General features: G+C 37.0%; 8 protein-coding genes and 3 pseudogenes across 9 annotated transcripts; 5 read left to right on the plus strand and 6 right to left on the minus strand.

Annotated features, from left to right (window-relative positions):
* The first annotated feature begins 4976 nt into the window (after positions 1 to 4976).
* On the plus strand, positions 4977 to 7596 carry LOC111898231 (heat shock 70 kDa protein 18). The gene is made up of 2 exons (XM_023894159.2): positions 4977 to 5229; positions 5618 to 7596. The coding sequence occupies exons 1-2, from the start codon at positions 5013 to 5015 to the stop codon at positions 7306 to 7308; spliced, it is 1908 nt and encodes a 635-aa protein (XP_023749927.1). The 5' UTR covers positions 4977 to 5012; the 3' UTR covers positions 7309 to 7596.
* A 2524-nt stretch (positions 7597 to 10120) lies between these two features.
* On the minus strand, positions 10121 to 10399 carry LOC111898269 (heat shock 70 kDa protein 4). The gene has a single exon (XM_023894194.1). It carries the CDS (start codon positions 10397 to 10399, stop codon positions 10121 to 10123), a length of 279 nt encoding a protein of 92 aa, XP_023749962.1.
* Positions 10400 to 22709: 12310 nt separating this feature from the next.
* Positions 22710 to 25520, plus strand: LOC111898268 (heat shock 70 kDa protein 1). Of its 2 annotated transcripts, XM_042898223.2 has the most exons (3): positions 22710 to 23255; positions 23740 to 24685; positions 25076 to 25520. In XM_042898223.2, exons 1-3 carry the CDS (start codon positions 23039 to 23041, stop codon positions 25347 to 25349), a joined length of 1437 nt encoding a protein of 478 aa, XP_042754157.1. In that variant the 5' UTR covers positions 22710 to 23038; the 3' UTR covers positions 25350 to 25520. The 2 variants fall into 2 exon arrangements, with proteins under 2 accessions (XP_042754157.1, XP_023749961.1); XM_023894193.3 differs by having other exon boundaries at positions 23740 to 25520.
* A 5062-nt stretch (positions 25521 to 30582) lies between these two features.
* On the plus strand, positions 30583 to 31832 carry LOC128128927 (NAD-dependent malic enzyme 59 kDa isoform, mitochondrial-like). Its single transcript, XM_052767670.1, has 4 exons — positions 30583 to 30949; positions 31385 to 31445; positions 31556 to 31659; positions 31749 to 31832. The coding sequence occupies exons 1-4, from the start codon at positions 30827 to 30829 to the stop codon at positions 31830 to 31832; spliced, it is 372 nt and encodes a 123-aa protein (XP_052623630.1). The 5' UTR covers positions 30583 to 30826.
* A 129-nt stretch (positions 31833 to 31961) lies between these two features.
* On the plus strand, positions 31962 to 32404 carry LOC128128477 (NAD-dependent malic enzyme 59 kDa isoform, mitochondrial-like). Its single transcript, XM_052767440.1, has 2 exons — positions 31962 to 32121; positions 32250 to 32404. The coding sequence occupies exons 1-2, from the start codon at positions 31982 to 31984 to the stop codon at positions 32347 to 32349; spliced, it is 240 nt and encodes a 79-aa protein (XP_052623400.1). The 5' UTR covers positions 31962 to 31981; the 3' UTR covers positions 32350 to 32404.
* A 6702-nt stretch (positions 32405 to 39106) lies between these two features.
* On the minus strand, positions 39107 to 42248 carry LOC111898266 (heat shock 70 kDa protein 1-like; annotated as a pseudogene).
* A 2622-nt stretch (positions 42249 to 44870) lies between these two features.
* LOC111898265 (heat shock 70 kDa protein 18) lies at positions 44871 to 78301 on the minus strand. The gene is made up of 5 exons (XM_042898394.1): positions 78085 to 78301; positions 77067 to 77597; positions 67828 to 67834; positions 45625 to 46377; positions 44871 to 45573 (listed from the first exon to the last, which is right to left on the minus strand). Exons 1-5 carry the CDS (start codon positions 78299 to 78301, stop codon positions 44871 to 44873), a joined length of 2211 nt encoding a protein of 736 aa, XP_042754328.1.
* Positions 78302 to 81148: 2847 nt separating this feature from the next.
* Positions 81149 to 83313, minus strand: LOC111898264 (heat shock 70 kDa protein 1-like; annotated as a pseudogene).
* Positions 83314 to 86384: 3071 nt separating this feature from the next.
* LOC122196073 (uncharacterized) lies at positions 86385 to 87548 on the plus strand. The gene is made up of 2 exons (XM_052767671.1): positions 86385 to 86826; positions 87058 to 87548. Exons 1-2 carry the CDS (start codon positions 86385 to 86387, stop codon positions 87546 to 87548), a joined length of 933 nt encoding a protein of 310 aa, XP_052623631.1.
* A 15375-nt stretch (positions 87549 to 102923) lies between these two features.
* Positions 102924 to 105459, minus strand: LOC122194439 (heat shock cognate 70 kDa protein). Its single transcript, XM_042898218.2, has 2 exons — positions 105243 to 105459; positions 102924 to 104740 (listed from the first exon to the last, which is right to left on the minus strand). The coding sequence occupies exons 1-2, from the start codon at positions 105457 to 105459 to the stop codon at positions 103125 to 103127; spliced, it is 1833 nt and encodes a 610-aa protein (XP_042754152.1). The 3' UTR covers positions 102924 to 103124.
* Positions 105460 to 137379: 31920 nt separating this feature from the next.
* Positions 137380 to 140077, minus strand: LOC111898263 (heat shock 70 kDa protein 1-like; annotated as a pseudogene).
* Between the last annotated feature and the right edge of the window lie 4102 nt (positions 140078 to 144179).

The following is a 144179-nucleotide window of genomic DNA, read 5'->3' on the forward strand; positions in this document are numbered from 1 at the left end:
AATAAATAAGGAAATACGTACCAGCCACGACATCAGATGCTGCACGGACCTCCACCGTTGTCACCTGAAAAGCTTTCCCACGAGCCCTCGGAACCTCGACTTCACCGGCCGACTATCAGTAGAACGCAAAGCAGAAGGTGCAGATCCTTGTGCTGATCCCTGAAGAAGTTGGGGGCACTCGGCCTTCCGATAGTCGGTCTGGTTGCAATGGAAGCAAGCTACAAACCCCTTGGGGAAATCCTTTGCCATATGCCCCTTTTGCCACATTTGTAGCAAATCCCCGCTCGGTACGACCCCTCGTGACTCTTGCTGAACTTTCCACAAGTGCAACCGTTCTGGCCCGAGTCCTCGCATCAGCGGGCTTAGCCCGCTTCGCTGTCGGCTGTGACTATTTCGGCCTCCGGTCTCTCTCCTGAGACTCCGCCTCCTCTATGGCCTGAGTCTCCAGCTCGATCTCCCTCCTCCTGGTATTTGCCCGAAGCTCAACAAATGTATAATAAGACGAGTTCTCCACAAACTCTTGAGTATCCCTCCTCAAAATGCTCAAATATCGGCTCATGCATGCCTACTCATAGGCCAACCGTTCCCTCTCCACTGGGGGAACATACTCATCTCGAAACATCAAAGTAAACCTCTCCCAAGTCACTACAGTATGCTCTGTAGGAGTAAAACTGGCTGTCACACACTTCCACTAGTCTTTCACTCCCAAGTGAAGCTGGTTCAACGTGAACTGAACCCTCAAATGCTCTGGTCAAGAACATGTGTAAAAACATCCCTCAATATCAGAGATCCACCTCATAGCAGCAATCGGATCCTCTGCCCCATCAAACTCTGGTGGCTTCATGTTGCTGAAGTCCCGATACAGCAACGAGTCACCTCCCTGTGGCCTGGCAGCAACGACAACTGCGGTGGCTGTAGCAGTAGCCGCCTCAGTAACAGCAGCATATCTCTCATCAAATGTCTCGACCAGGTTGGTTTTAATAGACCCAAACATCGCACGAATCTCCTCTTGAATTACTGCGGCTACCTCATCATGAATCATCCTACGAATTTCATCATCGCTAGTCCCACTGCTCTCGGGGTTGTGGCATGTACCCACCATGATGACTCTGATACACAACACAAAAATCATCAGAGACTCGCTCGAGCATACTCACACTCGACCACTCATCCCTACTTGTTCCTTAGCATCCTAAGGATTCTTACTTGGGTTGCATACCGATATGGTGCTTTCAGTAGTAAGGGCTAAATACTACCTTCCACACCTAACATGTAGTCACCCTAAGTCCTCCTCTTAGGATTCTAATTCACAAGTACTCTATCTGTCATAAATATCAGACTACTCTCTTAGTAGGCTACGTGCATGCTCATCTAATTATCTCTCCTAGATTAGCTCTCAACTCAGAACTCAGCACATACTCATGGCAAATAACAGAAAACAGTGATCAATAGCATCTCCTAGGCTAAGGCATCATAAATTAGGAAACTCTAGCCCTAAAATATGAAATAACTAGCCTATTCTCTAACATGTATTTCTAATATCTCATAACACAAATAAGTAAGGGTATTTTGGGAAATCACCGTTCGGGCTCTGGCTGATTGTATACACCGCTCCATCTCGTTTATTCTTAAAACTCTTTATCGTTTTAGAAAAAAAATCATTTCTTTAGAAAAAAATTCTCAAATCCTCAGTTTGAGTCCAAACACACCCGGATGTCTCAAACCAAGGCTCTGATACCAACTTGTAACACCGTAAATTTTCAAACAAAACTTTTCATTTAGAAACCCAATTATCTCATTTCAAAACCACAAATTCCACAAACATCAAGTCATCAAAACACATGTTCCAAAACTATTTATAACACGAATCCAGGATCCTCCAAAAACATATCTCCAACTCAAGTGTGTGTACAATGAAGTCGGTGCCTTCCTGTGATCCTGAGAGGTACTTGAAACACATAACACATAATACGGTAAGCACGAAGCTTATTCAGTTCCCTAAAATACCACACACATCACATTAGCCACTCAAGACTAATTCAATACGACCCTTCAGTTAATGTGTCTCAGTGGAGACCCTCCGGTCCCACAACTCGGGTGGACCCTCCAGTCCTAACTCAACAAGCTCATAACAATAATACTCATCATAAATTACAAAGACATAATGCAGGATATATCAAAATACTCAATGTAACACATAAGACCCTCCGGTCACACATAGATACCACTCATGGTTAGTATAGTGAGAAGACTCACCTCGTAATCAAGTAAGTAATAATCTCATACACGAATCTAGAACTAGCCTCCACCTAACACATAAGATGATAATCTCTAATCAACACTTAAATCATGACTTGAAATAAACTAGGTAAATCTCTTTCTCAAACTCATGGAATGGGTAAAAGACCATTTTACCCCTCCACGGTCCCCATACTCCCTGCCTTGACCAAACCCTAAAGTCAATAAAAGTCAACACTCGAGTCAACTGTCCATGTTGACCCAAATCGCCAAGTGCATCTATGTGACTCGCCGAGTCCCCCTTGTTACATCAGAACCTCGCGAAAACCCAACTCAACTCGTCGAGTTATCCCGTCAACTCGCCGAGTTACCCATGACCAGACTCATTGGGGAAAACCCTAGCCAAATCATCGAGTCAACTCATTGACTTGCCGAGTCCCTTTAGTGTGAATTCTCATTCAGATGTTTCAAGGCAGATCTACTACTCCACACTCTAGATCTAGGCTCCCAAGGATCGAATGTCACGTAAAGCTTCGGTCTTTACGTTCATGCATGGCATATTGTGCTCCACAATGCCAATACAACTCTAACAAGGGTGTTTAAGTACAAATACTCTTATATGGTTGCATAAAGCTGGGACCTTTGGACTTTATGGACCTCACAAGGTCCAGATCTGAAGTCTAGACCTCCTGTTAGACTCAATGCACTCAATGTCCCTACAAAAGGTGGTAAAAGCCTAATCTTCGATAATCACGAGATCTAACCCATAAGATGAGAAAGGTGTACGCTTTTTACCTTCCACAGAAGCTCTTGGTCGATATAGCACTAGATCCAACAGTTCCTCATCGTTCCTTGCTGGATAATCTCCTTTTCTTCTCAAAAGATGCACTCGAATACTCAAAGATTAGCTCTATAACTCTCTTAGCTCACTACACATGTTTAGGGTTTCACTCAGGGGTGTTGGGCATCTGGTGAGGCAGAAATGAGGACATAAGTTCTCTTAAATAGGCCCCAACCCCAAGGATTTAGGGTTTCACCTCACAGCGCCTACTCGGCGAGTCAACTCTCTGACTCGTCGAGTCGGTCATTAAACCCACGTGACCAAATCAGATTCTACTCGATCAGTTGGGCTCATAACTCGTCGAGTTACTCATGAAACCCCAAATAAATAAATAAATAAAAGAAATACCTAGGATTCGGGATGTTACAATTCTCCCCCACTAGAATCAAACTTCGCCCTCGAAGTCTGGCCCCAGAAACAACTCTGGATACTGCTCGCGCATCTCAGACTACGGCTCCCAAGTATACTCGGATCCCCTCCGATGTTGCCACTATATGAATTATGGATTATGGAAAGTTTTGTGAATAAAGGACTTGGCCATTCTTTCATTATATCAAAAAATAAATTATATTACATTATTAGTTGAATTACCATATTTTTTAGCCAAGTTGTGATAGACAAAATAATTCGGTTTAATGTCATTTAAACCAAAAGAGTTGCATAAACCTTACACAACTAAAATTTAAGTTTATGAACAAGTATTGATTAGTAGGACCCTATGCAGGTTAATCAAAGTGAGCCTACTTCATACTCCAGGTGGAGATTTTTCAGACATTTTCTATCAAGTGAATTTTCTCACTATATTTTGTACTGTAATATGGATCATCTTTATGTTAAGATGTTGATATGTTGTAATGATTTGTTAGGTAGGTAGATGTGTTAATAATTACTTGTGAATGTTTGTTTGGTAACTGTTTGTTTGGTTTTTCCCACCCCTAGTAGCACGTGTTACCCCTTCCAACCAACTAGTTCTGCCACTGCTTAAATCTACATCTTTCGTCCACTACGAAACTTGAATCTTTAACTTCTAGCTCATTCACAGCTATTCGTTAACTCCCGCTAAGCCAAAATCCCTTTAGTATAGTGGAAAATCGTTTAAATCGAAACATATTGTAATTAAAAAAAAAGGCAAATCCCACCATTTGAGCGACCCACGTCAACCCGCTTTAAGACGCACGTAGGAAGTCAATTGCGGAACATTAACAATATTTTAGGTGTACCAGGATTTGAACTTTGGACTGCTTATGTGAAATTTCACTCCTCCACCGGTCACTCCATCATGGAGGGAAAATTCCAATAGAAATATTCTTTCAAAATACGGTTAACTATTACTTCTTTCATACTCAGTGACCAAAATTCGCAACCGCGTTTAATTTACATTTAAATTTTACTATACACTGTTTTAATTAGTCATATATGTAGCTTTTATTGTAATATCTCACAAGCTGGATTCCTTTCCTGTGATCGGTTTTATAACTAAATGTTATTTTAAATAATCTAATAGAATGGTACTATAGTGTATGTGGGTATTATAGAGGTTCGCTTAATAAGCTAAGGTTTCAGGGGAATTGAGGGCATGTTATGTCCTTGAAACTGACAGCAATATATATTTTCTTTACATTTAAGCAGTTCATAAATATATACTAAAAATAATAAAATTGATCAACAACAAGGGCTAGCATTAAAAAAGTAAAGAAACTACATAACGAATGCACATAATTGTCTAAATATTTAAAATATGTTAATTTAAAAATAATTAAAAAAAAAATATTAAAATTCAAATTTGGATAATCTGAAATTCTTAATATCCTTTGAACCAGATTTTCGGATAGTGGTTTGGAATTTTGTATCTTTAAAGACCCTATATCACTTTAGAATAGGGGCAGCTGGTGGGATATACATAATCTTCCATTGTGAAATCCAGGTGACTGTAATGGACGTCAAAGGAAACAACACACCGGCGATCGGCATCGACCTCGGAACCACTTACTCATGTGTCGCCGTTTGGAAGCATGATCACATCGAAATCATTCCCAATGAACAAGGCAACCGAATCACACCGTCATGTGTTGCTTTTGTTGATGGAGAACGTCTCATCGGCGATGGCGCCAAGAATCAAGTGGCGATGAACCCTGCTAACACCATATTTGGTAACTTCTGTTTTTTTTTCTATTAATTGTTTATAGAATGTTGTTAATCTTGTTATGATTAATGATTTAACAATGTTAAGACGACCCATTAGATTTGAGAAAATCGTTCCTAGTTAAATGAATTTTTTTGCAACGTATTTAAATCCATGAAATCTCTCTCATCCTAGTTATAAACCAAACTTTTGAAGTAATTAGTGTAGGTCTTGATCAGGAGACTGATGAAAAATCTCTCATCCTAGTTACGCCCTTCATTATGTATCCGGCTTCATATTACTTTTTTAAAATAACAACCAAGAAATGAAAAAATCCACTCCTAGGGGAAATCACAATCTTTGCCGACATAGTTGGTTTTCACTTGGTTATTGATCTAATTAATTTTGGATATCAGATGCTAAGAGGTTGATTGGGAGGAGATTCAGTGATTCCAAAGTGCAGGACAACATCAAGTTGTGGCCTTTTAAGGTCATACAAGGGTCAGCCGATACACCGAAGATTGTTGTCTCCTATAGAGGTGAAGAGAAGGAATTTTTGGCGGAAGAAATTTCATCTATGATTCTTGGGAAGATGAAAGAAACAGCTGAATCATACCTCGAAAAACCCGTTAAAAATGCTGTCGTAACTGTCCCCGCTTATTTTAATGATTTACAACGTCAAGCAACAAAAGATGCTGGTACTATTGCTGGACTTAATGTCATTCGCATGATCAACGAGCCTACAGCAGCAGCAATTGCTTATGGTCTTACCAATAAGTCTGATATCACTCGCAAGATCAATGTGCTAGTCTTTGATTTGGGTGGTGGCACTTTTGATGTCTCTATATTGACAATTACTGAAGGGGGAACCATTGAAGTGAAAGCTGTTGCTGGTGACACTCATTTGGGAGGTGAGGATTTTGATAACCGCATGGTGGATCATTGTGCTCAAGAATTCAAAAGGAGATGGAATAAAGACTTGACAGGGAACAAAAAAGCATTAGGGAGACTGAGATGTGCTTGTGAGAAAGCAAAAAGGATTCTTTCATGCAATACTCAGACTTCAATCGACGTAGATTGCTTGCATGAGGGAATTGATTTCTCTATGAAATTCACCAGAGCTAAATTTGAAGAGTTGAACATGCTTTTCTTCAATAAGTGCATCGAGACTCTTGAGGCATGTTTAAGTGATGCAAAGATGCCAAAATCGTGTGTTAACGAGGTGATTCTTGTGGGTGGCTCAACTAGAATACCAAAGGTCCAGTGTATGTTGCAAGATTTTTTCGATAAGAAGAAGCTACACAAGAGCGTAAACCCTGATGAGGCAGTTGCATATGGTGCAGCTGTTTTGGCGGGAAAGTTAAGTGGTAACAGTCATGAGAGCTGTCAAAATTTGTTGTTAATGGACGTCGCTCCTTTGTCAGTTGGTCAAGAAATTAAAGAAGGAGTATTTAGTGTTGTGATTCCACGAAACACTCCAATACCTACGAAGAAATCCCAAATCTATATTACAACCAAGGACAATCAATCTTCGACTATTATCAAGGTGTATCAAGGTGAAAGAGCAAGAGCTACTGATAACCATTTGATGGGGAAGTACACGATCTCTCTACCACAGGCTCCAAGAGGAGTTACCCGATTCAGGGACTACTTTGAAATAGATGTGAATGGCATCCTCACAGTCACATCGGAGATAATTTCAACTGGTGAGATACAGAAACTCACAATTCCCACCAAAATTGGAAGTCTCACAGAGGAACAGATCGAGGAGATGGTAAAAGATGCTGAGAAGTACAAACAGGAGGATCAAGAATTCAAGAAGAAAGCCGATGCATTGAATGCATTAGAGGATTGCGTATACAACATGAAGAAAAAGATAAAAAATATGGCGCATGGAAAGAGCTTGAGGGAAATGGAAAACGCCATTACTGATATAACCAAGTTGTTGGAGCAGAAACAAGCTGTATCTATTGATGAGATTCAGCGCATGAAGAAACATTTGGAGTCTTTATCAAAACACAATGACATGGGTAGCACATGGAAAAAATTACACTATACCAGAAATTTTTTCAAAAAGTTTCTACCAAGCCAAAAAATTAGCCCGTAGGCAACCATATGCATGGAAGCGTTTCAGGAACGAAATCATGGCGATGACCCTAGTGAGACTCTCAGGTATTCTTCTTAAGCCCCTTTTTTATTTTCATTAGATGATGTTTAACAATAAGGTGCAACTTCTTAAACCAAGAACCATTTCATATTTGGTCTCATAAGTTGTAAACCAAATTAAACATGAATTTTGGAATGCTATTTTAGCTGGTTAGTTTTGTTTTTAGACAATTTTGAGCACCATCTATATATGTTGGTTGGTTGTTTAATTTATATTATTTTATCACAATATTTCCCTTAAATCATTCCATGTATTGAGAAGCAATGTATACATGCAAGAACAAGAATAAGGCCGATATGATGATTATACATTAGTACATATAAAATACAAATACATATATGTCACTAATAAGACTATGTATGCCTAGGAAGCTTGGTTTTATACGGCCTGGTCCATTTTAGACCATGTTTATTGGGTGATCATATGTCCGAACCGGTCGAATGTAATTTTGGTACAATTCAGTTAAATGTAAAAGCAAAATAACATCACGACAACCGGTTGAAGAAATGAGTCCTCTGCCAACCTATTTTCCCGATGTGTAGATTGTTTACATAGTTATTAAAAATTATAAAAAAAATACATCAAAATTCATAATTTTTAATTTCATACAAATAAACTATAATATTAATATATTTTTGTATCTATTGAAACTTTCAAATAGAATATTGTATTTTTTTGTTTGATAAACAATCAAAAAGTAGAGATTGATTGATAGTATTTATTGTGTATATGGATAAAAGTAAAGATTGGTTGATAAATTTAATTGTGTATGTGTATGATTAAAAAATAATATGGAATTTTTGAGATGATTTTATAAATGATTTTTATGTTGTAATATGACTTTTGATTTTTGTAACGAACCTAATTATGGAAAATTTATAATTTGAAAATTATAGTTAAGACTTTAGTGAGTCATTTGTATTTATTATGTTTCATATTTAACTTTTAGACTTGTGCCATTTTATGTAATTTTATACATTTCAAAAAAGTGTATATCCTATCAACATAGGGGTACAACATTGAATGGAAAAATATGGAAAAGATGTATGTAAGAAATGGTTGCATTTTGATAAAAAATGAATGGGAAAAGCTAGAAATAGTTATCGCTACTGCAAAAGCGATAGAATATTTACATTAATAGTGCTTCAAATGGATTTCTTCATTGTGATGCATGTATAACCCCATAGCATTTTGTTTAGATGTTGGTTACAATCCAATGGTTGTATTTTAGGTTGTCAAAGTTGTTTCATAGATGCAGGTGCCTTTAAAACTTCAAACTTTTAGGATTCATGAAACATAAGGTTACATTCAGACTTCAAGCTTTTACAAATGAAAATGTATCATTATGGGTGGTTGGAGACATGGTATTTAATGGAGACTATCATTAAACCAATGATGGAATGTATTATATATGTATGTTTAGCCCAAGATGTAGCGTATATCATATTTAAACCTATGAACTTTATATGAGTTTTATGCAGAAAAATTCCATTATTTTGGGAATTTTTTTTTGATAAAGTTATAAGTTTTTTTTACAGAGAAATCCCGATTATTTAACAATTTGTCCAAGTTAACAAAAAATTTATTTTTTATATTTTAATAGGAAATGACAGATTATGTAATTTTCCCAAAATAATAAGACTTTTTTGTTAAAAAAATTAATACTTTATCAAAAAAATTCCCAAAATAGTGGAATTTTTCTGCATAAAACCAAACTTTATATTTTGTATATATACTTGTATTATATCCTTATATGCTTTGGAAAGAATCGAAAGTGATAATCGTTCAACGTTAATAGAATATCAAAGTGATATCCCTAAAATCTCTCAATTCTATTCCAATTTTAATCTCCTTCTCATGGCAACTTTCTTCCCTATCTATAAGTGTAATTTTTCCTTCCAAAACGTTTGGGATTACAAACATCAGGGCTCTTATCCAACTATTCTAACCTTGAAAGATTAAACTACGACTCCCGGAAGGAGCTTTTCTCAACTCACTGAAATGGTTATGATGTAACCGATCATATCGATGCATCATCCGATAATCCAAAACCCACACCAGTTGATCCAGAAGGGAAAAATGTGGATTCCATCGTGAATATTTGGATATACACCACAATATCCAAATGTCTACTCTAAATGATCTTGAATAGATATTCTTTGTCACTTATCTTTTAAGGGGGTGTTTATGTAAGCTTATTTTTTTGGGCTTAAGCTTATGAACTTAAGAGCTTAAGAACTTATGAGTTTATAAGATAAAAAAGTGTTTGGATTAGCTTATAACTTATTAGCTAATAAACTTTGAATATAAAGTATGTTAGTCGACATACAATCTCAAACTTTGCAAAAAAAAAGTTATTCATTTGTCTTTATGTTTTTTTGGTTATTTTATCTGTTACTTACATAAATAATCAAAAATTGCCAAACAATCAACATCAAGCTTGATTAATCATATAGAAAGTCGTTTCATATTTGAATACAAATGATTTTTTTGAGTTATTCGATATCAAATAATCACTTTTGAAACACAAATACAAACAAAGGGTTGTCAACGAACAAATATAAAATATCAAAAATGGCATATATATTCCATAATGTACCAAAATCATATACCTTGCATTAGCCAGCTGAAATAGTAATTAACCACATCAATTGATCATTTGATCTTATCAAAGTGATACTATTTAACATCATCAAATGAAAAGACAACGCCCACAGAAGATAACTTGTGTTTAACGATCATGATATGAGAACTAAAACTTTGGCATGCACATAGATTCAAGTTGTTCCTTCATTCGTTCAATCTCATCAACTATTGCATCTTGATTGTCCTCAATCCACGTCGTAGCATCAACAATAACATGCTCCATTTTCTTCATGTTGTATATGCAATCCTCTAATGCATTAAACACATCTGCTTTCTTCTTGTATTCTTGATCCTCCTGTTTATACTTGTCAGCATCTTCTATCATTTTCTCAATCTCTTCCTTGGAGAGTCTTTCATTTTCATTGACAACTGTCAGTTTCTCCATCTTACCTATTGATAATATATTTGATGTCATTGTGAAGATGTCATTCACATCAATTTCAACCACTCATTTAATTTTATAGCTCCTTTTGGAGCTGGTGGTATTCCAGATATTGTGAAATTCCCCAAAAAATGGTTATCAGTAGATCTGGCTCTTTCACCTTGATACATGTTGTAGATTGGTTGTCATTACATGTAACATAAGTTTTAGATTTATTCGTATGTACTGGAGTGTTAGTGGAGTAGTTTGGTCATTTTCTTATTTAGGTCGGTGTAGGGCTTTTTATATTTAGACATGGACCATTTCTAAAATTTTCATAAAAAGGGACTTTTTATTGTAATTTTCATAATTATTAAGGACCTTTACATAATTATTTTTACTCAGGGAGTATTTCTGTAATTTTTTATACTTAAGGTCCATTAAATAATTAGACATGGACCATTTCTATAAGTGTGTCATAATTTAGGACCATTTTATAATTTGTTTTTACATATGGACCATTCCGGACCAAAAATGTATATCATGCAAATTAAAAACTGCAGGGACCAAAACTGTCAATTAGGCATTTCCTGCAATTTAAGAGGGATATATGATGAGACTACATGGCAATTTTACCCTTTGACTGCAACACAATTTTCAAAATATTTACTTTTACTAACAATTAGACCAAAACCTTCAACTCACATAACAATATAACACTTTAAAGACAAAACTTCAAAAATGGTCCTGTGGTTTCCGAAAATCTGAAGTTTGGTCCCTAATTTACAAAAACCTCACGGGTCGTCCGTGTGGTTTCAAAACTGTTAACATTTGGTCATTCCGGCTCACTCCTTTAGCATTTCACCGTTAACTTGTTTTTCAATATTATATTGCAGGGGTAATTTCGTCATTTCAGTTGTAACCCTTTCTCTTTAAAAGAAATTGCATGTATGATTTTTGGGCAAACCCTTTACCTTTATCTACAATCTTCACCTCTATTCTCCCTTCCACTATTACTCGACCGTTGCACCCTTTACGACACTTAATCGCTTTTGATTCAAAGATGGTGACTTGCAGATGTGGGAATCAAGAAATGAAGATCACTTCATGGATGGATCATAACCCTGGAAGACAATTTTGGAACTGTACAAGATGTAGGTTCCTTCGATGGTCTAATCCTCTTATGTGTTCTAGGGCATTGGTGGTGATTACAGGTTTGATAAGATCAATGAACCGATTGGAAGAGATGGTTGCCATTATGAGTGAAGAATTGTGTAACTACCGGTTGATGTTGTTTTATTCATGGGTGTTCTTTTTTTGGTTTTATTTTAATCTCTAAGTATCTTGTGAAAGTTTGGATGGTAATGGAGTTTTGGTTTTTGGTTTGTAACGGTTGCAGGTTTTTTATTTTTATTTTAATCGAATAGCGTTTTTCTTGCTTTCAGTTTATGTAGGGGGTTTTGGAATTGGTGTTGTTGTATTTGGTTTATGTATCAGTTTAATGTGTAATGGGTTGGTAATGGTAATGGTAATGGAATGTAGTTTGTTATAGTTGATTGTTCAATTTCTTGAATGTTTTTGAAATGCGATTGTTAAGTGTATTGTAAATGCATCTTTAAGATGGTTTTCATTTGCAATTGGAATGTATAATGTTATTAATTGATCTGTGAAGGGTAGTACACAAAATAGATTAATTCATTACCAAAATGTGCATACACACCATTACATGCAAAGTTTTAAAGTTCTTAACACAACCATCATGCTAAGTTTCAAAACAAATAAAGACCTACAACACAAGTATGGCTTAAGTTTCAAAAGACCTACAACACATGCATTACATGCAAAGTTTTCAAGTTCTTAACACATCTTTAAACAAGTACACATGACTTAAGTTTCAAAAGACCTACAACACAAGCATCCTAATAATTACTAAAAATAGTTTTCAGCCCCCTCCGACACCACTGCTTCCCTGCCCTTTACATGTTCTGGAATTGTGCCCTTTATTATGACACTTTGAACAAGTGACTGCCAGATATTTCCTGCTCAATCTACCAGCTTGGCTGTTTGGCTCATCAACACCCATCCTTCTCTTCTTCTTAGGCATCCCAACCTACACATATCGATATACTATAGTTAAAATTGAATTCATTCCATGTTCACATGTATACTATATATTTGGTCTACTTGAAATACAAACCAATGTTTTATGTTTTGGTGGAAGTAAAGTGAATGGGCAGTCACTTTTAGGCCACATTGAACGTCCATTCAATGGATCATTTTTTTTTGAAATACATGGCTTTCCATGTTGATAACCTATAGCAAGGATGGACTCATTCATCAACATGTAGGGCATTTTCACCATTTTCAATTTTGTCCTATATATCACAAACAACATGTCTACATGGGAAACCTGTAATCTCCTAAAACCTACAACTGCAACTTTGGTCATTCAAGTTTACCATATACTGATCTTGCCATGTGCTTGCCACTTGGTACTTTCCTGCCCCATTGTATTTAGCCACATACTTAGCTGCATCAGTCTTAATCTTTTCAAACACTGTAGTTGCAGTAGGGGTTAGAAGTCGTTCACACTTATCTTTTTCCTTTAGTACCACACATAAACTCTTCATGAGATACTCTCTAATATACTCTAAGCAAGTGATAATAGGTTTATCCCTACCTTCATCTAGCTTAGAATTGAATACCTCACAAAGGTTATTTAACAATCAATAAGTGTGTGCCCTTCCAAAATAATAGATATTAAGAGAAGACAATTACACATATAGTAAACATACAACAAGGAAGATTAACATTTATCAATAAATTTCTACAAACGTACCACTAAAGTGAGATTTAGCCCAAGTGTTTTTCGGGATCTTACACACCCAAGCATGAGCCTCTTCATTGATCTTCTTCAACTCATCCATTGCTTTGTTAAAATGATTGACTGTTGTTGCTCTTCGACACTCCCAAAGATGGTCACTTAAGTCTTTTCATTTCCATTGTTTCTTCATGTTTTCGTGGATATTGTGACATCCCCAAAATCACGGCCAGAAAAGACCGATATCATTTATGCTTTTTAAAATAATTTCAGAGTAAATCCTTTTGATTTAAAAGAGTTGCGAAATTTGTTCCCAAAACAAAATGTGATAAAATAATATTTATCAAAGCATTTCATCAAGAGATGCCTTTTCATTATAATCAAAACTCGGGATGTCATGTTCCGATACAGACCATAAAGCATAAACGATAACATTACAAGTCATTCAACAAATATATATATATATACAGACTTGTAAACAAAACAACTTGATCATTCATCCATCTTATGCCCTCGCGTCACTACTTGTAATACGAAATAACTGAGTGGGTCAGGCTTGGGAGCTTGGTGAGCATATAGAGTTTTCAACCCACAATAAATAATTATATTTAATTTCACCAACCAACAATAACCCGATTTCCCATTCCCGTTATCCTCACTTTATGTCCCTAAAACAACATCTATCTCAAGGGACCTAATCTAGGATTTTCATCGGGACGGACATTACTGCTAAGGGGTTTCCTCAACAATAGATATCCTAAAGGCAAACATGAGGGGGATAGAGTACACCGGTGAACACATCGTTCACAACACCTACATGTTATCAACCTGCTAGCGTTCCACATGACTGTCTAGAAAGAGTCTGTGGTCGTTATCCATACTCCGCTGAATAACTAGATCAACAACAACAACATCGAGGCCTCTCATCTGTTTATCACACATCACTATCTACCCATGTTCTACCCAACATATTAGTAGATAAAAATATATATTTTATACATAGTTTAAAACCTGTATAACATTCTCATTCTATACATATTCCACATAACAGATGAGGCACACACACACATAACACGTATTTCATAGAGAATAAATCATACCTATGAGATAGAAGAAAGTGAATATACATTCACACATATAACAACAAAATATACACATAACACGTATTTCGTATAAAATACTTCATAGTTATGCGTTAGAAGAAAGTAACTACATAGTCACTTGATCAGAAGATGATCGGACAGCACTACGACTTGCAGAAGTAGTATTCTTTGGTAGATCTGGAAGATCTTCACAAAAATTGGCTTCTCGCGGGCAGAGCTTCGGCTCGGGAATCTTACTTCTCGGGATCTTCGGGGCTTCGAGACTTGCTTCGGGGCTTGGGAATAATACAGGGGCTTCGGGGTATAAATGGCATGCAAATCGAGGCAAAAATTAAAGAGAAAGGAAGAATTTGGCAAAAGAATAAGGTTGCCCTCGCATGCCCTTTTATAGGAGGTTGAGGCCTCGCATTACATACGCTGGGCGTAATGCTCTACGTGGGGCGTACTCCTCCCAAATCGTCACTGCTTACGTATCCGAAGAACTCGAGTGCGAGGCGCGTCATGCTTCGCTGTATGCAAGGTGTACAGCCCTACGCTGGGCGTAACCCGGATAAGTCCGGTGACTACCCTTCGGATAATATCAGATTTAATAATTAAATTTATATTTTAATTATTTAATAAACTTCAAAAATTCATATCTTCCTCATACGAACTTCGTTTTTGACGTTCTTTATATCCACGCGTAGGTGAGACTACACTCTACAACTTTTGTTTAGACTCCGTCGACTAATTTTGAATTTATTTTTATTATTTATTTTTAGAAGGCCAGGACAAGAAAACTCCGTTATAAATTCATAACTTCTTCATCCGACGTCCGTTTTCGTCTTTCTTTTCACCAATGCACTACTATCAACGAGATCTTCGATTCTCGTTTAGATTTTTTAGACCAACAATCACTCGATCTCGAATCGAGTATTCAGGTTGCATACTGCTAAGTCAAAACTTCAGAAAATCATAACTTCCTCATAAGAAGTCAGATTTAGGCGTTCTCTTTATGCACGCTCTCGGTTTAACGAACTCTACGACATTCGTTTAGATCACTAAGCCTAAATATCGCTCTAACGTAAATTTCACTTTTTTATTCCCTAAACAGGCGTTACAGATATGCCTCAAAGAGAACCTATGTTCTGCACTAGGGAATACCTTCTCAATTGCTGGTATTATTCCCTAAACAAAAGTCAATGTATGAAACATCAGTTACCCAAATTTATCTAGAAATAGTACTAAGAAAAAAAGTTAGGTGATACATATTTTTTTTTCTATTAGAAATGAATGTAAAGTTTGAATTTGCTCCCAGATCCAAATCTTCTCCTAACAGTTCCAAGAACCAGGTCCAACTACTTGTTGATTCTGTCTATACCACAACATATGGTACAGGGTATATGCCATTGTTTGAGTCCAACCCTACAACAGTTAACACTTGCCCAGGGTAAGGGCCCTTCATGAAAGTACCATACAGGCCTAGAAAATCTCTTAACCCAGCTTTGAATCCCAACTTCAATGCACCCAGACAGACATACATTCTTTTAAAAAAATTTGTGGTAATAGACAGGAAGGTTTCTGGATACACATCAATCCGAACTGTTATACTAGGATTAGCGTTTAGTATCTCCAAGACATAATCCCTCAAAAATCAATATTGTACTTCGTAGTCCCCATTAATGATACGTTCAACTAATGTCTTTGCCATAGCAACCTTTTTGCACTGACATTCCTAGCTCTAGTTTCTTGCACAACTCTTCGTGTAAAGCTTTCACTTGAATTCTAGGGTTACATTGGATTTGTTGAACAATTAAGTTTTCTACATATCTGGAAGTGAAAGCTTTAAACGCCCTTGTTTGCAAACATTTATGTTCATCTTGTACTGTTTTCACCAACAAATCTTGATTTTCATTAGTCCTCGATATTTGGACTGCCCATGGACATGTACCCTTATTGGCAATTACATCTTTACCCTTGCACTTTTCCCTACTTCTAGTTGAGGGCCCACTACCATCAACTGCTTTAGATAGTTTACTTACAACACCTTTACATTTCACCCTAATCTGGATTTTGTCATTTTTTGCTAGGTGTAAAGACCTCCTTGTTGCTACAACATGTGATTTCATGTAGTTTTTAACATCACACATGGTTTTGAAGACCTGGCCAATCTGAAATGGTTTTACATGAACCTCTCCATGTGAGCATGTACTTGAGTTACTCAGCTCTTTTACCAGTCTCTTCCTATCATCTTCATGAAATCCCGTAAATTGATAATCATCAGTCGCAATAACTGCCAACTCATCATCAACCATGTCATTCCTTTCATCTTTTGAATGAGTGTTTAAGATTCCATGTTCTTCTACATCAACAGCATTATGGAATTCACTCATGTGTACATATACATCAAATTGGATGTTAGACTCATCCACATTGTATTCACTATTGTCACACCCCCGAACCAGACGGCGGGAACGTCCGAGGGCTATTGTGACTCAATTGAATACCATCACAATGAATATACATGAAACATAACATCATACATTACCAAGCATTGAAATGTTACAACTGGTAGCGTTTACATTCAATACATTGGTCCATAATATTACATACCCAAAAGTACATTGTTCGATACTATTTAAAACAACAGCAAGACGTTACTGAATACATTTTTCCTTTTCGATTTACCCGTTACCTGAGAATTCAAGTATTTTGAAAAACGTCAACATATGAAATGTTGGTGAGTTCATAAGTAATGTTTGAAATATAGTGGTTTGTATTGTTTTGAAAATCACCATAAAATCCGATATTTTCTTAAAAGAGCATAGTATAAAAAGTGTGAAGATCCGTAAGTATGCTTGTTTGTTTCTATAAATGTAAAAGTACGATTTGTAAAACTCGGTATGTAACTCGTAGGTGTATTAATTGAAAACCCTAGGAAAACCCGATGTTTTCCTAATACTTTGCATCAAATGATTTATATCTTGTTATTTCGTTACGACGGGTGTATTCGTTGAGTCCCGGTGACGTTGGATTAATTATGGATTGTGAATTGTTATAAACACACATTAATGAAAATGACTAGTTTACAACTATACAAACGATCCCTTAGGCGTTGCTCGCACTATTCACTTAATCCACTCACCCGGACTTCACATAGCCCCACAACCGAGGAGGAAAAGAGGGTGCGAAGCCCCGATATTTTCCGTAAGTCGTTCAAGGCTATCGTGAATGCGAAGGGTCCTTAGCCCGACTCGCATTTGGTGAATTCTCGACTTTACTAGCAGCACCAGAGGGCCATTGGGGTCCAACAGCACAAAGCCTGTAAAAGTCCTTTTACACAAAATTAGGTCATATAAGACCCAACTACATGTAAGCGAGTTTCCTTCGGGTCTAAAGATCATGTCATTGGGCTAGCTAGGCCCAACAAACACGATTTGAAACTTTCGGGCGCAAAGACGGTGTATCGACGTCTGGTGTATTTCCACGTGTGTATTGACTTCCCAAAATTTCTGCGTGTGTATTGAAGTTTCGTCGTGTTAGTAATTTCGGATTCATTATTGATTCGAGACCGAATCAATTCGTTTGATAACGATTTTTGGTGTTGAAGGTGTATTATAATTCGCCGATAGTCGAGGTGCTAGTATTTCATCATGTCGGATTTATTGTTTAAAACATTAGAATATTTCATTTTTTGCAGCCCCTTTCTTTTGGATAATTTACACTTTTGGCCCTTTGTATAAAAGAATTTCTATTTTAGTCCTTAAACCATTTTTCTTGACACTTTAGCATCAAAACTTGTAGAAAAGGTATTTTTCAGCTCAAAGTTATTTGAAAAACAGTTTTAGTCCCTCAAATGAAATTTTTCTCGGCTGAAACCTTTATTTTCGCAATTTTTACACTTTTGGCCCAAAGTATAAATTTTTTGCATCTTTGGTCCCTTTTAAATATGAAAAGCATTTTTAACCCTTGAAATGGACTTGGAGCACTAGTAGTCCCCTGTTTTACAGAAAAATACAGTTTCAGCCCCTCTAATTTGAAATTCTCGCAAATTGGGCTTTATTGGGCCGAAAAATTCATTTTTGGCCCATTATGCTTAAAATTTTCACATTTAATCCTTCAAAGAGAATATTTCCAGAAAAATACATTGTTGAAACTGTTTTGACTCATTTCATCCATAAGAATTTGTATTTTGTCATTTTGGGCCCTTTAACCTTATATTTTTAACATTTTGAGTCCAAAAATGGGATTTTTAGCCCAAGGAGTTCATATTAACCAACTTGGTTATTTTTCTAGAAATGATTTGTATTTAATAATATGTTTAATACTTGATTCATACATCCTAATGCAAATCTCGATTTTGAGGACTTTTTGACTAGTTTCAACACCATAATCACATAAGAACATGTAAATAAACATAGAAATCATACAAAGCATACATATACTCATAGATCTACACATTTGCTTGTATCCCCCCCCCCCCCCCCACAAAACTTATGAAAACCGAAAAATAGGGGGTATGAAGCTCACCTTTGGGTGTGGTTTCGGTTTTGGATAAGAGATGGAAGAAAATGAGATGATTTTCGGCCTAAGCAACCTTTCCTTGGAAGATCTCGAATTTAGAGAGTTTCTAGGAGAGTGATCAATATTTTTACATGGATTAGAAGAAGATTTTGATAAAACAAAGTACCAAAATCATAGATCTTAACTTGATCTTACCTTAAGTGGAGAATTTGTGGAGATATTTTCTTGAAAGCTCCTTAGATCTCGAAATTTTTGAAGAAAGATTGAGGGGATGTTCTTCAAGACTTAGAGAGAATGGAGTGAATTTTTGTGAGTGTGTGTGTGTGTTGTGTTCGGACGAGAGCAAGAGGGAGAGAAAGAAGTAGATCTTTGAGGTGACATGTGCATGGAAGTATGAGATAGGTTGCATGGAGAACCAACATGCAAAAATGAGGTGGCTATGAAAGTCAACTCTTCCTTTTTCATGGGCTTGGGCCGAAATTTGAAGAGAAGAAAAAGATTTTTGGGCTTTATTGCCCCTAAGCCCATACTAGAGTTAAGTTGAATGATTGTTGGCCCTATAAAATATAACTGTGATTTTTATACTTTGTTGGGCTAGTTTAGGTTAATTATGGTTCATAATATTTAATTTATTTCATTCTAGGCCCAATATGGCCCAAAATGTTGAAATAAATGAAAGTGGGTCCAATTAGAGCACATTTAAAGGTTCTAAGCCCATGATAGTCAAATTGGAAGCTTATTAGTCCATTGAGTCCAATAAGGAAGTCCTAGTCCAAATGGACCTAAACAAGAACTTCTAGGGTTTCCAATTGCTTGTTGACTATTTGTAGTACTTGTATGGTGTATTGGATTGAAATTTTGTTGTCATAGAGTAAGCATCATACATCCTCTTAAGTTTTTGATTCTACATTTTACTTGAGTGTAGTGATTACAAGACACAAAATTCCTAGCTGTGACAACTGTCATCAGAATCATCTCCACTAACCTCAGAACCATGGCCAATCTCAAAATATAAAGCCTCTACACTATCATCACTCACCATACCCTCTAGACAATCCACTTCTGGTTTTTATTCACACGAAGTTTGAACATTAAACGCAACATCATAATCAACATAAAGTGAATAATCCTCTACAAATGGTTCAAAGTCATCAACTGTTGCAGTATTAGCTACATCATTAGCTTGGCAGCTTGGTTCCTATACATGGTAAGTTCCCACTGGCTCTTTAGTTTCAATTGCACTAGTGATTACTTCTTCTTGAGATTTCAATTTCATGATTGACCACTTCCTCTTGAGTGACATGACTTTGTTTGCTAGCTTGTGACCTTATAAATGGCAGAATACTCTTTGAGTAATCAGGCCCTTCATCAACATCTAATACTTGTGACTGCTCATAATCAGGGTTCATAGACTTGTTTAGATCCAACTTTCTACTACATGATCCTGCTTCTCTCCTACAAGGTTTCTTTCTATTCATTTAAGGTGACACACTATCATGCTCCAACTCTTCAATAACAACTTTAAAAGGAGACTTGTAATAACTAGCTACCCTTGTCTGACCAGTTTCAATATACACCCTTATAAGTCTGTGTTTAGGGACATATGATACCATTTTAAGTACATCTTGGTCATTGCCTAAAGGCATTAAGCCATAGTCTAAAGGGTATTCAGGGATACAAAAATGGTATTAGAGGGTTTGCTCACTTTTGTACCCTAGTTCTCGGACCATGTCATCAAGCTCATGAACTGAAAATAAATCAGTGTCAACATCATCTACATATGTTACAACAGCATCAACACATTTCCTTCCAGGTGCTTTGGTGAAGACACCACTATAGTGTATCTTCAACGTGAAATAGTTGTCATATCCTTCTGCAAACACAAAAAAAAAAGAGTAAAGTCAATGATTTCTCTACGTAAACACAATCGACCAAGAAAAGACAAGTTTTGTTGTGGTATCGTACCGTATCATTTTCCTAAGTCCTGCACGGTTGCAAATTTTTCTCGAAAACACCATATTTATAGCACCATTGTAATTCCTTCAGCTTAAACCCTAAATCCCAATTTCTGTTCTTGCTTTTACGATGGGAATGAACCCAATGATTACAAATTTAACTGGTTATCTTCTTGGGAGAGGGACGGGTAGTGAGTTGATGTGCAAACAATATGTAATCATTTCATATTAAAGAGAGAAGGTTACAACTAAAATGACCACATTACCCCTGCAATATAATATTGAAAAATGAGTTAACGGTGAAATGCTAACGGAGTGAGCCGGATGGACCAAATGTTAAAAGCTTTGAAACCACAAGGACAATTCGTGGGGTTGTAAATTAGGGACCAAACTTCATATTTTCGGAAACAACAAGGACCATTTTTGAAGTTTTGTCCACATTAAATTAAAGAAAATTTGAACATTTTAATAATTATCCGATGATAAAAGAGTAGCATGTGTATGAAGATGGAAGCAAAAAATTAACTAGGGCCTTTGGAAAGAAGGCAAATAAAGAGGATAATCTTGCAAAATGGATGTCTTAACTCTTAACCCATAAACCATACACTATCTCACTTAACCCATGAAGATAGTTTTATAGATTAAGTAAAAAACAACTATTTATAGATGTACGTATTAAATGTTGAGCTCATTAAGTCCACTGGGTCAAAAATGAAACAACACCTGCTCATACAATGTAATCTAGATTGTGGCCGGATAGTCTAGTTTCTCCACATAAGCAACAAAAGCTCTAAACCCTTAAACCCCTAAAGTGGAGCAATTAGGTAACATTGCTTCATGTTTAACAGGTATCAAATACTTCAGTAAATATAAATGCAATTCATTATGCATAAAATTCATTCAAAACAATATTTGGAAATGGGACTCTAGTTTTTGACGATTAGAATCTACTGGACTGTTTCTTACGGTTCCTTCAACTCAATATGGAATTTTCTTATGCTTAATCATAAAAAATTAACTACATTCACTAAAAACTAAGAAAAAATGCTTGCCATATATGATTTAGCAGGTTTCATGGCCCCTTGGGTCTTGGCGCCATCGTCAATGAAACGTTTTGAATCGACGAAGGCAACACAAGACGGTGTGGTTATGTTGCATCGATCATTGGGAATGATTTTGACGCGATCATGCTTCCAAAAGGCGACACATGAGTAGGTTGTTCCCAGGTCGATGCCGATAGCCGGTGCATCATTTCCTCTTCCGTCCATTGCAATCAAAATTTAAAACAAAGTCGTTCTCCCCTTTCACTTTTTACCCTAACATATATATTCGAAGAAGAAATTGGCTTAAAACATTGATTTTTTTAGTAAACTACATGTCTCTGTGTTTTGGGATAAACTACACGTCGAGACATGGGTCTAGATCTCTCTATCCCAAATGCCCTAAGCCTTATGATAACCGATCTTCGGGCCACAACCCCGAATTACAAACGATTCAGAACAATGTGTTACAAATAGAAATATACATGCCAAAACGTAAAGTAATTAACATCATGTGTTTAAATTGGTTGCAAGCGAACACAAAATGGCAAAATGCAATAACTTAAATCATAATACATTAAAAAAAATGAATATAAAAAAGTAAATATTTCAAATTTTTGGATATCCAAATTATAAAAAAAAAGAAATCACAATTTATTATCCAAATCCGAAAAGGCTCTCTTTATCCCTACCCTCTTCTTACTTAACCATACCCTTAATGATTACCTTAAAGATTAATATTTATTTATTTTCTTTAAATAACTATTATCATTATACCATAATTACATATAACTAATTATTAGCATTAATTTTATTCACATTAAAACTATAATCACTATGTTTTTTCTTTCATTTTATTATAGATTACTTTTTTTTAAATCTTATTATATATTATTGGTTTTTATTTATTTAATTAATTTATGGTTTTTCTTTCATTTTATTTATTTAATTAATTTATGGTTTTTCTTTCGGAAAATTTGGCTTTGGATTTTTGGATCTATTGCCTAAAACTTTGAGCCGGAGATAGAAAATAATAAAGGAGGCCTCAAATTAAAAAGGTATGGCCACACTCAAGCTTTGGACTTCAACGACGACGGTTTTCATCATTTCGTCAACCAAGCGACGGAAGAGGAAACGAGGCACAGTTTTCATCGGTTCATCTGCTCTATCGTTATTATTTAAAGATAAGTTGCCTTGAATAGCGAAAATACACAATTACTTTACTTTAAGTTTTAACTATAATGGACGGAACAGGAAACGACACACCAGCGATCGGCATCGACCTTGGAACAACCTACTCATGTGTTGCTGTTTGGAAACATGGGCACATCCAAATCATTCCTAATGATCAAGGCAACAGAACCACACCTTCTTGTGTTGCTTTCGTTAATGGAGAACGTCTCATTGGTGATGGCGCCAAGAACCAAGTGGCCATGAATCCTGCTAACACCATATTTGGTAGGCTTTTTTCTTTTTTTATTTTCTTTTAGTTCGCTTGATGTTATTATGATTAAACATAAAAATACCATACTTATTTGAATGAATTTTATGGAACAGTTTGAATCTTCAAAAAAGTATTATGATATTATGAAAATTGTTCTTGAAATATTTGCAATGTGAATTAGATTCAAATGCCACTACTGGAAAAAGGTTAGTACAATACAATGCACCATAATAAAATACGGATGCAATAAAACCCGTGCTAGAAAAACTCATCATTTAAACAATTAACAAGGTATATATCTCTCATTGCTCGTGGAGTGGGATATTGTTATTAATGTTTATTTGCATATTTTGTTCCATATTACTTTATTGGTCCTTGAAAGAGTTGGTCATGAAATCCACTTCTAGAGCTGCTGTAGAGAATTATAATTATTGTTGATAAGCTGTTTTTTTCCAACTTACTTGGCTTTAGGCTTAATTTTTTACTGTGTATTTTTAGATGCTAAAAGGTTGATTGGAAGGAGATTCAGTGATTCCAAAGTGCAGGACGACATGAAGTTGTGGCCTTTTAGGGTCATACAAGGGCCTTCAGACACACCGAAGATTGTTGTCTCCTATAGAGGTGAAGAGAAGGAATTTTTGGCTGAAGAAATTTCTTCCATGATTCTTGGGAAGATGAAAGACACTGCCCAGACATACCTCGGAAAAATTGTGGAAAAGGCTGTGATAACTGTTCCAGCTTACTTTAACGATTCACAACGACAAGCAACAAAGGATGCTGGAGCTATTGCTGGACTTAATGTCATGCGAATCATCAATGAGCCAACAGCAGCTGCGATTGCATATGGTTTAGACAATAAGTCGGATATTACTTCCAAGATCAATGTGCTTGTGTTTGATTTGGGTGGTGGCACTTTTGATGTCTCTCTATTAACAATGGCGGAAGGTGGTGGTACCCTTGAGGTGAAAGCCGTTGCAGGTGACACTCATTTGGGAGGTGAAGATTTTGATAGTCGTATGGTGGATCAGTGTGCTCAGGAATTCAAGAGGAGATGGAATAAGGACTTAACGGGCAACAAAAGAGCCTTGGGGAGGTTGAAATGTGCTTGTGAGAAAGCAAAACGGATTCTTTCATGCGATATTTTGACTTCAATTGAAATAGACGGCTTGCATGAGGGGATTGATTTTTCTATGAAATTCAGTCGAGCTAAATTTGAAGAGCTCAACATTGGTTATTTCGTTAAATGCATTGAGACATTAGAGGCATGTTTGAATGATGCAAAAATGGATAAATCATGTGTGAATCAGGTGATCCTTGTAGGCGGCTCAACAAGAATACCAAAAGTCCAGTGTATGTTGCAGGAATTTTTTGAGAGAAAAGAACTATGTAAGAGCGTAAACCCTGATGAGGCAGTTGCTTATGGTGCAGCTGTTATGGCTGCAAAGCTAAGTGGTAACACGGATAAGTGTTTTCAAGATCTGTTGTTATTGGATGTAACTCCTTTGTCCCTTGGTATAGAAGTAAAAGGAGAAGTATTTGATGTTTTGATCCCACGTAACACCCCAATTCCTACAAAGAAATCCAAATTTCATACTACATGTTATGACAACCAATCTGAGGTTTGCATCAAAGTCTATCAAGGTGAAAGAGCCAGATCTGTAGATAACCATTTGTTGGGGATGTTCACACTTTCTGGAATACCTCTGGCTCGAAAATGTGTCCCACAAATCAACGACTGCTTTGAAATGGATGCTAATGGGATCCTCACAGTCACATCGGAGATAGTGTCAACCGGTGCGACTGAGAAACTCACAATTACAAACCAAAATGGAAGACTCTCCACTGATGAAATTGAGAAAATGGTAAAAGATGCTGACAAATACAAACAGGATGATCAAGAATACAAGAAGAAAGCAATTGCATTCAATGCATTAGAGGACTGCTTATACAACATGAAGCATAAGATGAAAAACATAGAAAATGGTGAGAGGTTGCTTAAAATGGAGCATGTAGTTGCTGACACAACCAAGTGGCTCCAGCAGAACCAAGCTGCATCTGCTGATGAGCTTCAGCGCATGAGGGAATATATCGAGTCCATATGCATGTGAGAGTTTCAGCTTTCAAATCATGATTGTTGGACCCACTCATCTTCTAAAGCCTTTTTTGTTTAATAAGATGATAAACAGTAACCTGCAACTTCTTTAAACGGAGCCAGTCCAAAATGTTAAACCATGATCCACTTTTTATCATTTTTATTAGTTGTAACAAAAACATGAACATGATCATTTATTTAATGGGGTTAGTTCACATCGTTGGTTTCATTTTTAAAGCTATTTTATATATGGTGCTATTTTATATATGGTTTTGGTACATTAAACCGGAGGGAGTGGGCTGCGGCAATGGCTGCAGTTGGGTGCCACATAGGACGAAAAACTGCCCCGGGTGCAGTAGAGGTGCGGCGGAGATTGCACTACCGCACTCTAAGGGTGCACTCCATTAAGCAATGTGATTGGTCTCTTTTTCTTACGGTCCCTTAATGGGTCCTTTTTATTTATTAAAACAAAAAAAAAAAAAAAATCCCATGTGTTACCGTAGTTTTGTGGTAAAGGGTGAAGTGGTGCCTAACTTTTGTGTCACCACTCCCTCTAGTCTTATAAATCTATCTAAACAATTTTGCATATATATATATATATATATATATATATATATATATATATATATATATATATATATATATATATATATATATATATATATATATATAGGTCGGTTCAATTGAGAAAATAAAAAAGGTTGAGAATGGGGGAATCATTTTCAGCCACTCATTTAATCTAACATAAAAGACACGTTGGCAAACTTGTAAATATCGTAATAACCTTCAATGTCAAATACGTAACTATAGAGAATTCGATAACTGTGCGTTCATCATCAAAATTTTTCTTCCAACATTCAATAATCATCTAGATTTCTTCAACTAAACTGGAATTTCTTTGCTGTTCATGAAATTGGAATCGGAGTTCTGGACTCGCAGTCACAATCGACATTGAGGGACTTAGAATCGGTAATCACAGGTTCCCAATCGGATTTTCGGAAATCAAAATCAAATTGAGAAATCGATCAGAGATAGGATGTCGCATCTGAAGTCGAAATCGGAAGTATATGATGATTTAGAATTGATAACTTAATGTTTTTAACATTTTTAAAATAGTTAATTTGTTTGCACTCCAACTGTTTGATGAAATGCATAAACTAAATTATTACGTTATATTCACATATGAATATGTTTTTTCTCACCTGAATCAGTATATGATTATTAAAAACACAAAGCAAATATGCAAGTCTGTATGTTATTCATATGTGAATAACATATAAAAATTATATATATTTGTCAAAATACCTTCAATATTCATAAGTGAATATACCTTGTAATATTCATATGTAAATATACTGTGTAATATTCATAAGTGAATATATCATCTAATATTCACAAGTGAATATACTCTGTAATATTCACATGTGATATACCATGTATTACTATGTAATATTCACATATAAAATATTATTTAATACTCATAAGTGAATATATCATCTAATATTCACAAGTGAATATACTATGTTAACATTCACAAGTGAATTCATCGTCCAATATTAAAATATGAATATACTATGTTTATTATATGTTATATTCATATATCATTGATACTTAAATTGTAAAAAAAAATCATACTTTTTATTCATAAGTGAATAAAGAATGTACTGTAATAAAACCTGATGCATTGTTATTCATTTATGAATAACGATAGCTGAAAATATAAAAAAAAAAATTTATTTTATCTTAAAACTATATCAATATGGATGTCTATTTGTAGAAAATAAAAAATTATGAATTTTGGTATATTTAAAATCATTTTTTGATAAAAATAGCTTATAAAAATTTAAAAAAAAAAAAAACGAAAAAAAAACTATGTTTTTGTATATATTAAGGTAATGATTAGCATAGTTTAAGGAAATATGTTATGTTGGAAAACACATGTGCATTCGTTTCCCATTTCCGCTGGTACGTTGAAGGCTTTTGCGGCAAAAATAAATGATTGGCTGAGAATGATTCCCCCATTCTCAACCTTTTTTTTTCTCAATTGAACCCTCCCATATATATATATATATATATATATATATATATATATATATATATATATATATATATATATATATATATATATATATATATATATATATATATATATATATATATATATATATATATATATATATATAACGGTGTCAACTCTCGACCCAACTCATAATCAAACACTAACCAAATATGAAAATAAGTGGGTTTGGGTTAAAAATTTTGACATGCCAACCCGTTTATTTCATGGGTTGGGTTGGGTTACTTGATTGGGGTTGCGGGTCAACCCGCTAACCCGTATATATTAGATTTAAAAAAATAGATATATTTAATTATTAATGAAATCTTATTTCCTACAAAAATATTTCATATTACTGTATTTCTTCACCTTCCTTATTCGTATAATCATATGGTTAGTTTTTTTTTTTGCAATGCCCTAATAAAAAAAACATACATGCTCACGAGTCATGAACAAAATGAGCATCCGCTAGACCATCACTAGCATGCGGCCACACCTCACATCCTCACCTTGTCACCTACTCATCGCCGATGTGTCGGTCGCCTACTATCTCACCTATCGTCGACTCCTTAATGACTTGAATAGAATTTATATTGAAAAAACTTCAATTTTTTAAATTAGATTTTGTTAAACGGGTTATGCAGGTTCAGTTTGACCTACATACCTTCGAACCCGCAAACTCATATATTTAACTAAACTTAATTAAACGAGTTATATATAGGGGTTGGGTTGAGGTTTTCAACCTGCCAACCCATATATGTGAGTTGGGTTGAATTTATGTTTTCTGACCCGCTAACTCGTGAACAGCCAACATGAACCCAACACGATTGTCAAACCTATGTTATATGGGTGTTAGTTTCTAATATTTTACACAACACATTTTTTCTAGATTTTGAAAGCTCGTGTTTCTAGTCGAGGGTGCATAACTGAACCTAAGCCTCAGACGGTCCGACGGTCTTTAAGCCGGCTACACATAGGTCCTACATATTTTTAAGAGCATTGGGTATGGGTAACTAGTTATAACATCATTTTGGTGCCACCTCATATCCACATAACATCCAAAATAAAATAAAAAAACATTACGACACAAAAAAAAATTATTTTTCCTAAACAACGTTATTCATTATCGTTACCGTTGAAGATATAGTGTGCAATATTCTGTCATTTATCTTCTACTACCATGTTATGCATTATAATACATGCATACATGATATATCATAGAGTTTCTAAGTCTGATGGTCGTGCCACATGTTCAACTTTGTGTTGTTTCGCCTTTAACACTCCGAAAGCACGTTTCACATCCTTACATGCTTCTTCTTGTCTTCTCTTGAATAAATTATCTCTTTCTTGAACTGAGTGTTGGAATGCCTTCACAAATGTCGAATACGAAGAATATATTCCATCTGTAAGGTAATACCCAAATTTGTATTTGTTTACATTCACTGTAAAAGGAACATCCGGAGCCTTTCCATTCAAAAGATCGTTGAATATTGGTGATTGATCAAGAACATTGTTGTCATCGTTGGAACCTGCAACCCCAAAAAATGCACTATAAGAAAAATAGCCTTTTACGACGCGCAAACCACGACACTCATTGATTTATGTTACGTAATGGAGAGTGACGTTAAAAAAGTGTCATCTCTTCAGAAAATTGAAGGATTTAGGTCACGCATTATTGCGTGCCTTTAAATTAGTGTCAAAAGAAAAAAATTAAAAACACGGAGGGCGCTGTACCTTAAATGCGCGCCCTCTATATGTGTCGCTTTATAATTTTAATGAACGCGCGTTCCTTAGTTACAAGCGGGAAAAGAAAAGCCAAAAAATTAGAAAAGCCCGCTACCCTCCCTGCCCTAAGCATTTTCACGCATCTTTCATTCTCCTCACACTGTTGTGCAACTTCTCAATCAAAGATCGAAGGTTACGATTTCATCTCCATCTCTCGACTTCATCATCTCAATCAAGAAAAAGGGCTTCTGATTTCCATTCATCTACTTCATCGTTGCTGTAATTTCACCTTCTTCATCTCTCTGCTGTTATTGAGAATACTCGCTAATAGTTTTCTTATTCCCCACTCGATGTTGAAATTTTCAAAAAAAGCCCTAATTAAGTATTATACTCTCAAGTCTCAATATTAGAATCCAAATATTAATTCTCGTTTGTTTCTTATTCCCCACAGATAAAAAGAAAAAGGGGAATTAGAATGACGAAGGTAGCGGGAGTTTTGGTCCGGTGGTCGTGGTTCATCTATCGAGAAAGGAAGATGGGAACGCAAGCAGCCATGGTGGTCGATGATGGAAATCAATCGAGAAAGGGGAAGCACCTCTGGTGCGGGATCGATTTGACAAAAAGAGAAGGGAGAAGCAGCGATGCTTCTCTTGTCTGCCACAGCTTGGGGGGGAGGTGCTCCGGTGGTCTCCTTGGCTGTTCTTCCTTGTCGCCAGCAGATTACATGTAGGGAGGGGACTCAACTAGTCCGATGGAGTAGGACAAGTAACGGCTGGTAGATCAGGATGATCGATCTATTCATGAGGAGGAGGAGGAAATTATTGGTTCCCGGTGAGCCTTCCTTGGCTTCTTAGACTCCGTCATCGGTAGAAATCGGAGGACCTTTGGGGTTTGGACAGATCAAAGGAAGAAGAATGAAGAAGTGGTGGTCTTTGGTGATTGAAGGTAAACGGATGGGGTTTTCTTGAACCTCACAGGTCGTATTCTTTCTTAGATTTAATGCTTTCCATGAATCTTTTTTGGTGATTCCAACACACACATAAATCAGCATTCTCTCAAATTTCTTTGAAAATCCAATTGTTTACTTGAACTTCCTTCTAATTAAAGCCATTGGTAGAAGCCTTTCATCAGCTCGAATCTTAGTATCTTTCCATCCATAGTTTGTAATACTAATACAAACGCAAACAAAACACTCCTTTCTGTTTTCCAATTTCTACAATGGTTTCTTCTCAATTAACTGCTTTAATTGAAAACAAGCCATTCAAATCCTCCAAGAACTATTTCCAATTCCCAAAAAACCCTCCCAATGAAACATCAGATACTCTTGAATTGGACTTTTCTGATACATTTGGTCCTCTCCCACTGCCAGCTGGCAATTCTGAAATTCCAAGCGATGACCCTGTGGTCATTTACAGCCGTTCACATTCTTTAGTGGGTCCCACGCCATGTGTAAGCCACTTGCTGTATACTGTATAATTCAAACTTGTAACAAATTCTGTGAATTAATCAAAAACCCTTTGTGTGAATTTTGTAGGTATTGGCTCTTATTATGTTATTAATTAAAACATAAAGTTTTTTCACAATATGCTCTCTGTATACAAAGAATGTGCTAAACTGTCATAACTTGTTACATCAAGCATTTTCATTCTAATTATTTTTATTCATAAACCAATTTAGATATAAGTAAATTATTGTAAAAATTTCAGGTAGACATGGTAGTTCTTACAGATGGCAACCGTATTCTTGGGCTTGGTGATCTTGGGGTTCAGGGAATGGCCATACCTATTGGAAAGCTCGATATGTATGTTGCTGCTGCTGGTATCAATCCTCAAAGAGTATGCTTTTTTTTTTTAAATCACAACTTCAATTTATATGCTATACTACTTGATCAAACACATTCCCTTTGACACTCCCGTGTGAAAAGAAATTATAAGATGTTTAATGGAGTGTTTGGTTTGTGAATGAAATTGGACAGATTAGGAATATAAGATTCCATTATGAGACCTTTTTGGTTGCCAAATGGATGGAATTCAATCCCATTTCTTTCATTTGATATATATTTCAGTAAGTAAACATTAAAAAAAAAGTTTCATTTATATATGAACCAAGCAAAAGAATGAAATTGAATTCCATTCCATTCTAGTTTTTGTCAACTAAACATGTGACAAATTACAATTCCTTTAAATGGATTCATCCCCTCAAATAATATTCTATGAACCAAACAAAAACGTGGTGTACATTCTCACTAATACATTTGGTCTGCATTGCAGATCCTTCCTATCATGCTTGATGTTGGAACTAACAATCAACAGCTACTACATAATCCCCTTTGTAAGTGGATAAGTGTACACAAACTCATTGTATAGCATCTTTAACTTTACCCACAAGTTAATATTATTTTAATTAAATGATTTCTTTTTTAACTATATTTACTTTGACAGATATAGGACTACGACAACCTAGATTAGAAGGGGATGAATATATATCGGTAGTGGATGAATTAATGGAAGCTCTTCATGCACGTTGGCCAAAGGCTATTGTCCAGGTTCATTTTTTTAAAAGCTTTCATTTGTTTGGTTTTTTATGTATGTTGAATTTATATGAAATCTTTTATGATTGTCCATGTTAAATTAGTTTGAAGACTTTCAATTCAAGTGGGCTTTTGAAACTCTTGAAAGATACCGGAAGAAGATCTACATGTTCAATGATGACATATAGGTTAGAATCTGTCTAATGCTTATGCTCCTTGATTTGAAACATCAAGTTATTGTTTGGTATGATGGAGTCAAGGAAGGAATGGAATGGTTCATTCCACCGGAACGAAAAAAAATTCATGTTTGTTTTGCCTGATGGAATGATGGAATGGAATGGGTGATTCCTCCACTTGTTCTTCTTTGCAGGGAACTGCTGGTGTTGCATTGGCTGGATTACTTGGAACTGTTAGGGCACAAGGTCGCCCTTTATCAGACTTTGCAAACCAAAAAATTGTCGTTGTTGGTGCTGGAAGGTACTTCACACCCTCATTTCTCCTTATATATATATATATATATATATATATATATATATATATATATATATATATATATATATATATATATATTATGAACTTTAACTTACATTCTGTATGGTTTTCAGTGCAGGGCTTGGTGTTCTTAAAGTGGCCTATCAGGCGGCTGCAAGGATGGCAGGATCAGAAGCAAAACCTCAATTTTTCCTACTTGATAAAGACGTATGATTTTACGAAAATGCCCTCGTCCAACTTACCATCTTATTCTGTTTCTATTATTTTTCAGTGAACTAATAGTTTGAATAGAAAATAAAAAGGGGAAACGTAAGTGCGTTGCTATTATGAATATAAAGTTTTAAAATTTTTTTGGATGCAAGGTTTGATCACAAAGGAGAGAGGTTGTATTGACTCAGCAGTTGCACCATTTGCCAAAGATATTGGAGAGGTTGAAAGTTTAGGTCTCCATGAGGGATCTGATCTTCTTGAAGTGGTACGTTACATCTATTTTTGGAATAATTGTGTTTTTTTTAGTTAATTATATGAAAAACTTTTTTGAAAAGAAAAAAAAAAGTTATATACTTTGCAAATGGGGATGCCAATTTTATGGTGTTTTGCAGGTCAAAAAGGTCAAACCTCATGTTCTTCTTGGTTTATCTGGAGTTGGAGGTGTTTTCAATGAGCATGTATGTATTCTTTTTTTGGTTTAATAAGTACTGTATAATTTTCTGTACTTTTTTGCTGATAGAAACCGTGAAGCTTCTGCTGGGCCACACATTATTAACCACTTATTTCTGTTTCCTCTTAAATCAAGGTAGTCTATGGGTATTTTTTTTTATGTGAAGCTCGTCTTTTTTGCAATGATAGTCTATGGGTATTTTTTATGTGAAGTTCATCTTTTTTTGACTTTTGACTTTTATATTTTTGCATTGTGTGGTTATAATTTGTTTCAGACATCAGGAATCTTAAAGCAAAATGAAGTGAATTCCAAAAGTAGTACAAAGATGGAATCACCTATTTCGATTCCAATAACCTCTTATTTTTGTCATTAGTTAAAATTTTCAGATATTAATATGAAGTGTTTTATAATTGGTTAATGTATAAAATGAGTTTGGTTTCAGGTTGATGCTAAGTTGAAGGATGCAGTTGAGAAAGAGGTTGGTAGGATAAGAGGTTTGGTTGGATTAGCTTTTTCCACAGCACAGAAGGTTAGGGACAGGTCTATATTTTTTTTCTTGATTAAGTCTTGTTTTTGTTAAGTAAACAAGAAACATAAACTAAAAGGTCTATATTTTGTTTCTTGATTGGTTTGATGCAACAGCTTCTTTACCTTTTGTCCATGTAGGATCCACCAGGAACAGGAAAAACACAAACAATTTTTGGGCTTCTTAGTGCCATATTACATACCAACTGAGTATCTAAGTCTCTTAACTTTGTAAGACATTGATTACTTGAGGGTATTTTTAGTAACATTGTAAGAGATTAATTACTTGAGGGTACTTATGGTATATAATGTTATATTCTTTTGTTAAAATGGTCCTTAGTGCTATGAATTATCTTTATTGTTTATGGTATTTTATTTTGTATTATGAGACTTTTAATGTGTTATTTAATTTGAAAATTAGTAAATCTATCAAAAAAAGTATTTTATTTCTATTACGAGAAATTAAATGCAAATTTAATATAAAAATTAATAAATATATACTTTTTTTTAAACATTTAAATTTACGATACGCAAAAATGTGTGTCATCTTCATTTATGACATGGCCTTTCTTGACAGGGGCTTTCTTGATATGCATTGCGTGTCATTAAAACGCGCGTCGTAAGGTTACGACACGCGAATGCGTGTCGTCTTCCTTTATGACAGGGCCTTCCTTGATACGCATTGCGTGTCGTAAACGCGCGTCGTAATTGCGCGTCGTAAATGAGCGTCGTAAATGCGCGTCGTCTATAGACGACGCGCAAAAACGCGTCGTCTCTCTTTATGACAGGGCCTTCCTTGACACGCATTTGCGCGTCGTCTGAGCGTTTTACGACACGCAATGAGCGTCGTAAAAGGCCTTTTTCTAGTAGTGATGCATGCCAAATCTATAAATATTAGGAAGCAACAACCACTAAAACCAACGAAGACGATCCATGATGACCTCTTGTATACTGCCCTTTCAATGCTACTGGGCAATTTTTTCATTTTCAATGTGTGCAATCAATGCTTCAAATCATTCCAGGAAACCCATGTCTTTTTTCATGTGTTGCATAAAGCTCTTGGTATCATGCAACGAAGGTTTCCACAAATATACGTCCCCAAATGTTTCAACAACACCATTTGACAATCTATACAAAGTTTCTCGTGTAGCTTTTTCGGACATTCTCATATAGTTGTCTATGGTGTCTGGTGACACCCCCATAGTCATCAAACAAATGGTCACAACACATTTCTGCAACGTTGTAAATCATCCTCTCCTACCTCTAGCATCATGTCTCAGTTGAAAAAATGTATACCCAAACATATATTAACTATGGTTTAAAAATATACTACATTTGTATTAAAAATAAAGAAGCATGTAGTACATTTGTATTTAAGTATAAAGAAATGATATCGGCTTTCAAAGGCGTTGGCGATCCGTATGAACACATTCCTACTCAGGCGAAGTCTTCTTTAGAAGTCCTTCGACCCATATAAATAATTATCTGCAAATTAATCGCGATATAGATGTTCGTGTCCTTCCTCACGATTTCTATTTAACAACGCACGTCTTGTTAGTGGCAAGGTTGGGTCTTGTTGTAGCATCTCATTGGTGGATTAATGGTATATCATACCGGAGAATATATCGTCACCGTCATCATTGGATGAGTCGAAATGATGCATATTTTTTTAAAGATATTTGAAATTGTAGAGAGAAAGAGAGGAATTGTGTGAAAAAAAAATGTAAATAGATAGTAGGCATTTATAGGTAAAAAATAATTATTTTTTTTATTAAATTTGACCGGCGGTTCAATTGGTCGAAATGGTGGAAATTAGCTCGTTTCCTCCGGTCAAGACGACAACGAGATGCACCTGCGACGAGCTACAACGAGAAGAGAGGGGGGGGGGGGGGTTGTTCATCTCGTTATGACACCGTTAAGGCCCCTCCACGTCAGCCATAACAACGTTTTGGTGCCTATACTACGTCTAAAGCTCAATTAAAACAAGGATTGGTACCACCGTACAACAACTTTGGTTATGGGGGACTTAGTTTAGTTAACGGCTAAGTAATTGCATTTTTTCCCTTTTGTGTCGTTTCTTCTTCTAGCTGTATAGGTTATATAATAGTTTTCTAATTGTATATCACAATTGTTCGTTTTTGGGGAGTAAGTGTGGAAAAAGGATTTATATTTTTATTTCACTAAAAAAAGTACTTTAACTTTTAATGACTTAAAGTATGCAAGGGAAATTGAATAATCTAACTAATATAAATGATTTTTTTTACAAAAATAATCAATTTTATATGTTTTTTGAAAAATTATCACTTTATCTAGAACAATGTGTTCCGGAATCCCGAATTAACATTTCAGAGTGGCATTTGGTCATTTCTTGTCTGTTTATTTTTGGTTTTATATGGTTTTTGAAAATAAACGGTATCATATCATTTTTGCAGCAATTGCATGTTAGCAAAGTATTGTAAGAAAAGCATAAAAAACATTATTATTTTACACAATAAATAAATAAATAAATAATAATAATTTCAAAATATTTCTGGAATGTAACCGTCCAGAATACACTATGTGAAACATTCTGGATTTGTTCTTCATATGCTGGAGTAGTTCATTGCATTGTGAACATGTTCTATATATTCCGAAATGAATTTTGAGTGTTATGGACTACATATTTTCAATGTGTAATAAGTGTAAGGCACTAAAAATTAAGGTGATGCTTATTTTTTAGAGGCAAAATATTTGCAGTCTGCGGACTATATCTGCAAACATCTATAGTAGAAGAAGTAGACCAAACGTCTACATTCTGCAAACAGATTATTGTTTGTTTTTTAACGTCTGTGGGCAGGTAAAATAACCTGAAATGTTAACAAACCGGATTTTTAAACTTAAAATATTCAACTTGGAAATTTAAATAATTTTGGTTTTATAACATTGAAATTTTAAATCGGACAACCATATATATTAAAATCATACAACATGGAAGCCTATTTCAAACCAACATACACAAAACATTTTTTAAACCAACTGTATGTACACTAAACCATTCTTTTAATTGGAACTTGAATTTTAAGTCAATCCACACACACAATTGGAAAAGAGTTGCATCAATTATGGTGAATGTTTTTGTCAAGAAATAGCACAACAAACAAATGAAGAAGTTGATGATGGCTATAATCATTCTAGAGGAAGAATAAGTTGATGAGGTATACAATCATTCTTGAGGAAGAACGGGAGGTGCAATGGTGCGAGTATTTATAAGAACTTATGTAGTGTCATTGCAATGGTTGCATAAGATCTAAACTTGCAATGAGAAAATTAGTAAGATCCAAACCTACAATGAGAAAATTAACATCAATGTAATCATAAATGAGCTCATGAGTACTAGTATTCCTTGGTCCATTTTAAGTCATCACTCCATATGTTATAAGTATCATACAAGCTAATTCAAAGAGATGATAATGTATCGTTTCAATAATCTCAATATTTACATAAACTCCAACCAATTGTAAGGCATCATTCCATTTAGAACCACATCAAAAAACAATTACTTGGTTCTATTTCAAGGTATCACTCCATATAAAATTACATTAGAAAAATAACATCCTATTTTGTAACATCCTGGTTTCCTGTTATTTCTGGGTCATGGGCTGGAAATCGATTGTGTAAGGCTTTGGGCCTTAATGAAGAAAAGTTTAGTCTTTGTAGAAGGATATAATGATAGTTAAGAGATTTAACATTTGAATTGTGTTTTGAGCCGAAGGGTCGAAACGGAAAAGTCATAGGCCGGGTTCTTGCATTAAATATGGATTTTTGTTCGAGAAGTCTTAGTCCAAGATATTTAGATAATATTTTGGGCTCTTCGACACCTTTATGTGCATATAAATATTGTCGAAAACGGAGTTGCAACGAATAAGTTATAGCAGTTTGAATCTGGTGCTCGAGGTAGTAGTATGTTGGGCGTACTAGCCGATCAAGATGTGGATTTAAGAGCGTACGTTGGGCGTACCATTTGGTATGTTAGGCATACACGATCAGATGTCAACCCTTAATTTGAGGGTTTTAAGCCCTATTTAAGCTCCTTAACTTTTCCAAACCCTTTCCATTCTTAGCTTCCTTTGGGGTGTTCTTGGTGCATCTTGGAGAATAAGGAGCTCATTGTTCACCTTGATCTCTTTTTTTTGTACGTATAAAGTTTGAATCTTCAGAAGACATTTGTTAGATTTAGCTACTTTTGGATGTTATGAGATTTTGGTCACTTTAAGTGCATAAAGTTTAGATCTTGAAAGTTTGTGACCTTGTCATGGATAAAGTTGGTACTTTATCCATCCAAACATCATATTAATTCATGTATGAAGGTTGGAGACTTGGACTTAACAGAATAAGTTGAAAAAGATTCACTTTGGTCCCTTGGAAGACTTAAAGACTAGATCTTTGTTGTTTTGATCATTCTAATGGATAAAGTTGGAAACTTTATCCATTATGGAGTTATTAGGAATCATAAAATTGTGATATTGGCCCTTCTATCCCTTCCATGCAAGATTATGATGTCTTAATGGATTAATAAGTTAGCATTTGGCTTTTGGACCTTTTCTAGCAATGGAAAGTCATAAATGTGGAAACTTTATGACTTAAGTCTAGATCTAAGCTTTCGACAAAAGGTCTTAAGAGATTAAGTGTTTAATGAAATGTTGGGATCAATCAACGTATGTTGGGCATTCCTGGGAGTTATCTTGGCGTACTGGACTTGAATTGCATATGTTGGGCGTACGCAAGCAATCTTGGACTTTGGCTTTCATTGACCGTTGACTTTTGACTAAGTTTGACCTTGGGTCAAATTTGAAGTTTTCGGCTATTGATTAAGATTTTATCTGGTTCTAGTGTTAGTGGATTCGCTGGCGCAAGCAGTGCAAAAAAAGGGATCATATTGCAGTGTTTCAGAGTTCTTCGATTCATGTGAATTTTCCTCACTGTACTTATAGGTTAAAGGCACCAATTCCGATCCACTAGGTTATGTATCCTAGTATAAGGATTTGATGTTGTTATGATCTGTAGATCTACTTGTTTGCCTGTTAACTAGTTATTTGTTATGTATATGTTGACATATTATGGTTTTCGGTTGAGGCTCTACTACTATGTGTGTGAGCCAATAGATCGGGGGTAATCCAGTCCGATGACTAAGTGGACCAAGGCATTCCAGTCCGATGATTGATTGAGCCGGGGGTAATCCAACCCGATGGCTGTGGACCCATGGGTATTTCAATCATCTGAATACACCCAACATGCTTGTTTGTATATTCAATATGGCACTAAACGTTTGTTTGTTTGGTTTTTTTTTTTTTTTTTTTTTTTTTTTTTTTTTTTTTTTTTTGTATTGTCGTTACCCCATTAGTAAGTCATAACCCTAAAACTTGCAAAGAAAATGGGAAAAAGCCCACCAAGCAAAAACCTAAGAAAATTTGGATATAAAGGATGTTAGTCGACATAAAACTTCAAACTTTGCAAAAAAGAAAAAAAAAGTTATTAAGTTGCCTCTGTTTCTTTTTGGTTATTTTTTTCTGTTACTTACATATATAATCGAAATTTGCCAAACAATCAACATCGACCGTGATAAATACAACTTGGAGCAACATAATCATATAGAAAGTCACTCCATGTTTGAATACATATGATTTTTATTTTATTTTAGTTATTCGATATCAAATAATCACTTGTGAAACACAAATACAAACAAAAGGTTGTCAACAAACAAATATAAAATATCAAAAATGGCATATACTCCATAATGTACCAAAATCATACACCTTGCATTAGCCAGCTAAATAGTAATTAACCACATCAATTGATCATTTGATCTGATCAAAGTGATACAATAAAGTTTTTGGTTAAATGTTTTGAATTGGTTAGGTTTCAAAAAGTTGTATGTTTACTATTTAACATCATCAAATGAAAAGAAAAACGACCTTAGAAGATACCTTGCGTTTAACGATCATGATATGAGAACTAAAACTTTGGCATGCACATAGACTCAAGGTGTTCCTTCATTCGCTCAATCTCATCAACAGTTGCATTTTGATTGTCCTCAATCCACTTAGTGGCATCAGCAATAACATGCTCCATTTTCTTCATGTTGTATATGCAATCCTCCAATGCATTAAACGCATCTGCTTTCTTCTTGTATTCTTGATCCTCCTGTTTATACTTGTCAGCATCTTCTATCATTTTCTCAATCTCTTCCTTGGAGAGTCTTCCATTTTCATTGACAACTGTCAGTTTCTCCGTCTTACCTGTCGATAATATCTGTGATGTCACTGTGAGGATACCATTGGCATCTATTTCAAAGCACTCGGTGATTTCTATAGCTTCTTTTGGAGCTGGTGGTATTCCAGAAATTGTGAACTTCCCCAAAAAATGGTTATCAGTAGATTTGGCTCTTTCACCTTGATACACCTTGGTACATGCTGCAGATTGGTTGTCATTACATGTAACATAAGTTTTTGATTTCTTTGTAGGTATTGGAGTGTTACGTGGGATCACAACACTAAACAATTCTCCTTTAATTTCCACACCAAGGGATAAAGGATTGACATCCAATAACAACAAATCTTTAAAAGACTTGTTGCTGTTGCTACTGAGTTTATCAGCCATAATAGCAGCACCATATGCAACAGCCTCATCAGGGTTTGTGCTCTTCGATAAAACCTTCATGTCAAAAAGTTGTTGCAACATAGATTGAATCTTCGGTATTCTACTCGATCCACCTACAAGAATCACCTCGTGCACACATGATTTTTTCATCTTTGCATCACGTAAACATGCCTCCACAGTCTCAATGCACTTATTGAAGGAACCCATGTTAAGCTCTTCAAATTTAGCTCGACTGAACTTCATACAGAAATCAATCCCCTCATGCAAGCAATCTAAGTCGATTGAAGTCTGAGTATTGCATGAGAGAATCCTTTTGGCTTTCTCACAAGCACATCTCAATCTCACCAATGCTCTTTTGTTCCCAGTTATGTCCTTATTCTATCTTTTGTTGAATTCCCAAACACAGTGTTCCACCATGCGGTTATCAAAATCCTCACCTCCCAAATGAGTGTCACCACCAACGGCTTTTACCTGAAAGGTATCCCCTTTAGTAATGGTCAATATAGAGACATCAAAAGTGCCACCACCAAGATCAAAGACAAGCACGTTGATCTTGCCATTAATGTCAGACTTATTGTCAAGACCATAAGCAATTGCAGCTGCTGTAGGTTCATTGATGATGCGGATGACATTAAGTCCAGCAATGGCTCCAGCATCTTTTGTTGCTTGACGTTGTGAATCGTTAAAGTAAGCTGGAACTGTTATCACAGCATTTTTCACAGGTTTTCCAAGGTATGACTCTGCAGTTTCTTTCATCTTGACAAGAATCATAGATGAAATTTCTTCAGCCAAAAACTCCTTCTGTTTGCCTTTATAGGAGACAACAATCTTTGGTGTGTCGGCAGGCCCTTGTATGACCTTGAAAGGCCACAACTTCATGGCATCCTGCACTTTGGAATCGCTGAATCTTCTTCCAATCAACCTCTTAGTATCTGAATATCCACAGTTAATTAAGCCAATAAGCAAGTGAAAAACAACTATGTTAGTAAACATTTTGAATCGATAAAGCAAAGTAATATGAGGACCGCTACATAATTATTTTTAGTCAGGGACTTTTTATGTAATTTTCATAATAATTGAGGACCGTTACATAGTTATTTTTACTCAGGGAGGATTTCTGTAATGTTTTTATACTTAAGGACCATTAAATAATTAGACAGGGACCATGTCTATAAGTGTGTCATATTTTAAGACCATTTTATAATTTGTTTTTACGTATGGACCATTTCTGTAAAAGACTACAGGGACCAAAAATGTATATCATGCAAATTAAAAACTGCAGGGACCAAAACTGTCATTTAGGGATTTCCTGCAATTTAAGAGGGATATATAACGACACTATATGACAAGTTTACCCTTTGAATCAATGAAGCACAATTTTCGCAATATTTATTGTTATTGACAATTAGACCAAAACCCTTCAATTCACATAACAGTATAACACTTTAAATTAAAGAAATTTTGAACATTTTAATAATTGTCCGATGATAAAGAATAGCCGGTGTATGAAGATGGAAGCAAAAAATTAACTAGGGCCTTTGGGAAGAAAGCAAATAAAGAGGAAAATCTTGCAAAATGGATGTCTGAACTCTTAACCCATACACCATACACTATCTCACGTAACCAATTAAGATAATTTTTATAGATTAAGTAAAAAAAATAGCTAGTTATAGCTGTATGTATTAAGTGTTGAGCTCAATCAGCTCATTAAGTCCATTGAGTAAAAAATGAAACAACACCTGCTCATGTAATGTAATCGAGATTGTTGCCATGCCAGTTAGTCTAGTTTTTCCACCCAAACCACAAAAGCTCTAAAACCCTAAAATGGAGCTTTTGGGTAACCTTGCTTCATGTTTAACAGGGATCAAATACTTCGGTAAATTTAAATGCAATTCATTATGCATAATGTTCATTCAGAACAATACTCTTCGATGGGACTCTGGTTTTTGACGATTCGAATCTACTGAACTGTTTCTTACGATTCCTTCAGCTAAATATGGAATTTTCTTAAGCTTGATCATATTAAATTAACTACGTTCAGTAAAAACTAAGAAACAAATGCTTACCATATATTGTGTTAGCAGGGTTCATGGCCCCTTGGGACTTGGCGTCATCTCCGATGAAACGTTCTGAATCGACAAAAGCCACACAAGACGGCGTGGTTCTGTTGCCTCGATCATTGGGAATGATTTTGACGCGATCATGCTTCCAAACGGCGACACACGAGTAGGTTGTTCCGAGGTCGATGCCGATAGCCGGTGCGTCTTCTCTTCCGTCCATTGCAGTCAAAATTCAAAACAACGTCGTCCTTTCTTTTCACTTTTTACCCTAACATATTTTTAAAGAACGAATTTCCAGTCTTAAAACATTGATTTATGAGTAAACTACACAATCGTCCCTGTGTTTTGAGATAATTTGAAGGTTTAGTCGCTTTTTTTTTTTTTTTTTTTTTTTTTTTTTTTAAGTATGATGGTTTTAATAGTTTTCATGTTGTTGCACATTTTGCCCCAAAAACATACAAAATAACTATTTTATTGTTATTTAAATTATTTTTAGCCTTTTCTATTATTATCATAATACATATGTTATTAAAATAATAGTGTCTCACCCAACACCCACCCCACTTATGCCATCCCTTTTATCCCCTCCCCACCACCTTTGTTTTCTCGGGGAAGATAGTCACTTTTTAGTGTCTGAATCTTTAAATAATCATCTTAAAATGTTGTCTCTTGTTCCTTTCACAACATATCTAGCAAGGCTAATGCTATGATTACCTAAACATGAATGAAGTTCATCTATAATCAACTTATTTGGTCTCAAAATAAATCAACTGCAACCCAAATAAAGCCATCCAGACAATTAGCCAATAAAAAATATTGGCCGAAAATTTGTATACATCGTATAAGTTGACGTAATTCAATCGGAAAGAATACATTAAGACACAAGTTTTTGGAAGGGACAATAATTTTATACAAGAAATAATAAACTCATCGAATTTCAAATTGATTCTGGAACTCATAAGAGAAATCTCATAAAGCCCTAATTTAAGTAAGCCAACCCTCATGAGGAAATGAAGAAATAGTAGTCGATCCTCTACCAGAAAAGAAAAGTTTTATTTTTTTGTTTTGTAGATGTGAATGGATCTTCGTTCTTGATATTTAGCCCCTGCAAAGTGGCAAGCAACAACTATTACTACAATTCTAGCTTCTCTCATATTATAATGTTAGGGTTTTAAGTACTTTGACAAACATTAAACGATTTCACATAGAGTAATAATGCAAGCAGACGACAAGAACACAATACTTAATATGGTTCACACGATCAGAATGATCGCTAATCCACATGGAAACGGAAGAGAGTATTTAACTAAGGGGTTGGATAAAAAGACATCACATATTGCAATATGGAAAACTAATTAATTTTTTTAATATTTTTATTGCTGATCGTGTGAACCATAAAAAGCTACCTCGGGCTCCCCTTAACTGTTATTTAGCTTAGCTGTTATTAGAGTTGGCTTGCAGGGTACGCAATATAAGGCCTTAGTTTTAGCCATATTATCTACATAGAATTTATGTAATTATAAATAATAAGTCATTCAAATTTTGGTACAATATTCATGTAGTTCATGTGGTTTAAGGATGCCCCTTATCTTATACCTCTAACCAAACCGCCTAGGTTTGATTCCCTTTTGTATGCTATTTTCCAAGATAAATTCTTTATTAATTACAATAAATTTATTATTATTATTATTATTATTATTATTATTATTATTATTATTATAAAGGTTCCTCCTTTTTATTTTTGTATAAAGTCTGATATATGTTTGGACCAGTTGTGATATACATAAGGTGAAAGACAAAATCACTCCACAACTCAACAATTTCCCACTTGAGGTTGTTCAACCAATTTGTTTGCATCTAGATATGTCAGTCAAGCAATATGTATGAGTAAGTTATGTTCATGGCCGCTAAAAGATTGTATTTACATTTTACATCTGGACTAGGTTGGATCCATATGATCAAAGAACGTCTTCCTTATCAAAGTAAATCAAAACTCACTATCAAGGAACTTCTCAGTGTATGAGTGGAGTCCTAGCTCGATTTATCTTTGCTTTCTAACCTTCATTATCAAGGTCTCTACTTCTCTTGCATGCTACTTTTGTCACTAAAAAGGGACTAAACTATGCAAAGAAAATTACCCAACTCCGAAGGAAACAGAGCCATGCAAAAGACCGACGTACTCATGTGGTTTGACGTCAACAATAAATTTATAATATTTCAGCAAAATTATCCTAATTAAGGATATTTGATCATTTATGTTCAAATAACCAATTTGATATATACTGTTTAAATTAATCAATCAACATAATCAATAGTTATTATTACTACAGCTCCAGACAACAAAAACACATTGAATGACACTCTCCATTTTAGTTATACAATGTCAATATCAAAAATTACTTTTGAAACAAACATAAATATGTTTTTTCCATAATTACCCCAAAAGATAATGATTATATGATATAAAATCATAATTTTATGACATAAAACAATGAACAAAATAAAACTTATTAAAAGAAAAAGATAGCCTTTAATTATGAACAATAGAAAGATTATTAAAAGGTAACAAAATGAGACACCTTGCATGAGCAACCAAAATAGCATTCCAAATGAAAAGTAATCAAGAACAACATAAATTAAACCGATCAATCGATCATGTTCATAACTGATCAAACTGATACAAAGCGGTTCTTGCTTCAACATTTTTTATAGGGTCGGTTTTAAGAGGTCACGATTTAATATTTAACATCTCATCTAAAGAAAACAAAAGAACACCTTGAAAGATACTTGAGTTTAACATACATTATTTACAAACTAAAACTTTGGCATGCATATAGACTCGAGCTGTTTCTTCATGCGATGAAGCTCATCAACAGTGCAGCTTGGTTTTGCTCGAGCCACTTGGTCGTATCAGCAATTCCACGCTTCATTTTCTTCAACCTCTTACAATTCTCCATATTTTTGATCTTATTCTTCATGTTGTATATGCATTCCTCTAGCGCATTGAATGCATCTGCTCTCTTCCTGTATTCTTGATCCTCCTGTTTGTACTTGACAGCATCTTCCATCATCTTTTCAATCTCTTCCTTACAGAGCCTCCCATTTGCATTAGTAATTGTAAGTTTCTCTGTCTTACCCGTTGATAATATCTTTGCTGTCACTGTCAGGATACAATTTGCATCTATTTCAAAACAATACTCGAGTTTTGCATCTCCTTTTGGACCCGGTGGTATTCCAGAAATTCTGAAGGTCCCCAACAAATGATTATCTGTAGATCTTGTTCGTTCACCTTGATACACCTCAACATCTACACAAGGTTGGTTGTCCCGGGATGTATTATATATTTTAGATTTCTTGGTAGGTATTGGAGTGTTCCTTGGGATAACAACATCAAATATGTCTCCTAATACTCCCACACCAAGGGACAAAGGAGTGACATCCAATAACATCAAATCCTGACAGCTCTTATCATTCTTACCAGTTAACTTTGCAGCCATAACAGCTGCACCATATGCAACAGCTTCATCAGGGTTTACACTCTTGCATAGCTCCTTCCTTTCAAAAAATTCCTGCAACATACTCTGGACCTTTGGTATTCTAGTTGACCCACCAACAAGAATCACCTCATTTACACACGATTTCTCCATCTTTGCATCACGTAAACATGCCTCCACAGTCCCAATGCACTTATAGAAGGAACCAATGTTAAGCTCTTCAAATTTAGCTCGACTGAACTTCATACAGAAATCAATCCCCTCATGCAAGCAATCTAAGTCGATTGAAGTCTGAGAATTGCATGAGAGAATCCTTTTTGCTTTCTCACAAGCACATCTCAACCTCCCCAATGCTCTTTTGTTACCAGTTAAGTCCTTATTCCATCTCCTCTTGAATTCCTGAGCACAGTGATCCACCATACGACTATCAAAATCTTCACCTCCCAAATGAGTGTCACCTGCAACGGCTTTCGCCTCAAGGGTACCACCACCTTCCGCCATTGTTAATAGAGAGACATCAAAAGTGCCACCACCCAAATCAAAGACAAGCACATTAATCTTGCAAGTGATATCTGACTTATTGTCAAGACCATAAGCAATTGCAGCTGCTGTAGGCTCATTGATCATACGAATGACATTAAGTCCAGCAATAGCTCCAGCATCCTTTGTTGCTTGACGTTGCGAATCGTTAAAGTAAGCTGGGACAGTTATCACAGCATCTTTCACAACTTTTCCAAGGTATGACTCAGCAGTTGCTTTCATCTTCCCAAGAATCATGGATGAAATTTCTTCAGCCAAAAACTCCTTCTCTTGACCTTTGTAGGAGACAACAATCTTTGGTGTGTCGACAGGATCCTGTATGACCCTAAAAGGCCACAATTTCATGTCATTCTGCACTTTGGAATCACCGAATCTCCTTCCAATCAACCTCTTAGCGTCTGCACATACTCGGTTAATTAGATAGCCAAAAACTTTCAATGATAAATTGACAAAGTAAAATGCAGAAGAATTTGGAAAGAAACATCAAGTAGAAATAAACAGATATATATATCCTAGTTTCCAACAGAAAGATAACCAAAGCTCGTGCTTATAGTAAATGCATTCGAGACTTGTTGATTTTTGGTCCAATGTATTCCACTGTTCCCAAAGAAAACCAGTCATGTATGATGTATGTAATTTGTTGTTTAGTTAGTTTTCCCTCAAACCCATGAATACCTAAAACCCTAAAAACCTAAAATAGAACATCTGGGTCAAACTTGTTTCAACGAGTAGTTTATAACAAGGATCAAATGCTTCAGTGGATTTGATTATGACTCAATTTACCGAAAATTCATTCAGAAACAACTTTCTTAGGATACGACGACCATTCAAATATATAATGAACTGTTTATTACAGTTCTTTTCTTATACTCAATACTTAATCATAATAACATTAACAACATTTATTAATAACTAGGCTAGCTTACCAAATATAGTGTTTATTAAGTTCTTTTCTTATACTTAATACTTAATCATAATAACATTAACAATTTCTTTTTTATACTTAATACTTAATCATAATAACATTAACAACATTTATTAATAACTAGCACAAGGCCAGCTTACCAAATATAGTGTTAGCAGGGTTCATGGCCACTTGGTTCTTGGCGCTATCACCGATTAAACGTTCTGCATCACTGAAAGCAACACAAGACGGTGTGGTTCTATTGCCCTGATCATTGGGAATGATTTCGATGCGACCATGTTTCCAAATGGCGACACATGAGTAGGTTGTTCCGAGGTCGATGCCGATCGCCGGTGCATTGTTTCCTTTGCCGTCCATTGCGGTCAAAATTCAAAATCAAGTTATAGCTCTGATAATACAATACGATAGATTATAGAATTTTCTAACGAATAAACGAATTTGGTTAAATACATAGATCATAGCATTTTCGAAAAAGATAAACATACGTTTTAAATTTAGAAGATTAATCTAGATATTTAAAAGAACCAGATAATATGGATATTTTGAATTTTCTATAATTATTAAAAATGATTTTGGGAAAAATATTAAAAATTGAGAAGGTGTTTTAACTTACGACATTTTAAGAACTTCACTAATAAATGAAAATAATTTTGACACATGTCACTCTCTTATTGACTTGGTCACATGTCATTTTTTGGTATTTTTGAATAATTGTTTTTTTTTTTTCCATTTCACCATTTGTCGTTTTTTAATTTTTTTTTTAATTAGCACATCATACTTACACCTCAATTAACAATTGTCTTAATTGAAAATAACCAATAAATTACAATATCAGTACTCATATGGTATTTAATATGTTTCATTTTAAATTTTAAATTTTAAATCTACAATTTCAAATTTAAATAAAATTTTGTTTAAACTTTCATATTTGATTTTTTGATTTATCAAACCCATATAACATACGGGTCTTACATCTAGTTAGATTATTAAAAACACATCATTCCTAATAAATGAAAATAATTTTGATACATGTCACTCTCTTATTAACTTGGACACATGTCATTTTTTGGTATTTTTGAATAATTGTTTTTTCCATTTCACCATTTGTCATTTTCTATTTTTTTTTTTTAATATTTTTCTTAATTAACATATGATACTTACACCTCAATTAACAATTGTTTTAATTGAAAATAACCAATAAATTACAATATCAGTACTCAGAGGCAATCAAACCCGTATAACATACGGGTCTCACACCTAGTTAGATTATTAAAAACACATGAAAATGAGAAATATCGTTAAAATTACTTACTTAATTGTTATACAGAGAAAACAAAATATTTAAATAAGTAATTTTAAGGATATTTTCATTTTTCATGTGTTATTAATAATGTAATTTTTCCATTTTAATGTGTTTTTAATAATCTAATTTTTAAATAAATAATTCTAATTGTGATTTTAATAATCTATTCACCCCCGGGTGAATAGAGAAATTAGATTATGAGTCTCCTCCATGACTGTCTGTCTGACCCCACCAGACATCGGAATCCATACCCGACCGCATCGGAGCAATAATTCCCGGTTATCCTGCACAAATCGGGTGTTCTCACCCTTGATTCTCTCCAACTTCCAGTTCTCCGGTCGCATGCCCTCAACCTGAGCAACCCTGATCAAGTTCACTAGCGGAGATTCCACCGCTATCCACATACATACCGATGGGGTGGAAGACCCAGCTGACTTGCGGCTCAAAGCATCCGTGTAACGACCATAAAATTCAAGCCAATTTAAACTTTTCAAAAACAACCCAATTTCATAAAGTTATTACCAAAAGGTTTTCAATACATTTATTATCAGAGTATTTTCCCAAAACCACATCATAAACACATAAAACATGAGGAGCGGTACGATCACGCCTTTGCCTTGCCACGGTCTCCTGAAGTACCTGAAACATTTTAAACCATAACTGTAAGCCCGAAAGCTTAGTGAGATACCCCCAAAATACCAACCGCATATACCATACACATAACATGCCATATCATAATAGAACATAGAACAGCCATGCACTTCAGGTCTACTGTGTGACTGGTCCGCCGCACCGGGCCTTCAGTCTACCTGGTCCACCCTCTGAGTCTTGCCATATCCATCGAGTATGCAGTGTGGTTGGTCCGCCCGCACCAGGCCTTCAACCCACCTGGTCCACTCTCTGAGTCTACAGTATGACTGGTCCGCCCGCACCGAGCCTTCAGTCCGTCTGGTCCGCCCTCGTGGGGCCTACAGTGTATCCGGACCGCTCGTTGGGCCTTCGGGATATCCGGTCCACCCTGGGTATGTTGGCGTACAGCACAAAGCAGGACCCGCCTCAACCCAACCCCAGCCAACCAACCATGTGCACATAAACATATAACCACATAACAATTAATCATCAGTCAACCGATCTAGCAGATCACGTACATAGCATACTATAAACAGGATACCGACCTAACCGGTCACTAACATATACCATCCTAACTACCAGGATGCAAACATAGCAAAGCAATAACACAACAACAGTACCCGAATTACAATCCGATAAAGGGCCGGCCTTGGTGCCTTAGACCCTGTCGATATAGTGAGGATAACTCACCTCGCAACTGCCGAAACTCTGAACTGAAAAGCAGACTCCCGAATCACCGACTCACCGAAAATCCCGAACTAGCCAACATAGCAGAAATAACCATTAGATCAATCACATTATCCTTCCAAGGGTAAATTGACCAATTACCCTTAACTCAATCTGGTCCAAGACTAAGGCCCAACACTAGGTAAGCTCTCAAGCCCACTAATGGCCCAGTTTGCTATATTGGGCCCATTGCTTTAATGGGCCTCATCCTAAGCCCACAATATAATCCTTGGTCCATATAATATGATTTATGATGGCCCACTAAGGCCCAAATAACCAAACATGCCCCAAACCGCGGCCCAAAAATCATGATCCATACAGAAAGATTACGTGAGGTGTACCTCAACGTACGCTTAGCGTACTAGCTCTATGACCAGTATGCTAGGCGTACCTGCACGTACGCTCAGCGCAGTGCTCTGTTAAGTCATTTCCTCATTAAGTGCTTACTACTCCACTCCAAGGGCTACAAACTCAGATCCAGGTCTTATTTCACGACTTACTATAAAGTCACTGACTTGGTGACGTAATATGGCTCAAACCAACTCAAACTTCCAAAATGATCTTCTACATCCAAGAAGAGGACTAGATCTCATGCATGGGCTTAATAGAATCCCAAAGGTTGGAACTTTACTGCTTATGGGACTCATATGACTCTAAGGGAGGCAACCCTGGTCTTAGAAACGAGCTTAACCTGCCAAGACCCAAACTTGGGACCAAAAAGGTCCATAAACTTGAACTAGAGGAGATCTAAGAGATTAATCATCAAGCCCAAGACTTTTTACCTTGTAGAGGTCCGAAATGAAGCACTTAACCCAGATCTACAAGCTCTAGCTTCAAAGGTTTCTCCTTGCCAACCTTCTTCTCCTTGCTTCTAAGCTTTAACCCACCAAAATGGGTTCTCCAAGGTCAAACACACCCAACAATGGAGTTGGGACGGCTCTCTAGGGTTTCTGAGAGTAAGAGAGTGTTTATGGATGCTAGGGTGAGAACCATTATGTTCCTTTTATAGTGCTTAACCCAAAAAATTAGGGTTTTGAGACTCTGAGCGTACGTTGGGCGTACTCCTTGTACGCTGGGCGTACGCCTTGAACAACCGCGTCCAACTTGCCCCATTACGCTGGGCGTACCCACGCGTGTCCCATCTTGCATGCATGGTCTTTTTCTCCACTTTTTTCCATTATGGGCCATAAATGTCCATATCTTTAAAGCATCAAAACTCCTTCATTCTAGATCCGATTCTATTGAACTTGATATCCCCGAAAAGGTAGCTAGAAGATCTTCGCTTCTAGCAGCACACCCCGATCCGAAACCTTCCTGAATAATAACCCATCGCTCATGAAAGACCGAAACGCCTTTACTCTTGATCTCGGGAACCCATCAATAGATATTTTAAGAACGGGGTGTTACAATTCTCCCCCGCTTAAATTAGGCTTCGTCCTCGAAGCCTACTGCAACATACACAACAGAACAACCCCTGCACTGCAGATTCCGATTTACCCATCAACTCAGGTTCTTACAACCTTACTATTGTGTCTTCTCTATCATGGTCTCTAGGCTCTTGGCCTCCGACCGAAATCCTTTATACCGTCTTCAGCATCTGTCCAAAGTACTCCTGAGTTTGTTAACCTGCTGTCTCACTTTCCTCTGTTCCAAATCTCTACTCTGGAGCCACTAACCTCCTCCTTTTCCAAGGAGACTGAAAATATGTCTGAGCATCACTCAAAATTGCCACTACCTCGACGAGCAGTCAACCCGCAGATGCTTCCGTATATATGGTACAATCCAGTGCCTCATACTAATGACTGTGGCACGGCGGTCATCCGTTTACTCCACTTCCTCCCATAACGGAGGACCCACGCTCCTTCCGGAGCTACATACCTTTTCCTTTCCAGGAAATCCACCCGACAACTCTTATGCGCCTGCGCGTGTCACTGAGCTAAACCCTACTCTACACTATCCATGTAGCCACAGCTATTTCCGAACTTCACCTACTCTGATTTTACCCGCAAAGACTCTCGAGTCCATGCACTGCCTTCCACTAACATGATCAAAACTTGGGGCCAGACCATATCAATTTCCATATCCTGGCGACATATTCTCTCATTCTCCTCATACTGATCCACTAACACACAAAGAGTCTTCAGCATGACTGGACCGCCTTACCAGGCCTTCAGCCAATCTGGACCACTCTCAGAACCTTCAGCATGTTTGGACCCCCCCCCCCCCAGGGCCTTCAGCCTGTTTGGATCGTTCTCCGAGCCTTCGGCCTGACTGGTACGCCCACAGGCCTTCAGTCTCCCCGGACCGCTCAGACTATCGTGTCTCATCCCGAACTATCCTTCCTGGGACTCTCTCCCGAGCATACTGTTCTAGCCCTCAAGGGGTGAACTCTAACTCCATTCCGATCCCGGAATCCTTTCCATGGCCTAACCTAGGCCTAACATCAAACATTATCTACCCTGAATCCATGGTCTGCTTCCTGCCCCCACTAGTCTGTCACTTACTCATACCAGCCCACACTCTTGGCTGACTGAAACACCGCCGACTTCCAAATTAACAGTTAATCAAATTCAAATACTTGTCGATCCTCCTGAGAATTTTCCAACTCTCCCCCACTTAGAACACTGACCTCCAAATACCGGTGACTCATCCGGCCGAGAACAATCATCTCTATCCCAAACCTTCCTTATCCATAAACTGCTTTCCTCTGAACGAGTAACCTTCACAAAACTACTCTCCCAACATTTAAACATCTCGAATCCCAAAGGAGTCTGACTTCCAGCTGAACACTTCTCATATCGCGAATGCTATACTCAACAATAGGACCATACAACCAAATTCTGACCATCAATCCCTTGGATAATAATGTTGGATTAGGTGTCTAAGCCCATAACTATAATTGGTATGTACTTGAATTGATAGCAGCACAGTCCTTTTGGGTTGCCCTCAAACCTAGCAACCGGACAAGGAAATTATGAAAGGAGAGATATTAATTTATTATAAGATTAATAAATTAATATAAATGAATTTATTAATATGTTAAAAAAAATTAATATATTAATTAGAAATCATTATGTTTAATTAATAGTTATCCAGAAATTAATCAGAATTAATTTTGGGTTTAAAAGTATTAATTATAAAGTGCAGGGACTAGTTTGCAATTAACTGATAGTTGATTGGAAGGATCCAGAACCCCCTTGGAAGGAGGTGGGCGAAAACCCTAGGGGAAACCCTAGAGAATTCGTCCAAGGGGTCCAAGATAAGGCCCTTGGGTTTTGCTTAGGCCCTAAGCAAAGGATAACTAGGGTTTCCCCTAAACCCTAGATCCTTCAACTATTTAAGGAGCCTCCTGGCTCACATTTTACTGTCACTAATTCTTTGGAAGAAACCCTGGCCAAAATTGCATACTCTCTCCATCTTGTCTCCTTCTAGTTTCATTCTTGCTAGTTCTTGGGTGTGATTCCATTAGAGGCATTACACTTGTGCTGCTAAGATTCCAAGAAGATCAAGATCAAGATCAAGAGGATTATCAATTGTTTGCTATAACAATTGAAAGGTATGTTAATCTTAAACCCTAGTTTGTTAATTTCGAAATTAGCCTCTCTCCTCTTGGGTTCTTATTTTGCAATTCAAAGTTGTATGTTCAATAGTTAAAACATAGATCCAAAGTAGGTTGCATGTGAACTTAGGAACTGTTTTCTAGTTTATTTGTTTTACCTAAAACCCATCAGTGGTATCAGAGCCATTGTTTGTTTTAAATTGAATTGCTATAATTGTTGAATTGCAAATTAGGGTTTATAGCTATTAAACCCTAAAGACCATTTTTTTGATTTCTAGGGTTTTGGATCAAAGGGTTTTCGAAAACCCTAGCCTCCAAAGAACCCTAATCGAAATTAGGGTTAGGGTTTTGAAAACCCTAGCCTCCTCCCTTGTAAATTTCGAAATATGCTAGATATTTTAGGGTTTCTTGTTTTGGATAATTGTTACTTGATTAGATTAATTGGATAATTATCCTTACCCTAATTTTTGAAATTTAGAGGGATAAGGATTAGGATTAAATTAATTGTTTAATTTAATTAGATAATCCTTACAAGATTAATTAATAGATAAATATTAAATCTAGTTAATTGGTTTATTTAAATTTAAAATTTAATAGTTTAAATTTCGAAATTTATATAAACCCTTGGAGTTTTAAAATGTTTTAAAACACACCTTATATATATATTATAATTAAAAGTTTAATATTATATATGTATAAGAATATGGTTAGTCAAATCGTTAGTATGTCTCATTCACGAAGCTAGTCTATAAGGGGGTATAAGGAAATTGCCTATAAAATGGTAGTTGAATGGGTGTCCACTCTCACCCACCGCTTCCTTGATTAGTGGAGGGTCGTTAGCAGAATGGATTTAATAGGACAACTACTTCTCATTAAAGGTATAATGTTATTAAAGAAAGTACTAGAACATTATTTTTCAAAACTCCAACTCTAGTTACTTTAAGAAAAATGTGAAAAGTATGCTAATCCATGAAATTGCACATTATGCTTTATTGGTCGTTAGTGGAGCGTGTGTGGTTAACCAGCACACCAAAAGGCACTAATAAAGAGTAGTAATGGGTATCTTATAATTATCATTTTGATGGAGTGTGTGTGGTTTACCGGCACATCAATAGTTAATCATAAAGACAATAAGGTTACCAAGCACATTTGCATGGTTATTCACATCTAGTTTGTGATCCTCGGTATCCCAGTCACAAATAGTAGACCATAATCCGAGATTAAAACATGCCATTAAATAGTTTTAATGTATCTCAAAAGAATTAGGAATTTCATTTCGTTTATTTTGTCTAATGGTGGAATTGGTGAATCATCATTCACCTACCTTTATGAGATTTGAACTTGGATCTCGGCATCCCATTTCTAAGTTGTAAATCTTCATAGTTGGGTCCTAACCTTGATATAATATCTTTGGGTTATTATATTGAGGTGTCTCGAAATCTAAACTAAAGCTATCTTTCTTTTCAGATGTCTACTCCTGGCAACACTTCTGCTTCTTCATCCTCCAGCCACAACTTCTCTTTACTCAACATTTGCTCCAAAGTCGTTATGGATGGCTCTAACTATAAAAATTGGATGCGTAACATCAAGATGGTGCTTAGATTCAAGGACAAAGAGTATGTCCTTGAAAAAGAGCTCAAAGAACTTGATGAGTCCAAAGCCACTCCCAAAGAGTATGCTGCCTACAAGAAGCACTATGATGATGCTACCAAGGTGGCATGCATCATGGTCCAACCATGTCCCCAAAACTGCAAAGGTACTATGAGGACTACTGGCCTTTTGAGATGAACAAGGACCTTATGGAAAAGTACCATAAGCGATCTCGTCAAGAAAAGTTTGAAGTAGTCAAGTCACTCATGGCTTGCAAGATGAAAGAGGGGAGTCGGTTGTGTCTCATGTGCAAAGAATGCAACGCTACATAGAGCGTTTGATCAAGCTCAACATTCATTTTGATGAGGAATTGGCCATTGACATGGTCTTGAACTCGTTGCCTGATTGTTATGGTCAGTTTATCTTAACTTACCATTTGAACAACACTGAGCAGACATTGGCCCAATTGCACAACTTGTTGCAGACTGCTGAAGCAGGGATGAAGGGTAAAAGTATAGCCTCCACTCCTGCAAGTGCTCCTGTTCTAGCTATTGGACAGGGAAAGGGGAAAAAGAGGAAAGGTCCTCCTAAGCAAAACTGGAAGGCAAAGGTCCAAGTAGGGTCATCTAGCAATGGCCCGAAAGCTAAGCCCAATGCTTCCATTCCCCATGTCTCTGATCTAAAGGAAGCTGTTTGCTTTTATTGTAATAAAAAAGGGCATTAGAAGAGAACCTGCCCACAATATATGTTGGATATCAAAGATGGCAAAGTGAAGCCATCTTCGGCAGGTATTTACACTATTTCTTCTAATAACTCATTATCTCCTCGTTCAAGGGTCCTTGATACAGGATGTGGTTTTCACATCTGTTCTGATTTGCAGGGGCTAAGGGAAAGTGAGGAGATAGAGCGAGGAAGGATAAACTTGATCATGGGAAACAAGAACTCTTCACCAGTAACCAAGATCGGAGTTTATCAACTTTTTCTTAGTAATGAAGTTAGATTAGATTTATTGAATTGTTGCTATTCGTTTGAGATGACGAGAAACATTATTTCATTTCATGCATTTTTCAGACAAGGTTTTAAATATTCTTTTAATGATTTGAATGGTTCAATTTCTGTTTATAAGAATGGTGTTTTTGTGTTTGAAGCTTTACCTTGTGATGGTGTGTATGAAATAGTGACTTGTGTTGATAGCTTAGGAAATAGTGTACTTAATATTGACATGTCAAATAGTGTAGACAAGGCATGCTTGTGGCATTGTCGTCTTGGACACATTAACAAGAAACGCATAGCCCAACTCCAAAAGGATGGAGTGTTGGAATCATTTGACCTAAAATCAGATGATATGTGTGAATCTTGTCTTTTGGGAAAGATGACAAAATCCCCTTTCATAGGGTCTTGTGAAAGAGTTGAAGGTCTATTGGATCTCATACACACAGATGTGTGTGGGCCCTTCAGGTCAACCACAATGTAACACCCAAAGTCAGGAAGGCCAAGAAAGGAAGGAAACCCTAATTTTAAGGAACGACTTGGCGAGTCCAAGGAGGAACTCGACGAGTTCGAGCGGGATCCGGGTCGAGGAGTAAGTGACCGACTCGGCGAGTCGGCCAAGGAGACTCGGCAAGTCTAGTCTGTGCGAGGAAAACCCTAAATTCGGGACTTGGAGCCTATTTAAACGTCTTATTCTCTCCCCTAGGGTTCCTTTACTGCCTCTTTCACCCAGAACATCGAACCCTAAGCCCCATTGTTTCTCATTCAAGCTTCCAAGCCATTTTTGAGTGATTTGAAGGAAGAAGAAGAAGGGGAATCATTGAAGCTTCAAGGATTGGCCTTAGATCTGAAGATTAGGTAAACCTTCTGAGTTATTGAAGGTATTAAGTCATTTTCCTCCTTTAGATCTATTATGGTTGTGAGTTTTGGGGGCTTTTTAGCCATGATTAGCTATCCATTTGAGTTAGAAGCCAGATCTGAAGTTGCTACTTCGAATCTAAGCATATTATGGTCTTGAGAAGCATAAAGTATCTGTCCTTGAGTTGATTATGGAGCCTCTTTGCCTTAAACCCTAGTTTATGGTGTATTTTGCCTAGATCTCCTTCTCTACACGTAAAGTTTGCAACTTTACGTGAGGAATAGGCTTGGGAAGGGTAGATCTACAGTTTGGAGTCCATGCATGACTCAAAAGTCCTCTGCATGTATGAAGATCTGAATGGACTCGACGAGTAGCATGAAGATTTGGTGGAACTCGACGAGTGGGATGAACAACTCGTCGAGTCGGATGGAGTTGGGCAGGAACTCGGCGAGTTGGAAGAACAACTCGGCGAGTCTGTTGAAGATTGTCTTGGACTTGGCGAGTATGTTCTTGGACTCAGAGAGTCAGGTCGCGAAACCCCAAACCCTTCAAGTTGAGACTCGAATCAGTGAGTCGAGTGGGGACTCGGTGAGTTGGACAGGTCAGGACTCGGAAATCGGTAGACTCGGCGAGTCATGGACTGAATCGGCGAGTCGAGTCGTGAATGGAAGGACTCTGAACATATGAACTCGGCGAGTCATTAGGGTGACTCGGCGAGTAGGGTTGACCTGGAAGGTTGGCTTTGACCAGGACTTTGACTTTGACCAGATTTGACTTGGTTGTCTTTCGGGGGTCAGTTAGACTCAGTGTTGCATTGATATTGGTAGCTCGGGGAGCAAGTGGAGCAGGAGTTCAGAGAGTTGCCGGGCAGCGGCTAGTGGGATCATCAGCAAGTTCAGCTAGTGCAGGTGAGTTTCCCTTTGTGTGAATGGGTCTAAGGCCACAATGCCGGCCCATGTAGTTATGAGTAGAAGACCCGGGGGTTAGCCCTAGGCACAGTTTGCTAGTATGATATTCAGGACGAGGTCCAGTGGTAGCGGGCGGGTGCCCAAGGAACGGTTTATGTGATAGTTTATACTTGTTGTCTGTGTGATGCTTGTATGTGCCTGGTAGGGAGGTGAGTGTGGGCGAGGTCCCGTAACTCACCAATAGCAGAGTGTGGATGGTGTTCCACATCTCATTAGCAACAGATCAGGGGCGAGGCCCGAGTTAGGAAAAGAGTGAGTGTGGGCTGGGCCCATATCTCACAATCAGTAGGAGCATGGACGGGGTTCCATGACTCATCAGTAGCAGGGCAAGGGCGAGGCCCAGGATAGGTGATGCCTTAGGACAGGATCAGTTCGTATGTGTTTAGCTTATGTGCTGTGATATGTTTATGTGTTATTATTTGTTAGCGGGTGAGGCCCTGTGACAGGCGAGGCCTAAGTGAAATAGATTTGTATCCGAGCGGGGCTCGAAGCCAGGTGGGGCCTGGAGCGGCGGGGCCGTTGTAGCGGGCGAGGCCCGAGGTAGGGGCATGGCCCATTATGTGCAGTATGTGGTTATGCATGGTATGTGGTAGGGTGGGCAACTCACTAAGCTTCGTGCTTATGGTTTTCAGTTTTGGTTTCAGGTACCTCCAGTAGCGGAGGGAAGAGCTCGGGGTGATCGCATGGCACACACCATAGATTAGACAGCCTGGGGATGTTTTACTCTGATAACGAACATGTGTTTTGGAAATTAATACTCTGATTATGTTTGGATTGATGATTTTTCTTTAAGTAATGTCTTATTAAAAGAAAAATTTTAGTCTTGAATTTTGAGGACGTTACACACAAGGGATGCTAATCGATTCTATGTGATTTTCACTGACGATTATAGCAGATATGGTTATATCTACTTGATCAAACATAAGTCAGAAACCTTTGAAAAGTTCAAAGAGTTTAAGCATGAGGGCGAAAATCAATTGGGCAGAAAGATAAAGATACTTAGATCCGATAGAGGCGGGGAGTATCTTAGTATCGAGTTCAACGACTATCTAAAAGAATGTGGGATAGTCTCACAATTGACTCCTCCTAGGACACCACAGTTAAATGGTGTAGCTGAGAGGCGTAATCGAACCTTGTTAGACATGGTTCGTTCTATGATGAGTCGTGCTTCGCTTCCTATTCACTTCTGGGGGTATGCCTTAGAGACAACCGCTCACATCCTCAATCTTGTCCCTACAAAGAAGGTTGCCAAAACACCTCACGAGATGTGGACAGGGAAAGTTCCCTCGTTGGCACATATTAAAGTCTGGGGTTGTGAAGTTTTTGTAAGACGAGAGACTCACGACAAGCTAGCAGCTAGAAGTGAGAAATTTGTTTTCATTGGTTACCCAAAGCAGTCTTTTGGATATTTGTTCTACAGACCTAGTGAGAAAGTGATGTTTGTAGCTCGAAGAGGAGTCTTTCTAGAAAGAGAACTCACATTCAAAGAGGACAGTGGGAGTACCATTGACCTTGAAGAGATTCAAGATTCAACCAATGAAGGAACCTTAGATGACACTAGCACTCAACCAGAGGAAATAGTTCCTGTTGAACCAGTTGATAAATCATTACCTCTTCGAAGATCCACTAGGGTGAGTGTGCCACCTGAGTTGTATGGTTTTCATATTACTTCAGAAGGTGACACATTCATCAATGATAGGACACTGGTGAACTTAGATGAACCAGTCTCTTACAAGGAAGCAATGGCAGGCCCAGAGGCTTCCAAGTGGAAAGAGGCAATGGACAGCAAGATAAAGTCCATGTATGACAACCAAGTTTGGAATTTGGTTGACAATGCACCAGGTCGTAAGATAGTTGGGTGCAAATGGATCTTCAAGAAGAAGACAGACATGGATGGGAATGTACACACATTCAAGGCTAGACTGGTTGCGAAAGGTTTCACACAAACCCCAAGGGTTGACTATGATGAAACTTTCTTGCCAGTAGCCAAGATTAAATCTATCAGGATATTGCTCGTCGTAGCTGCCTTTCATGACTATGAAATCTGGCAGATGGATGTCAAGACTGCTTTCCTTAACGAGAAATTGGCTGAGGATGTTTACATGAGTCATCCAGAGGGTTTTGTTGATGCAAAGTTTCCAAATAGAGTGTGCAAGCTTGAGAAATCCATTTAAGGATTGAAACAAGCATCTCGCAGCCGGAATCTTTGCTTCCTTGAGAAAGTCAAAGAGTTTGGTTTCTCTAGAAGTGAAGATGAGTTTTGTGTGTACATCAAGGCTAGTGGGAGTATAGTAACTTTTCTGGTGTTATATGTTGATGACATATTACTCATTGGTAACGACGTTCCAACCTTGAAAGAAGTTAAGTCTTGGCTTGGAAAGTGTTTTTCCATGAAAGACCTTGGAGAAGCTGCCTATATTCTTGGGATTAGGATATTAAGAGATAGAAAGAAGAGACTGATTGGACTTAGTCAGAGCACATACTTGGATAAGGTACTAAAGAGGTTTAGTATGGAAAATTCCAAGAAGGGAGAGCTACCTATCCAGAGCAACACAAAATTGAGTAAGACTGAGCCGTGTACCATATGCTTCCGTTGTTGGATCGATCATGTACGCTATGACATGTACTCGCCCTGATGTGGCCTTTGCTTTGAGCATGGTCAGTCGCTATCAGGGAAACCCGGGTAGAGCTCATTGGATAGCAGTAAAGAATATACTCAAGTATTTGCGAAGAACGAAGGACTGGGTCCTTGTACTTGGTGGCAATGATACTTTGAGAGTAGATGGTTATAGTGATGCCAGCTTTCAAACGGATAGAGATAACTTCCATTCTCAATCTGGCTGGGTATTTCTACTGAATGGAGGAGCAGTTAGTTGGAAAAGTTCCAAGCAAGATACGGTGGCTGATTCTACTTGTGAATCAGAGTACATAGCAGCAAGTGAAGCGTCTAAAGAATCAGCTTGGTTGAGGAACTTCATCGGGGATCTCGGAGTTGTTCAAACCATCTAGGAGCCTATGGAACTCTTCTGCGATAATGAAGGAGTGGTTGCCTTAACTAAGGAACCTAGAGACCATGGTAAAACCAGACATATCGACAGAAAGTACCATTTCATCAGGCATAGAGTAGAAGAAGGCCATCTTGTTGTAAAGAGGGTATCATCTGAAGATAACCCAGCAGACCCCCTTACAAAGGGTCTGAGTAGGGCTAAGCATATTCAGCATGCTCGGAGCATAGGACTGAAAGATGATATTAGTTTTAGTAGTTAGATTAGTTTTGTCCTAAAACTTGTAACAAAGTAAATGTAATTGACTTTTGGTGATTAAATAATAAAGTATTATTTATGAGTTTACTATCTTTTGTCAATTGTTTATTACTGTGTTTCATATTTTTCATGTTTTACTTCCCGAATAATATGATTGTTCAAACTCAACAGTCTCTCGTACTTTTGGAAGTAAGTAGTGAATTAAGACTGTCATGAATTGGATTGCAGATTGACTAAGGATAGACATGGCAATAGAATTGCTGCAATGTTCATGAGTACTCAGAGAGTGAGATTTGAGTATTGGATAAACCCATGCTTAGAGTATTACTTCATGGAATTCATCACGAGTAATACTGAGACAATAATATCTATGATCTTGAAACAGAGATATATGAGTTGTAATTTGCAAGTCGGCTATACATTGGTGATACAAAAACGCATCAGTAACTTGGTGTTATAAAACGTATTGTCATGTATGGTTTGATGAGTAAAAGATACAAGCATATGAGTCAATGTTTATTCGTTCCTTTTTCCCTAACGAGAAAAGCGATATTTGTGGGCCCCTCGATGATTTGGTGTTGACTCATGTGCTGGGCCCAGCCAGGACTAAATTGATGTGTTCAATTAGAAGTCCTACGTCATCACAAATCAGGAATCGAGAAACATAGATTCTGGACAAAGAGGTTGATTACATTCCATGTCTTTTGTTTAGGGATATCTAGCAGAACGAAGGATTATATGATCACTTATCTTAGGACACGTAACTGACTGGGTCAGAGTTCGGCAGCAGCTTTTTGGAAGCTATAATTTGCTGGTCAAATTTGGAAGGCATACTAGCAATTATAGTTACATACTTATCCAAGTGGGAGACTGTTGGATTAGGTGTCTAAGCCCATAACTATAATTGGTATGTACTTGAATTGATAGCAGCACAGTCCTTTTGGGTTGCCCTAAAACCTAGCAACCGGACAAGGAAATTATGAAAGGAGAGATATTAATTTATTATAAGATTAATAAATTAATATAAATGAATTTATTAATATGTTAAAAGATTAATATATTAATTAGAAATCATTATGTTTAATTAATAGTTACCCAGAAATTAATCAGAAATAATTTTGGGGTTAAAAGTATTAATTATAAAGTGCAGGGACTAGTTTGCAATTAACTGATAGTTGATTGGAAGGATCCAGAACCCCCTTGGAAGGAGGTGGACGAAAACCCTAAGGGAAACCCTAGAGAATTCGTCCAAGGGCTCCAAGATAAGGCCCTTGGGTTTTGCTTAGGCCCTAAGCAAAGGATAACTAGGGTTTCCCCTAAACCCTAGATCCTTCAACTATTTAAGGAGCCTCCTGGCTCACATTTTACTGTCACTGATTATTTGGAAGAAACCCTGACCGAAATTGCATACTCTCTCCATCCTCTCTCCTTCTAGTTTCCTTCTTGCTAGTTCTTGGGTGTGATTCCATTAGAGGCATTACACTTGTGGTGCTAAGCTTCCAAGAAGATCAAGATCAAGATCAAGAGATTTATCAATTGTTTGCTATAACAATTGAAAGGCATGTTAATCTTAAACCCTAGTTTGATAATTTCGAAATTAGCCCCTCTCCTCTAGGGTTCTTATTTTGCAATTCAAAGTTGTATGTTCAATAGTTAAAACATAGATCCAAAGTAGGTTGCATGTGAACTTAGGAATTGTTTTCTAGTTTATTTGTTTTACCTAAAACCCATCAACTAACCGATTCCTCAATAATGCCATAAACCCGAAAAATCGAACGAATGCAATACCATGAATTATGCGAAGAAGACTAACGGATATAATACTTCATAACAACCATAAGATAACAAGATGCCAAGAAGAAAACATACCCGCAGTTGAATCCGACTCTGCCCTGACATCTTCTGCTATAAGCTGAAATGCACGACCCGAAGCCCTCGGGGGCTCTGCTCCACCCTGACTTCCACCCGTAATCCTCAAAGTGGCCGGTGCTGGAGCCTGCACCGGTCCTGCAGTAAGCTGTGGACAGTTGGCCCTCATGTGACCAACCTGATGACACTGGTAGCAAATCCTCATATCCTGAACCGGGGCTGACTGACGACAATCCCTCGCATAATGCCCCTCTCTCCCGCACTTGCGGCACGCACCACCAGACCTACAAACTCCGCTGTGACCCTTCCCGCACTTCCCACAAGTGCGGCTGCCCTGACTGCTCAAACTGAAATCAACAGTCTTAGACCGTTTCGGTGCCGGCTGCGACTGTACCAGAGCCTGCCTCTGCTCTCTCAACTGTAACTCGATCTCCAACTCCCGCCGCCTAGCGGCTTCCTGCAACTCCAACAATGTCTCGCGCCTCTGTAGACACAAACTGCCTGATATCTCTCTTCAGCATACTCAGATATCGGTACATCTGAGCCTGCTCGGAAGCAAACTCAGGGCAAAACATCGCCCTCTCAGTGAACATCCTGGTGATCTCTGTCACCGACTCGGTATCCTGGTTCAGCTCCAGGAACTCCTGAGCTAATCTCTCCCTCTCAACTCGCGGGACATAGCGAGTACTGAACATCTCTCTGAACTGATCCCAAGAAACCGCAGCTCGCTGCGCATCAGAATGCGATCCCGTGGTCAACCTCCACCAATCCTTCGCCCCGAGCCTCAAAAGGTTCAGAGCACACCTCATCCTTTGATCAGAAGGGCATAAACATGTGAATAAACATCCCTCTATATCTGACAACCATCGCATAGCAACAATCGGATCCTGAACCCCATCGAAGGTAGGGGCTTCGTATTATTGAAGCCCCGATACTGAAAACCTCTACCGGCTCCTCCCCCTGCCGCTGCTATAGCCGCTGTAGCTGCCGCAGTAGCCGTCTCTGTAAGAGCTGCATAGCGCTCATCAAAATACTCGACCATGGTGGTCTTGATCGACCCAAACAACTCCGGCAACTCAGCCCGGAACATAGCAACAACCTTATCATGCAGGACTTCACGAATCCTAGCATCCAACTCGTATGTGCTCATCTGACTGATAACCTCGGGTGGTGCTGATCCACCCTGACTGCCCTCTCCTGCTCCCGATCCCGACCCGGATCCGCCCCCAGCATGCCTCGTAACCACCATACTGAAAAACACCGCAAACATCAGATACCTCCCACTAACCTGAGAACCGACTCTCAACCCAGCCCTAAGGGTTGTGACTTCCTAGATATGCGTATGGGTCATGTGCTTTCAGTAGTACGGGCCCATACTACCTTCCACACCTACCCATATTTATATCAAGTATCACCACAACACCCTAGTGAAGAACAAGCATAACAAACACTCAACCCTTGCTCCTAGAGGAATCACTGGAAATCTCATACAGAAAGAAACCCTAGGCTAGCATGCATCATAAATCAGGCAACTCTATCATGCAATTTCCTGAAGATCCCTAGCCTAGTACTAGCATGTTGTTCTATCATATCACATAAACAAATAACTTGCATGGTATTTTGGGGCTACTTACTGGCTCCGGCTGATCGTACCTCCGCGTCCTCCTTTACTCATTTTAAAGACCATTTTAAATTCTCATTTTGAAAACTCTCCTTGATTTGAGACTGGATTCACACGAATGTTCCTCCAATTCACTCAAACCAAGGCTCTGATACCAACTTGTAACGACCATAAAATTCAAGCCAATTTAAACTTTTCAAAAACAACCCAATTTCATAAAGTTATTACCAAAAGGTTTTCAATACATTTATTATCAGATTATTTTCCTAGAACCACATCATAAACACATAAAACATGAGGAGCAGTACGATCACGCCTTTGCCTTGCCGCAGTCTCCTGAAGTACCTGAAACATTTTAAACCACAACTGTAAGCCCGAAAGCTTAGTGAGATACCCCCAAAATACCAACCGCATATACCATACACATAACACGCCATATCATAATAGAACATAGAACAGCCATGCACTTTGGGTCTATTGTGTTTCAGTCCACCTGGTCCACCCTCCGAGTCTTGCCATATCCATCGAGTCTGTAGTGTGGTTGGTCCGCCCGCACCGGGCCTTCAACCCAACTGGTCTACTCTCTGAGTCTACAATATGACTGGTCCGCCCGCACCGGGCCTTCAGTTGGCCTGGTCCACTCTTAGAGCCTCGGCACGTCTGGTCCGCCCTCGTGGGGCCAACAGCCTATCCGGACCGCTCGCTGGGCGTTCGGGATATCTGGTCCGCCCTGGGTATGTTGGCCTGCAGCACAAAGTAGGACCCGCCTCAACCCAACCCCAGCCAACCAACCATGTGCACATAAACATATAACCACATAACAATTAATCATCAATCAACCGATCTAGCAGATCACGTACATAGCATACTCTAAAGAGGATACTGACCTAACCGGTCACTAACATATACCATCCTAACTACCAGGATGCAAACATAGCAAAGCAATAACACAACAACAGTACCCGGATTACAATCCGATAAAGGGCCAGCCTTGGTGCCTTAGACCCTGTCGATATAGTGAGGATAACTTACCTCGCAACTGCCGAAACTCTGAACTGAAAAGCAGACTCCCGAATCACCAACTCACCGAAAATCCCAAACTAGCCAACATAGCATAAATAACCATTAGATCAATCACATTATCCTTCCAAGGGTAAATTGACCAATTACCCTTAACTCAATCTGGTCCAAGACTAAGGCCCAACACTAGGTAAGCTCTCAAGCCCACTAATGGCCCAATTTGCTATATTGGGCCCAATCCTTTAATATGCCTCATCCTAAGCCCACAATATAATCCTTGGTCCATATAATATGATTTCTGATGGCCCACTAAGGCCCAAATACCCAAACATGCCCCAAACCGCGGCCCAAAAATCATGATCCATACAGACAGATTACGCGGGGTTTACCTCAACGTACGCTTAGCGTACCAGCTCTATGACTAGTACGCTGGGCGTACCTGCACGTACGCTCAGCGTAATGCTCTATTAATTCATTTCCTCATTAAGTGCTTACTACTCCACTCCAAGGGCTACAAACTCAGATCTAGGTCTTATTTCACGATTTAAACCATAAAGTCACTGACTTGGTGACGTAATATGGCTCAAACCAACTCAAACTTCCAAAATGATCTTCTACATCCAAGAAGAGGAGTAGATCTCATGCATGGGCTTAATAGAATCCCAAAGGTTGGAACTTTACTACTTATAGGACTCATATGACTCTAAGGGAGGCAACCCTGGTCTTAGAAACGAGCTTAACCCGCCAAGACCCAAACTTGGGACCAAAAAGGTCCATAAACTTGAACTAGAGGAGATCTAAGAGATTAATCATCAAGCTCAAGACTTTTTACCTTGCAGAGGTCCAAAATGAAGCACTTAACCCAGATCTACAAGCTCTAGCTTCAAAGGTTCCTCCTTGCCAACCTTCTTCTCCTTGCTTCCAAGCTTTAACCCACCAAATTGGGTTCTCCAAGGTCAAACACACCCAACAATGGAGGTGGGACGGCTCTCTAGGGTTTCTGAGGGTAAGAGAGTGTTTATGGAGGCTAGGGTGAGAACCATTATGTTCCTTTTATAGTGGTTAACCCAAAAATTAGGGTTTTCAGACTCTGAGTGTACGTTGGGCGTATTCCTTGTATGCTGGGTGTACGTCTTGAACAACCGCGTCCAACTTGCCCCATTACGCTGGGCGTAACCCATCTTACGTTGGGCATACCCACGCGTGTCCCATCTTGCATGCATGGTCTTTTTCTCCACTTTTTTCCATTATGGGCCATAAATGTCCATATCTTTAAAGCATCATAACTCCTTCATTCTAGATCCGATTCTGTTGAACTTGATATCCACGAAAAGGTGGCGAGAAGATCTTTGCTTCTAGCAGCACACCCCGATCCGAAACCTTCCCGAACAATAACCCATCGCTCATGAAAGACCGAAACGCCTTTACTCTTGATCTCGGGAACCCATCAATAGATATTTTAAGAACGGGGTGTTACAATCCGCCACCACATTTGCTTTACCGGGGTTATAAAGGATATCGCAATCGTAGTTCTTGACTACATCTAGCCACCTGTGTCGCCTCATGTTCAGGTTCAACTGATCCATGATGTGTCTCAAGCTCTTGTGATCCGTGTATATGGTACAACGGTCCCCATATAGGTAATGTCTCCATATCTTAAGAGCGAATACCACCGCTCCCAACTGTAAATCATGAGTAGGATATCTTGTCTCATGCGAGTTCAACTACTGCGATGCATAGGCTATCACCCGTCCTCTCTGCATGAGGAGTGCCCCCAAACATGTGATGGATGCATCACAGAACACCACAAAATCCTCCACTCCCTCCGGGAGTGTCAAGACTGGAACCTTGCACAAACGCTGACAGAGAGTCTCAAACGCGCTCTGTTGCTAAGGACCCCACCGGAAATCCACCCCCTTCCTTGTCAGACGAGTGAGGAGTACTGCAATCTTAGAGAAATCCCGAATGAATCTCCAGTAGTACCCTGCTAAACCCAGAAAGCTCCTAATTTCCGAAGGAGACCTCGACACCTCCCACTGCATGACTGCCTTGATTTTGGCTGGGTCGTCCAAAATCCCCTCCTGGTTAAGGAGATGTCCTAGGAACTGGACCTCTCGCAACCAAAATTCACACTTCGAGAACTTGGCATATAGTCGTTCTCGTCTTAGAACTCCAAACAACTCCCTGAGGTGCTCCTCGTGCTGCTCTCCGGTCTTGGAATACACCAAGATATCATCTATGAACACGATGACCGAGCGATCAAGCATCGGTCTGTAGACCCGATTCATCAGGTCTATGAATATTGTTGGTGTGTTAGTGAGCCCAAATGGCATCACCACGAACTCGTAATGACCATAACGAGTTCGAAACGTGGTCTTCTCCACTTACTCCTCTCTGACCCGGACCTAATGATACCTCGACCTCAAATCAATCTTGGAGAACCAAGATGCACCCTACAACTGATCGAAAAGATCATCTATCCTTCGGAGTGGATAATGGTTCTTCACCGTCAACTTGTTCAACTCCCTATAATCAATGCACATCCAATGCGAACCGTTCTTCTTCATAACGAAATGGATCGATGCTCCCCTATGGAGAACTGCTAGGCCGAATGAACTGCTTGCCCAACAGTTCCTGCAGCTGTGAAGACAGCTCATGCATCCCAGGTGGCGCCAACCGGTACGACACCTTGACGATAGGAGCTGCACCCGGCACTAGGTCGATCCGGAACTCCCTGGCAACTCCTTCGGGAATACTTCAGCAAACTCCTTAACCACTGGAACCTATGAAACTGAAGTCTGATCCCTGAACCGCATATCCACCACATACGCTAGATAACCCGCACATCCGTACTGAATATACTTTCGAGCCCTGGCAGCTGAACAAAACCCTGATCCCACTCTAGTGCCCTCACCATATACAATCAGTTCTCCCCCACTTGGGGTTCGAACTACCACTCGCTGGCCCTCACAATCAATCATGGCACTGAACCAACTAAGCCAATCCATCCCTACAATCACACACACACACACACCTCCCCAATGGGGATCGAAATCAAATCTTTCGGAAAGGACACTCCGAAAATCTCCAACTCACACCCTCGGTAGACGGAAGAAGCACCCCCGTGCTCGTTGGGGACAGAGACTCGCAACGGACGCTCTAACTCGCCCACTGACAAACTGAACTCCCTACTAAATGACTGAGATACGAAAGACCAAATCGCCCTAAAGTCAAATGAAACCAATTCAGGCAAGGAGTTCACTAAAAACGTACCTAATCACAAACACAATGGATAAACATAAAACATATATAATAAATGACAAAAAGATAGAAACATACCAGCAACCACATCTGGTGCTGTCCTGGCCTCCTCTATTGTAAGCTGGAAGGCACGCCCCTGAGCCTTCGGAGGCGCTGCCTTAACTGGGCTCCCATCTGCAATCCTCAATGTGGCCGACACGAAAACCTGTGCTGGCTTAACTGCAAGCAACGGGCAGTTGGCCTTCAAGTGGCCAACCTGATCACAATGATAACATATCCTCATACTCAGAACCGAGGCAGCCTGGCAACAATCCTTCGCATAATGCCCCTCCTTGCCACACCCATGGCCCCCACTACCAGCTCGACAAACCCCAGAATGACCCCTATCGCACTTTCCACAAGTGCGACTCTGCTAACCCCCGGTCCTAGAATCAGCGGTCTTGCACCGCTTAGGCGTCGGTTGTGACTGTGTCGGGGCCTGCCGCTGCTCCCTCAAATGCAGCTCAATCTCCAACTCATACTACCTGGCGGCCTCCTGCAATTCCTAAAGAGTATCACATCGTTGGGTAGACACAAACTGACGGATGTTAGTCTTGATCATGCTCAAATAATGGGTCATCTGATCCTGCTCGGAAGCAAACTCTGGGCAGAACATCACCCTCTCTGTGAACATGCGGGTGATCTCCGTCACCGACTCCCCATCCTGTCTCAAGCTCAAAAACTCTAATGACAACCGTTCCCGCTCAAACCGTGGAATGTATCGGGCGCAGAACATATCACTTAACCGCTCCTAAGTAATGGTAGCTCTCTGATCATCAGTGTACGACCCAGTCGTCAATCTCCATTAGTCCTTGGCCCAGGACCTTAGCAGGTTCAGAGCACACCTGACCTTCTAGTCAGTAGGACACGAGCAAGTAATGAAACACCCCTCCACATCTGAAATCCACCTCATAGCCTTGATAGGGTCATGCGTCCCATCAAAAGTAGGGAGCTTCGTGTTATCGAAGTCCTTATACTGGAATCCCCGATTGGCTCTTACTCCTCCCCTTGTCGTTATTATAGCCGATGCGGCTACAGCGGCAGCCGTCTCTGCAAGGGCTGCATATCGCTCATCGAAGTACTCGACCAAGGCAGTCTTAATAGACCCAAACGTATCCGGTAGCTGAGCCCGGAACAAAGTGGGAACCTCATCATGCAGGATCTCTCGAACCCTGGCGTCTAACTTATCTGTCCCTATCTACACCATAGGCTCATGTGTTGCTGGCCTCTCCTGGTCTCTGTCTCATGATCCTGATCCGGATCCAGTCACAAAGCGTCTCTTCATCACCATTCTGAAACATACCCAAAGATATCAGATAATCCACATAAATAACTGGGAACCAACTCTCTTCTAATCCTTAGGGGTTGTGACTTCCTTGCTACGTGTATAGGTCCTGTGCTTTTAGTAGTACGTGCCCATACTACCTTCCACTTCTACCCATATTTGTCTCAAGTATCACCACAACTACCTAACAACACACATGCATCTGGTGGTCGCTCAACCTCACCCCTAGAGGAAGGCTAACTGTCTCACCACTGACCTACCGACCTTACACAATCCACCCATTCGTGAAACTTCCACTAACCCTGCAGCACTAGCATATGCTAGCCATACATAACGCTGGACCATATAGACTTTCAAATATCTGATCCTGCCCTAAGTCCCTAATCAACAAGAACACAACATAAGGCCAAATCAAACATTCTCAGGCTATAAGATCTTAATTATGTACAGCCATGATACATACATAAGTAACTACAGTAATAATGTCAATCTCATATAAGGAAACCCTAGGCTAGCAGGCATCATGTAATCAGACAATTCTATCATGCAATTCCTAAAGATCCCTAGCCTGGTACTAGCATGCTGTTATAACATATCACAATATCAAATAATCGTATGGTATTGTGGGGTCTACTTACTGGCTCCGGCTGATCGTACACCCTGCATCATCCTTTACTTATTTTGAAAACCATTTGAAAAAAAATCATTTTTAAAAACCTTTTCCTTGATTTGAGACTGGAGTCACACGAGTGTTCCTCCAATTCACTCAAACCAAGGCTTTGATACCAACTTGTAACACCAAAAAATTTCAAGCCAATTTAAAACTTTTCAAAACATTTCAAACCAACAGTTATTACAGATTTGTTTTCAAAATAGTCTATATAAGAGTTTTTCCCAAAAACATAAACAAAACATGAGGAGATGTACGATCATGCATTCGTCTTGCCACGATCCCTGATGTACCTGAAACATTAAATTGAAGCTGTAAGCCCGATAGCTTAGTGAGTTCCCCCAAAATACCGATACTCTACACATAATACATATATAAATACCACCATATATTTGGTCCACAACTTTATAGACTAGTTTTCCCCTGGGCCCATAGTGTGAGTTTGGATTGCCTTCCGGGCCCACAACTCACATCTGGATTGCCACCGAGCCTACATTATGAGTCTTCCTCAGCTCGTATCTGGAATGCTCCCGAGTTTGTTGGTTACCGCATGGAGCAGTATCACCTCAAACCATCCCACATAATATGTCGACATATAATACAACTAATGCATATACAAATAATCACATGATACTATAGGTAGTCTTACAGATCTACCTAACTGGCATAGCAACTAACATGCAACACTAAATCATACTCAACATACTACCAACTGCTAGGAAATCATATCTAATAGGCCGGCCTTGGTGCCTTAGACCCCTTAGCATAGTGATGATAACTCACCTCACACTGTCGACTCGAAGATAAACTCAAGCTCTCGGATTACCGACACAAACTCCACCACCTATATTCACCATAGAACCATACTTGTAAATTTCTAGTTTCCCAACAATGTCCCCAGAAGTCCACTGGTCAACCCTTGGTCACAATCAAAGTCATCGATCAAGGTTAACAGTCCATGGTGACCTCAACTCGTCGAGTACCCTCAGCTACTCGCCGAGTCACTAGAATGACTCATCGAGTTCCTAAGGTTTACAGTCGTAAACTTCTTGGCTGACTCGCCGAGTTTCCCTTGCAGCTTGCCAAGCTCATACGTGTCCAAAGGTTGGGAAAACCCTAGCCGACTCGCCGAGTCACTCATCTGACTCGCCGAGTCACTAAAATCCTTCTTCAAAGCTTAAACATGCCAATGTAGCATACACACACACGAATTAGGGTTTTGGAATGACAAGAGGCTGTAAAGGGGAGGCTAAGGAGGCCAATGATCCTTTAAATAGGGCGCAAAACCCCGAAAATTAGGGTTTCATCCACCAGCTCCTACTCGTCGAGTCCCTTCTTGGACTCGGCGAGTAGGTCACTTAAACACGTGGACCAACCCGCTGCTACTCAACGAGTAGGGCAACTAACTCGTCGAGTAGACCTAGAAATCAAGAAAAAAACTTATATCATAATCAATACTTGAGAATGGGGGCATTACACACAGCATGGTGAATAGGCACCACGTGGTGGTCTTCTTATGAAATCCCGTATTCCCCAATTCAGCTCATTTATTGCGAATCTTCCAACCACCACGACGTGGTGTAGAGTGGCCACATCGTGGTCTTCAAATTTCAAGCCTTTTTCTGTCTTGGCTCACTCATTCCTGTTTCCAACTCTGCATTTGCTTCCTTTTTATCCTGAGCCAGTATTTGCTGCTACAAAACAGGTTTTAAAGCAATTAAGTACCTTTTGTTCTATAATGAGCATAAATGTAGCAAAAAGTATTAAGACAAATGTATGAAATATATAACTAAATATGCACATATCACGTTGTTCTAATGGTTGTTTTGATTCTTGGACCACCGGTTTTTGTGTTTTCCCGAGTTGTTGGATGAAAAGAAGAGAGCTACACTTTGAGACATAAGAGATTCAATACAAGAATCAGAGGCCGCCTCCCAAGACTCATGAAATAAAAACATATTTTTAGCCTCAAGAAATAAGGGAAATGGCTTAATATTGGTGATAACATCCATAATGCTATGATAGGAAGGTAGAAATTGTCTCAAAATTTGCATCACAAGCTCAATTTTAGTGATTGTAGAATCAACATCTTTAAGATCATTAACAAGGTTTTTAAGTGTTTGACAAAACTTGGTAATGGAGCTTGAACCTTTCTTTGTGTTTCGGAATTGATCTTGCAGTTGCAACACTCAGGACATTTTATTGTTCCGAAAAAATTCATCCAACTTGTCCCAAAAGTCTTTGGCAGTACAATCATCACTAGAGATGATTTGAAACAACTAGGGATCACAAGTGCTATAAAACCATGATTTAATACTAGCTTCCACCGAATACCATTCCTCATCGTCATCTTCGATTGGGAGTGATTTACCTGAAAGATGACCATAGGACAAAGTACATCTACACATGTTTGAAAACATTTGACGTCATAGCTTATACTTTGAACCATCAACATTTAACTTGAAGCTAAATTGATTGTAGACATTTTTGAGGGTACATAAGAGACTTAGCTTTGATGGAGTATTGGTGGATGAAGAGGCTGATATTGACATGCAGAACACACGAGAGATAGAACAGAGACGATCAATTTGCAGCAACAATGGACAGGAACTCGACAACAACATAAGCATATTATGCGCAGTGTAATCAACAGGAAACAGTCGACTTTGGTGGAGAAGGAACGGTGGCATTGTGAGATCTGGTGGACATGGTTGTGCTGATCAAATGGCAGAAGTTCAGTGGGGAAGATAGACATGTGAGGAGCTGTGGTAGTTAGTGTTCTCAGTGATCAAGAGAGAAAAAAATCAGCAGTTGGGAGAAGACACTCATAGACCGTACGTGAGAGTAATGGGTTGGAAACCCTAGCTTGATACCATGTTGAATATGGGAAAAGCCTGAATTGGGAGAAATTATGCACAATATATTTATATATGCAATAGTTACAAAGGGGACCCTACTCTATACAATAATCGACAAAAGTAGTATAAACTAACAATTATGATTTGGCTAAAATTTGTTCTTTTAAAAGTTATGGGGTTCATTTGAAGGGTGTGTTTGGTGTGCATCCCTACCTTCTCATCTATTCCTTCCAGTGGTGTGAATATGGCTTCATCATCTTGTACTATTTGCAACGTGGAAGTTGAGACTACCGATCACATGTTTGCTTCTGGTCCTTTTATTCACAAAGCGATGTATTGGATTTTTAAGTGGTGTGGGATTGATGGTAATTGTTTCTCAAATAAGGAGGAGTCCATAAATTTTGCGGCCAACTGGTTCATTGCCGAAAGAAAAGCAAATTACTACTTGCAATTATATATGGTGTTTTTTGGTATGTTTGGAAGGCGCACAACGATAAATTGTTTCATCTTCTTCCTCCTAGCCCTAAGAAAAACGGCAGATAACATAATTTCGTTGGTGTTTATTTGGTATAAATACAAGTGTAAGGATGGTAATTGTAGTTGGGCTTGTTGATGTAGTTTCCCTTTGACTAAACTGCACAAATGGTCCCTGTGGTTTGCTTAAAATTGCCACTTTGGTCCAAAAATGTTTGGACTAGCACCAGAGGTCCAAACTTTTCATTTTGTTGCGAGTTTGGTCCAATTTGCTATGAACTTTTTCATAATGATGAATTTGCCCTTGTTTTTTCATTTTTCAGTTTTTTTTATTATTTAAATATTTTTTCTGATTAAAAGAAAAATAAAAAAGAAAATTTTCCTTTTTTATTTTATTTTTATAATTTTTTATAACGGAAAAAAAATGCAAACTCTCTCTCTCTCTCTCTCTCTCTCTCTCCACACAAAAAGTTGCTCATCTTCTTCACCACCAACCACCACCACCAGCGATGGAGGCTTCCGACGAAGCGGGTTTCGATATTTGAGGCTAGGGTTTCTGGTGCCATAAATCTGAGAAAGGGGCGAAGGACGGATTGAGAAGATAGATGAGCTGAGTCGGGTTTGCAAGAAATCGAGAAATCAGTTGCAAAATTTGAGAAATCGTTTTTCCGGCGAACAAGAAACCCTCCTAAGGACGACGTAGATCTGTCGGAAACCGGACTCAATCTCTCCCTCTTTCTATTTGCTTTTCGTCGGAACCATCATCGCCTTTGTCTTTTATCTTCTCATCTGACAACGCCTTCGATCTGTTCGTCATCGGCAATGACGATGACGTCTGTGGCTCGATAAAACTCTAGTTTCAGGCATCGGAACCATCAAACCGCTCGACTCTCTTCTTCTCCGACGAGGTGTCTACACAACAAAAGCCCTAACGCCGCCACCCTTCTAGTTTTACAAAATCCCAAGTTTTCAGATCTGTTTTCACCCTCTTTCTCTCTCTTTTTCTTGTCGAACAACCAGCAAATCTAGATCTCCGTCGTGGCGGCGAGATGTTTAGATCTTCGTCATCTGTGGTAATTTGGATGGTCCAACAGGCGGTTCATAACAGTAGAAGGGAGAGAAAGAGAGAGAGAGAGAGAGAGATGGCCATCGTAGCAGCGGAAAGAAAGAAGGATGATGGTCTCTGGAGGTTCAGATCTCAGTTTTTTTTCTCCGGCGAAGTCGGCACCGGATAGTTCTAGGGTTCCGACGTCGACGGTGGTTTTAGTGGTCGGACGACGGTGCTCCGGCAGCCACCGGAAATCTGGTGGTGTTTCCTTTTTCTGAATGGGAGAGAGAAAAATATGGTGTGGGGGGTAATAATACAAACATTTTTTTTCCTTTTTTAGTTTTTGTAATTTAAAAAATAAATAAATAATGAAAATACAAAGGGCAAAATCGTCATTTTATAAAAATTCAAAACAGATTGGACCAAACTCGCAACAAAATGAAAATTTTGGACCTGTGGTGCTAGTCCAAACTTTTTTGGACCAAAGTGGCAATTTTCGACATACCACAGGGACCATTTGTGCAGTTTTGTCTTTCCCTTTTTCTTTTTTCTTGTATGTAATTTCCCTGTTTCTGTTTTGTCTCACTACCGGGGCCTTGCTAGGTTTGTTGTTTTACCAAACGTTGCTGGTTAAAAAAATTGACAAACAATCAAAATAATTAATAAAATAATTAATCCATGTTAAATGGTAGTTAATTACTATATATAAGTAATACCCCCTGATAATAGAAACACGCTCCATACCTTACTCATAAAAAGTTCAATTATTTTTTAGAGAAATAAAATTATAAATCTTTTTTCGACACTTACTAGAAAAAAACGAACAATTATGATATACAATCAGAAAACAATTATATAATCGACACAGAAAAACAAAATACAAGAAAGAACAAAATGCAATTTATAAAAGATATAGAAACTTAGCCGTTATAGAAAGGCTCAATCTTAATAATGACCATCTAGAGCTTGATACGAAACCAGTCCTTAAGTAAACTAAAGGCCCCCATAACCAAACTGTAACTGTTGTTGTACCAGTCCTTGTTTTAATGGAGCTCTAAGAAAAATTGTAGGACCATCTTAACCGGATTAAGGACTATCAAACGTCTGAGACTTAGGTTCAGTTATGCACCCTCGACAGGATACACGATCTTTCAAAGTCTAGAAAAAACTGTGTTGTGTAAAATATTGGAAACTAACCACCCATAACATATCTATATATGGTATGCAAAGTTGTTCATATAGATATATAATGTACCAACACCATATATAAATTAGCTCAACAATGTAAACTAACCCCATTAAATGATCATGTTCATGTTTTTGTTCACAACTAAAAAAACTGATAAGCAGTTGTTGATTTGTGGAACTTTTCTTGGAGCCAGTGGTATTCCAAAAGGTGTAAACATCCCCAACAAATGGTTATCTACAGATCTGGCTCTTTCACCTTGATAGACTTCGATGCAAACCTCAGATTGGTTGTCATAACATGTAGTATGAAATTTGGATTTCTTTGTAGGAATTGGGGTGTTACGTGGGATCAAAACATCAAATACTTCTTCTTTTAGTTCTACACCAAGGGATAAAGGAGTGACATCCAATAACAACAAATCTTGAAAACAGTCATCCCCGTTACCAGTCAACTTTTCAGCCATAACAGCTGCACCATAAGCAACTGCCTCATCAGGATTCACCCTCTTGCATAGTTGTTTTCCATTAAAAAACTCCTGCAACATAGATTGGACCTTTGGTATTCTGGTTGAGCCACCAACAAGGATCACCTCATTTACACGAGATTTATCCATTTTTGCATCAGTCAAACATGCCTCTAGTGTCTCAATGCATTTAACGAAGAAACCCATGTTGAGCTCTTCAAATTTAGCACGACTAAGCTTCATAGAAAAATCAATCCCCTCATGCAAGCCGTCTATTTCAATTGAAGTCAAAATATCGCATGAAAGAATCCGTTTTGCTTTCTCACAAGCACATTTCAACCTCCCCAAGGCTCTTTTGTTGCCCGTTAAGTCCTTATTCCATCTCCTCTTGAATTCATGAGCACAGTGATCCACCATACGACTATCAAAATCTTCACCTCCCAAATGAGTGTCACCTGCAACGGCTTTCACCTGAAGAGTACCACCACCTTCCTCCATTGTCAATAGAGAGACATCAAAAGTGCCACCACCCAAATCAAAGACAAGCACATTGATCTTGGAAGTAATATCCGACTTATTGTCTAAACCATAAGCAATTGCAGCCCCTGTTGGCTCATTGATGATTCGCATGACATTAAGTCCAGCAATAGCACCAGCATCCTTTGTTGCTTGTCGTTGTGAATCATTAAAGTAAGCTGGAACCGTTATCACAGCATCTTTCACGGGTTTTCCAAGGTATGCCTCAGCAGTTTCCTTCATCTTGCCGAGAATCATAGATGAAATTTCTTCAGCCAAAAATTCCTTCTCATGACCTTTGTAGGAGACAACAATTTTTGGTGTGTCGGCAGGCCCTTGTATGACCCTAAAAGGCCACAATTTAATGTCATCCTGCACTTTGGAATCACTGAATCTCCTTCCAATCAACCTCTTAGCATCTAAAAATCCACAATATAAAATTAAGCCAATATATAGCCAAGTAAATTTGAAAAAAAAAAACAGCTTTTACCAGTAAAGATTATAATTACCTACATCGGTTGTAGAAGTAGATGTATAGATTGATGTTTCAAAGACAATTGAAGTAATATGCATGCAGCAAAATATGCAAAGAAACATTGACTAAATATCCCAGTCCACAGTAGAATGAAAGATATACCTTCTTGTTTAAAAAAGTTTATCTGATACTAAAAGAAGCAGATATATATTAACCCAAAAAAACATAAAAACCATATCGGGGAAACCTTACTTCAAAGATTAGTTTAAATCAAGGATCAAAAACTTTAGTGCATTTGAATGTAATTCACATTGCATAAATTTCATTCTGAACAATTTTCATAATATCAGACTCCTTTTCTGAATATGATATTTTTCACATGCTTAATCTTAATAAGGTTAACCAAATAATTAAGAAAAATAAAGACTTACCAAATATGGTGTTAGCCGGGTTCATGGCCACTTGGTTCTTGGCGCCATCGCCAATGAGACGTTCTCCATTAACGAAAGAAACACAAGAGGGTGTGGTTCTGTTGCCTTGATCATTGGGAATGATTTGGATATGACCATGCTTCCAAACTGCGACACATGAGTAGGTTGTTCCGAGGTCGATGCCGATCGCTGGTGTGTCGTTTCCTCTTCCGTCCATTATAGTTAAAATTTAAAGTAAAGTAATCGTGTATTTTCGCTTTTCAACGCAACTTCTATTTCAATATTAACGACAGAGTAGATGAACTGGTGAAAACGGTGCCTCGTCTTCTTCCGTCGTTTGGTTAACGAATTGATGAAAACCGTCGTTGAAGAAGCCTAAGTTTGACTGAGCCCCTAACTTTTTGAGGCCTCCATTTTAATTTTTTATTTCCCGCTCAAAGTTTTAGTTGCCAAATACCCTATCTGCCCTTATTCTCACTCTCGCACAAAGCTGGAAAAGATAAAGGTTCCAACTTCATTCCAAGAAATCACCTACCAAATTATCAAGATTTTCGTATTGATTAGCAAGATCTGCGTAAATGATGAAGGGATATAGTTTCACGAAATCATCTCCTAAATCTCTGTGATTCTCAATCTTTCTGTTAGTATGTAAACCTCGTAGCTGGAAGGTTTGTTTTTCTTGACATTTTAGCTCCTTATGTGTATTATGTGAGAAATAATTTAAGCCATTAAATAAATACTATTTAAGCCAGTAAAGATTACTAACAATTTTTATTCAACCATCAGTTGTATTTCCATTCTTAGGTAAGTCAATGGACTCTTTACCATATTTAGCATATTTTCAGTTTGATTGAGCTAGATTGTGTGTGTTTTTATCTTAGGTTACATAAAATTAGGTTTATGATTTCAGTAGTGGTTGCTAATACAATGGACACCAGATGCTAGACAAAATTTCCCAAAGAATGTTTGTGTCTTTATTTTCTATTATTTTGATTATTTGTGGAATTACAGTTATGAATGGTGTAGAATCTTACTGAATATGTCTATTTTGTTGGGACGGGATTGAGTGGGGGTATGCTTTCCCTTTTCCAATTGGTTGTCACTTATAGTTGAAAGATTGCAAAAAAATAAAATAAAATAAAATAAACGTTTCTATGTGGTGTCAGTTATGGGTGTTGTATATAATCAAAAATATGTTCTTCATAACAATTAGTGTTGATTTTGACTTTAATATCACATCTTGGAATTCTTACATTTACATGGGGCTAGCCGCTAAGATGGGTATTAATGGAATTATGTACTTTTACTCTACTTAAAGTTGGTTTAAGGTTGGAGATGAGACACAAGATGATTCATAAACTGGTCTATAATATATTTCAGGCAAAGAACATTTCTTTATTTGATTATTTTAATATTGAAAAGCAAAGAACCTTTCTTTATTTTATTAGTCTTATTATTTTAATTAGAACAGTGAAAACCAACATGCTAAGGAGATATTTATGTCTCCAAAATTGTCGTTGCAAGGGCACAAAGATATATGCAAAAAAGGGTTTTAAAGAGATCAATGCAAATTTTGCCTTGGAAGCTAAAGAAAAGATCAATAGGATGTATTCTTAGAACCCAATATTGTGTCAACCATGAACCTATAAAGAGAAAATGATTTACGAGCCCAATAAAGTTTTCAGACCGTTCAAATTAAAAACTCTAATTATGTTTTGTCTGTTTAAGAAAACTCAACGAACATAACATTTTGTCTAAAAAAACCAACTAAGTTACACTTTTGTTCAATTCTATGGAAGTTAAAGAAGAGAAACAAACGAAGTGGCTTATTACTATATCGGGAAAATTACTTGTAGTACCAACAAAGTTTCAAAACTGTTCAAAAAACCCTAATCATGTTTTGATTGTTCAAAAAAACTCAACGAACTTAACCTTTTAATCAGACAAAACATGATTGGGTTTTTTGAACGGTTTGGAAACTTCGTTGGGCTTTTGTAGACAAAAGGTTAAGTTCCTTGTGTTTTATTGAACTGACAAAACATGATTGAGGTTTTTTAAACGGTTTGAAAACTTCATTGGGCTTGTAAGTCATTTTCCCAACCTTTAAAAGTATTTTTTTTTCTAGAAAGCATAGTGAAATTTGAATACAAAATCACTAAAATAGGTGAACTCTGAAGAAAATCACAAAACAGAGGTTGTATGAGTTTGGCTTTGTTTCTTTTCAATTTCTTGCATGTAACCCAAAAAAAGAAAATGCAAAGCTATCTGAAACTTGCATCCACTAACCATCCATGTCAAACAAATTAAGAAAAGGCACGGGAACTCTGTAGCCACATCTATGTTTTTGCTATACCAATAACCAAGGATATCACTCGCAGAGTACATCAAAGTATACAGTACCCTAATCCATCTGTGTTCTAAATGAATCTGTGTCAAATAAAAGAGTTTACAGTTTTGGTTTCTCAACAAAATATACATGTAAATAACAGTTACAAAATAACATCAGAAACAATTAACCAGAGGGTATGAAATAATTTTTTTTGATCAACTGATTAAAATACATGATACCTACACTTTCAATGAGAAGAACATATCTCAAGCTTTTGACCACAAACATTAGCCCACACCTAGGTAGGACAATATGTTAAACTTAATTAATGTAGATTAACTTCACTTACATTCAGAAAATGGTTTCTTGGTGTTTTTTTGCAGATTCGAAACCACAATTCTTGTAGCCAAATGTATACAATGTAATTTAGACGAATTCAGTTTTGTTCTTTCTTCTCTGTATCTCAGTAAACCGCATTACACATTCAAAAAAATTCCATGGTTCTTTATTTGTTTTTTCTTCTTCCGATTTTTTACTTATTATCGGCTGCAAATTGGAACAACAGAACTGTTGATGTTGGATGAGTTTGTGTTTTTATAATCGCATGAGCAGCTAAAATAGCATTCCAAACTGATACAAAAGGGTTCTTGATTAAACATTTTGGATTGATTCGGTTTTAAAAAGTAGCGAATTAATATTTAACCTCAGAAGATACGTACAACACTGATTTAAGACCTAGCATTTGGACTCGAGATGTTCCTTCCTGCACTTAAGCTCATCAACAGATGCAGCTTGGTTGTGCTTGAGCCAATTGGCTGTGTCAGCAATGGCATTCTTCATTCTCTTCAACCTCTCACCATTCTCCATATTTCTGATCTTCTTCTTCATGTTGTATATGCAGTCCTCTAATTCATTGAAGGCATCTGCTTTCCTCTTGTATTCTTGGTCCTCCTTTTTGTACTTGTCAGCATCTTTTACCATATTCTCTATCTGTTCCATTCAGAGTCTTTCTTTTGCATTGGTACCTGAGTTGCTCCGTCTTACCTGTTGATAATATCTTTGCTGTCACTGTCAGGATACAATTTGCATCTATTTCAAAACAATACTCAAGTTTTGCATCTCCTTTTGGAGCCGGTGGTATTCCCGAAAGTAAGAACTCCCCCAACAAATGGTTATCACTAGATCTGGCTCTTTCACCTTGATACACCTTGATCCATGCCTTAGATTGATTGTCCTCAATTGTAACATGATTTTTGGATTTCTTGGTAGGTATGGGAGTGTTCCGAGGAATGACAACACTAAATACTTCTCCAATTGATTCAACACCAAGGGACAAAGGAGTGACAACAACAAATCTCCACAACTCTTATGACTGTTACCACTTAACTTTGCAGCCATAACAGCTGCACCATATGCAACAGCCTCATTGGGGTTTAGGCTCTTGCATAGCTCTTTCCTGCCAAAAAATTCCTGCAACATACACTGGACCTTTAGTATTCTAGTTGACCCACAAACAAGAATAACCTCATTCACACACGATTTCTCCATCTTTGCATCCCTTAAACATGCCTCCACAGTCTCGATGCATTTAACGAAGAAACCCATGTTAAGCTCTTCAAATTTAGCTCTACTGAATTTCATAGAAAAATCAATCCCCTCATGCAAAGCCATCTATTTCAATTGAGGAAAGAATATTGCATGAAAGAATCCTTTTTGCTTTCTCACAAGCACATCTCAACCTCCCCAATGCTCTTTTGTTACCAGTTAAGTCCTTATTCCATCTCCTCTTGAATTCCCGAGCACAGTGATCCACCATACGACTATCAAAATCTTCACCTCCCAAATGTGTGTCACCTGCAACAGCTTTCACCTCCCGGATACTACCCCCTTCCGCAATGGTCAATAAAGAGACATCAAAAGTGCCACCACCCAAATCAAAGACAAGCACATTGATCTTGGAAGTAATATCGGACTTATTGTCTAAACCATATGCAATTGCAGCTGCTGTTGGCTCATTGATGATTCGCATGACATTAAGTCCAGCTATAGCACCAGCATCCTTTGTTCCTTGACGTTTGCGAATCATTAAAGTAAGCTGGAACCGTTATCACAGCATCTTTCACAGGTTTTCCAAAGTATGCCTCAGCAGTTTCTTTCATCTTGCCGAGAATCATAGATGAAATTTCTTCAGCCAAAAATTCCTTATCTTGACCTTTGTAGGAGACAACAATCTTTGGTGTGTCGGCAATCCCTTGTATGACCCTAAAAGGCCACAACTTGATGTCATCCTGCACTTTGGAATCACTAAATCTCCTTCCAATCAACCTCTTAGCATCTAAAAATCCACAATATAAAAGTAAGCCAATATATAACCAAGTAAATTCGAAAAATATACCTTCTTGTTAAAAAAAGTTTTTCTGTTACTAATGAAGCAGATCTTAACCCAAAAAAACATAAAAACCATATAAGGGAAACCTTACTTCAAAGATTAGTTTAAATCAAGGATCAAAAACTTTAGTGCATCTGAATGTAATTCACATTGCAAAAATTTCATTCTGAGTAATATCAGACTCCTTTATTGACGATTATAGCTGTTCCCTAAAATTCCTTCTGCTGAATATGATATTCTCACATGCTTAATCATAATAAGATTAACCAAATTAGAAAAATAAAGGCTTACCAAATATGGTGTTAGCAGCAGGGTTCATGGCCACTTGGTTCTTGGCGCCATCGCCAATGAGACATTCTCCATTAACGAAAGCAACACAAGAGGGTGTGGTTCTGTTGCCTTGATCATTGGGAATGATTTGGATATGACCATGCTTCCAAACTGCTACACATGAGTAGGTTGTTCCGAGGTCGATGCCAATCCCTGGTGTGTCGTTTCCTCTTCCGTCCATTATAGTTAAAATTTAAAGTAAAGTAATAGAGTATTTTCGCTTTTCAACGCAAGTTCTATTTCAATATTAACGATAGAGTAGATGAACTAGTGAAAACGGTGCCTCGTCTTCTTCCGTCGCTTGGTTAACGAATTGATGATAACCGTCGTTTAAGAAGCCTAAGGGGGTGTTTGGCTTAGCTTTTTACAGCCCAAAAGTCATTTTTGGAAAAGTTACAAAAAGTCAGGATTTCCTGACTTTTCCAAAAAGTTCATTTTCCTTGTATAAAAACTCGAAAAGTAGCTTTTAAAACTAGTTTTACCAAACATATGTTGCTTTTTTTCTTTTCGAAAAGGACTTCTAGGTTGTGAAAAGTTAAGCCAAACACCCCCTAAGTTTGACAGAGCCATAACTTTTGAGGCCTACATTTTAATTTTTTAATTCCCGCTCAAAGTTTTAGGCGGTGTTTGTTTTTTCTCCGCAGATCTGCATGGGCTCTTTTGTCTGTGCGGCGCAGACCACACGCATACTTAAAGGTTTGCAGTGTGTTTGTTTTTCTGAAGTGTGTAGATATAAAAACGTCTACGCGAGGTCTTCACCACACAGACTTGGACCAACATCTTCTTAAGTCTGCGAGTGTTTTAAACCTAAAAAAAACGCGTCCTTCTATTGCATCCGCCTCCATCGTCAAACCTTCCCACCGTCCATATTTCTCCACCAACAGAACCCATCCATCTTCAATCCATCGACCATCGCCTCCAATTAGCACCCCCCGTCTCGACTTGTACGATTCAGGCCACCAGCGAACAGGTTCGTATCTTCCTTGCGTTTTTCTTTTTTTTTTTCTTTTTTTTAGTTCCAACATGAAATTGAGGAATAATCTTGCTATGAAAACTCTCTAGTTGACTGAAAATCTTGTTTCTTGCTTCAAATTCTTGTTAAATGTTATTACAATACATGTATATCTCCTCCTTCACAATATGATGTTACAATACATGTATGATACATGATCAGATTAGGTTTTTGCATACAAAAAGAATGGAACCAAAGTCATGCATCATGTATGTTTGATTGATATTCTGGAAAATAATGTAAATATATAGAGCCTATTTTGCTGAAAATTAAGAAAATTAAAGAAAGTCTTGCCTTTTCTTTTCATTTTTATGTCTCATAAGTAGTGCAGAAGCAAAAGAGTCTTTTCCTATATGTGAAATAATGCTGTCAATTGTGAATTATTTATTGTTGTGGATTGTGAATTGTTTATTGTTGTGAAATAATGCTATCAATTGTGAATTGTTTATTGCTGTGAAATAATGCTATCAATTGTGAATTGTTTATTGCTGTGAAATAATGTTGTTAATTGTGAATTGTTTATTGATGTGAAATAATGTTGTGAAAATTTGTGCTGAAAATGTGAAATAATGTTGTCAACTAACGATATCTAACAAGTCACGTGAAAATCACACTTTAGTTGTTGATTGTTTATTGTTATTTGGTTTTGCAAATACTCTTGATTGTTTCAAATCATTATTTTTTTTGTTGTAATGTGTATGATATGCAATACCTTACGAAATCATATTTGTCAATTTGTGAATGCTACAATACCTTATGAAATTATTATTGTCTATGATATATTGCTTATTAGAAATGGGAGAAAAACAACAATGGACCAATGAGCATTTAAAATGCTTATTGGATACTTGTATTGAAGAAGTAGAGAGTGTCGGTAGAAAAGGATTGAGTTTGCAGAAAGACTCATGGATAAGACATGGAAGAGTTCTTAAGGAGAAATTTGGGTTTGAGTTGAGTCAAAAACAAATGAAAAATGCATATGACAATCTGAAAGCCAAATCCACAGGATGGTGTATTTAAAAAACAAAACTGGTAATATATACAACTCTCAAACAAACACTTTTAACTTAACAGCCGAGGAATGGGATGATTTTAAGAAGGTATATATATATATATATATATATATATATATATATATATATATATATATATATATTAAACATTTATGTTTGAAGTTGCCAAATATTCTTATACTATTTTTTGTTATATTTGGGTTTAGGGGCATCCGAAGGCTGCTTCATTGAGAACAATTCCACTGCCTTTTCCAGATCTTTGTGCACGTCTTTTTGATGGAAATAGTGCTACTGGTAATTTTAGGAGTTACCCAACCCAATCATCATCAATAGCTGGAGCATCCTCTTGTCGTCTTCCATCACTTCAGATTACCGCCACCCCTTTTCATGCAATAGATGATGATAGTGATGACACCTCCCACCATGAGCCACCATCTTCTGCTGCTTCACCATATAATACTTCACCATCTGGTAACCCTAACAAAAGGGCTAAACCCTCAACTCCTATACCTCCTAGTGCCTCACCGTCTGCTTCTTCACCTGATGGAACTTCTATTACTGGTGACGATTTAGCATTAGAAATGAAAAAAGCTTTACAAAGTTTGACTAAAGGGTATACAATCCCTCAATGTTTAGAGAAGTTAGAGGTGCTTCAATTAGGCCCTACCGATCCTTTACGCATTATTTCATATCATATTTTTGGAGGGACCATGAACATGAGAGAGATGTGGATGCATTTTCCTGATGTTCCCGAGATATTATGAGGATGGCTTGAGATGACGGGTACAAGTTTAGGAGTTTTGAAGGATGGAAAGATTGTCCGATGATTTTTCTAGTGTTGAAACTATTTGTTAGGTCTTTTTGCCTTTGTTGGAACTATTTTGTTAGGTCTCTTTGCTTTTCTTGGAACTATTTTTTTGTTATTTTGCTACTTGGAATATGGTTTATCTAATGTTTTTTTGGTACTTGAAATATGATTAATGTAATGTTTATTTGCTATGTCAAATATAGTTTATGTAATGTTTTTTTGCTACTTGAAATATGGTTTATGTAATGTTATTTTGCTACTTGAAATATGATTAATGTAATGTTTTTTAAAATTCTACTTTGTTGATTTTAGGTTCATAATGGATCACGATCAAAAGTTACTTCTCGTAATTCTTATGTACCTGTACATCCGTTTTTTTTAAGAGGGGCGTGAAACGATTGCGGGATAATCATTCGGAAATGACAGGACATGAATACACATTGGAGTTGTTACATCGTAATCGTTTACAATGTGTTGAAGTACTACGCATGTCCCATGACTCTTTTGTACGACTATGTGCTCATTTTAGAGCAAATTACTCATTAAAGGACAGCAAACATGTATCGGTTGAGGAAAAGATGGTCATGTTTTTGATGATGATCGGCCATAATCAACGTTACGTGATTATCAAGCAGAGATTTCAACACTCGAAGCAAACAATTCATAAATTTTTTTATGAAGTGTTGGAAAAAATGATGATTTTCGCACAAGATGTTATAGTACGAACTTCTTTTAATCCGAATCCAAACATTTCAGGACATAATAGGAGGCTACGACGAGTTTTCAAAGGGGCGGTTGGTGCACTTGATGGCACTTTGATACATGTTGTTGTCCCTGCTAAGAAACAAGAGTTATATAGAAGTAGGGGAAAGGGAGTCAGCTACCAAAACGTATTGGCAATTTGTGACTTCAATATGATTTTCACATTTGTTTTGGCCGGGTGGGAAGGGTAGCGCATGACTCTAGAATATTATCAGAAGAAATAACCGATCCACAATCATCATTCCCATTTCCACCACCCGATAAGTTTTTGTTTTTTTTAAATACTATTATCTTAGTTTGAAATTGATTAGTGTTTTCCATTTTTTACAGACAAGTATTATCTTTGTGATGTCGCGTATGCACACACTCGAGGATTTATGGTCTCTTATCATAATGTGAGGTATTGGCTTGGAGATTTTCGTCAAAGACGTGCATTGACCAATAAGGAAAAAATTAACCATGGACATACGAAACTTCGGAATGTCGTTGAGCGTGCTTTTGGTGTTTTGAAAGCACGCTTCCCTATATTGAAGAGGATGGCACCATTCCCGTTTGTGACACAAAGAAACATTGTCATGGCATGTTTCGCGCTTCATAATTTTATAAGGAGAGAAGGAATGAGTGATGAGTATTTTGCACGATACGATGAACCCAATGTCTCGTTTCGAAATAACAATGTGGGCGTTGATGATGATGAAGACGGGATTCCAACACATGGTACTACAACAGACCGTGAATATATGACTCAGTTACGGGATGAAATTGCTGATCAGTCACCAAATACCCTATCTGCCCTTATTCTCACTCTCGCACAAAGCTAGAAAAGATAAGAGTGTCCAACTTCATTCCAAGAAATCAGCTATCAAATTATCAAGATTTTCGTATTGATTAGCAAGATCTGCATAAATGATGAAGGTTATTTCACGAAATCATCTCCTAAATCACTGAGATTCTCAATCTTTCTGTTGGTATGTAAACCTCGTGGCTGGAAGGTTTGTTTTTTTTTTTTTGACATTTTAGGTCGTTATGTGTATTATGTGAGAAATAAATAAATAATATTAAAGCCATTAAAGATTACTAATTATTTTTATTCAACGATCAGTTGTATTTCCAATCTTAGGTAAGTCAATGGACTCTTTACCATATTTAGCATATTTTCTGTTTGATTGAGCAAGATTGTTTGTTTTTATAAAAATTAGGTTTATGACTTTAGTAGTGGTTGATAATAGAATGAACACTAGATTCTCGTGAAAACATTGATGAAGGGTTTTTCTAGAGTGCTAAAATCTCCTTTAACTAACAAGAATATAATCATTTTTTCTTCAATGCTTATTGTCCTACTCCCTTCGTTCCAAACACACAGATTAAGAAAACATTAATTACCACTAACTTTATACAATAAAATGTCAGTTTTATCCTTACTTTGCATTTAATGTTCCATTAAATGCTTAATTGGTTAACTAATAATGAGGGAGTATTTTGGTAAAAATGTTATTTATTTTTAGAAATGGACTATTATTTTGGGATAAACCAAAAAGGAAAGATAGACTATAATTTTGGGACGGAGGGAGTATTACGTTGCAACCAATTTCTTTGTGTAAAAATCATTTCGTAATAGTACAAATGCATCTTGTGAAAGAAAGACATACATATCATATCATAACATTTGTGTACAACATCCATGTATCAAATCTCGCTTATACACATGCATGTTTGCTACCAGTTCGCTAGCTCATATTCTTCTAATTCTTATTTTCCTTTGTCAGACCAACATCAACCAATACCACGAGAGTATAAGGAAAACTAAAAGTTGACCTTCCTTATCCATATGTGTAACGCCTGTGTTTCCGGGCTTGCCATTTTTAGCAATGTAATAGTCTAGGTTAACCTTTGTAACCCAATTTGAAATAATAATAATGTATTATTTGAGTATTATGTGTTTTGTGCTTAATTGCTTAATTATATGGTTTGATTAATTAAGAATAAAAATAAGCGTCAAAATTTAAGTGTAAAATAAACTTAATATCTTTGGTTAAGGTTGTAGTAATTGAAACGAGGTTTCCGAATATATATAGAACGCCCAAATCTGACTTCGTATGAGGAAGTTATGATTTATCGAAGTTCCGGCTTAGCGATATACAGCCTGTTTTACTCGATTTGAGATCGAGCGGTTGTTAGCCGAAGCAATCTAAATGAGAATCGAAGGTCTCATTGTTGGTACTGAAACGATAAAAAGTTAGGCGAGAACGGACGTCAAACGAAGAAGTTATGAATTTATAACGAAAGTTTCTGTCCCGGCCTATTAAAAATAATTATTAAAAATAAAGTCAAAATTAGCCGACGGAGTCTAAACGAAAGTCGTAGAGCGTGGTCTCACCTTCGCGTGGATATAAAGAACGTCGAAAACGGAGTTCGTATGAAGAAGTTATGAATTTCCGAAGTTTATTAATCATTTTATATTTATTTTTAATTCAAAATCGGAAGCATTATCCGAAGCCGAGTCACCGGTGTGATCCGGAGTACGCCCCGCGTACGAGGTTACGCTACCGCGTACTCAGCATAGTGTCGACACTTCGGATGACGCATGCAATGACGATTTCGGACGCATACGCGCTGCGTACGCCTGTACGCCCCGCGTACTCCGAGGCTCCAGCCTCTATATAAAGGATCCGAAGACAGCCTTGATTTTTGTTCATTTTCTTCTCTTCTCTCTAGTCTTTTGCATCGTTTTTCGTGCCGAAGCTATCCCGAAGCCCCGGTATTATACTCTAGCCCCGAGGCAAGTCCCGAGATCCCGAAGATCCCGAGAAGTGCGGTTCCCGAGTCGAAGCTCTGCCCGCGAGAAGTTCGATTTTCGAAGAGATCTTCCAGATCTGCTGTGGATTACTACTTTTATAAGCCGTAGTGCTGTCCGATCATCTTCTGATCAAGTGAGTGTATACTACCTTTCATAAACACAATAATAATACGAGTTTGGTTCGAATGTATTAAGTATATTGTTGTTTATAAGTGTGAGTGTGTGGTTATTTCTTCTAATACAATAATACGAAGTATTTTATATAAAAATACGTGTTATGTGTATATATTTGGTTGTGTTATGTGTGAATGAGTATTCACTCTCTTCTATCTTATAGATCTGCTTATTTCTTTATGAGATATGTGTTATATGTGTGTGTGCCTCATTTGTTATGTGATATATGTGTTGATTAAAGCATGCTATACAGGTTTTCTTTAAACTATGTATACAAATGTATATTTTTATCTACTAATATGTTGGGTAGAACATGGGTAGACAGTTGGTGTGTAATAAACAGATGAGAGGCCTCGTTGTTGTTTGATTGAGTCATCTAGCGGAGTTTAGATGACGACCACTGGCTATTCTAGACAGTCTTGTGGAAACATTAGCAGGTTCGCCACCTGTAGGTGTTAATGAACTTGGGTGTTCATTCGCTGTACTCCATCCCCCTCATGGTTGCCTTGTTTGACTTATATTGCTGAGGTACCCCCGAAGCATGTGTTGTCGCCCCGATGAAATATTCTTAGACTAGGTCCCTTATGTTAGTTGTTTTAGGGACATTAAAGTGAGAATAACGGGAATGGGTAATTGGGTTATTGTTGGTTGGTGAAAATTAAATATGATATTTATTGTGGGTTGAAAACCCTATATGCTCACCAGGCTCCCAAGCCTGACCCACTCAGTTTTAAATTGTATTACAGGTAGTGGCGGAAGGGCATGAGATGGATGAACCATCAAGTTGTTTTGTTTACAAGTCTGCATATGTTTATATTTGTTATATGACTTGTAATGTATTCGTTTATGCTTATTGGTCTGTATCGGAACATGACACCCCGAGTTTTGATTATAATGAAAATACATTTCTTTTATGAAATGCTTCGATAAACAATGTTTTATCATGTTTTGTTTTTGGGAACAAATTACGCAACTCTTTCAAATCAAAAGGATTTACTCTGAAAATATTTAAAAGCATAAATGAAAATCGGTCTTTTCTGGCCGAGATTTTGGGGATGTCACAATATGTGACATGTTAAATGTTAAATAAAATCACATAAAAATCCATATAATATAAAAATCCATAACATAAATCTAAAACATAAAATCCATAACATAAAACAATCATAAACATAACATATAACAACCCATAACATACAAAAATCCTAAACATAAAAATTCATAACATTAACCATAATATAAATTCATAACACAAATCCAAAAAGATCCTCAAGTCATACTAAAATCAACCAAGTAATCTGAACGTTTTCCTGCATGTCATCCACGACTCACAAATTGAAGACATGAGGCATAACTAAATTTTCCTCAACATACTATTGCCATCTTTACCCATTAACAACCCACACTTCTTGCATTGAGCTTTTTGATTCCCATTCGACAATAGCACCATATCAAAATGTTCTCACACTTCTTTATTCCGACCGGTTGCTAAGATTTCACCACCGTTGCATCCGAGTCTTAAGCATCGGTCGCGGTAAAATCTCTTGAGTTCATTTTTTGAAGTGTTAACAAAACTAGAAATTTTGAACAAATATGTGTGTATATTAAGAACTTGAAATATCGCAAAATACATACTATTTATAAGTGTTGTGGGGATAAAAAGGACAAAAAAAAATGAATTATAGCCGTTTATATCTATTTTTTAACGGCTAGGAAAAAAATTGAAAAAAAATCGATTATTGCCCAAAATTCCCGTTTTTAAATGGTAATATTCCAAATCCGGTTTCAAACCGGTTTTCAAATAGGTTTGGCTCAAAACCAGTTCCTGATCCGGGGGTCAATCCGAAAGCTAGTCCGAAAAACAAATCCTGGTTCTAATCCGGTTACCAATTTGAATCCGAACCTGTTCGGTCAAAACCGGTTTTGACTAAATCTGGTTTCCGGATCAGATCGGATCCAAAGCCTCACACTTTTGTGCATCTCTAGTTGTTACATGTCGATTGTCTCTCGAAGGTGGTTGTGCAGAAAAACATAGAAAATACACATCTCTATGAATCGACACCGCCTATACATCAATTTTTTCCCATACCAGAAAATGGGAAGGAGGGTTGTTCATTATGAAAATCAAACCCATGTTAATTATTTGTTTCCCTTTCTATCATTGTCATGAGAATGTTGATTTTTTTTCAATTTATGTTCATTCACTACAGGAATACATAGTTATGGCAACGACACCTATATCGACGACAAAAGTCGTCGCTACAACTCCGCTTATGCCGACGACAAGTCGTCGCCACACGTTTTGCCAAATTTGACCAAAATCGTTTGACCCAGATACTTGTGCCGACAACATGTCATCTCGAAACCTCTGGCGAGAACGACCAAAAAATACGCGGTATGCTGAAAACCTATGCCGACGACATGTCGTCGGTATAGCTTTCGATAAATCTATTTTCCAATTATTTATATTCGATGGTCCGGTTTATCAAAACGACATAGTTTTACGGAATCTATACCGACGACTTGTCGTTGGCAATCCACGTGGCGATCCGTGTGAAAACACTATACCGACGACTTGTCGTCGGCATAGATTTTTTATTTTTCATTTTTTTTATTTCAGCAAAAAAAAAGTAAACGGCATCGTTTATTTTAACCTTATACCGACGACATGTCGTCGGCATAGGGGTTTACCTAAAAGACCACAGTCTGTGTTTCATTTGCATGCAACGACGCAACCTATTTTCTCTTTCTCTCACGATCGGCGAGAAATCGAAGCTACCCTCCCAAAATCCGGCGATTAGCACCAGGTAATATCTCTTCTACCCGATTTCTCTCTTTATTGCTGTGTGGTCAAGATTTTTACCCCTAATTTGGAGTTTTTTTATGTTATTTATTGCAATTGGTTCACCACCATCGGCTTCCACCATTTTCAGCCATCCCCACCGGCGAGTCCACCTCCGCTTCACCACCTTCGGCCTTCTCCGCTTCACTGCTACATCATGTAATTGTTGATCGGTTTTGGTGTTCTTTTGCTATCGTGTTATTTTTTTTCTGATTTGGTGTATTTTTGGTGACCACCAGCCACCACTGGAGGATACCCATCAAATTTGACAATTGGAATCTTGCCATCACAACAAAAAGAAAAAAACAGGTTAGTATTTTTATTTATAATTTTTTTTTAAATTGTGATTGTATATATGTATAAGTTTATATGAAATTGGAATCATTGTATGACTATGGGATTGTTTGTTTGGTATGTGTTTGATTGTGATGTTTGTTTGCTATGTGTATGATTGTATTGTTTGTTTAGTATATGTAAATATGTTTGTTTAGGTTGATGTGAAATTGAAGTTGTATATTTGTATAAAATGTTAATTTAGTTGTTTATTGTTGTATGAAATTAAAATTGTGTTTGAAATATTATATGAAATTGAAATTTGTTTAGGTACATATGAAATTGAAATTGTATATATACAATGTTAATTTACTTGTTTAGGTTTATATAAAATCAAATATTTTATATTATTGTGAAATATTTTGCAATTATGAACTTTTCAAAAAGAAAATTAATTTTAAGTTTATATAAAATCAAATATTTTGTATTTGATTACTTTATTAGTTTAAGTGAATGAAGTGATAAATTATTTAGTTTTTAAGTTAAAATGTTTTGTCATTAATAGCAACATACTTTTTTTTAGCTTGTTTATTAAAGTATTTTATTTTCATTTCTATTTGATAGTTATAACATAAAACAAAATAATAAAACTACGTTGATATTAAAAGTACGGTGCTATAATAAAACAAAAAAAATATTATTAAAAGTACAATGTTGTAATTGAAAAAAAAACGTATATATACTATAAATATGAAAGAGAAGTGAAAAATAGAATGTTTTAAACAAACTAATAAAAGTACATTGCTATAAAATGTGTTTAGAAGTCTACCCTTGTGAATACTCTATCAATTCCATCCGATTTCTACTTCCAGGGTATATATTTCTTTATATACTTGTCAATATCTATCCATTTCGTCCGTTTTTTTCTCAAACAAAAAGTCCTACAATTTAACTATGTATACAATGTTATTTTTAATAATGAAACAGTAATGACAATCGATATGAGTTGGATTTGTGAAAATCGAACGTCCCCAAAATTCTTGGAAGGTCTTAAAAACTTTATGGAGATTGCCAGGAAACATGTTGACTCTGAAGACAAAGTGCGTTGTCCGTGCGTAAAGTGTGTGAATATGTATAGATAAATCAGGTGTACTCTTTTGTGGTAAATGGTTCAATGCGTCATTACGTAATGGACGTTTACAAACTATAAATAATATGGTTCTTATCGATACCAGTCATGAATGGTATGTCGGTAAAACGTGGTATGATGATCAACAATACATCTTAGCCACACAAGCAAAACAAGTATTTTATCTCCAAGATCCTACTAAAAACGATAACTGGAGAGTTGTGGAAGAGGTTCATCATTGGAAACTTTGGAATCATCCAAGTATCGGTGTTGTGAATGAGATAAATGTCGTGAATGACACTCAATCAACTGATTTTACCTTGGTTGTCGACTTAGGCACCTTGCCTATGCAGACGACTTTAGGTGAAGTTGGTGAATCAAGTGTGGTTGCTAGGAGGAATGTTGCTCCTACTATAAACGATGATGATTTCATTAACGATGACAATGACAATGGTGATACGTGCTCTTCAGATGAAGAAATAAATAATGAAAAATATGACAGTGATGATGATGTTGTACATGTATATTGTTCTAGTGATGAATCTGATTGACGGTATGTCGTAGTTATTATATATCCTGATTGCTTATAATATTTGTTAAATTTTCAAATGTTGCTTATTTATAATTAGCTTTATTATATATTCTGAATGTTTATAATATTTGTTAAACAGATTGCAGAAGTCGCGAGGGGACATGGAGGAGACGATAGGGATAGACTACCACACGGAGTCGCACGCGGTGTACCATCGGGTTGCCAATCTTGTAAGTTACATGAAATTTTTAAGTATTAGATATATTAAAGTTTTAAATTTCTAAATTTTCAATTCTATATGTAAATGTAGCATAAGCAAATAATGTGAATGTGAAGAAGCATGGCAAGGGAGGAACTTAAATTTGTACGATGAGTATGAAAACAACAAGTGTAAGCCTTTGGATTTAGATATTGATATCTCCGGGCGGACGTATCGATTTGTGGGGGACAACGGGCAAATTTGTACAATTTGTGGGGTGCAGCTTGTTGCCCGTTTGCCATCTCACTTGTTGTACGATGATAATTAAATTTATTTAATGGAAAGATTTCAAATCTGGTGGGATCAAAGGTACCGTTGCATTATCATACTTGGTGTCGTGTTCCTATCAATTACAAAGATGATTTATATCCCGAGCTAGAAGTAAATATACAATATATTTTATATGTATTGAATTTTACACTTATTAAATATTTTTTTACTAATCAAATATGTTTTCCTTTTGTAGACTTATTTTGATCTAAATAGGTACCGAGGCACAAACTTGTGGGAACACCTTCAAGCGGGTATCCAAGCAAACATGCAAAGAGCTTATCGAGACCACAAGCATGATATGAAAAACCATTTTGATAGAGTTTGTGGATATCATGATGTGGAAAGGGCAAGAAGATTCCCACCGACTGATTGGTCCGCCAAAGCTTGGAACAAAATGATTGATTTGTTGTTTTTGACCGATGAATACAAACGCACGTCGGACAAAAATAAAATTTGTAGGTCGAAACTTCCGCACACAAGTGCTCGGATGTAGACCCTATGCTCAACGATGTTATTTAGAGGTAATAAAATATTATAGTATTAGTTAAAAGTGTTATTAACATTTGTATAAATATATTTATTGATTTCACTTATTATAGGAAAAAATGGGAATGAAGCCGCAACATATTGAGGGTTGGAGACAAATGCGCTACAAAGAAGGTTCGGGTTGGTGTACAAGTCGAGCACAAGAAGATTGGGTAAGTGAAACGAAATGAATGTGTTGTTTAAATATATTATTATTATTAATTATAGGTTTTTGTTTAAGGAATATTATTATTATTTTAATGTTTAAGTTTAGTTGTTTGTTTTAATTAACGTATGTTTATTGTTTTCTTTATTTTAGGAAAAAATTCAAGAAGAGTATGAGGAAATGCAAAGCGAGGTTGGGGAAGGCGGAATAGTAGACGAGGAAGAATGTTTAGAACGTGCCCTTGGGACGAGACGCGGGCATGCTCGCGGGGTGGGTAGGAGACCAACCGCCAACTTCGATTTAATTCCAAATGAACGACGTTCCACTTCAAAATCGTCCCAATCTCAATCCCAATTTGATGCACAACAAATGCAAGAATACTTGCAACAATATAATGCATCATTGGCGGCATGTATTCCGGGCTTCCAATCACCTCCAGTTCCTAACTTTCTATTCAACTCTAACACACAAGCAAGTACCTCTCAACAAGTTGCCGAAAGGATGGAAGAAGAAGAAGAAGAAGAAGAAGAAGAAGAAGAAGAAGAAGAAGAAGAAGAAGAAGAAGAAGAAGAAGAAGAAGAAGAAGAAGGATATGATTATGATAATGATGTTTGATGTTTTTTTAGTGACTTGAACAATGTTAGTTAACTACTAGACTTCAATTTGAACTTGAATTTGATGTTTTGAATTTGAACAATGGTACTTAGTTAATGCATTTTAATTGATATATGTTGGAATGTGTTTTGGATTTGTTAAAAATGCAGGAATGGTAATGTACTAAATCTGTAAAACTGAAAAAAAAAAAAAAAAAAAAAAAAAACAAAAACAAAAAAACAAAAAAAACAAAAAAAAAACAAAAAAAAAAAAAAACAAAACAAAACAAAACAAACAGTGTCTATCCCGACGACAAGTCGTCACTATAGGTATGTCATTGGCTCCTGTTAAAAACCTATAACGACAACAAGTCATCGTAATAGATTAAACCTGTGACGACGACAAGTCGTCGCTAAAGGTTTGCCGACGCGCGACCAGTCGTCGCTACAGGTAATTAATAAAACTTTATTTTTTAACCCCGAACATATGATTGACAAAATCTATCCCGACGACTTGTCGTCGGAATAGGTGAAGCTATCGCGACGACATCTATACTGACGACTCTATTGACCTATGCCGACACGACTACGCCGACGACTCTATACCGACGACGTCGGTATAGGGTTCGAATTGTCGTCACCATAGGGTTTTAATGTTGTAGTGTCTCTCACGAGACTTTTAGATATGCAATCGTAATTTATGGTTGTTCTCATGATAATGTTTGATTTGTAATTGTAAAATACGCTTACTCTTATGATAATGTCGAATTTTGTACTTGTAAATAATGTTCTTTTATTTGCAATTCATGTAATTATTTTTCGAGAATTTTTTTTATTTTTTCAAGAATGTTAACTTTTTAAAAAATATATCTAATTAGAACTAAGTACTACTGAGACATATAAATGTATTAACTTGAATATTAATTGTTTTGTTTAACTAAAGTTGAATAAGTTGCCTAAATTAGTTTTGATTTAGAACTTCTTTTTAATAATAAAATTTTATATCAACGCATTTAACTAATTAGTTGCCTGGGTGGTTTCTTTTTATATCTTTTAGTAAAAGAGTAATCCCAGATTAACCATTTTTTCAAAACAGTTTAACGACTTTCAGTTTAGTTATAACTATGGTCTTAAATATTATAATAATTGATCTTTTTAATCCTACACGCCAGAGTTAACAATGAGTCTAAATGGTACCTTACCATTCTCTGTTTTAATTAACCATTATGAAGAAAATCATGGGACCCATATGTAATCGGCATAACTGTTAAAGATCATCACTAGCCCAATAAAACAAATATTATTTAGAAGACTTTAGCTTGTTCTAGAATGCTCTAGAAGATTCTAGAACATTATGGAAGACTATGGAAGACTCTGGAATATACCGGAAGAGTCTAGAATACTCTAGAACGACATGGAAGACCCTGGAAGGATATGGATCATTCTAGAAGACACTGGAGCAACCTAGACCTCTCCAGAACATGGTAGAACGTTCTAGAAACATATGGAAGCATGTAGAGTATGTTAGATAGTTCTAGAGTTATCTAGTATGTAGTAAGTATATGCTAGTATCTAGAACCTTCCTAAGAGGCCTATAAATAGGTATGGAGCTCATTTGCTCCAAACCATCCAAGAAAGCCTCAAAGAAAGCAAGTGTGTAGTAGTCTCACAAAGTGTAAGTTCTCCTTAAGTGTCTTAATAAAAGTCTTGTTGTTTCCCATATAAAAGAGTCGTGTTCAACAATCTGGTATCAGAGCAAGGTTTCTTGATAGTGAGAACGAGTGATTCTCGTTGTATCGTGAGTAGTTTGTGACTCTGCAAGTTTAGTATCGAAACTAGCTTGTTTGGTATTACCGAGGTACTGCCAACACGATGGGTGATCTTCAAGTCGTCGGAGGAATCAAGAAACTCAACAACAACAACTACAAAACGTGGGAAACATGTATGAAGTCCTACTTACAAGGACAAGATCTATGGGAGGTCGTTGGTGGAAGCGAAACTACGCCACCAGAGGAAGACGTTAATGGTGCTTTACGTAAATGGAAAATCAAAGCAGGCAAAGCAATGTTTGCCTTGAAGACCACAATTGAAGAAGAGATGTTGGAGCATATTCGGGATGAGAACACCCCGAAAGAAGCTTGGGGTACGTTTGTGACGCTTTTCTCAAAGAAGAATGATACGAGACTACAACTTTTGGAGAACGAGCTATTATCAATCTCACAACGTGACATGACGATTGCTCAATATTTCCACAAGGTCAAGTCGATATGTCGGGAGATTACTGAACTAGATCCGCAATCCGTCATTGCAGAAGCTCGAATGAAGAGGATCATTATCCATGGACTGAGGCCGGAATATAGAAGCTTTGTTACTGCTGTACAAGGATGGCCCGCTCAACCATCACTTGTAGAGTTTGAGAATTTGCTGGCTAGCCAAGAAGCTATGGCTAAGCAAATGGGAGGCATCATGCTGAAGAGTGAAGAAGAAGCACTCTACACAAGTAAAAGTCGGAGGAATTTTAAGCCACCTCCTAAAGAAGAATACAAAAATGCTGACAAAGGGAAGAGTCAACCAGGAACCTCACAACCATGGAGATCTCAAAAGACCGACAATAAGAGTTCTCGGGGGAGGAGGTTCGAAGGCAACTGCAACAACTGTGGAAAGTGGGGCCACATGTCCAAGGATTGTTGGTCAAAGAAAAAGTCTGTGGAAAGCAATGTAGTAACTTCCAAAAAGGAAATAGAGGATGAATGGGATGCTGAGGCATTATGTGCCATAGAAGAAAATGAGTTGGCACTCATGACAATGATGGGAGAGCGTATCAACTATGAAAATGACTGGATCATTGATTCAGGATGCTCCAATCACATGACTGGCGATCAGAACAAACTACAAGACGTGAAGGAGTACAAAGGGAGTCGCATGGTACTTACAGCCAACAATGCACGACTTCCAATTGCTCAGATTGGAAAAACGACGATCATGCCTGGTAATAAATCTGACATGGTGTCACTACATAATGTGTATCACGTGCCAGGTATGAAGAAGAACTTGTTGTCAGTATCGCAACTAACATCGTCAGGCAACTACGTCTTGTTTGGCCCACAAGATGTGAAGGTCTATCGAGATCTTAAAATATCAGAAACGCCAACAATGGAAGGACGAAGAGTGGAGTTCGTTTATGTGCTCTCCGCAGAGTCTGCCTATGTAGATAAGACTCGTAAGAATGAGACAGCAGATCTATGGCATGCACGGCTGGGACATGTTGGTTATCACAAGTTGAAGGTAATAATGGAGAAATCCATGCTCAATGGCTTACCTCAACTTGAAGTTAAAACAGATGTTGTTTGTGCTGGATGTCAGTATGGTAAAGCTCATCAATTACCATACAAGGAGTCACATTTTAGAGCAAAGAAGCCACTAGAGTTAATTCACTCAGATGTGTTCGGTCCAGTCAAGCAGACATCAGTTAGCGGGATGCGGTACATGGTGACGTTCATTGATGATTATTCGAGATATGTGTGGGTTTTCTTCATGAAAGAAAAATCTGAAACATTCTCAAAGTTTCTAGAATTCAAGACAACGGTCGAAGGAGAAGTGAGAAAGAAGATTCGGTGTCTACGCTCAGACAATGGAGGAGAATACACCTCAGAAGAATTCAATCGCTATCTAAAAGAATATGGTATACGTCATCAATTCACATGTGCCAACACACCTCAACAAAATGGTGTAGCTGAGAGAAAGAATCGACATCTTGCAGAAATTTGTCGAAGCATGCTACACGCGAAGAATGTCCCAGGAAGATTTTGGGCTGAAGCAATGCAAACTGCTGCCCATGTGATCAATAAACTTCCCCAACCAAGGTTAGGTTTCATCTCACCATTTGAGACACTATGGAAAATGAAACCTACTGTTAGCCACTTCCGAGTATTTGGCTGCGTTTGCTACGTATTTGTGCCTAGTCATTTACGTAGCAAGTTTGACAAGAAAGCAGTCAAGTGTATATTTGTTGGATACGATAATCAAAGAAAAGGGTGGAGATGTTGTGATCCAACAAGTGGAAAATGCTACACTTCAAGAGATGTAGTGTTCGATGAAGCTTCTTCATGGTGGTCCTCAGAGAAGAAAGTACTACCAGACTCGGAAAATATTGAAGAAGTTTTAAAACAAAAGATGGGGGAGCAAACTGCACATATTTGGTCAAGTGTTGATACACCTGAAGATCCGAGCGACACTGATGTCATTGAGCAAGAAGTAACTCAAACAAGTGATGCCGGTGAAAGGGAGCCGCCGCCTCCACAACTTCGAAGGACGGAAAGAATCCGAAAGCCTAATCCCAAGTATGCTAATGCGGCCATTTTAGAAGACGGTGTTAAAGAGCCGGAGACATATGAAGAAGCAGTTAAGAATAAAGCATGGCAGAAGGCAATGGAAGAAGAAGTTACAGCCTTAAAGCAGAATCAAACGTGGGAACTGGTACCAAGACCAAGAGATATAAAACCGATTTCCTGCAAGTGGGTTTATAAATTAAAACGATGCACAGATGGATCAATTGAAAGATACAAGGCTCGTTTGGTGGCTCGAGGGTTCTCACAACAATATGGACTGGACTATGATGAAACATTTAGTCCAGTGGCGAAGATAACTACTATACGGGTGCTGCTAGCTCTTGCGGCTAGTAAAGACTGGAAATTATGGCAGATGGATGTGAAGAATGCTTTCTTGCATGGAGAATTAGATAGGGAGATCTACATGAACCAACCAAAGGGATTTGAGGATGCAGTTAATCCCACTCATGTGTGCAAGCTGAGAAAAGCTCTTTACGGATTGAAGCAGGCACCAAGAGCCTGGTATGGTAAGATTGCTGAATTTCTTACCCGAAGTGGTTATTCAGTTGCACATGCAGACTCAAGCCTGTTCGTCAAAGAAAAAGAAGGGAAGTTGGCAATTGTGTTGGTTTATGTGGATGACTTGATCATCACCGGGGATGACGAAAGCGAAATCCATCAAACAAGAGAAAATCTATCGGTGCGATTCCAAATGAAAGAGCTGGGGGAGCTTAAACACTTCTTGGGGTTAGAAGTTGATCGTACAAAGGAAGGATTGTTCCTCTGCCAACAAAAGTATACAAGAGATATACTTCAAAAGTTTGGCATGTTGGAGTGTAAGCCAATATCAACACCAATAGAGCAAAATTCCAAGATATGTGCTCATGAAGGAAAAGAGTTGGATGATGGAACGATGTATCGACAACTAGTAGGTAGTCTTATCTACCTAACTTTATCTCGGCCTGACATTGCTTATGCAGTTGGAGTTATGAGTCGATACATGCAAAGTCCGAAGAAACCTCATTTGGATGCTGCCCGACGGATCTTGAGATATGTCAAAGGTACAATTGACTATGGTCTCTTGTATAAAAGAGGAGAAGACTGCAAGTTGGTTGGATATTGTGATGCTGACTATGCAGGAGACCATGATACCCGAAGATCAACCACTGGGTATGTGTTCAAGCTTGGGTCGGGACCAATATCATGGTGTAGTAAAAGACAACCAACAGTATCATTGTCAACCACGGAAGCGGAGTACAAAGCAGCGGCTGTAGCAGCTCAAGAAAGTACATGGTTGGTACTCCTAATGGAGGACTTACATCAAAAAGTTGACTATGCAGTACCACTTCATTGTGACAACCAATCTGCAATTCGGCTGGCAGAAAATCCAGTATTTCATGCTAGAACAAAGCATGTGGAAGTGCATTATCACTTTATCAGAGAAAAAGTCTTGATGGAAGAAATTGAGATGCGGCAGATCAAGACCGATGACCAAATAGCAGACTTGTTCACCAAAGGGCTGAGTACTGGAAAATGTGAAGGTTTTCGCTGTCAGCTTAACATGGTACGAAGAATGAGCTCTAGTGTTGAGGGGGAGTGTTAAAGATCATCACTAGCCCAATAAAACAAATATTATTTAGAAGACTTTAGCTTGTTCTAGAATGCTCTAGAAGATTCTAGAACATTATGGAAGACTATGGAAGACTCTGGAATATACCGGAAGAGTCTAGAATACTCTAGAACGACATGGAAGACCCTGGAAGGATATGGATCATTCTAGAAGACACTGGAGCAACCTAGACCTCTCCAGAACATGGTAGAACGTTCTAGAAACATATGGAAGCATGTAGAGTATGTTAGATAGTTCTAGAGTTATCTAGTATGTAGTAAGTATATGCTAGTATCTAGAACCTTCCTAAGAGGCCTATAAATAGGTATGGAGCTCATTTGCTCCAAACCATCCAAGAAAGCCTCAAAGAAAGCAAGTGTGTAGTAGTCTCACAAAGTGTAAGTTCTCCTTAAGTGTCTTAATAAAAGTCTTGTTGTTTCCCATATAAAAGAGTCGTGTTCAACAATAACCTCTTAAGAACCACAACTTAATACGACATGCTTTTTGAACCTGGTCAAACGCTTAAATCCATTTATACTCTTCGACTCAAAACGTAAGCCTTCAAAGTCTAGAATTAAGTTTCTTATATAAAGTAATAGAAATCAAACAAGAGAACACAATCAATAGATGCATAATTTACCAAAATTAGATATCTTGCATTAGCAGTCACAATAGCATTCCTAATGATGAGTAACCAACGGAAACAAAGATAAACTAAACTCATCAATCAATCATGTTCATGTTCGCAACGGATCAAACTGATACAAAATCATTCTTGGTTTAATGTTTTGGATTGCTTAGAGATATAAAGAAGTCCCACATTACTGTTTAACATCATCTAATGAAAACAAAGGAAACCTTAGAAGATAGGTGAGTCTAACATCCATGCATTTAGAGCTAAAACATCAGCATCCATAGAGACTCGAGATGTTCCTTCTTGCACTGAAGCTCATCAACAGATACCGCTTGGTTCTGCTCGAGCCACTTGGTCGTGTCAGCAATGACAAGCTCTATTTTCTTCATCATCGCACCATTCTTTATATATTTGGTCTTATTCTTCATGTTATATAAGTAGTCTTCTAACTCATTAAGGGCATCTGCCTTCTTTTTGAATTCTTGGTCCTCCTTTCTGTACTTGTCGGCATCTTCTATCATCCTCTCAATCTCTTCTTTAGAGAGTCGTCCATTTGCATTGATAATTGTGAGTTTTTCTGTTTTACCAGTTGATAATATCTCCGACGTTACACTTAGAATGCCATTGGAATCTATTTCAAAGTAGCGCTTAAGTTTTGCAACTCCTTTTGGAGCAGGTGGTATTCCAGAAATTGTGAAAGTCCCCAACAAATGGTTATCTGTTGATCTGGTCCGTTCACCTTGATACACCTTAACATCTACACAAGTTTGGTCGTCTCGAGTTGTACAATATATTTTAGATTTCTTCGTAGGTATTGGAGTATTCCGAGGGATCACAACATCAAATTCCTCTCCTATCAATCCCACACCAAGGGACAAAGGAGTGACATCCAATAACAACAAATCTCGACAGCTCTTATGACTGTTACCATTTAACTTTGCAGCCATAAATGCTGCACCATATGCAACAGCTTCTTCAGGGTTCACACTCTTGCATAGCTCCTTCCTTTCAAATAATTCCTGCAACATACACTGGACCTTTGGTATTCTAGTTGACCCACCAACAAGAATCACCTCATCGACACACGATTTCTCCATCTTTGCATCCCTTAAACATTCCTCCACAGTATCCATACATGAATCGAAGAAACCCATGTTCAACTCTTCAAATTTAGCTCGACTGAATTTCATAGAAAAATCAATCCCATCATATAAGCAGTCTAAATCAGTAGAAGTGACATTACTGGAAGAAAGAATCCTTTTTGCTTTCTCACAAGCACATCTCAACCTACCCAATGCTCTTTGGTTCCCTGTCAAGTCCTTGTTCCATTTCCTCCTGAATTCGCGAACACAATAATCCACCATTCGATTATCAAAATCCTCACCTCCTAAATGAGTGTCACCAGCAACAGCTTTAACCTCAATGGTACCCCCTTCAGCAATTGTCAAAATAGAGACATCAAATGTGCCACCACCCAAATCAAAGACCAACACATTGATCTTGCCATTAATGTCAGACTTATTGTCTAAACCATAAGCAATTGCAGCTGCAGTAGGTTCGTTGATCATGTTGATAACATTTAGTCCAGCAATAGCACCAGCATCTTTTGTTGCTTGACGTTGTGAATCATTAAAGTAAGCTGGGACAGTTATCACAGCATCTTTCACAGGTTTTCCGAGGTATGCTTCAGCAGTTTCTTTCATCTTGACAAGAATCATTGATGAAATTTCTTCAGCACAAAATTCCTTCTCTTCACCTTTGTAGGATACAACAATCTTTGGTGTGTCAGCAGGCCCTTCTATGACCTTAAAAGGCCACAAGTTCATGTCATCCTTAACTTTGAAATCACTGAATCTCCTTCCAATCAGCCTCTTAGCATCTGAATATTCACAATCAAATAATTAAGCCAGTAGCCAAGTACAGTGAAATTATTGATTCCTTAAAACAGCTCTACAAGTAGATGTCTTGGTTATTGTTCAAAGTAAACGCCTTAATATGTAGCAAAAAAAAGCAAGATCACATAATTAATATATCCCGATCCACTACAGAATGAAAGCTATAATGTAGTCGTGACTTTCAACCAACCCCAAAGAAAAACCAGTCATGTCCTGATGTGCATATAGTTTGTTATTTCACTGATTTCCGATGGATATACTCTAAGAGCATATGGTGATAACATTGCTTTTAAAGACCAGTTTCTAACAACGATCAAAAACTTGAGTGAGTTAAATTGTAGTTCTGTTGAGTATGACGATTCTCGAATCTACTTCTGTTGAATTTGGAATTTCCTATAATTAATAATAACAATATTGCAATTTACTTCTGCTTCATCATATTAATATTAACAACATTTAATGATAACTAGAAATGTTAAGGGTTACCAAATATGGTGTTAGCAGGGTTCATCGCCACTTGATTCTTGGCGCCATCGCCAATGAGACGTTCTCCATCAACAAAAGCAACACATGACGGTGTGGTTCGGTTGCCTTGATCATTGGGAATGATTTGGATGTGATCATGCTTCCAAACGGCGACACATGAGTACGTTGTTCCGAGGTCAATGCCGATCGCTGGTGCGTCCTTTCCTCTTCCGTCCATTACAGTCAAAGTTCGAATTAAAGAGATTATGTGTTTGCGCTTTTACAGCAACTGCTTATTTACTAACGATGGACTGGTGAACACGGTGCGGCGTCTCCTCTTCAGTCGGTTCGTTGACGAATTGTTGAAGTTTTCCGAAGCCCAAGCTTTTCGAAGCGGGTGTTTATAATCGGGTCGACGATCGAGTTTTGGATTATTCGAGTTTTTTTATAAGAAATTCATCCAAAATCCGACCTTGTTAATTAAGCTATGGACTAGTCCGGTTCAAGTTAATCGGGTTTTGGGTTAATATATAGCATCGGATTAGTTAAGTTAATTATAACATACATGTTGGATTTTATTATTAAGTTATGTTTTACAAACCAAAGGGTTTCTAGTCCATGTGGTGGAGGTTTCAAGTCCTACTATGAATATAAGGGGAGTAATTTTATGACGTTAAAAAAAAAAGCTATGTTTTACGAGATTATTCAACAACGTTTATATTTTGTACCGTCAAAAAATATATTTTAAATAGTTGATATGCTACAAATGATGAATGTATATTTCTTAAATACTGTAAATTTTATCATTTGCTATATAACTCAAACTTTGCCTAGAGAGGTAAGTGGCAACAGTGGACAACAACCAAGTTTTTCTTTTCTTTGAATCCTAAAAGTGTGTCTCACCAGTTTATATAGGCAGTTAAATATTAAAGCTAACATTCGTAAAATCAAATTTGACATATTTTTCTGTTTTCTTTACGAAAATATTTAGACAAAATTGCAAAAAATGTCTCTGTGGTATGCATATTTTTCGAGGTTTGTATGTGGAAGTGGTCATCCGATCTAACTCCCGCTAAATTGATGTTGTTAACTCTATCATGTGCCTCCCACGTGAGGGTACTTTTGTCTTTTCAACTTTTAGGGACCATTTTTGCAGATGGAATGTCAACGAATACTATAATCTTTTACCCCCTCATTTACGATCCCAAAGACACGTCAACTCCTCACCTCCATCACTCTTCCTTCTGCTCCATTAGAACCTTCAAAAAAAACCCTCTTTTCTTATCCAAAACCCTTAATCGAAGCAACAAAGAGAAAGTGATTTCATACGTTAAAGTCGAAATGGTGTATGTAATGTGGCAGGTCACACCAAAAAATGAAGTTTTGGACGTATCATCCATGTATGGTAAGTTGTTATGTTTTCTTTAACTTCCTATAAAGCATTTTTCTCCTTAATTTTCAGACTAAAAAACACATAATTTTGACTTTAAATTCAAGCAAAGTTTTGACTTTGTAGCGGGTGCACCCACATGGTTTAGTATTAAGCTACATCACCCTAGGAAGTTTTCTAAGTTACCTGATATAGAGTACATTGGAGGTGAAGTGCATTATATTGATTATGTGGACATAAATGAATTATGTACATAAACTTGATGCCATAATGCTTGACCTAGGTTACCCAAACCCACGGATGACTCACAGATGACTGAAGTAGTTGATGTCTCAAACTCCCCAGTGATATACTACCATTTTAAGATACCCAATGGTGGCTTTCAATTTGGTCTTAGAGCTTTACGGAATGATCAGGATGTTATCAATCTATCTAAATACATTCTACATAACAAGTTGATTGAGATTTACATAGAACATGGGAAGACAAATTTATTGACTTACTTCATGTCTCCAAATGCAAAGGGTAAAGTTGTGATTGAAGAATTACCTGAAAATGATGATCAAGAGGCTAAAGTTCGTGTGGAATCTCCATTGAGAAATATGAACCATGTTAATGATGATCCTATTGGTGAGTACATGTCTTTAATACTTTTTAGGAGTAAAATTGATGCTTTCTCACCAAGGGGTAGAGGTGGGAACTCCAAAACAGGTGAAGGCTCTTGTAGCAAGAGGCTTAATTTAGAAGATATTGATGAATTAAAGGAAAAGAATGCTGATCAAGATGCTACAACTTGTGTTATGGATAATGTTAGGGATGAGATGACCAGTGTTCAGGATGCTACAACTGCTAATCAAGGATGCTACAAGCCAGGTACTTCAAATCTTAATAATGTTGGTGATGAGATGAATGATGTTCAGGATGTTATAATTGTTGATCAAGGATTCTACAACACCCCTTACTAATGACGATGAACAATTTAATGAGTTGTTTGATAATCTTATGGACAATTTAATTGGAAGTGAAGAGGATGATTTAGAGTATGAAGAGGATGATGTTGAGTATGAAGAGGATGATGTAGAGTATAAAGATTAGTTTCAAACTCTAACGATGATGATGTTCCAGAGAAAGTGAAACACTCTGAAGATGAAGATAAAGTGGACTACATAATAGATGAGGACAGCAATATCCAAGATGTGGATGTGGACATGGCAGACTTCATTCTCAATGTTCACAGTGATGTGGAAGGAGGATGTGTTAATGATGTGCATGCAGGTGATGAACCTGAATACATGAAAGTCATACAATAATGAAGAGTTTGATTCGTTGGATGAAGGATTAGACCAAGATAGACAAAGAAGAGCTCGTATCAAAAATTTAGGAAAAGAAAAAAGGTACAACCTTGGGGAAATACACAAGTTATCTTTCACAGTTGGTCAGAAATTTAAAAGTAAAAAAGAATTAAAGGATCTAATTAATGTACATGCACTAGAAAACAAGAAGGAGTATGTTCTTTAAAAAAATGACAACCTAAGGCTAAGGGCTCAGTGTAGAGGACTTGTCCCTGTCAACAATAAAGGTCAAGTGAGTAGTCAAGTTACCGCTTCTAAAAGCAAGGGCAAAGAAGTAAATACAAAAAAAGTTAATTATGGTTGGTATATACACGATTTTAGGTGAAATGTTGAGTTTGACTGGTTTATAAGGACGTTAAATCAAACTCACACATGCTTATAAACAAGGAAACTTAGGATTTGCACTACTTCGTTAATTTCCAAGTGAATCATAGATCAAGTGGAGGCAAATCCACAAATTCCTTTGACAACTATACAAGTTCACTTTCAAAAGACATACTAGGTGGGTGTTTCGATGTACAAGATGTTTAGGGAAAAAGATTTGGCAAGAAAACATGTAGCTGGTGACTACACAAAATAGTATGAATTGTTGAGGGACTATGCTCTTGAACTTAAAGCTACTAACCCAGACACTACAGTGAAGATAGATGTATGTTATGAGGCTAACCCTGCTTCCCCTACTAGGCAGTTTAGAAGGATTTATGTTTGATTGGGTCCACTTAAAAAAGGTTTCAAGGCATGCCTTAGGGACTTAGTAGGTTTGGATTTTGCCTTCATGAAAGGACCATTCCTTGGTCAGATTCATTCGGCAGTAGGTTTGGATTCTAATAATATAATTTATCCCTTAGCCTATGCAATTGTTGAGTCTGAAAACACAGCTAGCCAGAAGTGGTTTTTAGAACACCTTGGGGATGACTTGGAGTTTGGAATAAACTCAAATTATAATACAACTTCAAGGCTCTTCCATCAACTCTAAAAGCTCCAAAATGGCACCAAAAGACTTTCCAAGCTTCAAAATGCACTCACAAACTTTAGGGTTTTCGAAATAAGGAAGGAGGCTGGAATTAAGGGGGAGTATGAAATTGCATTAACACACAAGGGTTGCATTTACACGGCTGTGTAAACTTTTGTAAAGCTAAAATCTTCATTTTCTTGATATCTTCCTCCTCGATGCTCCACATGTCCCGAAACTTCATCCATATCTCTTATTCATCACCTCAATTAAGATCATACCTCCAAAAGTCCCTGAAATATCATAAAAGTGTGTGAATGAAATTGCATCATGAAAAATCCCGAAGAATATGCAAAATGCATGAGTTTAAACCTAAATGCAATGCACTTTTATGGAGTAAAACTACAAAATGGATGCATGAAATGCACCTAACAATTGGGTTGAGGCGGACCTGCTTTGTGCTGAAGGCCAACATACCTAGGGTGGACCGGATAGACTGCAGGCCCGGGAGGGCATACTAGTCACACCGAAGGCCCGACGAGCGGTCCGGATAGGTTGAAGACCCTGAGAGGCGGTCCAGACGTGCTGATGGCTTGGAGAGCCGTCCAGATAGATTGATGGCCCTACGACGCGCTCCAGTCAGGTTGATGCCTCATTATGCATGTTGTTTGTTTATATGTTATGATTATGATTGTATGACATTGGTATTTTGGGCGGGGACTCACTAAGCTTTGGACTTACAATTGTTGATTTTGTTTCAGGTACTTCTGATGATCGCGGGAAGGCGAAGGCGTGATCGTGCACCTCCTTAGATTTTGTGATTTGATTATGGGATACTCTAACATTAAACCATTTTGAAAACATATTTGTAATAATTGTTGGTTTTTGGAATGATTTAAAATTTTTTTAAATTGGCTTGATTTTATGGGTGTTACACATATCCAAACGGAACCCAAACCAAATTTTCAAATTTTCAAAAATCAAAACCCAAATTGTCAATTTATGCTTCTGTTTCAGTTTCATCAGTTCTTGTTGGGTTTTTTTAGTTTATAAGTTCGGTTTTGCTCACCACTAGGTTTAGCTGTCGTTTTCATGAAAACCTTAATTTCGAGGTTTGGTCCATATTTAATGACCTTAACTTCTAGAGTTTTGTGCCATTCTCATCCTCCACCCTCTGTGAATGAAACTGTAGCCTTTCCCTCATGTTTTCTTGAGTTTTGAATGATAAACCCCATTTTTGATAATGTTTGAAGAAGAAGAAATTAAGAGTTTGGTAGTGCTTAGAAGTTTGATTCAGGGAGGATCCAGTCCTCCCTTGTGATTCAGTACCTTTATAAGTCTTCAAGATTGTAACTTTATGCTCATTGCCTTGTATATTTAGGTATCAAAGCATGTTTTGGTCCCTTTAATGGTATTTGGACATATTTTGGACAACTCCATGTTCAAAGCATGAGTCTTGGGGTCTTTTGGACCCATTATTGTAATTAGATTGGATTTTGGTCATATACTTTTTGTCATGCAAGGAATTGGTGACTTTTTGGTCACATTTTGACCTAGGTGAGAGAGGATGGTGTTTGGGGCATGCAAATGGATAAATTTAGAAACTTTATCCATCAAGACCTTATTTCATTGAAATCTGGAAAGTTTGGGCCCTTGTCTTAAGGAATTAAGCACTTAAAAGTTGGTTGTTGTGAACAATGCTACGTTATGAACGTTGACCTTTTTACCAAGTTTGACTTTTGGTCAACCTTGTTGGATTTGAGTTATAGGCTGAGTATGGACCTCCATGTGAGTTATAGTTTATTCATGATAGGTGCTTGTTTGTCCAAGACTGTGAGGCGGTTTTTGTTAGATCAAGTAGTTCTTTTCAATATAATATGTAGGATACTATGGTGGTACCATAACACTTGTATGTAAGACTATGGTGGCACCATAACACTTGTATCAAATACTATGGCGGTACCATAGCTCTTGTATGAAAGACTTTGGTTGTACCAGAATAGTTACCTGAAAGACTATGGTGGTACCATAGTGGTTGCATGAAAGACTATGGTGAGATCATAACAGGAAAGACTGCAATTATATGTTAGCAACGTAAGTGACAATAAGACTATAATGATATCATATCATTCACATGGGTATGTGATATTTTGGGGAACTCACTAACTTTGTGCTTACAGATTTAAGTTTAAATGTTTTAGGTTGTTCTGCTGGCTAGGGGAGGAAAAAAATTATTTCCTAAAACATAATAGAAGACAATGTAAATGAATACTCATTATTTTAGTTTTAAGTTAAAATCAACATTGTGTGTTAATTATTGTAGTGTATAACACACTAACTAATTGAATTTATACATTAAATGATGTTTGTTTGAGTATTTTGATCTTTCTTGGTTTTATATTTGACAAATACCCATATGTTGTACAAGTTAAATCATATAATTAAAACTTTGACAAACATATGTTACTGAAAATGATTATGTCAAGTTCCATAACAAAATAGGAAATTTATTGGTTTGATTTCTCCATGGATGGATAATGTAATAAGTTTATGATCAAATTTGAAACATCATCAATACAATAAGTTTATGATCAAGTTTATTGTACGATAAAAGTTTAATATCAAGGAATATTATATCAAAAAGTGGACTATAATAGTGTAATGTGCTGACTTAATTCTTACACAACAAAATGTGTTGATCATCTATTGTTCTGTAATATATACAATAAATTTATGATCAAGTTCATTATGACATAAAGGTTACCACAACTGAACTTATATTTATTATATGGTACTAAATTGTAGGTTTCTTTTTTTTTTTTTTTTTGAGAAAGTACAAAATGAAGTTTGCAAGTGACCCTATTCATGTGCTAGTTCTGTTGGGTGGTATTGATCAATCATGGGGGGTTGGGTTTTAAATGTAAAGACTCAAACTCAATCAGAATGGTCAATTGGTCATCAAACTTATAAAGAAACAAACTTGTTATAAATGGCATGTATGGTCATCAAACTTGTTATGTTTGGTCATCAAATTTTCTAATATTCAACTTGCAATTTTGTGTAATTCTTATGATTGTAATTGTTGTTTAAATTTTTGGATAGTTTTTTAGTATATATTAGTATTTTAAACAGAAGGGTAAAATAATCATTTTCACCGTTCAACAATGTCATATTCAGAGGCAGATTCACTCATAGCCTCATAATCATTCAGGCTTTTGAATCATTCAGGCTCGCCGTATATCGAAACGTTCTGATGTCGTTTTTGGGTTAAGTTAATCAAAATTATATGTTTAATTGATACTAATGAGTGTCCAAACCTCTTAGGAACTCATGAATTTAGTCCAAAATGTTTATTTCATAAATTTTAGAAATGTCCTCGCCGAATTACGGAAACTTAATCGGGTGCGACCAAAAGCCCCGTTTAATGCCGGTATCGGGTAGAATTTCACCGTGTCCAAGTTTTGCAACCTATATAAACGTGTTAAACATTTCATTTGAAGCTTTTTCTCTCTCTCTCTCTAACCTCTCTCCTAAATCCAAGTTTAAGGGTCCAAAACTCAATTTTAAGGCCTCAAATCCCTAAGGTACCTTCCTAACCTTAATGTATAGCATATTTGGCTTCCAAATTCGGGATTTAATCATGATTTAAGGCCTTGAATGTGAGTTTACGGCCTTGGTTGAAGCTTAGGCCGTAAACACATAGTTAAGGGGGTTTTTAAGCCGTAAAACCCTTCCAAACCACAACTAGACTTTAGATATGGCTAAATGACTTCATGGAATGGACTTAAAACATTTTAGACATGGATTTTGAGTGATTTGAAGTAGTTTACGGCCAAGGCACATGCTTGGGCCGTAAACTCATATATTTGGGGTTTTCATGACCTTAAACCCTTCCAAAACACTAATAAGGCTTAGATATGAATTTTAGAATATTGGTTTTAGCCTTGGGACACTTGAAACACAAAATTTGAGGGATAATTGGGAGTTTATGGCCAAGACTTATGCTTGGGCCGTAAACCCTTCATTTTGGGGTGTAAACTCCTTTAAAGGTGTTAGAAAGCCACTTTAACACCCCTAAAGCCTTAGAATAATTTTTAGAAGTGTATGCAAACAAGTTGTTGGACTTAAAACATAATGAATCACACTCTAGGAGAGTTTACGGCCATGAGGGGGGTCTCATGGGCCGTAAACTCCAAAAACACCTCAAAAGTCCCATAAAACTTCATGAAAGGCCTTGGAACAATTTTAGAAATCACATGTGATTGATTTGGAAGCATTAAAACAATTATTCAAGAGTACATAGGAGTTTACGGCTGTAAGCTCCATGCTAAGGCCGTAAACTCCCCTAAATGGTCTTATTTGATGAATTTAATCAATTCCAAGCCTTAAATCAAAACGTAGAAATTTTCCCCTAAGTGTTTCAAGCCAATTTGCACCATAAACCACCCCACCATGAGTTTACGGCCGTAAACTCATGGGGAATGGGTGTTATAGGCCGAAAACTCTTGTATGAGTTTACTCTTGAAGAGTAAACTCCATTTCCCGGTCATTCAAGTCCTTAAACGCCACCCGGGTCCCTCCAAACACTTGTAATGGGGTGTTTCCGTGACTAAAAGTGTTTGTCCCTAACAGTTAAATAATCTAAGTCCTAATTAGATACAAATGTGTATCTTTGCATTATACTTAGGAACCTCGTGCGTTTGCAAGTCCCGAACCAACATTTAGCATCCTAAATCGTCACGTTTCTCGTCCGGTGAGTTCATACCCCTATGCTTCTTCCGTGTTTTTCAATGTTTTCAGGGGGGGGGGGGAATACAAGAAAACTATAACTGTTTTCAAAACATAACATTGATGTGTTTCAAATAATATCTGGCAAATTTATAAACACTTTTACTCCTTATGTATTATGCTGAGCATAAGGGATGATTTATCAATTACGACTATATGGATTTTAGTTAAGAAAATAACCAAACTAATCAAATTATTATGGGAATAATTTGGGGTCTTTAGCGTTCATTATCATGTACTGATGTGTATAAAGTTATTAGATAAACTATGTCTGATTCAGTTTATCTCCGCATCATTTGAATGTATTGCCAGATAGTTTCATTGTATGTATCTATATTCACTGTATTACGTTTCATAATCTTTTGTATGTTTGGTATCGTGTGAGAACCCTGTGAATAGTTTAGTACTAGTTTGTGAGTTAGTCACTACCCTTTATGGATGATCAGTAAATCCTCCCCGGAAGTGTAACCAGAGTCTCCTGGAGGGAGAGCGAGGAATTTGTGAATAGATTTATTCGGGACTGACAATCCCACACCTTAACTGCTAGCTACAGTTGGGCGGGCACGCCTGGGGTGACAAATTCTGGATATCGTCCGACGTCTGACAAACGTCAAGGAGGTCTCGTTGTCGTATCAGCATGGTTACCCGACTCACAATATGTATTAATACAAGTTTATTCACGGCTTTGGTTTTGGATATATATATATTTAGTACGGGATGGTAATCCCATGGTTTTTGGTCCATAAGGTTCATATCTATTGCAGGATGTTATTCTTATGGTTAGAATCTATATCTAGTTCAGGATAGTGATCCCATGGTTTTATCAAACTATCTTATATCTAGTTCGGGATAGTAATCCCATGGTTTTATCAAAATATCTTATATCTAGTTCGGGATAGTAATCCCAGGGGTTATAACAAACTATTTTGTATCTAGTCCGGGATGTTAGTCCCATGGTATTAAATCTATATGTAGTACGGGATGTTAGTCCCAAGGTTTTCAAACTACTTTCCATCTACAGTTCACGTACATTAAAGTATTTTATATCTAATTCAGGATAGTAATCCCAAGATTTTCAATATATAGTTTTGTGTATTAAACTATACTCTGTGATATTAAATCGGTCTGTATTTAGGAAAATATGGGATTTTCCTGGGGTATCATATAACGCGTAATTGAACTGTAATGAAGGATAACTAAACTGTTTTACATAAGAAAATATATGATTTTCTTGGATAACAAACCTTTTCAGAAAACTAAAGGAAATTGGTACATTTTCAGAAAACAAACATCTTATGAACTCACCAGCTTTATGCTGATTTTCAAACCGCTTGTATTCTCAGGTCCACGTTAGACAGGTACCCGGCAATATCTTTTGGAGAAGACGGAGTGCTCAGAAGACTCGTCTCAACTTTTGTTCATATGATATATGTATAACACTTGTACAATTTACTTTTGAAACGAATGTAAACTTTCAAATATATGTAATGTAATGGTTGTTTACTGTGATTACTATGTACATTGGATTTGATACTCAACGTGGAGTCAACCCCGGAAATGTTTCCGCCTTTGGTTTTCAGGGTGTGACACCAAAGTCACCTAAGGAAACAAAAGCATGCAAAATATTTGATATGACTGAATTTCAGACTTTTGTTGTGAAAAATTCTGGGACAGCTTGCAAATGATTGTTCGAAAATTAGAAAGCTTAGAGGCTAGCTAGCTTATCATATCACATTCTGTTCATGGGGTGTTTAAATGAGTATTGAAGATAATTAGCAGGTAGATTGTCATTCTGTTCGTGGGGTGTTCATTTTCTTGAGATTTTTTTACAAGAAAAAGCTCCTATTGTCATGTTCTTATTAACTAGTTATTAGGTTTAATTTCACACCTTTTCTTGAGTAAGGGGCTGTTTGGCAATGTTTGGATTTTTAAGATCTATATTTTTAAGAGGTTTGAATTTCTAAGAGGGTCTGAATTTTTAAGATCTGAATTTTAAATTGTTGTTTGGTTGAAACCTCTGAATTACAGTGCTGAATTATAAAAATGACCGTTTTACCCTTTTGTATTATTTTTGCTAAATTCAATGTTTTTGTTTATAAAATAACCAAATCAACTTCTTGAATAATTATGTAGAAAAAAATAAAATATCCAAATTAAATAAATCAAAATTAAACATCAATCCAAATAAAGCTTAAATATATGAATAATTAATTATTAATTTATGTACGAATCTATAATTCTATCTAGCCATGCATCTAAGTACATACAAACAGAAACTCTTCACAAGTGGAATTACATTCCATTCCAACGCCAATTCATTCTTATTACCCCCGTCAATTGTAACATTGGGAAAATATGTTCTCTTCCTTTCTTCCATTTCTGTAACCAGTGAAACCACACCTTAAAAACATATGTGATGAAATTCGTCAAACTGGAAACATGATCTTAAACCATCATCTTACCCATTAATCACTAATCATAACCCAAATTTTTTCAAAAAAAAAAGACCCAAATGAACAAACAACCCATAACAAATGAATTCAGCAAATGAACTCAATTTCAACAAATTAATTCAATTTCAACTATACATACACAAATATTTCAATTTCATAATTCCATTTCAGCAAATGAATTCAACAATAATTCATCACATAACAAAATTCAGCACAATAAAGAACAACAAACACATTCTCAACAAATGAACACATAACTCAGCAAGATCAAGAATCATATTTCAGCACAAATCAACAAGATTCAGCAATAGATTTCAACTATACATACACATATATCAACAAAAAAACAAATTAGAACAAAGAGCACATTTTCAACAATATTTTTCAACAAATAAAACAAACTCAGCAAATTTCAGCAACATATTTCAACTATACACATACATTTCAGAAATCAACAAAAACAACAAGACCAGAAACTTATATTTCAGAATTCAATCCATCACAGTTACACAAAGGTTGCAATATCTATAACACAGAGAAATCAAGCAGATTACCTTCAATTCAAGCAAACATACTTAGGATTATGCATAACTCGATCCGTTTTATCATCGGTAGTCGCCCAATCTAAGAAAAGAATTTATTAGCGGTAGTCATCAATCCGTTTTTCAGAATTTATCATTCAGATTCGATGATATGACATCAAAATCGAGCATATAACAACATAATCGAGTATATAGCATCAAAATCGAGCATAACATCAAACATTGATTTTTATTGAATAAATAAAAAACTGATAGCATAATAGCATAACAATTTCGGTTTTTTATGTTCAAGTTTGAGGGGAAAAAGGAAGAAACACAAGAAGAAACAATGAATTCGAGGGGAAAGAACGAAGAAACAGAAAAATACCTTGTTGTTGGTTGCTGCGGTTGGCTACTGCGGCCGGAAGAAGAACGAGGCAGAGATGGCAGACCTTGCGGCGGCGGAGGAAGGCGACATTGCTGGGTGCAATGTCGTCGGCGATTAGGGTGGCAGCGACCTAGCGTCGTCCGATGCTGAGGAGTAACGACGCGAAGCAAGCAGACGCAAGGGTGGAAAAATAAGAGGCATCGATCTATTTAGGGCAAATAGGGAAAAAAGGAAGTGCGTCTTTTTTTTATTATTTTTCAGACTTGGTTTATTCTCTGAATAAATAAGAGGTATTTTTCATTTTAAGAGGTAAAAAATAATACGCAAACAAACGGTCTGAATCTGAAATTTTAAGACATTGTCTCTTAATTATGAAATTAAGAGATAAACAAATAGGGCCTAAATATCATATCCCTATCTATACTAATAAATAAAACCTATTTTCTGCCACATGTTATGTCCTCATTGATTTGGACACTTGGCATTTTAATAAATTTTTAGAATTTATTTATTTCCACATGTAATTTTCTGATTTGTTCACATATCATAACTTATTTCGGTTATAATACTGAGAGAAATAAATGCTTCCTCGAAAAAGAATTGATATATTTATAATGTAATAAATGTCATAATTAATGAGAGCTCTAAAATTGATATTGATATTAAATTTAATGTTTAAATATTGATATTAAATTTTTATTTTTAATAAACCCGTGTATTACACGGGTCTTACACCTAGTTCTAATAAAAGAATAGGTTTATTCTTCTTTTGACATGTGTCATCCTATTAGGTCCCCTAATTAATGACATCCCACTTGTCAACCTATTGATTATTTATTTTAAATTTCAAATTTCAAAATTTTCATTCTAATTAAATTAAATTAATAACATTCAAATAAACATTAAAATAACATTAATACAAATTATAAGTCACGTATTTATTTAAATCAAAGATTATGATTTTATATAACTAAAAAATATCACTTAATTAACAATTTAATTAAAATAATTGATTAATAATTTTGATTTTTTTACTATAAAAATTTAATTAGTTTTAAAACTGTGGTTCCCACGGGTTATAAACTACCATGCTTAATAAATTTGGAACCAGGGTTAAGGCTATCTTTAATTAATATACACTAATAGAGACAATGACATGTTTAAAGAGAAACTTATTAATTTCATGAACAAAAGTTGATCTATATTATACCAATTTTTTTGAAGGTTGTGTTCAAAGTAAACAACTGATTTTGATATATCCATTTCTATACTATACTTAGGAGTATTACTTTGCTGGAAGATCATAGAAACATCCTCAAGATACACTGATGAAACAATATAGTTTTTGATTAAAGTAAAAAAAAAAACTAAAAATACACATTTTATATATAAGAAATAAGGAATATTATCACCATAACTATAGCATGCCACCGATGTTATCTTGTTTAATGCACTTTGTGTGCAAGATTTTATTAAGGCATTGTATTTTTTTTTCAAAACTTTCCATTTATAGCATCATACTTTCAATTTTTCTTTTTGTATTTTAGACATTATCCTTTAAAAATTTTATCAACTACTTTGTATTTTGTAGAGATTGATCCTTCAATCACAACTCACACGGGAGGGACAATTAGTTTTTGACATCATTATAAATGGTGATAATAGGGGTGGCAAACATCGACCCAACCCGTAACCCGACACTAACCCAACACGAAAATAAACGGGTTTGGGTTGAGATTTTTGATCCGCCAACCTATTTATTTCATGGGTTGGGTTGGGTTATCTGTTTGGGTTCGCGGGTCAACCCGCCAACCCGATGATATATATATATATATATATATATATATATATATATATATATATATATGTATATATATATATATATATATATATATAATGTTTAAAAAATATATTTAATTATTTATCAGTTTTGAATATTTGATTATCGTTTAATCGATTTTCGAATTCCAAAACTGCAAAACATATTGGAGTCGAATTAACGTGCCTAGCCCTTAAGAATCTCCTAATAAAAAAGAAATTCAGTCGTCACTCTCCAAACTCACGACTCTGTGTCTCCCGTCTCCGTCGATTGAGGCATCGAGTCACTAACCGTCACAGTCTCGCATGCACACCACTCGTCTTCTTGTCCTCTGGCTGTCGCACGCCACTTGTTGTTGTCACTCTTGTTTATGACTTTATGTTCAATGTTTAAGACTTTATGACTTCATTTTATTTGTAATTTTTAATTTCATTTTAAAATGTGTTGCTTATTAAATGGGTTATACGAGTTGGGTTCGACCCAGTGACCCACGAACCTACGAACCCATATACTTATACGGGCACTATAAATAAAATGACATTTAGTAGCACAGAAAAAGTGTCACTAAAAACCAAAATAGTGTCACTAAAGACCCCTTTGGCAATCAGCGGCACAAAAAAAAAGTGTCACTAAAAGCGCTGCCATTAAAGACCTTTAGTGACACTTTTTGGTTGTGCCGCTGCAGCCTTAGTGGGTTTTAGTGGCACTATTTTTATACCACTATAGAACCTGTAAGTTTTAATGTCACTATTTTTATGCCACTATTTAGCTGCTAAAATAAACATTATTTTCATGCTTTTAGTTATTCTTTTTTAACATTAAAAATTTATTTTAATAAACTAGGTCCGATTTTTTTTTATTTAAAAAAATATATAAAAGAATAAAAAGACAATTAAAGTAATAAATAGAAAACACATTATCATTACTTCAATTTAAACTTGTCTACAACAATATCCTTAATATTTAAAATACAAATGTCAACATGTCTAAATGTTGTGCTAGTACTCAAAATATAATACTATCAAAGCAACTAATTGTTGACGAAGATACACTAAAATTGATCGACCTCGAACTAAAGGCTTGAGTAATGCTTTATCTCCATGGAATTCAATTTCTTACTTCCTTTCTTGTTCCCTTCCTTTGAAACCTGAAAATGGAAACAGAAACAAACATGTTAAAGTTAAACATTAAAAAAAAAAAAACTAAATATTATCCATTTATTAACTTTTTTTAAGTATAATGTTATAACATTGTTACCTAGTTTAAGAAGAAAAATAAAGATAAGAAAAAAAGTAAATTTTAGTCATTTTATTAAACATTTTTCTGATTATAACATTGGACTTTGAAAGTACAATGTTATAATTTGTTCGTTATAATCTTTCATAAACTCCAATCTATCGAACTGGAAGCACAAATACCTAAAAACATACAAGCGTGAGTAATACATGGATCTTGTAATGGTAATGATTACCGTTGTCTCTTTCCTTCTCAACTATGGTCAACCTACAAAGCCCTCATCCAGAGCTTAGAGCATCTCTCATAGCAGCATAACCATTTGCAAGGCGGGATGCTTAAATCCCTGGCTTGTTGTGTCTGATCAAAGTTGGAATTAACATATGGAAAATGTATTACCATTTATAAAATGGAAAGCACAAAAAAGGTATATCATATATGAATATTGAAGGATTACTCACAGGAAATAGCACCAAGTGCCTTGGTGCGACTGGTGACATCATCATCAGAAGTGAAATTTGAAAGTAAAGGTTCCATACCATTTGCATCCATGACTAGCTGTTAACTTTTTGGATTGTTTTGGACAATTGTACTTACAACCTCTACAGCCTTGGCTCTGATATTACCATGGGGGTTTTTAAGATAGTTGAGCAAAGGGGTCAAACCACCTATGGAGTGAAGATCTGACATAGAGTGCTTCAAGAAACCACATTGGAGAACTTAGATTTTATAATGAATAGTAAGTATGTGAAAAAAAAAAGGAAGGAAAAGCTTACCATTGGCTATATCAATGGATTCGACATGGTGCTGAACTGTTGGGTTTTCTATTGGGTTTTTTAGCCCATGAGGAAAGCCCACTTTTTTAGCCCATGTATATATATGTGGGACATGCCCTAATTTCACCAACACACAAAAAAAAGGTTTTCAGCCACCAAGAGAGCAAGAGAGAGTAAGAAGCAAAAGAGGGTTTTTCTTAATTCCCGTTTTTGAAGATACACCTGCAGTGTTTAGTAATTTCCCGGAGATCCAACGGTCCGTTTCCTTTGATTTTTGGACAGCAGCTTCCTAACACCTAGGCCTTCAGATCCAACGGTTGAATTTCCGAGATCAGCTCCATAGACTCGGAAATCGTCGCCTCTGTTTGCTGCTGGAAATCAAGAACGTTTTTTGGTGATATTCTTCTTTGTCTTTGCTTACTTGATTCCATATGCTTGATGTGATTTAGTTCCAAGTATATGATGATTATTGTATGCCTCTAATACATCTAGAGAAGATTTTTTTTGTATTGCTCAAATATTGGTGATAGTGGATTTGAAGCGGCTCTAGTAGTCCCGTGGTTTTACTCTCCTTTCTTGAGAGGTTTCCACGCTAAAATTCCGATGTCGTTATTGGTTGATTACTTATAGTTTTGGGTTGATTATATTGATCATATAACTTGCATTGGGGCTGTCTTGTTGCAAGTAAAAATATCCTATTTGTTTGCATCCTAAAAGTTTCATTCAAGACGGGAATAGTTTAGTCAAACGAAGTATTATTCCGCATTGTTGTTTACCGTTGTGGCTGTGTTTTTCCCATCAGATTGGTATCAGAGCTTGGTTCTTGTTATTAGGTTACTTGTTTGAACAATGGAAGCTAATACAAATAGGATTGTAAATTTGAATGGTTCTAATTATCATGTTTGGAGAGGCAAGATGGAAGACCTTCTTTATGTGAAGGATTATTACATGCCTGTGTTTAATACTGAAAAACCCGATGATAAAACAGATGCAGAGTGGAATATTTTGCATAGAAAAGTTTGTGGGTATATTCGAAAATGGGTTGATGATAATGTTTTGAACCATATTAGCGCGAAAACTCATGCTCGTACTTTGTGGAACAAGCTTGAGCAGTTGTATGCTCGGAAGACCGGGAACAATAAATTGTTCCAGATTAAACAGTTGATTGGCTTGAAGTACCATGATGGGAATCCTATTAGTGATCATTTGAATTCTTTCCAGGGAATTATTAATCAGCTTGCAGGAATGGGTATCAAGTTTGAAGATGAGTTACAAGGTTTATGGCTCCTTGGCACTTTACCAGATTCTTGGGAAATTTTTAGGATATCCTTGTCCAACTCTGCACCAGATGGTATTATCACCATGGAATTGGCTAAAGGCAGTGTTTTAAATGAAGAGATGAGAAGAAAGTCACAAGGTTCCTCTTCACATTAAGATGTCTTGGTCACAGAAAGCAGGGGGAGAAGTCAAAGTAGAGGTCCAAATAACAAAGGGAAGCATCGCAGTAAATCTAAAGGAAAGTTTGCTGACTATGAGTGCAATCATTGTGGTAGAAAAGGGCACACAATACGATTCTGCAGATAATTGAAAAGGGAGAACAAGAAGGCAAATTACAACAATCAAAAGAACAACCACAAGAAAGATGATGGTGGTAATGATACTGCTGAAGTTAACACTGCTACCGAAGAGTTCTTTATTTGTTGTGATTATGATATGGTCAATCTTGCACATGATGATTCGAGTTGGGTTGTTGACAGTGGTGCTACTTGTCATGTGACATCACAAAGGGATTTTTACACATCTTACACTCCTGGTGATTTTGGGAATGTTAAGATGGGTAATAATGGGTTATCAAAGATTGCTGGAGTCGGAGATATTTGTTTGAAGTTTGAGACTGGGATGGAGTTGGTTTTACACAATGTAAAACATGTTCCAGATATTAGACTTAGTTTGATCTCTGCTAGCTTACTTGATGATGATGGTTACCATAGTACCTTTGGTGGTGGCATTTGGAAACTCACTCGTGGTTCCTTGATTGTGGCAAGAGGTGAAAGAAGCTCAAAGTTATACATGACACATCCGAAGATCTCCAAAGAATCGATCCATGCATCGATACATTGTGACATGACCGATCTGTGGCATAAGAGACTTGGTCACATGAGTGAAAAGGGGATGTCTTTGTTGTTGAAGAAAAATGTGTTCACCGGTGTGCATGATGTGAATTTGAAGAGATGTTCTCATTGTCTGGCAGGTAAGCAAAATAGAGTTTCCTTTAAGAGTCACCCTCCTTCCAGGAAGGAGAATATACTTGATCTGGTACATTCCGATGTATGTGGTCCCATGAAGACTAGGACACTTGGGGGTTGCTTGTATTTTGTTACATTCATCGATGACTATTCAAGGAAGGTATAGGTTTATACTTTGAAGACTAAAGATCAAGTATTAGATGTGTTTAAGCAGTTTCATGCCTTGGTTGAGAGACAAACTGGGAAGAAATTGAAGTGTGTTCGGACAGATAATGGCGGTGCATACATTGGTCCTTTTGATGCTTATTGTAGAGAGCAAGGTATTCGGCACCAAAAGACTCCTCCAAAGACACCCCAGTTGAACGGTTTAGCAGAACGGATGAATAGAACTTAGGGTGAAAGAGTTAGATGTTTGCTTTCACATGCAGGATTACCTGATTCTTTTTGGGGAGAAGCTTTGAATACAGCGGTACATGTTATTAATCTTACTCCTTGTGTTCCTTTGTCTTTTGATGTTCCTGACAGGGTTTGGAGTGGAAAAGATTTTTTGTATCGTCATTTACGGGTCTTTGGATGCAAGGCTTTTGTGCATATTCCCAAAGATGAAAGATCAAAGCTTGAAGTGAAGACCAAGCCGTGTATACTCCTTGGTTATGGCCAAGATGAATTCGGTTACAGGTTATATGATCCAGTTCTGAAGAAACTCGTAAGGAGTCGTGATGTTGTATTTGTTGAAGATCAGAGTTTAAAAGATATTGAGAAGACAAAGATAGTTCCTCAATATACTGATGATCGTGTTGATTTGGATCATGTTCCCCCTAAACATTTTGAGCCAATTAATGAAGATGTTCAGAATGATGAACAACATGGTACTGATGACAATGATGTTCCAAAGCAGTCGGGGTTGGATGAGGATTTTCATCCAGAGTTACCAGTACCTGATATACCACCATTTGTCCCACTTAGGCGGTCTACGAGAGATCGTCATCCTTTCACCCGTTATTCTGCTGATGAGTATATTTTAATCACTGATGGGGGAGAACCTGATTGTTATGCAGAAGCTATGGAAGATGAGCATAAAAGAGAGTGGGTTGAAGTTATGCAAGATGAGATGAATTCCTTGCATGAAAACAATACCTTTGAGTTGGTGAAGTTGCCTAAAGGCAAGAGAGCTTTGAAGAACAAGTGGGTATACAAAGTGAAGACTGAAGAACATACCTCACGACCTAGGTACAAGGCCAGATTGGTGGTCAAAGGGTTCAGTCAAAGAAAGGGTATTGATTTTGATGAGATTTTCTCTCCGGTCGTGAAGATGGGTTCCATTCGGGTGATTCTTGGTTTGGCTGCTAGCCTTGATCTTGAGGTTGAGAAAATGGATGTCAAGTCAGCTTTCCTTCATGGTGACTTGGACAACGAAATTTATATGGAGCAACCTGAAGGTTTTCAGGTTAAGGGAAAAGAAGACTATGTGTGTAGGCTTCATAAAAGTCTTTATGGGTTGAAGCAAGCTCCAAGATAGTGGTCACTACTAGAAAACAACCCTTTAATGACGTGCAAACAATGACACTCGCTGATAGAGGACGCGCATTTGTGCGTGCCCTAAAAAATAATGTCAATTGTGCAAAATTAGAAGGATAGAGGACACGTATTTGTGCGTGCCCTAAAATTAGTGTCAGAAAAGAAAAAAAAAAAAAGAAAATGCGGAGGGCACCTTTCATAAAATGTGCACCGTCTGAATGTGTCGCTTTATAACTTATTAATGAAACACGCGTTTTTAAGGCGGGATTTCACCCGCCTATTGAATCCCAAAAATTAAAACCAACCCCCCCCCCCCCCCCCCCCCTCTTCCAATTAGCAAGAAAAAGCCCTAGGCCTTCGTTTTCATAGCAGCATCGCACCACCACCCAACCTCCGATCTCGCACCGCCAAGTGTCTCCGACCATATTCTCCAACCATTCTTTCCTGTCGCACTACACCGATAGCAAAACCCCATCACTATTTTAAACCACCGGTGATACGCATCCTCACCCTCTCCTCTAGATCTTCATTCTCTGTAAAAACCCTTCTACCATCGATGATCGAATTGCACTCCCAAAAATTACAGAATGAAATCCTAAAAGAATTATAAAAAATCCCACTACTAAGAAAAACCCCAAACAACCGGTGGCATTTTCCCTAAAATTTATGAATTCTCTCTTGCAATTTTAGCGATTTTCGTTTTCCCCCTATTTTTTGGCATCGATCACTTCTTAGGCGGTCATTGGCCTTCATTTTTATTGTATATGGTTTCCCTTATTCTCCTCCACCTTTGTTTCCATCTTTCATCTTCAAGTTCTTCTCATCAATCATTGAGACGATTCATATGATTCCAGGTCAAGGAGGATGAAGAAGAGCTATCGTTCAAGTTCTAGGATTAGAAGAAGGAAATCGAAGAAATATATGATATATCTATATAATGATTCAGACGATTCATATGACTCCCTTTGTCCTTACTAATACTGGATCTTTGCTAGAACCACAAAGGTATATTCTAAATACATTTCCATTATATATATATATATATATATATATATATATATATATATATATATATATATATATATAATACAGTTTAGTGTTTGATTCTAGTGTAAAGATGACTTATCTTCTATCTTTTACAGGCTATATGATCCTCGTGTAAACGAGTTACAAAAAATTTCTGCACAAGGATTTGTTCTTCCCTTCTAACAAATTCTCTGATCCTGAAACTTTGTAGATGCTAGTTACCCTTGGACTAAATCAAACCCGAGGCATCCATGGTTTTCTTGATTCTGCTAAATCGGTGTCTATGTTGCATGATAAAATGGAACCAGAGGTTGTTGTAAATGGAAAGAGACTACTTAGTTGTTTAGATGCTTTGGCACTCAAGTTTTCAACTGAGGAAGTAGAATTCAGTTTTAATGAGTTTGGGCCAGATGATGAAGTAGATAACTACTCAAGAAACACTCCTGATGCATTTCATGAAGATTATGTAGCAAAGCTGTTCGATGAAATGCCAGGAGACGAGTTTTGGTCTGAACTAAAAGCCATCAGATGGTATCCTGTTTCTGTTGACCCGCCTTTGACTGGACTTCCATGGTTAGTGCCAGATAATACATGTACACACATAATACATGTACATAGATGGTATCTTGTTTGGTTTTCCCCTTGTTTTTTAGTTTGCAATTGTACACACATATAGCTATACATACATGTATATGTATACATACATATATAGATAGAAATACATGTATGTATGCATATAGATACATGTATGTATGCATCTATGTATATGTATAGATAAAGATTTGATTCTCTTGTTTCAGTGAAATCCGTGTAGAAGGATAGAAATACAATGTTTGGTATTGAAGGTCAATTAGAAGATACACAAAGGACTGATTGGAAACTTGTTTATGTTGATCATGAGAATGATATATTGCTCGTTGGTGATGACACATGAGAGTAAGTCGCTAAAATTCATATTCTCCTTCTGTAATTCTTTATATGGTCATGACTTTTACCTTTTTTTTAACAGAGAATTTGTGAGCTGTGTTCAAAGCATAAAGATATTGTCGTATTTTGAAGTACAACAAATGAGTTTAGATGTGGATTTGGGTAACATGCCAGTCCCTAATCAAGCTTTTAGTGGGACTGATAGTGGGAATCCATGGAAACGGCAATATGAAGACAACTCAGCTGCATCTTTCAACAGGTGAATGCTTTATAAGGTGTGAGGGCGTATCCGTCTTTTTAGATTTCGAAAGACCAATGAAGAAGAAGTATGTATTCTTGTAGGCTTTCTGATATAGAGTTTCCTGTTAGTGGTTGGTGGTGAGTGTGATTCCCAATGCTAATAAGCATCATAAACATTACCTGTGGGTATATCTTGAGTATTAAGAACAAGATTCCCATCTTCAAGAAGTTGAAACAAGAATCGTCCGCCAGAAAAGTTCGTTTTGCTCATTTTTGAAATGATCACTCCACCTCTCAATATAACCTGAGTAGGAAATAGTGTGTTTGCTGGATAATCAAAACTACTCCAAATCTTGCTTGAATTGCCACCAAAAATCATGAAGTTACCTGTATCATTCAGAAAACCTGATGCAACACCCGAAATGAATCCTGATCTCCATACCTATGTGCCTTGAGGATCAGTGAGTACGAGTCCACTTTCACGAAGTAGCTCAACTTTGGATCCTGTAGCACCATCCGAACATCTTCTAGATACCAGATGATGGTCATGTCAGGTATCTTTTATTAGTCTGTGTATGTGTATGTTATGTATGCGACTTTGATTTAAAAAATTATTGGATTCCATTTCATTTTCTAACAGCTTACAATTCACTCAAGGGTGTTTGGTTTGCAAAATGTTTTTGGAAATAATAAGCAATGAGTTTGCAAGAAAACGAAATATAGTAATTAAAAAAAACTAAATAATCTGGAATTCAATTGTTAATTTCAATATTTTGTAGTATTTGTTTATTTCAATATTTATAACAGGGGCATGTTAGTCTTTTAATAAAAATAAAGAATGGAGTATAATTCCCCTTCCACCCACTGAAATTCCTCAAACATAACATGGATTTTGAAAGAATCTCCTAAATTCAATTCTGTTAAAGGATGGAATTTGAGATTCCATTTCCTATAAAACTAAAGTTGGTATTTTTTGCTTCAGACTCCACGTATCGTCTCCCTGCTGTCGGAATCTTACAACCAACATGTCCGCTACGGGGCATCCATGGCTGTTGGCATTTCTTGTGCTGGCACTAGCCTGAGTGATGAAAGCCATGGTTTGATGTCGGGTGTGGCAGTGAGTGATGCACCAACCAGTATAGAACCGTTAGACAGTTGTGCTGCTATAAAAGGTAAAAAAATAGTTGTAAATAGTAAACGCAGAACCAGGTATTATTCTACCAGGCAAATTAAAATAAATTTTCAATTGTGGTCCAGAATCAAACAGCATATATGACTCATGAACTTATCAATAAGGCTGTAAATCAGTTGGAAAAAACAGTTAATACTAAGCTTGAAGCAACTGTTTCAAGGCAAATTCAAGTCCAATTTCAAACATCTGGAAAACAAGCTTTGCAGGTATGTGATACAATAGAACTTTCTAAAATCTAAAATCATGAGTTTTGTTTTTTAAAATCTAAACCGTTTTTACAGGAAGCACTGAAGAGTAGTATGGAAGCTTCTGTTCTTCCTGCTTTCAAGATGTCCTGCAAAATCATGTTTGACCAAATTGACTCCACATTTCAAAAAGGAATGGTTGACCATACAACAGCAGCTCATCAACAAGTTGAACCTATACATGGCTTTGAGGGTAAGAAAAGCAGAAAACACAATTCCTTCCATTTTTTCTTTGATTTTAAATTTTGTTTTCTTTTTTCAGGATACTATCTAGGGATGAGCGTTGGAACCGGACCGGTTCGGAACCGGAACCGGTATTGCGATATTATAAGAACCGGTAACCGGACCGCCGGCTCCGATGCCGGTTCCGGTCCCGATTTTTCGGTTATTTATGCAAACAAGAACTGGTTATAAATAAGATGATACTAATGATGATACAATTCATAATACGTCTTTGTTTTTTCCTATCCATCACTAATATTTTTAATTGGTGGTGGTATATCACCAACAAAGTCATCTTTATAATCCTACCTTTACAAAAAGACAGTTTTGTGAATAATAACAGCACTTTATGGTTCAAGTTTATAAAAGAGATTTATGGATAATTAAATAATTTGATTTCATTGCAGTAACTGCTTTATCATTATATGAATAATAACAATTTGATTTCATTGCAGTAACTATTATATGAATAAGAGCACTACAGTAACCACTTTATTTACATAAAGTCTTCGTAAGTTTTTCTCATACAGATTATTACACTCATAAAAGATTTATATTTGTAATCATAATTATCAATTATTCAAAACTAGTTATTACAATTTAGATCGACCAAAGAAACATCAGTTTCATTACGAAATGCTACAACTAAACCCATAATTAATCTTATAAATAAATGCACCAATATTTATATGTACTGCCGATTTTATTTGTTTAGGTTAATTAGGAATTGAAGAATAGATTAGGATCTACGAGAATCACATAATATTTTCAATAAAAGATTTGCATAGATTTTGTTTCTTAAACTTCTAGACCGGTTCCGGTTTTTTTAATCGGTTTTTTGTGGAACCGAACCAGTTTTAGAACCGGGACCGGTTTTTCTATAAGTATGGAACCGCCAACGGAACTGTTTTATTAAATCGTAACCGGTTCTGGTTCAGTTCCGGTCCGGTTCCGGTTCCGGCGGTTCTAAAGGTCAACCCTATTACTATCTATTCAGCATCATCGATAACTCAAACATTGACCAGTGAGTTGACCGATGGTCAACGGAAATTGGTGGCTCTTGCAGGATCAAAATCGGTAAATCCATTATTAAGCCAAATCAGCAACGGGCCCACCAGTGGTTTCCATGAGAAGGTCTTTTTTTTCACCATGTCCAAATGTAGCCCAAGGGGTCGACCTTCATTTTTCCTCCTAGCTATCTATCACATTGGGATTGATGAATATTGTAATAATTGATTAATATTGTGAAATAAGGGTTAAATGGTCATTCAGTCTCATTAAGATGGTTCACCAGAGAAGAAACAAACCATATGTATACAACACTTTATCCTAACAAATATTATTTACTCATTCAGCCACTTTACCCATATTCTAATATTTGAACTTTTTTATTTTTAACAGATGGAAGCACCAGTGGATCCAACAAAAGAGCTATCAAGATTAGTATACGAGCACAAATACGAGGAGGCTTTTACTTCCGCACTTCAAAGAAGTGACGTATGGATCGTTTCCTGGTTATGCTCACAGGTATATTCACACATAAGAGTAAATTACATTTTTGGTCCCTGGGTATAGCTGATTCTTGCAGTTTTAGTCCCAATGTGTTTTCTCTTGCATTTTTGGTCCATGTTCACTACTTTTGGTTTCTTAGTATAACTGATTTTTGCAAATTTGAATTTTATTGGGAAAACTAGGTGGATTTACAGGGGATATTAACGAGTAATCCTGTACCTTTGAGCCAAGGGGTATTACTAATTTTATAATTGGGTAAATTAAACAAAGTACTATATCGTTTTATTCAAACCTATATTTTAATTGTTGTTTTGATTGGTGTTAAAAGGGTGAGTCCAGGGCCTGAACTAATAGGTATCACTTTATATTCTCAAAATAGTGGAAGAGCTTGGATTAGAAAAAAACTCATTCAAGGTAAGTTTGATCTTATTTTGTGATTCAATGTACTAAATTATTCTTGACTTGTTTTAACTACTGTCTTCTTGAGGAGTTTTTGGCCTCTTTATGAAGCATAACATACCTTAAATGGCTACCATAGTTTTTTTCTATATAAAGATGAACAGATCATCATTTAAGTTTATGATTTCAACTGCTAATTTATGTAGTCAGATCACATGCCTATATTGTTGATTAATTGTTCTTTCCTGCAGACCACTTAGAAAAATTGGAGCAACTTTTTAATGGGATCTTTGTACTGAAATAGTTCACACCACGTGCAAGGGACTACCTACTCTTATGCCGGGAGTGCATCTCCACCAAGTTATAGTTGTTGAAGACCAAGTTATAGTTGTTGAAACTATGAGGCAAGATGATACTAGATGTAAGTCTTATAAAAAAAGGATGCAAGTGGGATCAAAACCAGTTCCTAATACAACAAAGCAAAGACCCAAAGCCAATTTAAGAACAAGTTTGCCTTCTATCCAGCTACAACCTGAAGGGTAACTTTTTTTTTATATTTTTTTGAAAACACTAAAAGCATTGTTTACATTATGTTTATTCTCAGTTTCTGTACTTATTCCTATTTTACTTATCTCTTAAGAACCTAAAATTTACAATATAGTAAATCTGTTATATCACCGAAACCATTTTAAATGCATGACCTGTGGTTGTGGGACACTGAGTTATATATTCAACAGGATGTTTATATGTTAGCAGCATCAAAACAGTGAGTACTCATTGAAGGAATTTTCAGGTCAATTCCCTTATTTATATGTTAAAAGACCATTATACCCCCTGTTATATTTTAAAATCGTAAGTGAGAGATTTATTTAGGTGATTGCAGTGGGACATTGAGTTATATATTCAACAATTTTGTTGATGCAAGAGCCTTTAGTGAAGTAGTGATGGAGGCAAAAGCAGCAGGTTACACTGAGCCAGACCCTAGGGATGATCTTGCTGGGACAGATGTAGCCAAAAAGTTTTATTTTTTATTTTTTATTTTTATTTTTTTATTTTTATACAAATATATAAATAAAAATATGGTATTTTAAATTTTAAATTATAAATTATAATGGTGAATCAATATTGCAGGTGATAATTCTTGCTAGAGAACGTGGTTTAAATCTTGAACTTTTAGATATCCCTGTTCAGAGCCTTGTGAAAGATCCATTAAAGGTGATTATTCATTTTTTAATTTTTTTTAATTTTTTAATTTTATTGGTTTTTCGTTTTCTGATTTTTATAAAAAAAAAACCAACATCAAGCCTGCACACTGCATAAAGTAAATAATTGAGGATAACAACTCACTGCAACAATCTCACATTTTAACCCAACCCTAATGTTTATGGTTGATTGTAAGTTCAGGTTGTTATGAAAGCTGGTGATGCTGAGCTTGAAATGCGAGGAAGGCGCAGTGCAGGTCAAAAGGTTTGCCATCATCTCTAACTACCCATTCCCATTGTATTTTGGATTAAAGGAATTTCACAAATCCATTTCCAATTGATCTCAGGTGCTTGCTTCACTTATCATTAGATTGGAATTAGTAGAAACCTTTTGCCTTAACTGTAGAATACTTGCACTTGACGAACCAACCAGCTCTATCATATCATATCATCTTGTATTGTATTGCATGTTAAGTTACCATTTGCCATGTGCAGGTTCTGACAGCTCTAGCAACCTCCTTCCATGCCCTGCAGCCTCTCAAAGCTCCTGTATTTAGGTTAATTCTTTTAGAAATGAAATTGCCAAAGGAGATTGTCAAAGGAGAATTTAGTCATGGGTTTCTTTTAATGTTGTACACGTTTTGTTTTATATAATAAATATTAATGCAATATTAGCAATGTGTTACATTTACTTACTATTGGAATGATTATTTGAATTCGACATATTAGTGCAATGAATTATCTTTATTGTTTATGGTATTTTATTTTGTATTATGAGACTTTTAATGTGTTATTTAATTTGAAAATTAGTAAATCTATTAAAAATATATAATTTTAAAAACATTTAAAATTATGACACGCAAAAATGTGTGTCGTCTTCTTTTATGACAGGGTCTTCCTTGATACACAATGTGTGTCATAAACACGCACGTCGTAAGGTTACGACAAGCAAATGCGTGTCGTCTTCCTTTATGACAGGGCCTTCCTTGATACGCATTGTGTGTCATAACTGCGCGTCGTAAATGCGTGTCATAAATGCGCGTCGTAAATAGACGACGCACAAAAGCGTGTCGTCTCTCGTTATGACAGGGCCTTCCTTGACACGCATTCGCGCGTCGTCTGAGCGTTTTATGACATGCATTGCGCGTCGTAAAAGGCTGTTTTTCTAGTAGTGGGTAAAAGAAATTTGAGTCAGTCATGGGTGAGCAAGGCTACCACAAGACTACTTCAGATCACTGTGTTTTCTTCCAGAGGTTTGGTGATGATGATTTCATCATTTTGTTGCTTTATGTTGATGATATGTTGATTGTTGGCAAGAATGCAGAGAGAATTGTTCAGCTAAAGAAACAATTGAGCAAGTCTTTTGCTATGAAAGACTTGGGGCCGACAAAACAGATTCTTGGCATTCGGATTACTAGAGATAGAGCTTCAAAGAAGTTGCATATGTCACAAGAGCAATACATTGAGAAGGTGCTTTGCAGATTCAACATGGATAAAGCTAAAGTGGTTAGTTCGCCCCTAACTACCAACTTTAAGCTGACTGATAGAGATTGCCCTTCTACTAAGAAGGAGATTGAAGAGATGGATAGAGTTCCATATGCATCAGCCGTTGGGAGTTTGATGTATGCCATGGTGTGTACAAGGCCAGATATTGCCCATGCAGTTGGTGTTGTTAGTCGGTTTCTGTCAAATCCGGGAAAAAAGCATTGGGAAGTAGTTAAGTGGATTTTCAGATATCTACGTGGTACTTCCAAATTGGGTATAACATTTGGAAATGGAGCACCTATGCTTGTTGGTTATACAGATTCTGATATGGCAGGAAACAAGGACAACATGAAATCCACTTCTGGATATTTGATGACTTTTGCAGGGGGAGCTGTGTCATGGCAGTCACGACTGCAAAAGTGTGTTGCCTTGTCCACCACTGAGGCTGAGTATATGGCAGCAACAGAAGCATGCAAAGAGTTATTGTGGCTGAAAAGATTTATGCAAGAGCTTGGATTTATGCAAAAACGCTACATGGTTCTTTGTGATAATCAAAGTGCCATTCACCTTGCTAAGAATTCTATGTTTCACAAAAGAACAAAGCATATCGATGTGAGGTATCATTGGATTAGAGACGCACTTGAAGACAAATCGTTTGAACTTGAAAAAGTTCATACTGATGATAATGGTTCTGATATGTTGACTAAAGCTTTAGCAAGGGAGAAGTTGAAGATATGTTGCTCGATCGCCGGGATGGCGAACTCTTCCTCATAGGCCAAAAAGGGGGAGATTTGTTGGGTTTTCTATTGGGTTTTTTAGCCCATGAGGAAAGCCCACTTTTTTAGCCCAAGTATATATATGTGGGACATGCCCTAATTTCACCAACACACAAAAAAAAGGTTTTCAGCCACCAAGAGAGCAAGAGAGAGTAAGAAGCAAAAGAGGGTTTTTCTTAATTCCCGTTTTTGAAGATACACCTGCAGTTTTTTGTAATTTCCCGGAGATCCAACGGTCCGTTTCCTTTGATTTTTGGACAGAAGCTTCCTAACACCTAGGCCTTCAGATCCAACGGTTGAATTTCCAAGATCAGCTCCAGAGACTCGGGAATCGTCACCTCTGTTTGCTGCTGGAAATCAAGAACGTTTTTTGGTGATATTCTTCTTTGTCTTTGCTTACTTGATTCCATATGCTTGATGTGATTTAGTTCCAAGTATATGATGATTATTGTATGCCTCTAGTACATCTAGAGAAGATTTTTTTGTATTGCTCAAATATTGGTGATAGTGGATTTGAAGCGGCTCTAGTAGTCCCGTGGTTTTACTCTCCTTTCTTGAGAGGTTTCCATGCTAAAATTCCGGTGTCGTTATTGGTTGATTACTTATAGTTTTGGGTTGATTATATTGATCATATAACTTGCATTGGGGCTGTCTTGTTGCAAGTAAAAATATCCTATTTGTTTGCATCCTAAAAGGTTCATTCAAGACGGGAATAGTTTAGTCAAACGAAGTATTATTCCGCATTGTTGTTTACCGTTGTGGCTGTGTTTTTCCCATCAGACTTCATCAAGCATATCTTCAAAGAAAGAAACATAGCATTGTAAACACCTTGGTATGGTTTAAAATGTAGATTGAAGATAAAAGTATGGAGTATTTGTCATATACCTTCAAGATCTGTTGAAGTTACTCCTTTTTCTTCCAGGATATTATCAGGAGTTTGCATAACAAGAGTTATTTATTTCATTCGTTTGACCACGTCAATAGTTTGAGCTTGCATAGCTTCCATGAACCATTTCCTATCATCCCCACTATACAATATAAAAGGAAAAAAGAAATTATTACATGTACATAGTCTGCAAGAACAACACAGGAGAAGATAATACTTTTTTTGAGCTGTGAATGATGTATACATAATAAAAACTGAAAAGAAATTTAAGTGGTTGACCAACCAAATGCCTAAAAAATTTCATTACCACACTTCATCCTTTGTTCTATAAATCAATTTTGGTCCATGTGCAAGGCATACATTAGTTTGTGTAGATAGTGTGTTTCCAATCCTAGAAAAATAATCTTCAACAAAAGCAACTCATTGGAACAGACAGATAGTATGATTTGTAACATACATGTCAAGATTATATTTACTAACACAAATTTAAGACGAGTACATAACCTTCTCTATGAGGATGTTCATGTCAAAAGCATTCATCAAAGCAATAAACTCTAACAAAACTAATAAAATACGCTAATATCACGATACAACAAGATTGAAATCATCTGATTTTGATGGGAGATACTTTTTGGTCTATGAGGATTTTTAGAATCTGAAATACATTTAGAGAATGAAAGAATGTAGATTGAGAAACATAGCTTACCGGAGATGGAGGCCAACGTCGATAGGGTTGACAATGGTCAATGGCGGTGGCAGCGTAAGTGTCAGATTTTGAGCGATGGTGCATCCAACAATGAAATTTTTGACAATGGCGGACGCAGAAGAGTTGATGACAGATGATGTCGACGACGGAAGGGTTGGTTTGACGATGTCGATGATCTATGGAGTAAGGTTGAGTGTCGAGATGGTGTATTCCTTCTTCTAGTTTTGAGAGAACGAGATTTGAGTAATGAGTGTCGGCGCGTTGGTAACTGCCAATTACAAACCCTAGCCGGGTGTTTAGCTTAGCTTTTCATAGCAAAATCCTTTTTGAAAAAGAAAAAAAAAGCAAAAGATGTTTGGCAAAATTAGTTTTAAAAGTTATTTTTGGAGTTTTTATACAAGGAAAAGGAACTTTTTGGAAAAGTTAGAAAATCCTTACTTTTTGTAACTTTTCCAAAAAGGACTTTTGGGCTGTGAAAAGCTAAGCCAAACACCCCCTTAATATGTTAGCGGGAATATAAAAAATTAGAGCATTCATTTTAGGCGAAATTTTTAACCTGAGCGGGAATAAGAAAAATATAAATTTTATTTGAGTTATAGTGGCAAAAAGAAATTTGTGCCACTAAAAACATACTACTAGGGATGAGCAAAAAGGACCGAACTGGCTGGAACCAGACCTGGCCCGGGAACCGGCTTCGGCCAAAATCAAGAACCGAACCGGCCCGGCGGTTCTGCCGGTTCCGGTTCTACCGGTTCCCGGTTCCTATCGGTTCTTGTCGTGTCTTCAAATGTTAGAACCGATCCTCGAAAAATAGCATCATACGGTGCCGGTTTTTGCTGGTTCTACCGGTTCCAGTTCCTACCGGTTCCCGGTTCCAAAAATCCATAAAAATAACGTCCCGGTCCCAGCCCGACCGGTTCCACCGGGTTCCGGTTCCGGTGCCGGTTCCGGTACCGGTTCCGGCCGGTTCCCCGGTCCATATGCTCATCCCTACATACTACAGTGGCACAAAACAAAATATGCCACTAAAAACTTGTGTCATTAAATGTAATTTTTTTTGTAGTGGGGTTATATGGGTTGGGTTGATGTTTTCAACCCGTCAACCCATGATCCGCCAACCCACCAACCCATATATTATATGGGTTGGATTGGGTTAAAGTATTCTGACCCACCAACCCGAACCCAACCTAATTGTCAGGCCTAGGTGATAACATGTTTCAAGAGATTGATATTGTCAAAATGAATGGAGATATTAATAGTGCTCTTAAGGTAAATACAAGGATCCATGTTAGCGGGAGGACTTTGACAATAGTTTTGCAGTTTGTAAAAGGTAGTCATACCAGTCATACCATAATCATTGACATAGAGACCATAGAGATCTTTGAAATTGTTAGAGAGCTAAGGCCAATACTTCAATTGATGAAGGTACTTTTAAAACATTTCTTGGAATTTGAAGCTTTGAAAATGATTCTTATGAAGTAAAAATTTTCTTTATTTTATAGTAAAAACTTTGCAGAAATTGAAGAGTTTGTTTCGGTTGAAATGGTGATCCATGTGTTCCACAGCAGCATCCATGGAGTGGAATTGGGTGATGAATAAGGCTGGAATGCCAAGCCGGAATGGGTGGAATGCAATCAGGAATGGGGGATGTGACATAAAGTACTGATGTTTATGGTGTATTAGATGCTTATATTTGGTGTATTAGATTCTTTTATGCGATGGTTGTAATGATATAGATAGGATACATATAGAGTACGGTTAAATAGCCCTCTACTAATACGGGCTTAACCTACGTAATATATTCATATTTTCAACCGTATTATATTACACTTTTTCTAGTAGTGTGCATGAGAAGCTGAAATAGCATTCCAAAAGAAGAGTAACGAACAACCAAAATAAATTCAACCCAACACTCAGTCATGTTCATGTGTTTGTTCACAATTTATCAAAATGGTTATTAACTTTCTGGACTTGTTCAGATTTAAGAACAGGTGACTATTTAACATAATTCAGTGAAGCTAATTATTAAGCCCTTAGCAGATAAGTGAGTCTAACAACCATGATTTAAAAATTAAGAATACCGCATGCATATAGACTCAAGATGTTCCTTCATGCACTGAAGCTCATCAACAGATGCAGCTTGGTCGTGTTCAATCCACTTGGTCGTGTCAGCAATGGCATGCTTCATTCTCTTCAACCTCTCACCATTCTCCATATTTCTAATCTTCTTCTTCATGTTGTATATGCAGTCCTCTAATGCATTGAATGCATCGGCTCTGTTCTTGTATTTTTGGTCCTCTAGTTTGTACTTGCTAGCATCTTTTATCATCTCAATCTCTTTCTTGGAAAGTCTTCCATTTGCATTGGTAATTGTGAGTTTCTCTGTCTTACCAGTTGATATTATTTCGGATGTGACTGTAAGGATTCCATTGGCATCTATTTCGAAGCAATCCTTGAATTTTATGCATCCCTTTGGAGCCGGTGGTATTCCTGAAATTGAGAATTCCCCCAGCAAATGGTTATCTGTAGCTCTTGCTCTTTCACCTTGATACACCTTAATAGATGCAAAATATTGGTTGTCCTTAATTGTAACATAAATTTTGGATTTCTAGGTAGGTATTGGAGTGTTTCGTGGAATCACAAGACTAAATACTTCTCCTTTTATTTCTTCACCAAGAGATAACGGAATAACATCCAACAACAGAGAATCTCAAAAACGAATATCACTGGTTCCACTTAACTTTGCAGCAAGACCTGCCGCACCATATGCAACAGCCACGTCGGGGTTTACACTCTTCGAGATCTGCTTCTGGTCAAAAAATTCCTGCAACATGCATACACTGAACCTTTGGTATACGAGTTGATCCACCAACAAGAATCACCTCATTCACACACAACTTCTCCATCTTTGCATCGCTTAAACAAGTCTCTAGTGTCTCAATACATTTAAGGAAGTAACCCATGTTAAGCTCTTCAAATTTAGCTCGACTAAAATTCATAGAAAAATCAATCCCCTCATGCAAGCCATCTATATCGATTGAAGTAAGCTTAGTGCATGAGAGAATCCATTTTGCTTTCTCACAAGCAAATCTCAGTCTCCCCAATGCTCTTTTGTTAACCGTCAAGTCCTTATTCCATTTCCTCTTAAACACCCGAGCACAATGTTCCACCATATGGCTATCAAAATCTTCGCCTCCCAAATGAGTGTCACCAGCAACGGCTTTCACCTCAATCGTACCCCCTTCAGCAATGGTCAATATAGAGACATCAAAGGTACCACCACCAAGATCAAAGACAAGCACATTGATCTTGCCATTAATGTTAGACTTATTGTCTAGACCATAAGCAATTGCCGCTGCTGTAGGCTCATTGATAATGCGGACAACATTTAGTCCAGCAATGGTGCCAGCATCCTTTGTTGCTTGACGCTGTGAATCATTAAAGTAAGCTGGGACTGTTACTACAGCATTCTTCACAGGTTTCCCAAGGTATGACTCAGCAGTTTCTTTCATCTTCCCAAGAATCATCGATGAAATTTCTTCAGCCAAAAATTCCTTCTCTTCACCTTTGTAGGAGACAACAATCTTTGGTGTGTCGGCAGTCCCTTCTATGACTTTAAAAGGCCACAATTTCATGTCGTCCTGCACTTTGGAATCACTGAATCTCCTTCCAATCAACCTCTTAGCATCTGAATATCCACAGTTAATTAAACAAATAAGCCAGGTGAAATTGCAAAAACCAGCTTATCATGAAACACCTTGATTCCCTAAAGCAGCTCTAAGAACAGATGTCTTGGAAGACGTTTCAAAGCAGATATGATATGCAGAAAAATATGCATATACACATCAACTAGATATCCTAGCTTACGACACAATGAAAGCTATACGTTGTTGTTAAAATGAGTTTTTGTCCAAAATTAAGCAACCCGGCCTAAAACCAAAAATCCATAAAACCATATTGGGGTATGCTTACTTCAAAGATTAGTTTATAAACAGATCAAAAACTTCAATGCAGTAATTTGAATGTCTTTCGCATTACAGAAATTTCATGCAGAACAATTTTCTAATTCGTACTGTTCCCTAAAATTCCTTCTGCTAAATATGGTATTTTCTTATGCTTAATCATAATAACTTTAACAAGACTAGAAAAATGAGCTTACCAAAGATAGTATTAGCAGGGTTCATGGCCACTTGGTTCTTGGCGCCATCACCAATGAGACGTTCTCCATTAACGAAAGCAACACAAGACGGTGTAGTTCTGTTGCCTTGATCATTGGGGATGATTTGGATGTGATCATGCTTCCAAACGGCGACACACGAATATGTTGTTCCGAGGTCGATGCCTATGGCTGGTGTGTCCTTTCCTCTTCCGTTCATATTACTGTCAGATTTTAAAGTAAAGAAATTGTGTGTTTTCGCTTTTTAACGCAACTTCTATTTAAATAGTAACGATATAGCAGATGAACTGGTGAACACGGTGCCGTCGTTTCCTCTTCCGTCGGTTGGTGGACGAATTGATGAACACGGTCATTGAAGAAGCCCAAGCTTGAGAGATACATGGAAAGGGGAAGAGCTTCGTATTCACTTTATTTCATAAAACGTTTGAAAACATCGATGAGTTTTTTTTTTTTTTTTGAAAAGGCTTAGTTAACTTTAACCTTTAGACATTTTGTAACCTTTTTTTTCATATTAAAGTTTATATTATATAATAATTCGTTTTATATAATAATTATATCTACATATTATATACCAAATCGCCTCAATCAAAAGTTAAGGGTAATTTATATTGGACGAAAAAATATAAATTTATAACTACATTAATAAGTGGGTGACTTGCTTGCGTATTAAAAGAAATACATAATATATTTAATTAATATAGATTTATTCATTTTTAATAAATTCTGAATATATGGTTATTTTTTAAAAATATGATCGTATAATTATAACTGAAAAGCATACAAAAAGTACTCATATAACATATATAAAAGATAAAAATAAATTAGTTAATTTCCAAAAATTTTAAATTAAAAAAAAAAAAAAAAAAAAAAAAAAAAAAAAAAAACTTTTAATTTGTTAACGACCGGAGTGATCGGGTTTATAATAATTGCTTTTTGATCAATAAATATTAATAAAAATATGAAGTAACAAAAGATAAAAAGCTTTTAAGACATGAACCACTAGAGATGAAGTATTGGGTTCTTAGTATGCGATGGATAGAGGAGAAAGGAGATGCTTTTCATACCAGTTTTTGCCTCGAGGAGGAAAAAATTCGGTTTGTTTTAGACAAATTGTAACATGTAGCGAGAGACGTTTGGGATTTGATCGCCTAGTCCACTACAGTGGCCGATCTAGAAATCATGTTGTGGGAGGAGTTCATGACTCAATTTAAGAAGAATTAGGTATCTCTAACGATGGGTAATCGTATGTTTCCAGAGTTCGGGATGGATGCTCAACAGAGGACGGATGAGCGGGTACGGGTACTCATTCCAGTGATATAGGGAGTCGGTGTCATTGTGGTAAGTGTGGGAAAGCGAATGATGCTACCCATTAAATGGTTATACCTAGGTGTTTCAAATGTAGGCAAAGAGGGTCATTTCAGTCGTGAATGCAAGTACTAGAAGAAGAGAGTATGCTTTCGTTGCATCTGGGTGGGTCACGTTAAGCAAATTATTATCCAAGGGGAGCAGGAAGGATGAAATCTGATCCAAAAATTGTGATTATCTCTAGTATGTTTATGATTATATTATGATATTCCTTTTATTCATTTTATGCTTATGATGAATTATTGGTCTGAACTCATGGACAAGCTATATGGATAGATCGATTGATTGTTAGCATAGCGTGTTAATGTTATGTTGGGATTGTCAAGGTATTGTTTGAAAACTTAGAAGGTTCTTTCAGATCGTCAGAGAACAATGCAGGTATTCAGGGGCTTGGAATTTTGACCTCCATTTTGTTTGTTCTTGTTCAACTAAGGTTTTAGGATAGGGTTAGTTATTCAGATGTCTATCTTTTTAGTTATAGATGGTATGTATCGGTTAGGGCCCTGTTAATTATGGTGGACGATCAATAGTAGTTAGAACCCTAAGTGGGGGAGAATCAGGTATTCTGAAAGGACAATTCAAATCATTGAATTTCAGTATCATGGGTTAGAAGAATATATTGTTCGAGAATATAGTATTATTGGTTCAGGCTTACTATTAGCATAAGGGAGGGAAAGTACACTGCTATCATAGTTCTCGCGACTGCAAAGTTTCTGTTATGTTTCTCAGGGATCCGCCAAGCTTTAGGAAGAATTCAGCAACTGGTAAAATAGTAGGTGTAACACGATTAGTTATAAAATTTATGTCTTTAGGAAAGCATGAGTTGACCTCGTAGTAGAGAGTTGTTAGGCAAGGAACTCGTTGTAGTAAGTAGTTCCCTTCGGGAGCGCCAAGTTTTTCGTGATGGAACGATTGGGTTGCTCAGGTTGTGTATCGGGTATAGAGAGTATGATTAGCTTGCATTATGGATTGATTATCTTTTAACAAGTATTGGCAGTTGTTGATTGGTTTTAGGGTAAGTTATATGTGTTTTTCATATGGGCTTTGTTTATACAATCGTTAATGGTAAAAGTGATATCTTTCAGGATTGCTATGTAGCAGTAGTAATGAGATTTATGGATATTAATGGTTTGGTCATTTTCGATCAATTGGTTATAGTTTTCATCGTCATTAACTAAATTTGTTTGAAAGTTTTTATCAAAACTGTCAGAAGTTCATATGTCGGAGGCGATGTTTATCCAATTCTTCATATGTCATCTTGTAATCATGTAAACTTCAGCTTTAGGATGTTACGTCGGCAGAATGGTAGATGGGGTCAATCCAACAATAGTTCAGTTAGTTTGACCTGAGGATAAGACTTGATGGGAATCCATCCGAGTATGTTAAGGTTATCAGTTTGCGAGGTTCTTTACTTTTTGAGTTGGGTCATAAATCAGAAGGGATGATGAGGATCTAAGGCAGGTAGTATGTCCTTTTTTAGTCATGTGAATCTTGTTGGACCATCGAGTGATTTTTGTAATTGTTGCATGTGACTTGAATAAGATAGACTAAGAACTCTTGGTTCAGATTTATTGCATGGTTCTTGTCTAATATATTGCTTTCAAGTAGAAACAAACGTATGATTGTCTATCTTATTTTCTGACTACATACAAATATGTTTTCATCTGGTGTTGTGCCGATAACAGTTATACTTCAGTATGGTTTTGTGTTACAAACTTTTATGTCTCGTGTTACGAATAGCAAGTGCAGGGATGGATGTTGATTGGGTTCTTGCAGGTCGGTGGGATGATGGTTATGTACCTATAGGCCCACGGAGGTGTTGGTCAAGAGTCTTCATGCCCATGGAGGAATGATGGCAAGAGCAATGTTGTACTATGAGTTTCTCATTCCAATGGTTAGATGGTGTCATGACATATCGCGAACTAGCGTGTATTAGAGTTATATGGGTTGAACCCGATAGTTTTTTGGTTGAGACTCTTTGGTCTTGGTTCGTTAGCCTTTTTGGCATAGTCTGGGTGTTTGAGCATTATGGAAACACTATTTGGAGGCTCAATGGCCAACAAGTTTTAGGTCATGAGGTGGGTATTATGTTGACTCGTTGGAAGTCATGGTTGTGCATCCAAAGTTCTTTATTGCATTTCTGCAATTGTGGATCCATGTTTGTCTTTGAGAGTTGTTTATTAGGCATTGGGTTACTAGTGATGGGATATTGGTTTTGGAAACTTCAAACCATGGTGTTCTTTGTAGGTCTCTGGGAGATTTATCAGGTGATTGCGTACCTGATCTGGGATGGAACTTTAGATACGATGTGAGGTTTTGATTTGTTCGTTGTTTTGCTTATGGGAGCAGTAGGTTGGTGATGACTTGTTAGGAATCCATGTGTGCATTTGAGGACCTAAGGTCAGGTGTGTATTTGAGGACCTAAGGACATGAATTTTCATATTTGAGATTGTTTGAGTTGTTTTCGTCAGGATGTTTTGGGTACTCGCTCCGGCGTAAGATGATAGTGGCCCTAGTCGAGGGGACTATGGGATGGATATATCAAGAAGATGATCATCAGCCTTCAAGTTTAATTATTAATGTTTTTGACCGATGAGTTTCTAATCTTGTGAATTTTATCATTGACTTGGTTGTGGTTGTGGTATTGGAATTCCCAATTTTGAGTGGTTCTCTTGAAGACTGATCATTCATTGTGCTCAGAAGGATAGTTGTTATGGTTGCATAAGTACAGATGGTTGGGTTTGACACGATGAAGCTACCTAGGTTTCAAGAGGTCTTTTGAATAACCCTTTTATGGATGCATCGATTTAATGAGTGCTTTGGAGGAGGCATAAGGATTTGCTTAAGGGCCTATGTCTATAATTTTAGCCAATGCGAATTTCAAGGACGAAATCCAATTTAAGTGGCCGAGAACTGTAACATCCGGTTTCAGGATGTAACATCCATAAAGTTCATGAAAAAATTAAACTTTTAAAACCAATCCATAAACCATCATTGTTTACAAAATAGTTTTCAAAAAATGTTTAATATCATAGTTTTCCCAAAATCATAAAACAAAAAAGTGGAGGTGCACGATCACGCCTTCGCCTTCCCGCGATCATCTGGGGTGTACCTGAAACATAACCCAAAACTGTAAGCCTAAAGCTTAGTAAGTTCCCTCAA

The sequence above is a fragment of the Lactuca sativa genome, chromosome 9 (assembly GCF_002870075.4).
Source record: "Lactuca sativa cultivar Salinas chromosome 9, Lsat_Salinas_v11, whole genome shotgun sequence".
Lineage (NCBI taxonomy): Eukaryota > Viridiplantae > Streptophyta > Magnoliopsida > Asterales > Asteraceae > Lactuca > Lactuca sativa.

Coding starts and splice junctions, on each gene's coding strand:
- LOC111898231 (XM_023894159.2), top strand. CDS start 5,013: ATGGACGTCAAAGGAAACAACACACCGGCGATCGGCATCGACCTCGGA. Junction 5,230..5,617: donor CCCTGCTAACACCATATTTG/GTAACTTCTGTT, acceptor TTTGGATATCAG/ATGCTAAGAGGTTGATTGGG.
- LOC122196073 (XM_052767671.1), top strand. CDS start 86,385: ATGACAGGACATGAATACACATTGGAGTTGTTACATCGTAATCGTTTA. Junction 86,827..87,057: donor GAAACAAGAGTTATATAGAA/GTAGGGGAAAGG, acceptor CATTTTTTACAG/ACAAGTATTATCTTTGTGAT.
- LOC111898268 (XM_023894193.3), top strand. CDS start 23,039: ATGGACGGAACAGGAAACGACACACCAGCGATCGGCATCGACCTTGGA. Junction 23,256..23,739: donor TCCTGCTAACACCATATTTG/GTAGGCTTTTTT, acceptor GTGTATTTTTAG/ATGCTAAAAGGTTGATTGGA.
- LOC111898269 (XM_023894194.1), bottom strand. CDS start 10,399: ATGGAGAAACTGACAGTTGTCAATGAAAATGAAAGACTCTCCAAGGAA.
- LOC122194439 (XM_042898218.2), bottom strand. CDS start 105,459: ATGGACGGAAGAGGAAAGGACGCACCAGCGATCGGCATTGACCTCGGA. Junction 104,741..105,242: donor CCCTGCTAACACCATATTTG/GTAACCCTTAAC, acceptor GTGAATATTCAG/ATGCTAAGAGGCTGATTGGA.
- LOC111898265 (XM_042898394.1), bottom strand. CDS start 78,301: ATGGACGGAAGAGGAAACGACACACCAGCGATCGGCATCGACCTCGGA. Junction 77,598..78,084: donor CCCGGCTAACACCATATTTG/GTAAGTCTTTAT, acceptor GTGGATTTTTAG/ATGCTAAGAGGTTGATTGGA. Junction 45,574..45,624: donor GAGGTGATTCTTGTTGGTGG/GTCAACTAGAAT, acceptor ATTTTTTGAAAG/GAAGGAGCTATGCAAGAGTG.
- LOC128128927 (XM_052767670.1), top strand. CDS start 30,827: ATGGTAGTTCTTACAGATGGCAACCGTATTCTTGGGCTTGGTGATCTT. Junction 31,446..31,555: donor GCTACTACATAATCCCCTTT/GTAAGTGGATAA, acceptor TTACTTTGACAG/ATATAGGACTACGACAACCT. Junction 31,660..31,748: donor GGCCAAAGGCTATTGTCCAG/GTTCATTTTTTT, acceptor ATGTTAAATTAG/TTTGAAGACTTTCAATTCAA.
- LOC128128477 (XM_052767440.1), top strand. CDS start 31,982: ATGGGTGATTCCTCCACTTGTTCTTCTTTGCAGGGAACTGCTGGTGTT. Junction 32,122..32,249: donor GTCGTTGTTGGTGCTGGAAG/GTACTTCACACC, acceptor TATGGTTTTCAG/TGCAGGGCTTGGTGTTCTTA.